Source organism: Podarcis gaigeae (genome assembly GCF_964106915.1).
Source record: "Podarcis gaigeae genome assembly, chromosome: 7".
Lineage (NCBI taxonomy): Eukaryota > Metazoa > Chordata > Lepidosauria > Squamata > Lacertidae > Podarcis > Podarcis gaigeae.
In genome coordinates, this window is record NC_139683.1 from 38158650 (window position 1) to 38265758 (window position 107109).

The 107109-nt window shown below is 42.5% G+C and overlaps 3 protein-coding genes across 6 annotated transcripts; 2 read left to right on the forward strand and 1 right to left on the reverse strand.

Moving 5' to 3' along the window:
• Positions 1–900: 900 nt before the first annotated feature.
• On the reverse strand, positions 901–31377 carry LOC310849379 (uncharacterized protein). Its single transcript, XM_083749545.1, has 15 exons — positions 30674–31377; positions 24528–24854; positions 23330–23494; positions 22245–22438; positions 21648–21708; positions 19887–20026; positions 18303–18406; positions 17600–17716; positions 12242–12264; positions 10141–10506; positions 7815–7979; positions 5169–5362; positions 3653–3713; positions 2946–3085; positions 901–1009 (listed from the first exon to the last, which is right to left on the reverse strand). Coding segments are annotated over exons 1-15 (2157 nt in total). The 5' UTR covers positions 30675–31377; the 3' UTR covers positions 901–910.
• A 12235-nt stretch (positions 31378–43612) lies between these two features.
• Positions 43613–106283, forward strand: LOC310848639 (DGAT1/2-independent enzyme synthesizing storage lipids-like). 4 transcript variants are annotated; one of them, XM_083748013.1, is made up of 7 exons: positions 43613–43923; positions 44392–45233; positions 46464–46628; positions 47017–47207; positions 47628–47688; positions 48159–48298; positions 89854–90042. In XM_083748013.1, the coding sequence occupies exons 2-7, from the start codon at positions 44954–44956 to the stop codon at positions 89956–89958; spliced, it is 942 nt and encodes a 313-aa protein (XP_083604139.1). In that variant the 5' UTR covers positions 43613–43923; positions 44392–44953; the 3' UTR covers positions 89959–90042. The 4 variants fall into 4 exon arrangements, with proteins under 4 accessions (XP_083604139.1, XP_083604140.1, XP_083604141.1 ...); XM_083748012.1 differs by lacking the exon at positions 89854–90042 and adding an exon at positions 49494–49677 and having other exon boundaries at positions 43615–43923; XM_083748014.1 differs by lacking the exons at positions 48159–48298; positions 89854–90042 and adding an exon at positions 106078–106283.
• On the forward strand, positions 56009–67213 carry LOC310848646 (DGAT1/2-independent enzyme synthesizing storage lipids-like). Its single transcript, XM_083748027.1, has 7 exons — positions 56009–56220; positions 58189–58538; positions 59755–59919; positions 63543–63733; positions 64191–64251; positions 64715–64854; positions 67019–67213. Exons 2-7 carry the CDS (start codon positions 58283–58285, stop codon positions 67121–67123), a joined length of 918 nt encoding a protein of 305 aa, XP_083604153.1. The 5' UTR covers positions 56009–56220; positions 58189–58282; the 3' UTR covers positions 67124–67213.
• Positions 106284–107109: the final 826 nt, after the last annotated feature.

The window sequence follows — 107109 nt, forward strand, 5'->3', positions numbered from 1 at the left end:
CTTTCTTTTGACTGTTGCCCTAAAAGCTTCCCCAATGTCCCACAAAATCACTAAGCTCTCTTCTTCCTCTGGGAACCTCACCTTCTCTTTCTAGTCAACACGTTTCCTTCTGAAACATCCTACTGATGATTATTTTTGGTCCTGGCAGATATATGTGGAATGCGGGCCAGCCTTCAGATACCAAGGCTTCAGAGCACAAAGGGTTTAAATTGGCATGTAGGGGAGTTTGGGGCTGTGTCCAGGCCCCGCTTTCAATTTCCCATATGCCTCTGGTTGGCCACCACAATAAAAAGATGCTAGATTAGATGAGCTATTTTCTTGTGTTAAAGGTATAAAGGGATCCAGTGAAGATGACTAGTCCCAGTTGGTATTTTGTATTGACTGAAGTTTCTGGCCAGTTTTCAAAGGCTGCCTCATATAAAATGCATCACAGTGATGCGAACAGGAGGTAACCAGAACATGGAACACTGAATCCCGACTCTCTGTCCAGGTAGGACTTTACCTGGTGTGCCAAGATGGTATGAGCAGAAGAGCAATGCTACCCAGGAGTAACTTGGAAAGAGGGATACAATGGTTCATGGTATGAAAAGGTGCCCTGAGGTCCAGGAGAATCAACAGTTGCACTCTTCCTGACTCTCTCCCAGCAAAAGACCCCCATCAGGGTGACCCAGGCAGTTTCAGTGCCAAAACCAGGCTTAAACTCCAATTGAATTGGATAAATAAAAAAGCCCCCCCTCAAAACAGCTGGCAAAAACTCAACTCAAGCACTTTTCTTAGAGTGAAAGATGCAGTTTCTGTGATACAAAACATTAGCCATGTTTTTTTCAACAAAAGAGATGCTTGTATAAATAAAAAAATACTGTAAGACTGTTAGGAAGGAAATATATACATTTTCAAAAGAATTTTCCTATTAACTTGGAATCTTATAAAATCGTTCCAACAGTGCTCTTTGTATGCTACCTGGCATTTTTTGGTGTTTATCTCTGAGATCTTCTATTGCTGTCTTTGTCTGAAAAAAAAAATCCAGAAAATATTATGTTTATTTTTATATAACCCCAGAATATATAAATGCAAGTGTAGGTTTAAAGTATTTAACCCTTCTACACAAGAGAGTGGCTGTGGACCCTAGTAGGTCCAATTTTTAAGTAGAGCTCTGTCACTTAATATTCCATGCAATTCTCAGAGGTCATGTGTCCTGTTGTGTTCCATCTTTTCTCCCCTCCCTTTAATTTTTTTTAAAATGCAAATTACATTTAATTTATGAGCAGAGCAATCCTAAATCCAAATCTACCGGGTGGAGAATGGCATAGAAGTGCCCCTTGTCCTTAGATCTAATGATCTACCAGTGGAGAACCCATGTTCACCATAGAATTATTCTTGTTATTGTTATTCATTTATTTATACCCTGCCTTTTCCCCTGACAGGGACTCAAGATGACTTACAGATATCAGAAAGAAGCAATTAAACATTGATAGAATTAAAACTCTCTGTCTCTCAAATCTATTTAAAACAATAAATCCAGCATTGCACCAGCCCTTTCTTTCATTAAAAGCAATCAATTTCAAGAGGCCTGTTGCAATGAAAAAGTCTTCATCTGCCAGCAGAAGTACAACATGGAGGGAGCCAGTTTAACTTTCCTAGGGAGGTAGTTCCAGAGTCCCTACCAAGCAGGCCTGTCAGGGTGGCAGGACCAGGAGAAGGGTTCCCCCTGAAGATCTCAAAACCCAAGTTGGTTTGTATAGGGGAAATACAGTCTGCTTGGAACTAAGCCACTTAGGGCTTTATAGGTCATAACCAGCACTTTGAATTGCGCCCAGAAACAGACCGACAGGCCAGTGAAGCTGTTGTAGCAAGGGAGTTGTATGTTCCTGCTATACCCATGGAAAACTCTATTTGCATAGATGTACTACCAGTGATCTTTCAGTGGTAGCTGTCATTAGGACCGGAAACAGAATGTTCCAGGGAAGAACTTCAAGCTGGTACAAACAAATTATCTTCTCACTAAAACCAAAGGAAGCAGGGAGGAAGACACAAGTGGGGTGGAAGAAGGTAAGTTCAGCACCGCCCCACTTTCCAGCCTGGTTGCTCCAAGCCAGCAGGCCTTTAAAGGTGGAATGCCTCTCTCCACCCCTTTCCACGTAGGAATTCACACCAGGAGACCTAATTACTCCTACTGAAATTAATGGGAAAGTGAAACTAACCCCACAACCTTTCAAAATAAACTTGAGGAAATATTTCCCCCTGTATAATCTAATCTATTTTTAATGTCTTTATACCACTATAAAGCACACTGGAGGACACTCTCCTGAGTTATGTAATCTTCCCCTTTTCTCAAATTCCCGGTGTGCACAAAAGAACGCATCAGAAGATGACAGGAGAGGCTCACTGAAACCCAGGAGACAATTTTACCGTAGGTTAATTCTGCTACACTTTCTCTGTCTTCAGGCAAGTCTTGATACTTGCACTGTGTGAACCTGCAACACTGGTTTCTTATCTGTAATGCTCTTTTGAAAACCAAAAACCATATTAGGCAGTTGGGGTACGCTGGGTCCCTTCCATTATTTTCTATAAGCCCAGTATTTTACCTCAGCATTTTTTGGCCACTGTCATTTTCTCTTCCGTTAAGTCCAATATTTCAGCAATGCATCTCTTCTGTTTTCTTCCCCAGGACTTCCTGATACTCCAGTGAGGAGTTTAAGTGAACACCTATACATGTCTACTCAGAAGTAAGTCCAGCTGAATCGATTTCAGGTAAATGGGTGTAAGATTGCATCCTAACCATGTAACCTTATGCATGCCTACTGAAAAGCAAGAAACGCTGAACTCAGTAAGATGTACACCCAGAAAAGTGTGCATAGGATTGCACTCCCACAGAGTACTACATTACGCATATGCCTTGTACTTTAGAACATAGGTATTAATAAAACCTAGTACACCAAACTTACCTTTTCAACTAGTTCCTCAACTGTTATATTCGGATCATAAGGAATGGGATCTCCTACATAGGAGCAAAATTTGACGGGAAACCCTCCATATACAGGAACAATTGGCCATCGGGTACGTTCATACAGCCACTTAAATGGCCCTGTGTGTAAATTTTTCAAAAATTCTCATTTTTAATATATGGTAATATGATATAGTCTTAGGAATGAGAAGAAGCCTTAATAATAGACGAGCAAAGGCCATGCAGTTGGTGCTAACTGTGCAAAAAGTATGTCTAAATTGTCATGCACAATAAGCAGCCTCAACCCATTGTATAATTATACATATTTTAAACTTCATTGATTTCAATGTGCTAATGTGTGCACAAATACATACTAGACTACAGTACAAGTAAATCCGCATTACCCGGCCATGGACCAGGCACAACTGGACACCTAAACAAATTCAAAGAAACTGAAGAGGAAGAACCACACAAACAGAGATGGAGCAGGTAAAGGAAAAAGAGCTAGGATAAGACAGTGTGATGCAACGCAGAGAAGGATGTATGACAGCATAAAGTTCAAGGTGACAACAAAAATATTCCAGGAGAAAAATTCTAAACACAATTATACAGAAGTCCAACTGAAGCCAGTGGAATTTACTTATGTGTAATGTGTTTAGCCCTAGGGCATAAGCTGATATGGGAAGATGCAAGGGGAATCAATCTTACATATTTTTCCAAGTGCTCTGTATCCTTCCCGAAGATTTTTTGTAAATATAGGGATGATAGGCTGAGAAAGGTGGGAGAAAAGTAGCCACAATTAGGGCAGTAGTTCAGCCTCCACTACTTAAATATCTTGTATTGATATCATAGTTATCCTCCATGCACAAAAAGGAAATCATCTCATGGATGTTATCTCCATGTATAAAAAAGGTGTTGTATGGTAAGATGCCACAATTCTGAAACCAGTTTTCCAATGAAACTTATCATTTCACCTATGTCTCTCAAAATTTCAGCATCAGTATTTTAAGCTCATTACATAAACTGAAATTGACACATCTCAATGTAATGATAAACTATGGTTTAGTCCTTACATTAATAAGCTTTGGCTTTTTGCGTTATAATAATTTTAATAATAATTTATTATTTATACCCTGCTCATCTGGCTGGGGAAATCCAGCTACTCTGGTGCATCTGTGAGATCATCAGAAACTTTCACTTCATTGTCACGTAAACTCTGAACTACGTTTTATTGAAACAATGTTTGAAGTTTAACTAAACAGCTTACCAATTTCAGGCATAATGCTACATTGAAGTTTGTTAAAAATGAAAGCAAAAGCTTCCAGTTTCCCCCTCCTAGTTGGGGAAGGGGAGGGAAGGGGAAGGACAAGAGTTTGAGACTCATTCACATACTGTAGTGATAAAAGTAATGTCACTGCCAATGAAAATCAGAGCAAGTTACTCAGCAATACTAAGAAAAATGAGTGGGTGAGAATATTCATGCATCTGTTTGCCATTTTGAAAAAAGGAGGGGATTCCCTTTCATTAATCATCCCAGGGTGCGGTCTGGAGCCACATGAGACCACCACCTTGCTGAAGCCGAACTGATGTGTGCCTGGTCACCACCCGGGAATCACATGGGCACCACCCAGGGTTACACGGTGGAAGAAAGGTGGTATACAAATGAAAGGAAATAAGTAAATTATATTTCATCAGCTGTCATGGGGCATGAGCCCAAAGATAAAAAACTTTTAAATCTCACTGATTTCCAGTGGGAAAAACTCTCATTTCTTTAACTCTCTTATGCCCCACCTAACAATTTTTTTTTGAAGTTAGAAAATATCAAGTGCATAAGACAAAAGGAAAAACCTTTGATTTAAGGATCCAACCCCCTCCCCTTTGGATCATGTTAATGTATTTACCCTCCACAAGTAAGTTTAACTTCCCTCTAAAGTTAAATGCATCTGGTGCACAGGCACTGCTGGTCATTGTCCTATTGAAAGGTTGTAGCTTTTATCCTGTTCTTGTGTATCAGGTGGAGTTGTCCAGCAGATGAGATTTCTCATCCCATGACACGTCCAGACAACCTGCCAGTATTTTCTCACCACACATGGATAAAACGGTTGTAGCATCACTGATCTTTCGAAAGGTTCTCTTACGGCTTTGCTGCAAATGCGTTTTCTATTCAGGGACACAACAAAAACCAGAAACACACACTTCAAATCTACAGCACCTGGCCACTCACCACTTTTGCATCTCTGGCCACGTGAGCAAAGCCTTTGCGGCTACCCCACAAGAGACTGTAGTTTTCATCACTAAAAAGTGCTTCTCGGGCTCCACCTGGTAAGACTCCAAGCAAGTATCCCTTTCTCAGAATTTCAACACATTCCTCTCTTCCATCATGTGTAAGGCCATGTACTTTATAAAACAGTTTGATACCTGCAGGAGAAATACTTTGTTAAAGGGAAAACACACTATATAAAACAAGTACATCCTGCACATTTTAGACATAAAAAAGTGAAAGGTTTGCCATCTTTTATGAAAGATAGGTTCAAATGCAACAGCACAATTTTATACACTTCCACTCAGAAGCCAGAACCAGAGTTCAGTGAGGCTCACTGCCAGGTAAGTAAGTGTAGGACTGTAGCCTAAAAGTTGGCATCTGTCTTGTATGTAATAAAATTAAATTATGTTTATCAGTTGTGGACAGAAAAGGCATGAGACTGCAGGGCTAACAGAAAGCATCCATTTGTGTTTCTGAGCATTACATTAATTCATCCATGCAAACATGCAGCTTGTTGCACATCCTTTTTTGGAACACCAAAATCTTTATATACACATTAAGAAACCAAAGCTTGATATATTATTCTGCTCTCAACATCTAACATTTAATTTGAAAGCAAATCTACATGCCATTCATGCAGCCTGCTTCTATGTAAATAACTCCTACTGAGTCCAATAAAAGTTACTCAAAATTAAGAGCAAGATCCAACATAGCATGAGCAGCATTCAGTAACATGAAGAGGCTTCACCTTCCTCAGCTGTAAAGCCTCCCATATACCCCCATAATTTGCTCTGGAGGATCAGAGGATCCTCTGAAACAGAATTTATGGGCATTTCATGGGCTAGGGAGGTAGACAAGAAACCCAAAATCCATTGCGCACCATTGGATGTTGTCCTAAGTTTCCAAGGTTTTCAGCCTTAGATATTGCAAATGGATTACCAGGGCTTAATTATGCATACTGTATAACAGTGTTCTGAAATGTGTTTTTATAAATGCATTAGATTCCAATGTTTCTCTTCCTCTTTCATCCAAGGCAAACATAGAAACCCACAGTTAATTTAACAGAGCACAGCTGCCTCCCCTCTCTAACACATGATCAGTTGTACCTACTCTGAGAGTGCTCCTTAGCTACTTGACAGAGAGAAAGTGGGTCTACAGCCATACTATCCTAAACACGACCAATCTTGTCTGATCTCAGAAGCTAAGCAGGATCAGGCTTGGTTAGTACTGGGAGACAAAAAGGGAGGGGAGCACAAGGACACTGACTCCTGCAGTACTGATAGTTACCTTGTTGTTCTGGAGGGCACCATCCCACGCATAGACACAAATACACAAATCTCTTACTAAACTGAGATTTTCTTTAATAATTGATACTTAATAACTAAGTGCTGAGAAGCTGAAACAAATCACTAAAAATAAAATGTGTTCATTCAACACTTACATAAACTAGTCATATCTAAAAGCTTTCAAGGTCAAAACTTATTTTCTGAAAGAGGCAAACAAAAATATTGCTCTTTAAAATAACAAATTGGGCTTCATGGATGTAGGCTTAAAACACACCACCACCAACAACAACAAAACCCCCCCAAAGGCAACAAGACTTGAATCAGCAGGCAGCATTCAGGTAGTTAGAATACACAGCGGTATAAGACAAGACATTATAGTTAGGCTTTGAAATTTAGAAAACATAGGAAGCAGATTGTTTAGAAAAGAGGAGAGAAGGAAAGGTATTGGATAAGGAGAGCTGAGAGCTGGCAAACCAGCAATGGCTCCAGGGAGTATAGAAAGTGAAATACAGTGGTACCTTGGTTCTTGAACGGCTTAGTTGTTGAACAAATTGGCTCAACACTGCAAACTCAGAAGTGTTCCAGTTTGTGAACATTTTTCTAAGCCAAACGTCCGACGTGGCTTCCGCTTGAGTGCAGGAAGCTCCTGCAGCCAATCAGAAGCTGTACCTTGGCTTTCGAATGGTTTCAGGAGCCGAACAGACTCCCAGAACGGATTCAGTTTGAGAACCAAGGTACCACTGTATCCCTTTGGAGGAGTCCATCATTCATGTTCTTTTTTTATGTGCATCTTTCTAGACTTTTCTTGTAGTTTTATCAGCAGGTTAGCACATCTTGTAAGGCATCTTCTGGGCAGTACATGCAGTTAGTTATTCTTGGTTTGTTGAGGCAAGTAATTGAATCCTTCAAATAACTTTCCAGGAGATACTACATAAAGTGCTAATCTTGGCCTATTTTGTATTTTTAGAGGGGTACTAGACACTGAAAGAGCCATCCTAGACACCCCCAGGTTATAGAGAAACCCTAGACCTTGGGTACATCTGGATAAACCTATATAAATGTAGAAGCAAACTAAAGTCAATGTAAACACAGCAAGTGGAAATGTCAATTATGACATACCTAGGGACTTGACTGGGGTTTTCTAAAATTGCCCCCGAGACTGGCCATTTCTAACACTGGTCCAGGCAAGATGCATATTATTTCCTATCAGCAGTGCAACAGTACCCAGATATGCCTGCGTTTCAGGACTAGCATTTTAAAATTATGGTGTACATTTTAAAGTTTTGCAACACAATGCACATGCACACCCGCTACATTTTACCTGGTATTTTGGAAAAATGGTAATCAACCACTGATTGGCAGAGTCTGCCTGTCTGCAAATAGAGTCTAGATACAAAGTAGAAATAGTCTAGAGGAAAGGCTCCATGGTAAAATACAACAAGCCCTGGTCCTTCTGGTACTTTATCCATCCCGTGCACCTCATAACCTGTTCAAAGCACAGAATACAAGAGTTTTAGCATTGCTTCAATCAAGCCCCTAAGATTAGCAGAAAGCAACAGAAGAAATTGCAAGGAATGTCAAATGTTAGTGGAGTTATTGCAGTCAGAAATGGACTCCAAATTAATTTTTAGTCTAACAGTGTTGAGTAGCCTGTATTCCCCTATTTCACTACAATGACAGTCGAATCAGATGATAATTTAATTGCACAGTGAACACCTACATCTGTACTTAAAATAAAATCATCATCATCATCATCATCATCAGGTTAGATTTCCATTGTGGTCCTTCCTTTCCCAGCAATGATTTTGACAGGTATGAGGCTTAGGGCAGAAACTTCCACCAGTAGCTCCCCCCCACCCCACTACACCTCATTGCTGGTATTTTTTGGATTGAGAGGCAAATGCTCATTGGCATTGTGGTTGTTAAGGGAAGGATTTAACCTCCTTCCCACATGCTTTGGTCCCAATTATCATCAGTTCCTGTGCCTGTGATTAATTTCTTTAAAATTCAGACACAGTTGCACACTTACCCATTTCTGCAGCTCATGAAAGGTGAGCCTGGAGCTCTAAAGGAGCTGTTGGTTTTGAAATGAAAAACTTCACCCAAGGCTTATAAAGGACCTACAGGGCTGGATGCAACTAACCTGACACTCTAGTGGAAGCCACCACAAGGGCTTCTCTAGTGCAATGGGGCTTTCCTTGTTCTACTTCCACCAATCTACTCTGGAGGGTCGAGAGAAACCCTGGAACATCATGTGTGGGGAGGAGACGAGGGATCATTCCATCTGGCAGGCAGAAATACTTGTGCTGACAGAGCAACTGTAAAAGCCCAACAGTGAATTCCTCTCAGACACTTCACCCCTTCTTGCTTCTCAGGCCAGCCATGATCAAGGCAGAAGCTTACACACCTCTCAAATAGCCAAAAGTACAGCCAACTGGGCAATCTGCTGACAGGTATGAAACTCCTATTTGGCTTGCCATCTCCCCTGTTTCCATGGCACTTGGCTGTTTGCATGTGAGGGGTGCTCTGAGAGCCAGCCTAGAACCAAAGAAACTGGAATTTGGGGCTTCTAGTCTGGGAATGGGGATGCCTCGCCGTCACAGGTGGTGCACAGACCTACTGTTGGGTATCTCCACTGTTCCACCCTGGGAAGTGAAACCCACTGCATTTGCTGAGACCCTACATTAATGTAGCACAGGGACTCTAGATGTATCTGGTACACATCTTGTGGTGGTTTGACTAATGATGCTTTCACTTCCAGGGATGTCAGTACTTTTACTAAATTACCATTCCATCATGTAAAAAAAAGAAAAGATTTTAATGATGCATAGAATCTTCATACAATAATGATAACCCAAATCCCTGTTCATGCAGTCAAGTACCAAAGTGCCATAAAGCAGAGCAGAGGGAGATAAGAGAAACAGGGCTATTCCGTCATCTCTTTGGCCCTTCCTCAAGTGTCACTCATTGGCAGCCACCCTTATCAAGCTACCTTCATCCCAGCCGGTTACTGCAAGAAATGTAACTGTTAGAACTGATACTTGACCTGCCTTTTAACTATTCCCTCCTCATGCCTTTTTCCTTGTCTGTTTTTGTCATTTGAAGTTGTGTGTCTGAGGAAAAGGACTGCTTTGCTGGTGACTTTTGTAAGCCACTCTGGGAACATAAATAAATGGATGTCTACTCACATTTTCAGCTAAAGTGCAGGGTATAAATAAAAAAATAGTAGCTAGATAGAGGTCTACTCCTAATATCCATTGAGTTCAATATGGCTAACTCTCAGGTCAGTATAAATAGAATTGTAGCCTAGTGATACAATCCCATATTCATTAGTAAGAACCAGTGAGGTCAGCAAGACTTCTTCCAGGTAAACATATAAAAGACTGCTGCCTACGCAGTTTTAGGTAAGTCGATAATTCTACCAGTTCAGCTTACAGGGCTGTTGTCAAGCTTACTGACATAAAAGAATGCAAAGTGCTTTAAACACTTGAACTGCATGATACAAGTGAATATTATTAAAATTGATTTCTGCAGTGTTTCTAACAAAAACTTTAATAAATAATACTTTTTAAATTCATGATTAATAAATAATCCTATTACCCAAGTTGTCCCTGTGCAATGTGGAAGGGGGAGAAAATGGTGCTTACCATGCCACACTGTGCCATACATGTCCCAAAGATAAAGCACTGCCCTCCTTCCAGTGTCCCATGACTTACTGAGATAATCATCTCCTTTTACCTTAATCTTTATCTTGTAAATATTCAGAAGAAAATTAGAAAGGTAAATACATCCAAGAATGACTAAGACAGGTGACAGCAGAATTATGAATGGTGCTAATATCACCAAGAGGTACACTGTATAGTCTGTGAAAATCCCTAGATAATTATTTGGATACATCCAATTTTTCAGGAGGTCCATGAGCCACGCCACTTCTTCTTGTTCAAAATAAGAAAATGAACTGATCATCTTCTGTCTAAAATTTTTAAAAAGCAACTTGGCCGAAAAAGAAGTTTCTTAATGTTGGCCCTAGATATAGAAAAAAACTTGTGGTTAATGCAGTGCAATTATCACAGCAAGTAATAATTAATAATAATAATAATAATAATAATAATAATTTATACCCCGCCCATCTGGCTGGGCCTCCCTAGCCACTCTGGGCGGCTTCCAAAAAGGTATTAAAATACTGCAATACATCAAACATTAAAAGCTTCCCTAAACAAGTGTCATGTTCCCCAGAAAATCAAGGCCATTTTCAGGACTGCCAAGCCAGGAGCATCCCAGACCCTGACACTTCAGTGCCCAGCCCCTGGTGATGTCACAGGACAGCCCTTCAGATAGAGGCAAATTGGGGGGGGGGGTAGAGAAGGGCAGATCGCCTCTATTTGCACCCAGCTGAAATTTGTAAACTGCATACACAGTTTTCTTAATGTTTTGCTATTGTTCTTGTTAATTATTGTTTATTATTATTAATAATAAATAACAACAACAACAACAACAATAAACCCAGCTGGAGATTCAGACCTTACACCTGTCACCTGGAAGAGGCCAGGCAGGCCAACTTGGAGGCTTCATGATAATCATAAAACAATAAAACTAGTACCTGTAATAGTAATATTAAACCCAGCTGGAGATTCAGGCCTTACAACTGCCGCCTGCAAGAGGCCAGGCAGGCCAACTTGGAAGCATCATGTCTGACGTGGTTTGTTATCGCTTCTCGATGGTGTCCAATTTCAACAGCCCCAGCGAGGGAACGGATGACACGTGCCTACTCGTAAATTACTCCCACTGAGTTCCATGGGAATCACGCCCAGGCTGGTGTCAACCTGGTTCATGAGCAGCCGCCTTGCGGAAACGGCTTCCAGCCCTCGCCGCGTCCCTCAGCTCCCTGTCTCTTTCGTTCCGCCTCGGCATCCCTCTCCCTCCGAGCTGGGCTCCTCCCCGCCTCCCTCGCGCCAAAGGCCGACCAAGCTCCCCCTCGGCTCCGCGAGTGTCGCGCCCTCCCCGCTGACTCACCTTCGCGCGGCTTCGGATCGCGGCGCTCCATCAAAGGTTCAGCCCCACCATTCCTGGCGCGCGGCGGAGACGCCGAGGCGCGCGCAGGGACCTAGCCAAGCGGTTGCCGCGCGCTTGGGCCCAGCGCAGGTTTCTTTATGGCGGGCGGGGGGCAGGTAGGGAATTTGCGGGCCGGTAGAGTGTGTCTGTGTGGGGGGGGGGGGAGCCGCAATGCAGTGCGACGTTACGCGCCGTCGTCCGGTTGCCAGAAGGGGAAGGAGACGTTCTGAGGGAGCCTCTCCTCACAACCAGGGGCAGCTGCGCCTCTCGGCCGCTTCCCGGCTTTCCTGTTGCGTCACGCGCCACTGATACGGCGGAGAAAGGCTTCGTGTGAAACATAATGTGAACCCCCACCCCCCGCGCTGGGCTGTACCACTTCAGAAGGCAGGTGGAGGTTGGCATCTTTCAGTGCCCCTTGAAGGGGAGAAAGCCCAGCCTGGTCCCCATCCCACTTAATTGGCATGTAGCTGCTCTGTAGCATTGAAACATACCTGCAGCCTGAAGTCCTGCCCACGCAATGTATTGCCACAGGAGCGGCAGGGCCAATAAAACAACAACTGAGAATAGAGAAGGAAACGAGAGGAAAGTGATTCTAAGAAGAAGTGAATCAGCCCTGTATGGGACAGCTTGTATTCCCCCCCCCCCCCAGCCCCCAGTCCATTTTTATTGGTTTCTTTAGACATACATTCATCATACCACACTGTAACAACTTGATTTTCCTGTAATTAAACAATATATATTTAAAACATAATAAAAGGGAAAACACACACACACACATGCATACTTATTTATTTGATTCATCTGTAATCCATTAGCATTTGACTTTCCTCCCCTTCTTACTTGGGGCTTCAGTTTTACTTAGTTAACTGCCCCTCCTAACACAGCCATTTATTCAGTAACCTAGTTCATTGCATTTTACTATTTTTTTCCTTACAGGAGTTTTCCTAAACCAGTCAAAAAATAAAATTCTCCATATTGGTCTTGTAGCAAAATAAACATCTGGACTGAAAGGAAAAACTCCAGCAGCATTGAGGAATAACAAAAGGGTGTTTATTGCTGGCAATAAAGGCCCAGTGGGATCACTCTCCAAAAGTTGAGCAAAGCCCGAAAGGGTGGGACCTGCTTTATATAACGTATTTTCTGCTCTATAGGACGCACTTTTCCCCTCCAAAAATGAAGGGGAAATGTGTGTGCGTCCTATGGAGCGAATGCAGGCTTTCTCTGAAGCCTGGAGAGCGAGAGGGGTCGGTGCGCACCGACCCCTCTCACTCTCCAGGCTTCAGGCAGCTATTTGCAAGCCTTTGGAGCACTCCGAAGGCTTGCGGGCAGCAGCCTGCAGCCCGACGAGCGCTGCACCAACTCCTGCTGCGCTCACCAGGCTTCAGGCAGCCATCCACAAGCTTTCTGAGCGCGGCGGGAGCTTGGGCTTCCCCACCCCCAGTCCTGCAAGCTCCGGGAGCGGCGGCGAGGTTGCGCGCAATCTTGCCACCGCTCCTGGACCTGGGGGGGAAAAATATTTTTTTCCTTTATTTCCCCCCTAAAAACTAGGTGCACCCTATGGTCCGGTGCGCCCTATGGAGAGAAAAATACGGTACATAGCCGTTATCTGTTAAAGCAATACATATGCCTAAACTTTCCCCAATCTAAAGTTACAACACAATACTAATTATACCATGTATGGTCTTTCCTTCATTACCAATTCATTAGGCAAGGAAACAAAGGACTCTCTCTTGTCAAATGTAGACACTTAGGAATGTTGTTTACAACTTTGGGAGTAAAACTTTGGGAGTAAAGCTGCTCCTAGCACAAGATAAGGCACAAGGCCTCTAGCCTGGCTAGTTAGCTGAGCTTATGTGCATCAGTCTTTCAAATATTGTTTGAATATATTCCAATCATTTAAAAAAAATTGTATTGTTTTATCTGACCTGTCAGCTTGTCCAATTTTGCTTACTCCATCAATCTGATCAACCAGTCTCTCTTAGTCGGCAAGGTCTCCATTTTCCAGTTCTAGGCAATCAAGACTTGCTGCTGTTGTGGCATACATAAATACTTTCTTAAAGTCTTTTGGAATTTCATTCCCAATGATCCCCAAGCGGAATGCTTCAGGCTTTTGGGAGAATATTTTAAACATCTTTTTAAATTTGTTATAAAATACCTCCCAAAATTCCTTCATCTTTTTACATGTCCACCAAACATGATAGGTTGTGCCCACCACTTCTTTACATTTCCAACACTTGTCCAATTTTTTTTTATACATTAAAGCAAGTCTGCTTGGTGTTAAGTGCCACCTATAGAACATCTTCATATAGTTCTCCTTAATAGTGTAGCATGCGGTGAATTTAAGGTCCTCCTTCCATAATTTCCCCCACTCTGACAACTGTATATTATGACCTAAGTCCACTGCCCACTTCACCATAGCTGGTTTTACCTCCTCATCCTTTACCAACTATTCTAAATTTTATACATTTTAGATAAGAGTTTTCTGGTTATTGTATATCAGGACCTTCTTGAATCTTGAAAGTTCTTGATTAAATCCCTTATTTTTATATTGTGTGAATAATTCATGTATTTTGGTAATACTCTAGCCAGCCTGTAACCTTTGTTTTATCTCGTTCAAATGTTTAAGCTGTAATTGATTATCTTCCTCCCAGAGAATTTATTTATATGTTACCCACTTGTCCCTCATGTTGACCAATGGCCTTCGTTGGTGACAGCCACCATGGTGTTTTTTGCAAGAGCACAGCCATTGTTGGGCTGTGCCCTGTATCCCCACGTCAGCGAGGCGGTGGTCCAGAAGATCATGATCGACCATATTAAAGGCTGCTGACAAATCTAAGAGAATCAGCAGTCCTGACCCACCTTGATCCAGTTGTCTATGGAGATCATCCGTTAGGGCGACCAGAGTCGTTTCGGTCCCAAAACCAGGATGGAAACTGGACTGAAATGGATCTAAAGCCAATGTTTCCTCCAGAAACCTACCAAGCTGTTCAGCAACCACTCTCTTAATTACCTTATCCAGATATGGAAGATTCGAAACTGGGCGGTAATTGAATAGATCTAAAGAAGCTAATGAAGTTTTCTTTAAGAGCGGATACACCACTGCTTCCATCGGCTCCCCTGGGAATGTCCCCATGCCAAGGGACAAATTGATAATTTCAACCAGGGGGATCCACACAACGTCTGGGCACGCCCTAATCAGCCAAGACGGGCACGGATTGAGGAGGCAAGTGGTGGGCCTGCCAGCTCGGAGGAATCTATCCACATCAGCAGAGAGTATCCGATTGAAATGGTCCAATACTGGACCCGAAGTTGAGGGGGCCTTCAGTTCTATTACTGTATCTAAATTGGCAGGGAGGTCACGGTGGGACAACAGGACTTTCTCCGCAAAAAAGCTCGCAAATGCCTCACAGCTATGAGTCAAATTTGTGCTTAAATTAGCCAATACAAATATGCTGAGAGTGGGGCTTGTTGTGAAACTGGCACTTTGAGGATTTATTGAGTCAAAGAATAAATGCAATTGAATATTCAAGCAGTTCATTTGTTTTTTAAAAATAGGATCTTTATTGAAAAGGTCAACAGAATCAATTGGCACAGACCTTTGTAAGCAACGTGTTGATGATAGACTAAATTGTGATTAGTTAAACCCAATAAATCAAGATTTCACTTTTAAATGCATGCATAGAAATACTTAGGAAACTTAAAGGTAAAGGGACCCCTGACAGTTAAATCCAGTCGCGGACGACTCCGCAGACAGCTTCCGGGTCGTGTGGCCAGCATGACCAAGCCGCTTCTGGCGAACCAGAGCAGTGCACAGAAACGCCATTTACCTTCCTGCCAGAGTGATACCTATTTATCTACTTGCACTTTGACATGCTTTTGAACTGCTAGGTTGGCAGGAGCAGGGACCGAACAATAGGAGCTCACCTCTCGCGGGGATTCAAACTGCCGACCTTCTGACTGGTAAACCATAGGCTCTGTGATTTACAATCAGGGCACTTCCTGATTGTCATTATTTCCACAATGCAGAGTACTAACCACTATATGATCACGACTAGATTGTCATTATTTTCAGGTGTATCATGGGGCTGACAGGGAGAGCAGGTCAGAGAGGTAGACGCGAGGCTAACTTGCAGTTTATTAAGGAAATGAAACAGTACAAGGAAGCACATAAAGGCAAGTTGCCCCCCCCCCCAAATAAGAGTCTATTAATTTTATTAAGTATGTGCTTCACCTGGATTTTGGTCATGATGGTGTAGGCTGCCCTGTACATGGGTGTATGGGGGGGGCAGGGGGGGTATTCAAATCAATATAAATCAAATCAATTCAAATCAATACAAGTCAATACAAATATAAGGTTCTTCCCCCCCAACAAAAGCTTGCCCCCCCAACAAAAATCCTGGCTGTGCCTGTGCTCCTGTGTCTCTCAATGACGCGATTTTCAGCCTTCTATTCCATGCATAGGTTACATCAAAATTATGGTAAAGTGATCTCGTAACAATGTAAGAAAGCCTGTTCAGAACTGGTCCCTTGGCTGTGGAATGCCATTGTCAGAGAGGCACACCATGAAATTGCTGTAATATCTTTCTTGAGCAAGACAAATAGCTTTTTATTTTCTTAGACCTTTTAAACTATGTTTACACTGGTTTTATACTGGTTCTACTACCCTGTAGATTTTATTTTATTTTATTTTATAATGAATTATTGCTACTAAGTTCCCCACCTTTTAAATGGAGTTTCTTGGTTTAAAATAATTTGTGATTTTATAATGGTGTTGTATTGATTGTTTTTTGTGTTATTTTATTGCAATCTTGCTTGTTTTTATCCCTGTAAACCAGGGGTCAGCAAACTTTTTCAGCAAGGGGCTGGTCCACTGTCCCTCAGACCTTGTGGGGGGCCGGACTATAAGGTTCATGTAAGCTCAAATCCAAGGCTGCAATCCTACACACACCCATTAAGACATTGGCTCAACTGCACAACCACTCCTTTAAAAATTGGTGGATGTTACTTCCAAGCACACCTTAATTCCAACTGCATCATATAATTTGGTGATGTAATTGTATGGATAGCTGCTTTGTTTGCTTATTTGCAAAGTAAAGCCTGATACTGATAAGAGATTATAATGACTGCCTACCCAAGAAAATTTCACACTTCATATTTAAACTAGATAGAGTTCAGGGAATCACATGGCATGAGTGCTCTGTTGCATAATTTATAATAGCCTTAAGCTGGGGAGAAGTACACATTTTAAAAGTTTCAAAATGTACAGTGGTTGCATAATGGTAGGTTTTAAAAGGATGAAAGATTAATTTATAAGATAAAGCAGGTTGTTGCATCAAATGCTAGTCCTACTAAGAGTAGAAATTAATGGATATGACAACGTTCTATTAATTTCAGTGGGATACAACCCAATGCACTGACTCCCATGAGAGGTGGTGGACTCTCCTTGGAGATTTTAGAGCAGAAATTGGATGACCATTTGACATGTCTGATTTAGCTGAGATTCCTGCATTGCAGGGGTTGGACTAGATGACACTTGGGGTTCCTTCCAACTATACAATTCTATGATGATGATGATGATGATGATGATGATGATATTTTATCTATACCCCACTTTTTCCCCTGATAGGACTCAAGGTGGCTCACAAATTAAAATAAGAACCACTAAAACATACAAAAGGCCCATAAGGGCATCTCCTGAAAAATCTCAAAATCCAGGCAGTTTCATATGAGGGAATACAGTCTTTCAGATAGCTTGGACCTAAAGCTGTACAGTCATACCTCAGGTTACAGACGCTTCAGGTTGCGTTTTTTTGGGTTACAGACTGCCAAAACCCGGAAGTACTGGAACGGGTTACTTCGGGGTTTCGACGGACACGCGTGCACAGAAGCGCTAAATTACGCTTTGCGCAAGCGCAGAAGCACCAAATCGCAACCAGCGCATGTGCAGACACGCCGCTGCGGGTTGCAAACGTGCATCCCGGACAGATCACGTTCGCAACCCAAGCGTCCACTGTATAGGGCTTTAAAGTTCATATCCAGCACTTTGAGTTGCACCTGGAAACATAGCGGCAGCCAGTGATCTGTTCTAGCAAGGGAATGTCTGTTCCCCATAACCAGCCCTGGTCAACAATCTGGCTGCAGTTTTCTTTAGCTAGCTGAAGTTTCTGAACACTATTCAAAGGCAGCCCCAGGTAGAGCATGTTGCAGTAATTCAAAAGGGATGTAACTAAGGCATGTTGTCACTGTGGCCAAATCAGACGTTTCAATTATTGATGACAGATACTGGTTTAGAACTGAGACAGCTTCCTTAGGTGGAAAGGAAAAACAGAATTGTAGAGTTGGAAGGGACTCCCAAGGGTCATATAGTCCAAGTCCCTGCAATGCAGAAATCTCAACTACAGCATCCTTGACAGAGGGTGGGTGTCATCAACTTAACCCTGAAACTCTGGACAACCTCCTCCAGAGGTTTCATGTACATGTTAAATAGGATGGGGGACAGAATAGAACGTTGAGGGACCCCACAGGCCAACAGCTAAGGCATCAAACAGGAGTTCTCCAGCACCACCTTCTGGGTTCGTCCCTCCAGGAAGAAACAGTCACTGTAAAACAGTGCCTCCAAGTCCCATATCAGCAAGTCTGCCCAGAAGCATACCACCAAGGAAATCCACCAAGAGGTCCAGCAGAACCAACAGGGACACACACATCATGTCTCCTTCCTGGCATAAGTCATCCACCAGAACATCCAAAGCGGACAGACTAGTTCTCTTTGTGATATTTATCAAATCGTTCTAAGAGGGCTCTTAATATATTTCCTGGTCTCTTTTGGTATCTGTTTCGAATATTTTCAAGGGCAATCTTTGTCTGTTAAAAGAAAAGACATGAAATTATATTCAGTATTTGGAAGAATGGTATTCACAGGTAGCAATATCATTACAGTTGTACCTTGGATCCTGGATGCCTTGCGACTCGAATGTTTTGGCTCCCAAAAGCCGCAAACCTGGAAATGAGTGTTCTGGTTTGCGAATATTCTTTGGAACCCAAACATCCAATGAGGCTCCCATGGCTTCCGCTTGAGTGCAGGAAGCTCCTGCAGCCAATCGGAAGCTGTACCTTGGTTGTTGAACGTTTTCAGAAGTTGAACAGACTTCTGGAATGGATTCCATTCGACAACCAAGGTACGACTGTAATGGAAAAGTAAGAATTTTTCTGCATAAGAAGAAAAAATAAAATCACCTTCATCTGCAGAAGCATCGGCAGTATCCACTTAAGTTGGAGTAGACCCAATAAAAATTGATGGACTCTGAGTATTACTTAAATGCAATTGACTTCTGTAGTAATGAAGTATGTTTGTTCAGTGGGCACTATGCTGTGCACACACACAAATGTATATGCAACCCAATACAGTGGTACCTCGGGTTAAGAACTTAATTCATTCTGGAGATCCGTTCTTAACCTGAAACTGTTCTTAACCTGAAGCATCACCTTTAGCTAATCGGGCCTCCTGCTGCTGGCATGTCGCCTGAGCACGATTTCTGTTCTCATCCTGAAGCTAAGTTCTTAACCCAAGGTACTATTTCTGGGTTAGCGGAGTCTGTAACCTGAAGTGTCTGTAACCTGAAGCATCTGTAACTCAAGGTACCACTGTATATATGTATGCATTTGCCATACTTTACAGTGCAATGTCATTTTTCTTCTACATGAGTGGGGATCCTCTAGCCTGCAGGCCAATCTTGGCCATGAGGGCGTCTGGTTTGCCCATGGGTGATGTCAGCTGACTGGCAAAGGTTCAATCCTGCTGGATGCCATTTCACCACCATGCTTTCTGCAGGGAATGAGCTGATGAAGCAGGCCCCTCCTCTTCACCCTGCAGGTCAACTTTGGCAGGTGGGCAAGACTCTTCACCTATCAGTCACCTGCTGTCATCATCATGTAACCCTACCCACCTGTGCAAGTTGTCCCAATGGGTGGGGAAAGATAATGATCCGGTTCCCCAGAAGCGGCAAATGGAATTGCATATGAAATTGTTATTTGTAAAGCAGTCCTGAGGAGCACAATCTCTGTCTAAGCAGAAATGTAGCTAAAAGTTCGGTAATTACAGATTGTGGGTCCATTTAGTCAGTTATAGAACTCTTTGGGTTAGCTAGCTTTTGCTTAGTGTCAATAACTTAAATAAAAAAGAGAGGCTGAATGACAAACATGCATAAAGTACATAAAATGAATATCAGGTTTTGGTCTTATATAAGCAGTAACTTCATATGCAGAAAATGATTCAAAACTGAATTGTGGTTTGCACAAGAAACCAATATATGTGGACAGTTTTTTGAGTGTAGAGGTAACTTACTTTTTCAGCCAGCTCCTTAGCAGTGATATCCGGATCATATGGGATGGGTTCTCCAATATATGTGCGGAATTTGACTGGAAACCCTCCATAAATGGGAAGGATAAATATCCGAGTCTTCTCATACAGCCACTTCAGTAGTGCTGCATTTGAAAGAGAAAAATATTTTGAGAGAGAAAATGAGTTCCCACAGATGTGGAAATCTTTATGTACCGTATTTTTGGCCCTATAGGACGCACTTTTTCCCCTCCAAAAATGAAGGGGAAATGTGTGTGCGTCCTATGGGGCGAATACAGGCTTTTGCTGAAGCCTGGAGAGCGAGAGCGGTCGGTGCGCACCGACCCCTCTCACTCTCCAGGCTTCAGGAAGCTCTGTGCAACCCTCGGGAACCCGGCGCACAGCTTCGGCATCACTCTGGCTCCCGCTCTGGGGGCTGGGGTCGGGGGAAGCTCGGGCTTCCCCTGCCCCCGCCCTGCGCCTGTGGGGGGGAATAATTTTTTCCCCTTTATTCCCCCCCAAAAAATATCTAGGTGCGTCCTATGGGCCGGTGCGTCCTATAGGGCAAAAAATACGGTATATAAGCCACTTTGCCAAACCACGCCTTAGCCCAAACATGCAGGCTTCTCACTGCAGCTTTGATCTTTTAACGCAGTGTGTGGCATCAGCTAAACCAAGGTTTGGCTTAGCGAGCAGTCTGAGTCTGGGGTTGAGGATATGCCTTCTCCTTAACCATGACCTGTAGCCAATATTTGTTATTGGCTACAGATTGTGATTAAGAAGGAGATCGCTTAACCACGGTCCTAGGTTCAGCCGGCACCCTAAGCCACACAGTGTCTTAGGGGCCACATCACACAGAACTAAGCAAATACAACCTCTAAGCTCAGCTCTACCATTAGGCTGAGTAATGCAGTTGCACTTCCACCATTCTCATCCTCCTGAACCAGTGCCCTAACAATGGCAATGCTAGTGGTTGGGCTGAGCTGGCTGGCTGGTTGCTTCCTTCCAATGTGCCACTGGCAGTGCTATTGGAAACGGCTCCTGACTAAGCAAGCAAGCACACATGTAGCCAGCTCAGGCCATACACTCCAGTAAACACTGTGCATGTATCACCTTGCTCATGAAACACCTGCAGATGTCGCAGTGCAGCTTTGTGAGTGGGCAGAATTCAGGCACCATGCAGAACTGCAGATGAGTGTTGACAAGGGGTGAAGGATGCAGCTGTGTACACCTGCAGCCAGCCCAGGAACCTCTAAACTAAGTCACTTTGGGTTGCCCTGAGCAAGATACAACTACCAACAAATTAAATAAATAATAATAAGCTAGTCTGATGTCCTCAGGTGCAGTGGAGGACACGCCAAGTAAGATTCGACTGACAGCCCAGTAGGATTCTGTACAAGACCAAAGGGATGGAATCATAATCTTGCCTCTCGCTTCAGCTAGCAAAGTGCCTTGGGTCAGCCCTGGCAATCTCCACTGACCAAAAGCTTTCCTAAATGCTTTTCATCGGTTGTTGTGTGTCAGCTGCTAGCTACTTCAGCTTACCACTGATTCATGATGGACAGTAAGCATTGTCCTAGGTGGTCTTTAGAGTGAACCTATTCAAACTCTACTTCCTAACGAAACTCAGAAGCAGTATACATCAGATAAACATAGATTTCATGAATGAGATATGTTGTCAATTCATGAGGATGATAAAGTACATTGCAGAAGTTACATTAAGGGTGACAATGATATATAGAAAGGAACATAAAAAGTGTAGCTCACATATTTTCCCATATGTTCTGTATCCTTCTCGAAGATTTTGTGTAAACATAGGAATGATGGGCTTTCAAAAAAGGAAAGGAAAGATTAAAACTAAACATTTTAACTGGCTCCCAGACTTTAAAATTTTAAAATTATAAGAGCCTCCCCAGCCCTGCTGGCCCAGAAAAAGTAGTCTCAACCTATTTTTGACTGCAAGAAGCCCAGTTTTAGGCTTTGGCTTAGTAAGCAGTGATAAATCCATGAAAATAAGTGCTCAGAAACTGAACAGTTGGCAAAAAGAACCACATATTGTATATCTTTAAAAAAACCTGTCAACAAAATATTCAGTTTTTTAAAAACCCAGTACAACTTAATTGAACACTTTATCTTTGTAGTGGCAACAATGTGTTAAAGCCCAGCTGTAAAAACACTTTTTGCTACTATTTAGAAATAAATGGTGAACTCACCGCTCACTGGAAGCCAACCATATATTTCAGTCTCTATGTCTGTAAAATTTGTGCCATATTTCTTCAGTACAAATGTGTTTGAATACCAACTGACTGCACACAATCAACAATACTGTGGGCAATGTATAATTACTACAAATAGGCTACTTACCACTTTGGCCTGTAAAGCCACTTGTGCAAAACCTGTACGTTTACCCCACACCAGGTTGTAGTTCTCATCACTAAAGTTTCCTTCTCTAAGTCCACCAGGTGCAATCCCCAATAAATGGCCCTTCTTCAGAATTTTCACACATTCATCTTTATTGCCTTTTAGGCAAAAAAATAAATCAAGAAGTGGTCTGACACCTGAAAAATACACCCAGAACAAATCACATTTTTATCAGTATTATTTATAGTATAGATAGATATTATACAGTTTCCAGTGATGTAGCCCCATTAAGACTGCTTGGCAGTCTTTCAAAGTAAGATAATTAGGATGTGTAGACTTTGTAGACATTTCTTCCATTCTCTCACGTTTTCTAGCAATAGACTTTTTTTCTGAAAAGTCGAAACAGGGAAGGTATAGCCCTATGGTAGGCAATCTTTCTGACGTATATTATTTAACTGAAATATAAGTATGAGAGAGTAACACTCTGGTACATGCTACAATGCAAATGTATCCACCAAATTCTTATAGTGTAATCCTATACAACTATACTCAGCACATGTAATGGCACGTGTATCAGCAAGGTTATAAATTGTTGCCCTACCAAGTCAAAATGCTACCAGCCACCACTGGGTCTAACATACTGCAGTGGAACCTTGATTTTCGAGCATCTTGGAAGCCGAATGATTTGGAACCTGAACGCCAAAAACCCGGAAGTGAATGCTTCCATTTTCGAACGTGCCTCAGAAGTCAAACGGCTTCCGAGGTAAGTTTCTCCATTTTCTCAATGGAATTTGCCAACCGCCCATTGCACCTTGATTGTCAAATGTTTCGGAAGTTGAATGGTCTTCCGGAATGTATTACATTCGACAACCGAGGTACCACTGTATTTGCGAATTAGAGTTGACTATTGTCTGTCCTAACAACACTTTATTGCATCCTTTCAGTGGAAGCTCATACTTTGGATTTGGAAGTCTTCTAGTGCGGAAATGATATTACAGAGCCAGCAGATAGATATTCTTTATGACGCATCACAGTATTAGAGTCATTTTCAATATTCTAATTCTAAATATAAAGTAAAAGTATTTTACCTGGTAGTAGATACAACCCATTGTCAGCTACACTGTAGATATGTCTTCCAGTCAGTGTATATAATCTAGCTACAAAGAGCATATAATCCAAAACAAAGGCTCCATGATAATAAACAATTACCCCTGGTCCTTCTGGTATATGTTCTATGCCAATAACTTCATAACCTGAAAAGAGCACAAAATGCAACAGATTACTATTGCTGTCATACATGTTACATAATGATTGGAGGAAAACAATTAGCAACTTGTCCCAGGGGATTTGTGGAGGAAAAATAGAGGCCACTAGCCACCTAGAAAAATGTTTCTGCCATCACACTTCTTCACTGCCTTTTGCTACAATCCCTGCCACATCTCCAAAATGTCCACCAATTTTGCCACATGTGAATGAATGATATTGCAAGATGAAGTTAAGTGGGGGTTTTGGTGCAGCTTTAAGAAGAACTGAGTTTTAGGATCAGATTATATGGCCCGTCTTTTCATATGCTATGTTGTCCTGCAGCTCTTTCTATGTGATGGCCCAAGTTTGTTCCCTACAACACCTTTACTGAAAATCAGATTCCCTTCTTTCATGATATTCCCCGAAATGTTTAGGGCTGAGCGGCTTTGCAGCAGTCTGCCTGTGTGCTGAGATATTTGTCAAGGAAGCCTCCTTCCACCAGAAGAAGCTGAAGCAAATGGAAACTTCAGAGAGTACCTTTACTTATGGAATACCCTTATCAGGAAGGTTCATCTGTCCTCCCCCCCACCCCGTTTATTGTAATTTAATCACAGGTATGGACTTATTCATTTTGTCAGGCTCAAGCTGAGGTTTCTTTTTCTGCTGATGATATTGACCCCAGAGTTCCTGGTTGCACAGTGACAATATTCATGCTTTTGCTTCAGAGCTTAATCCTGAAGCTCAGTTTTCTGAAGTGAAGTGGTTTATAGCATTCAGTGGTTACTTGTGCCTGTTTGAACTGCTAAGGCAGAAGGCAGAGAGTTCAAGAGTGCCCCTATGCTACATGGTAATGCTGGGGCTAAGAAAGAAGAAGCTGGCAGCTTGTGCCACCCTCTGGACTAGATATAAGTAAGAAGGTAGGAAAATGTGGGCTGGCTGATGACATACTAAGGCTGCTGGGACAGAGCCTCATTTGGTGTAAAGGACAAACCTGCACTGATAACATTGTCACTATTGTTATTTAAGGAAATACTTGCTTACCATGCCATATCTTTCCAATTATATCCAAAGCACTTGTAAGCCGCCTTCTTGGTGTGACCCATGCTTCAGTAGAAGTGTCTTGAACTATGTTATTCATTTTCTTGTAAATATAGAGAAGAAAGCTAAAAATGTACATCATGCAAAACATGGAGATATATATTGCCTGTGACAGCATTAAAAGCATTAATAGCAGTCCGAAAATGTAACCCACATAGCTTGCATTTTCTCCCAGGTATCCGAAACCAATCCAGTTTTTCAGCACGTGAGTAAACCAAGCCACATTTTCTTGCCCTGAAACATCTGGTGTGATAGCAATAATTTCATCCACTGTAATGAAATAAATAAAAACAAATGATTATTTTTACTCCAAAGTGATGTTGCTTCTTCACTTTTCTTGTAGAAAAAAACAGGAAGACAGTTTATCACTTTGAACTGTCATCCCACAGGCTGCATTAATTTTTACACAGAATTCTATGCTATTTAACCCTGTTCCCCTTCCGCAAAAAACCAAAACCAAAACACCTTTCTAAAACAATTTCATACAAAGTTGTTTATAGACAATAATATAAGTTAGCTGATTTTAATTGTGGGCTAGAATGTACCTGAAATGCTTTCTGCTGCTCCAGAACCTGCTCAATTATAGCTGATCTTTACAGTCAAAACTGCAATGTATTTGCTGGGGGCGGCAGGGGGGGGACCCCCCCTGATTGTACCAGAATACAAAGAGTCAAACGAGAAATAGCTCTTTCTGAAATTTAACAATCTAATTGGCTTAAGCTGCAATCCTAAGCAGACATACTGGGGTATTAAGTTTCACTCTGTTCTGGAGTGATTTAACAACTTGCGAGTTGCTGCATCGTTAAACTTCAAAGGATAAACTTGGGCAACAGCCCGGATTGGAAGATTGCAATGAAGTCAGGAAAAGCTGCGCTGGTAAATAGACAGTTGAAAAAATATATATTTACAAATAAAGCTGTATTCAGTGGATGAAAGGACATATGATTTTTTGACATGAATGGGAATTGCATAGCCAGGAATGGAGAACTTTAAAGCGTTAAGACCAGAAGGCGGAAAATATGAAAACAACGAGAAGAGGCAGGACTAAAGATTTGGAGGTATGCTTCAGAGGTCCAGACTATGGGGAGCCCGGAAAAATTAATAATTACAATTTGGATTACAATTTGGTCCTTTTTAAATTTCAGTTTCTTGTTTTTAATTGGATTATGATGTGGATATGTTGATTGGCTGTTTTTAGTGGAAAATCAATAAAAAATGATTTTAAAAAAAAGTTTCACTCTGTCCCATGGGCCTTATTTGCAAATAAAGACACAGTTTGGCTTATACTTTTAATGGTAAAATACCTTGTGAGATCTCACCAGTAATTGGCACCAATGCGGGTGGTAGTGGGGACAGTGGAGATGGGTAATGGAGTGGCCATGCTGGCAGTGGAGGCAGAAGGATAGGTGGTGCAGCAGAGCAGGGTGGCGTTTCCCACTTTGTCCTCAAGCAGCAAAAAAAGTCTGCACCACTCTGCCCATTGTGGTTTGTGGCGTTAGTACGGAGCCCCCGGCCGTCTCACGGACTATTGACCCATACACCACTAATCTGCTGCCACCAACAAGGTCCTCCCTGGTAAAATCCCTTCAGTCTCAGTCAGCTTTTCAATTCATAAAGGAGAGTGTATTTTATTTCAGACTTAAAACAAAACTATTACAGCATTCCAAACAGTGTTCCTCTTTACTTTCTTAGTCTTATGTTTCTCTCTCTATTTCTGCTACCACCCCACACTCAAGGACCAACTGCCCTAACTGTCTCTCTATTACCAATAGCCTTTCCCAACCAGCCAACCCACTCAAACCAACCAACTACCCACCCACAACTCCCAACGAACTAACCCAGACTTCTCCCAGAACTAGTTTTATAGACCCACTGACTCCACCCCCCTGGGTCCTGTCTGTGCAATCTATTTAACTATTTCCTCTCCAGCACTCTCTCATATATGGTAACGTCACATGGTCTTGTAGTAATGTTAATGCTTACTGGGAAATGATATATAATGCTTCTATATTATTATTATTATTATTATTATTATTATTATTATTAAATTAATTATCCACCCTAAAGTAGCAGGTCCCACAGCAGATTATAATAGTTTAAATGCCTGTTGGATTTGAGCCAAGTGAGAGCATTTACTTTTTGCTGTTGGAACCCGAAAGGTGTTTTGCATAGGTGAGCTGCAATTTTAACACCAGACTACCTTGCAATGCTGTCATTATGCACTCTTTCCTGGGAGCTCACTTCCAAGAAAACTTGAAGAGGATTGCACTCTCATTATGTCTGATTGTGTCATACAGTTCTCCAACCAATGAATTCAAAAATGAATATATCAGTGGGAAATTTGGATAAAAATGAATATGTTAGTGAAAATAACACAAAAATTGCTTGCAAAAATGTGAACATTAGTCAAAACTACATACAAAAATGTACTGCTGCAGAAATGTGAAGAACTGAATTTAGGATTGGAAAAATGAGAACCTGATAGAACTAAAATGGACAGGTCCTTCCATCTGTAATTATGGGTTCATCTTATGTAGGCCTGAAGTAGCTTAGGAGAATTAGGCATAGATTTAATTGTGCCTAGGTTACTGGAAGCCAGTTCAGACTTCCAGTTCAGATCCATGACATTTTGATGCAACTCAGAGTATTCCTCTTAATGGATACTGAATAGCCTACCACTTCCATGAATCCTTTGATTATCTTAGTCCCATAAACCTCAGCATGAAGAGAAATGAAGCTTAATGTGTTTAACTTCATTTGTCCACTTCAGTTCTCTTTCCCTCCCTGTACCCTTTCTTATTTCCAGAACTATTTCCAACAGTTATATCTTCCAGCTTACGTGATCATATAAAGTGCCAGGGACATAGATTGTGCCATGGAAATAATATCAATCCAGCTCAAGTTTAGTCATAGTATGCATTTTAGTCTGCTTTTTGACAAAAGTGGCTACTTGCTTTTACTGGAATAATGATGCCAGAATGTGGTGTTTGCCCACTCATTATGGAGATGTCGTACTTGGGAAGGGAGAGAAAGGGTTAATAGGCTGACAAATAAGATAGCTCAGGAGTGGAGCCTAACTGTGTTTAAGGCTCAACACAGGGGTTTTGGCAGTTAGTTAGTTCAGTTGGTTCTTGTGGGTGGGAGGCATAGGAGTCAGAGTGAGTTAGAGACAGAGGGGAGACAAAGAGAGTGAATTGGATTACAGTGTTTCAAAGTATTTTAAATTTGTTTGCGTTCACAATAAACTGGAATCTTTGTTAATAAGTTACAACCTGACTGAGTCTGAAACCTGGTTGGTGACAGTGGAAGAGATAAGCTGTAGTGGTGCAGGGTCAATAGTCCATGGAACGACCAGGGGACCTGTGCAAAAGCCACACAGAATAATGAAATCTGCAGACATCTCCACAGGAAATATCCACTGATCAAGATCCTGTCATGGGAAAATCAATCACACTTGTTGCAATTTTCAAGTGGGATTCATTCACATACCATCAAATTCAGGTTGCACAATTAAACCTGTTTTGACCCTGGAACATAATGAATCTTTCACTATTAGGCAGTCAACAATAAAAATAGATGCATTACCTAGAATGTTATTTTTGTTTCAATCAGTTCTGGTCATCGGCAAGACAGATTGTTTCAACACATGGCAAAAAGATATTTTTAAATATATTTGGCAAGGAGAAAAAATAAGAATAAAATATTGATAGATGCAAAAGAGAGGAGGGTTCTCCCTGCCAGATATGAGACTATATTAGGAAGCATCTTTGTTGGTTGAAGGAATGGATAACATTGGAGAATTCACATATTTTAAACTTAGAAGATCATGATAATATTTTCAGTTGGCACACTTATTTATGGTATGAAAAGGTGAAAGTATGTAAAGGATTTACAAATATACAGTGGTGCCTCGGGTTAAGTACTTAATTCTTTCCAGAGGTTCGTTCTTAACCTGAAACTGTTCTTAACCTGAAGCACCACTTTAGCTAATGGGGCCTCCTGCTGCCACTGAAGCACTATTTCTGTTCTCATCCTGAAGCAAAGTTCTTAACCCGAGGTACTGTTTCTGGGTTAGTGGAGTCTGTAACCTGAAGCGTCTGTAACCTGAAGTGTATGTAACCCGAGGTACCACTGTAATTAGGAAAAAATTGTACAGAGTATGGAATAAATACAAAAATCTATTAGAGGCCAAAACACCACTTTGGCTCTCACCATTGGAAGCCATAGTGGTAAATAAAAAGAATATGATAGAAGGTTGGACAACTTATAGAAATTTCTTAAAACAAGAGGGAGGGAAGTATCAGTTAAAAGAATTTAAGGATTTATCAGGAAAATTAACAACATTGTGTCAGGGACTGGGCAGAGGAGGAATGGTGGAGACTGCCTCCCCAGCCTGACCTTTCCAGGGAGGAGGAAGAGGAAGACAATTTAGATTTACAAGAGGGGTTTGAGGAAGGTCACAACTCAGAGGCAGATGAGGGAGAAAGTTGGGAAATAAAGGGAGAGGAGGAGGAAGCAGTAGGGGGGCGATAGCTGATGGACACACTGTCTTTAGAAAACATTCCAGACCCCCCTCTCTCAGAACCCAGCGAGCCTTGAAAGTAGGAGAGCAAAGAGCTCAAAGACAGAGGGCATGAAGGAGCACATGTAGAAATGATGAATGAGGAAGTGGGAGAGACGGAGGGGTGTGTGGAGATTCACTCAGGACAATGCCATTATCAAGAGGCTGAGTTCTATAGCCTCTCTCTGTAAATAATGAATAAAAAGAGGATGAAAAAAAAACATTCCCTTGTCTTTGGACATTCCTGGGCAACAAGCCAGGAGTTGATGATTGCTTCCTGATAAATGGATACAATATAATCATTTCAATGAAGTATTTAAGAAAGATAGGATATGATGCAACTGGTCTGGGAAAATTACTGAACAGACGCTTAGACTTGATTTCATCAGAAGTGAGTGAAGATGGCGGCTGCCAGCAGCGAAACGACCTTTGGATTGATTTGGCAGAAACACCAGCGTGTGAGGAGATGCTTTTAGAGGGGAATCCTAGACATAAAATCCACACAGAAACACATCATTGCTTGTTTTAACTCACTTGTGGGAACAACTCAGAGGCTGTGAAAGAAGGAAGGTTAACAACAGAAAGAATTAGAGGAACCATTGGAACTGACTATGAAAAGCAGTAGAAGTATGAGATAGAACCTTCCAAACTTGAAGCATGGGAAGTCCTATTAAAAATTTATAATTTGGCAGAATATTTAGATTATTTGATATTTATAATTTGGAATATTTAATGTGATTTGATTGGATGGTTAAAGTGGAAAATTGAATAAAAATGATTTATTTTTTTTAAAAAAAGCTTACTGGGAAATGATATATAATGAATTAAATAAGAGGTAACATTTGTAAGAAAACCAGAAGTTTTCCTTTTGGGAATTATAGGGACAAAACTACCCAAACTGTATAGAAATTTATTCATGCATGTGACTACAGCAGCAAGAATGTTACTTGCCTAAAAATGGAAAGAAGTTCCAATGAAAGAAAAATGGGTACAAAAATTTATGGAATAATCAGAAATGGCGAAACTTAATGGAAAAATAAGAAATCAAGGTAACAAACTTTTTATAAAAGAATGGAAATGGTTTATTGAATATTTACAAATAAACGGTAAACAGATTAGAACATCGGCAGGATCATTGCGAAAACTTGCAGTTTTATAAGAGTATATATTTAAAATAGATGAATATATGAGTAAGTTACGTTAATTTGGAATATGCAGAGAATATACAAAATAAATTTAAGGAGCCACAGAAAGAGGGGGAAGGAAGTTGAGTTTCGAAATGTTAAATGACTGTAAAATTATTGAAATATATAAAATTGAAAATCATAAAAAACTGATTTGACCCTCTTAAACAACAAACCCTCTTCCTCCCCAAATCAGATTTTTTTTTGCAATACAATAAGTGACAGGGAAGTGCACTGGACATGTGTGAAAGCAATTGCTTGACACAACATAATATAACCTCCCTGTAAACAAATCAGGATGAAGGCCCAATGAACAGGTCATCTGTAAATGCCCTCATACTTACTTGAAAATCTGACTGTCTCACTTGGAAAGCAGCACCAATTCCTTGTGAACTTGTCACATTGGTTTTATCACCTAACTGCTGCCCACATAGTGAGACTTCCTGCATGCAAGGGTGGAAATCACCTTGGTGGAGTGTGTCACCCCATTTCAAAACCACACCAGCTTAATTGGAGGCGTGAATGTACCTATACTTTAAGCTAGCACAGCAACCTCAGGACACATTTTCTTACATGTCACTGCATTGTGCAATGATGGGTTACAGCAGTAGCAGACAGTGTGGTGGGGCACTGCTGCTCACCTGACCTCTGACTGGTCACATTCCTGCTGTTTAACCGGAGGTACAGGGGGAAGGGCAAGTTGGGAGTGAGGTCAGCATGGTGTAAACATACAAAGCAGGAGCACTGGATTGGCTCCATCAATGTCTTTGAAACATATCCACCTTGCCAACATCTTCCCTACTCTACAGATAAGTAGCAGTGATGTGATGTACCAGAGATCAGGTGAGTGGTGCTCCCCACAAAACTCTCAGTTACTGGGTTACAGAAAGTAAGACCCCCCTACCCCTTGATTTGTATCTTTGCTTTATTAATAAGTCTTAACATTTATCCATTAAGTGCACCCTTCTAAACTGCCATGAGTGAACAGGAGAAGACATTAAATAGATTTTAAATAGCTCCATTCATTTCAGCCACTCTGGGCGGCTTCCAACAAAGTAGTAAAATACAGTAATGCATCAAACATTAAAAGCTTCCCTAAACAGGGCTGCCTTCAGATGTCTTCTAAAGGGCAAGCGGCACCCAAAATGCCTTCTGATCTGATCTGGAGGGCTGCTATAAAAGAGTGCACATAAATCAACCTAATAAATTCATGGAAAAATGGGTAATCTTTAGAATGCATTGAAACAAGAAGTAATGATTATGTTTGACATTATGCCACTTTCAATTTGTTGTAATGCTATCAGTATTTGTAGACTTTTATTTATTTACCTTATTTGTTAGAATCTGTTGTTTTGCTATCTTAATTATTTAAAAAACTAGGTGCATTAGTGCAGAAAAGTGAACATTGAATCTGGGTTAGTTATTTACACAAGAGAGGTTTAGCAATTTCACTAGGTGTTGGGACAACTTAAATTATGGAATCTTAAATTAAGGAAGCCTTGTTCTAAGAATTTAGTAATAGAATCTGAGGCAGATGAAGAAAGAATTTATTGGGTCATACTCACCTTATCTCCTCCTTCCTTTCAAAATATCCACACCAAAAAGCATTATGGCTATAAATACCCAGCAAGGGGGATAGGGAGATTATATAGATATATAGCAGCATATCTATATCTAAAACATTTATCTTTTTCCTGCATGTTTCATTTAAGGACTCTGGGATAGCTCCTTCTGAATGTGAAAAGCAAGAAGCATTGGATGTTTCCCTTCAGTTTGGGTCAAGTAGACTGCATCCAGGACTCTGAAACAGAGAGGGAAAGGAAAACAAAGGAGCCCTGAGGCCTTTACACAAGTACAGTCTGGTCTTACAGTCAGAAACTGTAATTTAAAGGTAGGGTCACCTTTAAATATACAGTGGTGCCTCGCAAGACGAAATTAATTCGTTCCGCAAGTTTTTTCGTCTTGCGAGTTTTTCGTCTTGCGAAGCACGGTTTCCCATAGGAATGCATTGAAAATCAATCAATGCGTTCCTATGGAAACCGCCTTCAGACCAGGTCCGGGGACAGTCTGTCCCCCGACCTCTTCTGAAGGCTGGGGGGGGGACAAGGGCTTTTCTTCCCACCCCCAGCATTTTAAAAAACCCCGGGACAGCAGAGGACTTCTCCGCTGTCCTGGGTTTTTTTTAAATGCTGGCGGGCGGCAGCGCTACCGCCCGCCAGCATTTTAAGATCGCCCCGGGACAGCGGAGGACTCCGCTGTCCCGGGGCGATTTTAAAGCCCCTGACAAGGCAGGCGGGGGGGGGAGCAAAGACTTTCGCCCCCGCCAGCCTTCAGAAGAGGTCCAGGAAGGCCGGCGGGGGCCGAAAGGCTTTGCTCCCCACCGCCAGCATTTTAAAAGCGGTCCGGGATAGCAGGGAAGCGCTTCCCGCTATCCCGGATGGCTTTTGAAGGCAGGCGGGGGGGAGCAAAAACTTTTGCCCCCCCCGCCGGCCTTCAGAAGAGGTCCTGGGCCTCTTCTGAAGGCCGGCGGGGGGCAAAAGTCTTTGCTCCCCCCTGCCTGCCTTCCCGGGAGAGTGGAGAAACGCAGCGCGTTTCTCCGCTATCCCGGACGGCTTTTGAAGGCAGGCGGGGGGAGGAAAGACTTTCGCCTGCCTTCCCAGGAGAGCGGAGAAATGCAGCTTCAAAAGCCGTCCGGGATAGCGGAGAAACACGCTGCGTTTCTCCGCTCTCCCGGGAAGGCAGGCAGGGGGGAGCAAAGACGTTTGCCCCCTGCCGGCCTTCAGAAGAGGTCCAGGACCTCTTCTGAAGGCCGGCGGGGGGCAAAAGTTTTTGCTCCCCCCCGCCTGCCTTCAAAAGCCGTCCGGGATAGCGGGAAGCGCTTCCCTGCTATCCCGGACCACTTTTAAAATGCTGGCGGTGGGGAGCAAGAGGTCCAGTGGGTAGCAACAGGAGAACGTGCCTTTTTAGCAGCAGCTCCCTGTTTGTGGAATGCTCACTCCAGGGATTTTTGTTTGAGCGAATTCGTCGTTTCTAGTAAGCCCGGCTAGTTCTCGTTTCCCAACCAACACTCCCCCCCACACCCATCGGTTCTCAGGGAACACGTGTCTGACTTCCGGCGGTCCCTCTCCTTCCATGTACTCCGGCTTCCGGGATAGAGCATCTGCTCTTACGTTTTCCTCTCCTGGCACGTACCGGATCTCAAAGAAAAACTTGGAGAACTCCTGTGCCCATCAAATCTGTCTCTGGTTGAGTACTCGCGCAGTCCTCCAGTATTCCAAGTTCTTGTGATCCGTACACACCTGCATCTTGTGCTGTGCCCCTATTAGCAGATGTCTCCATCGTCGAAATGCTGCATAAACTGCTAGCAGTTCGCGGTCATACACTGTGTAGTTTTGCTCCAACTTGCTCAGCTTCCTCGAGAAAAAGGCGCACGGCCTCCAGCTCTGCTGGGTCCCTGGCTGCAACAGTACCACTCCGATGGCCCGGTCTGACACGTCGGTCTCCAGCCTCATTGGCTTCTGCAGATCCACGTGCAGGAGCTGCTCTTCCAAAGCGAACGCCTTCTTCAGCCTTTCAAAGGATTGCTGGGCACTTTCTGTCCAGACGAACTTCTTTTTGCTACTGAGACAATCTGTGATGGGCGCTGTCAAGTGGGCGAAGTTCTTGATGAACTTCCGGTAGAAGTTGCTGAACCCTAGGAACCTCTGCACGTCCTTCCGGGTTTTGGGGGTCTTCCATTCCAGCACCGCCTGCACCTTGCTGGGGTCCATAGCTAGGCCCTTGACAACTTGTACCCCAGAAACTCGACTTCTCTGGCATGAAATTGGCATTTTTCCAGCTTGACCCACAACTGGTGCTTCTGCAGTCTCTTTAGCACTTCCCTGACGTCTCTGACATGTTGCTTCTCATTGTCCGAATAGATTAAGACGTCGTCCAAAAAGGCTACGCAGTTCTTGTACAGCAGGGACCCCAACACGTGGTGCATGAAAACTTGAAAACAGGCGGAGCCCGACTGTAATCCAAATGGCATAACTAAGTACTCAAAGGCCCCCAGGGGGGTGAACATGGTGGTTTTCCATTCATCCCCCTCCCTCATCCTAATCAAATTGTACGCTCCCCTGAGGTCCAGCTTGGTAAAAGTTTTCCCCTGCCTCACCCGTGTTAAAATGTCATCAATCCTGGGCATTGGGAAGGTCACGGGTTCTGACATCAGGTTGACGGCCCGGTAGTCCACAACGAGCCTGGGCTGATTAGTATCTTTTTTGTCCACAAAGAACACCGGACTGCTCCCCACCGCCTTTGATTCTCTTATGAAACCTCTTTTCAGGTTCTTGTCAATAAATTCCCGCAACTCCTGCATTTCCCAGTCCGACATGGCATACAGTTTACCCACTGGCAGCTGAGCCCCTGGGAGTAAGTTGATTTGGCAGTCAAAGGGCCTATGGGGAGGTTTCAAGAATGTATAACTTGCTGTTAAAATGGAACACACAAGATGAAATGGTTAAATCAGCTATGATAAGGTGGGCACAGGACATTGGGTATAACATTATGTTTGAGGACTGGGAAAGGTTGTGGACCACTGGGCTGAACTTCACTGCATGTAATGCTTTGAAGGAAAATGCAATGAAGATGATATATAGATGGTACATGACCCCAGTTAAACTTGCCAAGATATACCATTTGTTTGATAATAAATGTTGGAAATGTAAAGAAAATGAAGGAACATTCTTTCACCTCTGGTGGACCTGCCCTAAGGTGAAGGCCTTCTGGGAAATGATATATAATGAGCTGAAAAAGGTATTTAAGTATACCTTTACCAAGAAACCAGAGGCCTTCCTCCTGGGCATTGTCGGCCAGAAGGTGTTAAAGAAGGACAGAACATTTTTTATGTATGCAACAACGGCAGCAAGGTTACTCATCGCTAAGAATTGGAAAACCCAAGAACTACCCACACTGGAAGAGTGGCAGATGCAACTGATGGACTATATGGAACTAGCTGAGATGACTGGCAGAATCCGAGACCTGGGAGAGGAGAGGGTCGAAGAAGATTGGAAGAAATTCAAGATTTATTTAAAAAAATACTGTAATTTGGTTGAATGTTAAGAAAGGATGCTAGATCATAAATAATTGTGCACCACTAAAATAGAAGGAATTAAGATGATAAGTAAATTTGAGGAAAAATTATAAACCTATTGGAGAATTTATACATTATATTTAAATGAATTTGACACAAGAGTGTAAACAAGATGATAAATTGCTGGCAAGAATTGAAAATGATGCAAATGAGAGCGGGAGGCGTGAGGGAGTCCATAGATGTCAAGAAAAGATGTTATGATATATGTTATGCTGTTTTTATTTTTGCATTTATGTTTAAAACCCAAATAAAATATTTTTTTTTTAAAAAAGGGCCTATGGGGAGGTAGTCTATCCGCCTCCTTCTCGCTGAAGACCTCCTGCAGGTCAGCATATTGTGGTGGCACCTGCCCTCTTGGCTCCACAGCCATCCCAGCCACCCTGGCCACGGTCATCCTTGGGTTCCCCCCTAGACAGTGTTCCAAGCAGTGAGCTGACCCAAAGGTGACCGTCCGCTGATGCCATGCCACTACTGGATCATGTAGTGCCAGCCAGCTCATCCCTAATATTAATGGGGATCCTGCCAGTGTGGCTATGTGAAAGGCAATGGTCTCTGTGTGCCTGGAAACCCTCATTCTCATTGGTGGGGTCTGGTGCATCACTTCCCCTCCCAGAAGTTCTCTGCCATCGATGGTGGTCACTTGCAAGGGAAAATCCAGGGGCAGCAGGTGGAGTTGGTGCTCCAGAGCGAAGTCCTTGCTGAAGAAATTGCAGGAGCTGCCTGAATCCAGCAGCCCCTTCACCTTGACTGGGTGCCCATTCCAGCACCACTTCTATGGCTATAGCTGCCTTGGGGGGGGGGGGGTCTGGCTGGGGCACTTCTATTGGTTGCTGGCCTGGCTGCTGTGCCCACTGATTGGCAGCCAAGCGTTGGCGTTTCCCTGCGCCTTCCCCTTTTCCCCCTCCTCCTCACAGCCAGCGGCTCCCACCATCCCTTGCCAGGCCTTTCTTTGAGGGCAGACCCTGGCAAAATGTCCTGGCCGTTGGCAGAGGAAACACTTCTTGGTGGTTTTCCAATCCTTTCCCTCCTTCTTGCGACCTTCACTGGAGTTTGAAACCTCTCTCTCTCTCTCTCTCACGCCATCTATTTCCATTGGCTCAGCCAGCTGGGAAGGCTGCCTCGGCATTTCAGGAATGCGGTAGTCATGGCAACATTCCCCTCTCCCTTCACGCTTCTCCTGAGCCCGCGCTTCCTGTGTTACTCCAATGGCAAGCACAGCCTTGGTCAGCTGATCCATCAACTGCGGGCGGGGCGCGCGGGAAAGCTTGTCCTTCACAGTTGGGGACAACCCCTCCTCAAACAACATTTGAATGGGTTCAGAGTCCAGATCCCACCTGAGCCGGTGGATCAGCATCGCAAAACGCGACCAGTAGTCTCTAACTGATTGGCTCCCCTGCTTGCACCCCATCAATTCCCGTCGAGTCACATTTTGCTCCACTTCACTGGAATACATTGCATCCATCGCTCCAAAGAATTTCCTAAGGTCCTTCAAGGCAGCATTTTGCATCGCCATTAGGGGCCTGATCCATTCCCGGGCCCCATCCTGTAGATGCCCGACAATATAGGCCACCCTTTCCCCATCATCAGCAAAGTCATTATGCCGCAGTTCCAAAGCGTACTCTATTTCCGTTCAGAATGCGTATTAGTCCTGGGGCTTCCCCCCAAACTTGTGTACCAGTCCCGGTACCTACCTTGCGATGGGGGTGGGTCTGACCTGTGCATCCTGAGTCCACCTTTTGTCTAGCCGCGCCGTCAGCAGAGCCACATGCTGTTCCAAATCTCAGTTCCTCTCCACCAGATTTTGCACTCCAGCTGCTTGCTCCGTGGCGCCGGCTCCTCCGGTTTGGCTCATGGTGCTGCCTGCCTGTCGCTGTGCACAAGCAACATCAGAGACTGACGGATTGCTGTAATGGTTATATGGGCTTGCTTGTGCGTATGTTGCCGCCACTCCTGGCTAGGTTGCCTGGTTAAACCTTTTCCTGGCTGGACAGCCCTTCACTTCGTGGCTGTTTCAGTCACTAGCAGAATCCGTCAGTGGGCGTTTCTTGAACTTCTTCCAGCAAAGAGGTTCTTTGACGCCAAGTCTATGCCCACTTTCCCTGCATGGAAGTGCAGGGTGGGTGTGGGTAGCGGAGGACCTGTGCTCTCCCCGCTGGTCTCCGGCGAAGAGTCCTGGAGCCCCTTCGCCAATTCCCCCATCCGCCCCCCTTTATCCCTGGTGTTACGCTGATTTCCTTCCCCAGCTGATGAGTTCCCTCTCTCCCTGCTGGGCCCTTCTCCGGCATCGCTTGGGAGCCTTGCCTCCACTTCTGGCTCCGATGTCAGTTCCCTAACACCTGGGTTTTAAGATGACAGATTGTAAACAGGCCTAGAATAAAATTTAAAATATTAACAGATGAAAAGGAAAGAGGTGGGTTTGCCTTGCCAGACTTTAAACTTTATTATGAATCAGCAGCTTTCTGCTGGCTAAAGGACTGGCTACTTCTTGAAAACACAGACATTTTGGATTTGGAAGGCTTTAACAATGTATTTGGATGGCATGCATATTTGTGGTATGATAAGATCAAAGCGCACAAAGCATTTAAAAACCATATTGTTAGGAAAGCATTGTTTAATGTTTGGATAAGATACAAGGACTTACTGGAAAATAAAACCCCAAGGTGGCTGTCACCGATGGAAGCGAAGGCTCAGAAAAAGCTCAATATGGAGGCCAAATGGCCAAAATATTGGGAGATTTTGGAACGAGAAGGTGACAAATTGAAATTGCAGAGTTTTGAGAAATTAAAAGATAAAGTGCGAGATTGGCTTCATTATTATCAAATAAGGGAGGCTTACAATATGGATAAAAAAATTGGCTTCCAGGTGGAAAAATCAAAATTGGAAACAGAACTGTTAGATCCCAAAACTAAGATACTATCAAGAATGTATAACTTGCTGTTGAAATGGAATACGCAGGATGAAACGGTTAAATCTGCTATGATTAAATGGGCACAAGATGTTGGACATAACATAATGTTTGCTGACTGGGAACAGTTGTGGACCACAGGTATGAAATTCACGGCATGCAATGCCTTACGAGAGAATATTATGAAAATGATATACAGGTGGTACATAAAGATAATGAAGGTACATTCTTTCACCTTTGGTGGACGTGCCCAAGGATTAAGGCTTTCTGGGAGATGATATATAATGAGATGAAAAAGGTATTTAAATATACCTTCTTGAAGAAACCAGAGGCCTTTCTCCTGGGCATGATCGGCCAATTGGTGTTAAAGAAGGATAGAATTTTTTTTATGTACGCTACAACAGCAGCAAGAATACTCATCGCAAAGAATTGGAAGACACAAGATCTAACCACTCTGGAAGAATGGCAGATGAAAGTGATGGACTATATGGAATTGGCGGAAATGACTGGCAGAATCCGAGACCAGGGAGAAGAGTTGGTGGAAGAAGATTGGAAGAAATTTAAAGACTATCTACAGAAACATTGTAAAATTAATGAGTGTTTAATTTAACCCTAACCCTATTGATGCAGCCCAGAATTGCATTGGCTTTTTTAGCTGCCTCATCACACTGTTGGCTCATGTCAAGTTTGTGGTCAACCAAGACTCCTAGATCCTTTTCACATGTACTGCTCTCAAGCCAGGTGTCACCCATCTTGTATTTGTGCCTCTCATTTGTTTTGCCCAAGTGCAATACTTTACATTTCTCCCTGTTAATTCATCTTGTTTGTTTTGGCCCAGTTCTCTAATCTGTCAAGGTCATTTTGAAGTGTGATCCTGTCTTCTGGGGTGTTAGCCACCCCTCCCAGTTTGGTGTCATCTGCAAATTTGATCAGGATGCCCTTGAGTCCATCATCCAAGTTGTTGATAAAGATGTTGAATAAGACCGGGCCCAAGACAGAACCCTGTGGCACCCCACTAGTCACTCTTCTCCAGGATGAAGAGGAACCATTGATGAATTGAACCCAACCCTTTGAGTTCGGTCAGTCAGTCAGTTACAAATCCACTGAGTGGTAGCATAGTCAAGACCACATTTTACCAGCTTCTTTACAAGAATATCATGGGGCACCTTGTCAAATGCCTTGCTGAAATCAAGGTAGGCTACATCCACTGCGTTCCCTTCATCTACCAGGGTTGTAATTCTGTCAAAAAATGAGATCAGGTTAGTCTGACATGACTTATTTTTCAGAAATCTATGCTAACTATTGGTGATCACAGCATTCCTTTCTAGGTGCTCACAGACTGTTTACTTAATGATCTGCTCCAGAATCTTCCCTGGTATTGATGTCAGATTGACTGGGTGGTAATTATTTCTTCTCAGCAGAGTCCCGGCTTGAAACCTCAGTTTCAACACAGTCCCACAAACCATCTCTTAGCAACTGCTGCATTTTTATCAACCAACTCAGCCAGTTGCTTTCTCAGAGAAGTTCAAAAGGAATGCCTCCCCCAAGATTTATGACTTGGGAGGACTGGGAATCTGCCATCTCAGGTGCTTGCTGAGCCCCTTCTGTGGGGCCTCCAGCAATCTCTTCTGACTCTCTCTTTAAAGTCCAACTGGACGGTCCTGGGCGGCACTCACCAGCTTCTAGCTGCTGCCTCTGTCGACCCTCAGGTCCTGCCTGCCTCTGCAACTGGTGTAGCCGCTCTGTGAGTTGCCTACTGTGGTCCTCTAGCAGTTCAAACTTTTCCAGTAGCCGCCACTGAGTGCTTTCCTGATCTTCAGATCGTAGCCCCTCCAGCATCACTGCAGACAGTTACAGCTTGCCACCAACTCCTCCAACACACAGTCACTGGCTCCATACACCACCAGGACTCACCAGCTCCCTGCTCAGATGCTGTCAGTTGCTTTGCACTCTGCACACGCTCAGAAACACTGGGCCCATAACCTGTCAGTGTTTGAAAAAGAAAAGGTTCTGACCTCCTTTTTACTCCTTTGCCTAGTCCTCAGACCTTAATTGGCACAAAAAAGTCTTTGAGAAAGAGTATTCTTTCAGAGTATTGCTGCTTTTATTTTTAAAAAGTCTTCTTCTCCAACCACGACTGACAGCTTTTACACACACCAAACGCAACCAGCTTTCAACCAACCCACACCCAACAGTAACATTGACTACTCTATATATACAGGTACAATTTGGTGAAAGGTTGCATGAGTCATTGTAGGCCGCTGACTCATGCTGACTTAGTTCTTTTAGCATTAAAGAAACAGCAGCCAATTTTTAGCCGTGACAAGCAATGGAAGAAATTCTCCTGAACATATGGGGAAATAATATCTGAGATACAGTGATGTCTTAACATCTCACCAGACAGGAGGGCAATTAAAGGCATAACAAATAGAGACACTTTCCAAGAAATGTGGAGCTCTTTCTTTAACTCTGATAATGACAAAAATCAAGGCCTGATTATACCAGATGCTCAATCTTCTCAGAGGAGAGGTTTGAACACTGAATGTGTGAGCTTATGTCTAAAGTCAATGGAAAGAACAAACATTATTAGATGTACTGCTGGATAAGGGTTTAATGGTAATTGTTAATGTATTCGTATTTGTTTAAAAACCAACAAAAATTGTGTTTTTTTGTTTTTTAAATTACACAAATTGAGGCGGATGAAGAAATAATTGGTTGGGTCATATTCAACTTATCTTCCCCTCCCTTTCCAAATATCCTGACTGAAATGCACTATGGTTGAATGCCCAGCAAGGGAGATTGGAAGACGATGATACAAGGATAACATTGCTAAAACGTCTCTTTTTCCTACACGTTTCATTTGAGGATTCTGGGATGGCTCATTTTCAGTGTGCAAAGCAAGAAGCATTGCCTGTTTACCTTGAACTGGGTCAACTGGAAAAGGTATATGCTGCAAACAGAGTAGGGATGGCTGAATCTGTCAATTTTTTGTTTCTCTCAGTTTCTGACCCCACATATTAGGTTCCCTGGACTGCTGTGAGCCATGCTGTAAGATCTAGACTTCCTCCATGCAGGCTGAATTTGTAAATAGGTGAATAAACCAAATTTATTAAAGTACAACAATCTCCGCTGTCTATTCTCCAAAGGGACACAGACCCTGTGTGTGTGCCTGGGGATCCATGGGCTCTTGCCAGTCCTCAGCAGAGAGAGGGGCAGGCACCCAACTTTTGTATCAATGTTGTATTTTTCTTGATGGTGGATGGTGTAAGTAGCTTGTTCCTTGATTTGTTCATTCTGTTCAAGGCAGAAGGGAGCTATAAGCAAAGGGAGACAACATAGTTGTCAGAATTCCTACCTTTTATCCTTTGCCAAGAATAGGCTTTATGTGATTCACCATGCTACAATGCAATGCTTTCTATTACCCCGCACAGCATGTTTAACTGCATATGGTAATAAAACCAAGTTGTATCATTTCCAAAAAGCTTGTTTTCTTCATAGGGTGTCACACCCATCAGAGTCTCTTTAAAAATCACAAAAGGATGCATCACAATAGGAGTGAAAGCCTATGAAAAAAACCATGAGAGAACTTCTGCTGATCCCATGGAGAGATAACTGATGTAAAGGAAATTTAGGCTCATCAGGAATGTAAGTTAAAAGTTTGTGTTTCATAGATTTGTAGCATTGGAAGGAACCCCAATGGACCCCCACATCAAACTGGAAACCATACCAGACCCTGCTAAGTTTTGCAAATGTGCTAGCAGTTGTGTTATTTGTCTGTCCATGAACAGGGGTCAGCAGAATGTGTGTGTGTGTGTGTGTGTGTGTGTGTGTGTGTGTAAAAACCACTTGTATGAAAACTTTAGCCTGTTTACAAACTGTCAACTTAAAACACAGCTAGGGTGTTCTTTTTTCAATCAGGGTTTATCTGAAATTCGTTTAGGGGAAAACTAACCAATATAAAGTATTTCATAAGAAATAACATGACATTAGCCACATATAGATGGTGGCTAATGTCGTGAGTAAACAGCTCTCTAAACCAGCAATAGGAGAGCACTGGATGCAGAGCAAACCCAGACTTAAATATATGCAATATAAAACACTTTGTTTTAGTCACAACTGGAATTTATCATTCTTCTAATACCAGTAGAATCATAGAAGGTAAATGGCCCCTGGATGGTTAAATCCAGTCAAAGGTGGCTATGGGGTGCGGCACTCATCTTGCTTCAGGCCGAGGGAGCCGGCGTTTGTTCATAGACAGCTTTCTGGATCATATGGCCAAGCATGACTAAACTGCTTCTGGCATGATGGAATACCGTGACGGAAGTCAGAGAACATGGAAACGCTGTTTACCTTCCTGCCACAGTGGTAACTATTTATCTACTTGCACTGGTATGCTTTCAAACTGCTACTGTAGGTTGGCAGAAGCTGGGACGGAGCAACAGGCGCTCACCCCGTTGCGCGGATTCAAATTGCTGACCTTCCGATCAGCAAACCCAAGAGGCTCAGTGGTTTAGACCACAGCACCACCCATGTCTCTTAGAATCAGAGTTGGAAGGAACCCTGAGGATCATCTGGTATAACCCCCTGCAAGCTTCTTTCCTTAAGGTCCACAAATGGGGAGGGGGCGCTACATAGGGGAAGTTGTTTGTACACAGATCTGCAGAAGAAATACACAACTCTGAAGTAATATAATGCCACATATTTTTACTCAACTGGCTATTTAGACATAGGGTAATCTGGTCATAAATATATTTGAACCTTAATTGGGCATTCCATTTGAACAGCAAGACTCTAGTGTGAAGGGAGCTGCTTTACTAATGTGCAGGGTTTCCAACACAGAGATGGGAATCCTCATAAATTCAGTGGTGCTCACTTCTGAGTAGACGGGGTTTGTTTTGCAGCCATTAACTTTATCTCTAAGGTGCCACAATACTCTTTTTTAAATTTTTGCTGCCAAAATCTAACAGGGCTACCTCCAGACATCTGTGATCACACATAGAAGGCAATTGGTTTTAAATCTTATAATGATGACAAAAAGAGGACAAGACATATGTATAAAGCCTCCATAGAAAATAGCAGGAGAGAGAGCAATTTACCTGGGAGAAATGGAACAGCAGTTGAATGAAACCAGCTTGCTTTGTGACTAGTATTCTTTCCCAAAAAAGAACCCAACCATGAAGTTGTTACAGTAACACTGGGCGACTCAGGGCAACCCTGAACAGATGCCAATTCTCCATGGTTCTGGTGCACCCCCACCTTCCCTCGTTTTCTTAGATTCAGGCGGATGACGAGGACAGCTCAGAAGGGCCTTGCATAAACGCACATGAGTGCAATGGTAGAGGCTTCACTGGAATGCTTAAAGCCCACCACCAGCACACGTGAAAAGGATATACGAATTGGCTCCTCCATGTAGCTTGACAAATTGTGGCTAGGAACGGCCAGGGGTGGAGTCATAGATCTAAAAAAGGGGTAGACTCGAATACACTGGCCAGCTTCTGTTTTGACTCGAAATGTTCATTTGGGGCTTCTCAGAAGTACATAAAGACAAGAAGCAGGTGTGAAGTGAAGGCACAAGACAGGTGTTGATCATCATGTGAGCTGCGCACAGGTGGGCTGAAGCGAGCTGCTGACCAGCCTGTGGAGCCTTCTTTTATTGAGACAAATATGCAAGCTAGGCAGATACATTTTGGGCTGTGACCTTTACACATCTTCCGTCCTGAGATCGTGGGGTGGTACAAAGTTATTTTGGCACCTGTTTCCACCGCGTCATTTTCCCCTTGCAAGTGTATGACGAAGGAGACAAAAGGTCTCAGGGACAAAGGTTACAGACAGGACACCGCCGACTACTGAGACCGCAAAAGGTCAGACAGAGGGAACGATGTACCAGACAGCTGTGGCTTGTCTGAGGAGGGGTTGTACCCCACACCCCAGGGTCACACATGCAGGCAGACTGTGGCTGCCTGCTGGTGCGGAAGTGTGCTCCCTCCAGACCCCACTCCCTACTCCGCGATATCCCTACACAGGTGGAAGGAGCATCTGCCCACAATGGCGCCCACCTGAGAGGTGCCAGAACTACATTCTGATTGAAATATGTTGAATCATACATTACTAATACAGTGGTACCTCCAGTTGTGGATGGGATCCGTTCCGGGGCTCCGGTTGGATCCCAAGGTTTCTGCAACCGGAGATACCTGTTCTATGCATGCATGTCGTGCAACAGAGCCCTTCTGCGCATGCGTGGGTGGCGAGACCCGGAAATATACTTCTGTGCTTGCTGGGTGCATATCTCGAAGGATACGTAACAAGAGGGGCACGTAAGTAGAGGTACCACTGTATTGTACTTCCCAGCAATGAATGTTGAAAAAACAATATGTCTACTTGGCAAGTTATAATGGGAAAACTAGAAAAATAGTAAATAGCATGAGATTTCATGAATGTCTCTGGGGTGGCAATTCAAACTAATGTACTGCATTTTCTGTTTTTCAGGTAAATGGTGTGTGGGGGGGAAACCATTACGACTGTGGAAAATTCCACTTGATTTCTTTCTTTCATTGGCATACACTTGATGCTTCAGATCAGGAAACAATGAGCTGGTTTACTCAAATGCTGGGAAACTGGATTAGTTTTCCTTATTTAGAAGACTACCTGACCTCGGTGGTTCACCCTCTGTGGTTTTTTGTGCTTCCGATGTTGTTTTATTCAGAAATATTGGTTTTCTGGTTTTTTTCCTCTTGTTCCTCACTATTGTTATATATTTACAAGAAGATGAATAACCACCAAGAAAATGATTTTTATAGCAAATTTTGGGACAAGCCAAAGCAAGTTATGGCTAAAGTTGTAGATACATATGGAAAGATATGGCATGGTGAGTAAAGGTTTCTTTCATACCAATTATTCCATCTTATGAGCCACTATACTTTCATAGTACTGAGCATCAGAATTTCAGGCTTCAAGCACTGGAATAATAATAATAATAATAATAATAATAATAATAATAATAATAATAATATTTTTTATTTATATCCCGCCCTCCCCAGCCGAAGCCGGGCTCAGGGCGGCTAACAACACTAAAACAGTACAACATTATAAATAGTTGCCACAGTGCATCAGGAGTGTAGCTCTGAACCCACCTTGGCGTCACAACAGCTACAAGTTTGGTTTGGCTTCATAAGACTCAAAACAAAGCCATCAATATTTATTTATGTAATAAGCAATCATAAAGAAATATAAAACTTTTTATGAGGTATGAAATTAAGACATATCACAGAAGAAAGGGTCAATTGGTGACTGCATAAACACCATACATTTAATCACATTTAAAGCATGCCTCGTCTCCAAAAGAAACTTGGGAGAATGTTGCTTACACCCAGTGCTTTTTTCCTGTCGGTACGCATCATCGGTATGTTGTACTGCCACCTCTTTTCCCCCTGCCACCATCTTGCTGCCACTTGCCCATCCCCCACTCACTCCCCCTGCACCTTTACCGCTTTCGACTCCAAAATCTCTGCTGCATCCCTCGGCTGCAGTCAAGCCAGAGCCAAGGCACTTTGGCCATTGTAAGAGCCATGCCATAGCACCTCCAGGAGGATTCCCCTGCAACCACGGGAAGCAGCAGTGATGGAGGAGGAGGAAGAAGCAGCAAATTATTAACCTCTTAACCTCGGGTTAAGAACTTTGCTTCAGGATGAGAACAGAATTCGCGCGGCGGCGGCGGCGGGAGGCCCCATTAGCTAAAGTGGTACCTCAGGTTAAGAACGGTTTCAGGTTAAGAACAGACCTCCGGAACGAATTAAGTTCTTAACCTGAGGTACCAGTGTAGCTGTCTCAAAGGCTGGGCAAAAAATGTTTGCATCCATGCCCAAACGTAAGCAAGGAAAGAACATTTCAGGAGAGTAGGTGTCCCCCTTCTTTAATTCTGTGACCACCACAGAGTAAGCTCTGTTTCCTGTGGATGACAACCTAGCACCCACAATGCTTGAGCATATAGCAGAGCTTTTTACCTGAACCACATTGTTTTCCTCCACTAAAAGATGGTGATATCATATTTAGTTTCATTAAAGCAATATTTATTTGTTAAACTTTGTATTATTTTCAGGTTATGAACTTATGGACATGGAACGTCTCCCTAAAGGTCCAGGGATTATTATTCTCTACCATCCACCTTTTCCTATCAACTATATATTATTTCTGACTAAACTTTATAAAAAGACAGGGTTACACTGCCATTCAGTAATTGATCACATGTTGTATTGGACACCAGGTAAATGATTTAAATTCAAATCATGCCTTTTTAGATAAAAATGTATAAAATATGACATAAAACAAAGGGATTAAATATAAAACAGTGCATCAGGCAAGCAGGTAAAAAGCAACAGAAAATAAAATACCACCAATAGGTGAAATTGCACTCAGTCTCACTCTATTGCTTACCAGAAAAAGATTACTCCAAGAACCTGTGAGCAAAAGAGGAACTAGCATAAAGGTCACCTTTCATGAAATCATGGTTGAAGAAGATTTGCAGAGAGCTGTACTTGTGATCCATAATAGTGCAATATCATTTGAATAATGACACTTGTATAGTATTCACACTATTTCCTAAATAAGAGTTATATAAAGTGCATTTTTCTGTTTGGGGTTTATTTTTTTAGGGATGAAGATGATGTGTGATGTTGTCTTCTTGAGAGATTTCACGAATGCTGAATGTGTGGAAATTCTGAAGAAAGGCTATTTATTGGGCATTATACCGGGTGGAGCTAGAGAAGCAAACTTTAGTAATGATTACAGCTTAATGTGGGGTAACCGCAGAGGTTTCGCTCGGATAGCTTTGGAGGCGAAAGTGGTGAGTGACCTTTGGGCAATTTGTATTGACCTCAAGATTATCCTGGAAATGACGTATGACGTAATGTGTTAAAATCCTTGATCTAGCATCCTAAATAGCCAAGAATGGCAGACATCCTGTTTTGGTGTCAAATGATTATCTGGAGAGCCACAAATCAATGGCATTTAGAAAGAAAAACAGATTTTCTTTCTTTTTTCTCTTCAATTCCTGAAAATCTGGGGGACAGCTTGTGAAATTTCTTCATCTGAGATATTTGAATTGAAGCCAATTAAATAATTTATGAGTTGCCTGTCATTATAATACCAAATGTGAAGCATTCTTCCTAGTCTTTAAGAAAAATAAAGGCAGGACGGTTGGGGGGGAAGTAGTTTTCCAGTTCTCACCTTTCTTTTCATTGTTATTCCATCTTTTATCTTTTAGCCCATCATCCCTATATTTACCCAAAACATGTGTGAAGCATACAGGACCATTGGAAAGACAAGTGAGCTAAATATCCTATGTTCCTTGGTTGACCAAGAGCTCTGATATCAGGGAATAAACATTTTAGTACTTTTTTAAAAAAAGAATATCTATTTATTACCTACTAGTAGAGTTTATTCCATGTACACTTATCTGCAAAAAGCTGTGCTGCCTGCCTCAGAACTGAGTGAACATGTCCTTGCTTAGTTTCCCATTAAATTTAAAACAAAGCTACAATAGATAAATGTGGTAGCAACCCTAACATGGAGGGGAACTGAGCAGGAAACAAACCATATTCTGCAGTCTATTGCACAACCTAGGACCCTGATTGCAAAGTATGAGAAGAGCTGAATGGATATCTTGCATCTCTTTCCCCAAGCACTTATATTATTTAACTCTTCCACGCTGTGATGTATGGATTGTAACTGCTAAACACTCAGAATGCCAACTAATTTGAAATTCTTTCCTAATCTTCTTCCATTTCATACACAGGTCTGACAAAATGGCTGTATGAGAAAACTCGATGTATATTCCTTCCCACTTATGGAGGGTTCCCAGTGAAATTGAGGACATATGTTGGAGAACCCATCCCATATGATCCAAATATAACTGCCACAGAGCTGGCTGAAAAAGTAAGTGAACCCTACACTTGGAAGTAAAGAAGCAGAATATTTTTTCCCTGTTGGTTTCTCTCTCTTTCAGTTCTAAATTGTACTCTGTGTACAGTGGTACCTCAGGTTACAGATGCTTCAGGTTACGCATTTTCGGGTTGTGTACCATGCCCAACCTGGAAGTTCGTGCTTTGCACATGCGCAGAAATGCCGAATCGCGACCTGTGCGTGCACAGATGCGGCGCTGCAGGTTGCAAATGTTGCGGGTTGCAAATGTGCCTCCCACACGGATCACGTTCGCAACCCAAGGTTCCACTGTACTCACTTCCTCATTCTATATGACCAGAGATAGGGTTCATTATATACACTTTTGTGCATCATTTTCCTCGCTCAGTTTCCCTCTTCTTAACTTGTTCAGACTAATTAAATGGGAGAAACTATGCATTTTATCTAGTGCAGCACAAAGAGAGATCTGATCACACAATGGAACTTTTTTCTCCCCCACTATAGAGGGTACCTCTAAGTCACCCCAGTGCCAATTTTTGAGGGTGGTGAGAGGGCTGAAGAGGAAGACAATTCATTGTACACATGGATGTGTGTTGCATGAGCCAAACTGCACTGTTGGATACAGTTCTCTTTAACAGCCATGATTCCAATCCAATGAGCTACCAACCCTGAATCTCCAACACATTTTTCGTTAGCTATTGCTTGTGCATCATCAATCTCCTAAATGGGATGCTGTTTCACAGAAGACAATTTTAAACACAGGTGCCATCTTTATGGTAAACTCTGGTATTACATTATAGTGTGACAATAAATCATTCTTAAAGAGTGACGTTGGTTAGGACTGTCTAAAAGAAGCTCAACAATTTTGGGGCCTTGCTAAACGAGAAAACCAGGGTAAACATGAATACAATGGGCTGGATTCACAGAGAGATTGTAGAGTTTGCTGGCCCTGGCTCCTCTTGCTCAACCCTCCATGCCTAAAAAGCCGTTCTTGAGTGTTGATACACAAGGCCTCTCATGCAACACATCTCTGAATACAAATGACTGGATTTACATTTGCAGCATCGTCCCTCAAAATAAATTCAGTTGCTTACATTTACATTTTTGCTGGAAAGAAGGAGATTCTGGATGCCACAGATTCTGATGCCTTTTGCTTTTTCCTCACTGATATTAAGAACTGTGAATATCTATTTTGTTTTTCTTTCAACAGGCAAAGACTGCACTTGAAAATCTTCGTGATAGGCACCAAAAAAGGCCAGGAAATATATTAAGAGCTCTTTTAGAACGATTTGATAAGCATGACAAAGCCAACTAGTCCATATAAAACAAACCATATGTTTGTAATAGGAAAAATTAATAATTATGTAATTAAAGCTAAGTTAACATGCATAGAATTGTGCTGGATTGTATATGAATTATTTGGAAGGGTCCCTAGCTCAGTAGCTCAGCACCTGCTGTGTGTGCAGAAGGTCCTAGGTTTGGAAGAGGTACAGGTGCTTTCCTGCCCTATCCTGCAATACTCCCAGAATCCCCTTTTTGGGGAACTTGCATTAGTAGAGGCAGAATCGAAGAGTATAACGGGAAGGCAAGTGTTTAACTGAAACATGAAATAATACTATATGTGAAAGAGTAATGTCTATAAATCACCTGTATTAAAACAGTGGCACTTCTTTCATGTTTATAAAAGGGTGCTCCATGATCTGAGCCCTATAAAGCAAGTTTTCATAAACAAATAGCAAGAAAAGTAGAGAACATAAAAATATAGCCAGGCTTGGTGAAAAAAGTGACTGATCTAACAAAAACAGCCAACTCAGCTTTGAATCTGAGTCTCTGCAATCCACGTGCAGTTATACAGCTAAAGAAAACTGTCCCAGACTTACATCTTAAACCTGAGGATTACTGAAATTGGGATCAGAATCTGAGATGGAGTGGGGTGCCAGAGAAAGAGCAGGGGGAAGACATGGCTGAACAGTTTGTATGTGGGGTAGGTAGGGTTGCGCAATATATCAATAAATTTTTAGAAACCAGTTTGAAGAGCATATCCTGATGACCATTTTGAGCTTGTGACATATCACCAGAAGGAGCCTGAGAATGTGCTCGCCTGCCTGCCTGCAGCTTCCTTCCTTCACAAATGGGCTCCCTCCTCCCTTCCTCCTGATCACTCCTCCTGCCCACACCCTCCCCACCACAGTCCAGCCACTGTAAGGGGCTAGAGGCAATTGCTGGGGAGGACCTGCTGCCTGTGATTTTAAAGCGTATGCTGCTCGCTCCTCTACACAGCCCTTCTTAATTCTCCCCTGCCTCCTGCAGCCACAGCCATTAAAAAAAATAAATCAACAGTTATTTACTTAAAAGTAGGAAATAAAATATTGTCCTGCTCCGTCTCCACTTTTGTGTGTGTGTGTGTGTGAGACAGAGAGAGAGAGAGAGAGAGCGTGCAATGGCAGGCCGAAAGCAGGATGCTGCCTTGCCTTCCCTCTCCCAGATATGAGTCTCTCGCTTTTGTGCCACAAAGGGAGAAATGGGGTAAACTGAGGGGGGAAGATTCAAACTGGCTGCCTTACGAGAGAGGTTGGATGGCCACCTATCACAGCTGCTTGAGTTGAAGGGGGATTCACACTATCCATGCTTAAGGCCTGGAAACAAGAAGTAGGCACATTGCCACCAACCCCATCCCCACTAATCCCCTTGTCTCATTATCCATTATCAGTCATGCGGCCCAAACCTTTCACATAGAATCATGGCAAACCAAAGGCCTATACTGTCTTGCAGACTTCTACAAAAACAATAAACCCATATCAACAGAGGAATTACAGGATAAAATAGGAGGCATTCAAGTATCCTGGCTAACGCACCATCAACTGCACACATCCCTAATCAACAACAAAGCCTTCTTTTGTCAGCAGAGGGACATGGTAGGGGGGTAGTATCTGCAATATACAAAATACTACAGTGGTACCTCAGGTTAAGTACTTAATTCGTGCCAGAGGTCCGTTCTTAACCTGAAACTGTTCTTAACCTGAAGCACCACTTTAGCTAATGGGGCCTCCTGCTGCCGCTGTGCTGCCGGAGCACGATTTCTGTTCTCATCCTGAAGCAAAGTTCTTAACCTGAAGCACTATTTCTGGGTTAGTGGAGGCTGTAACTTGAAGCGTATGTAACCTGAAGCGTATGTAACCTGAGGTGCCACTGTACTTTACAACGCCGCAATCGCACTTGACACAATTAAAAAACAATGGGAACATGACATAGGTTACAAAATAAACTCTATCCAATGGACTACAATTTGGTCCAAACCTCCCTTTAAATCCACCTCAGCCAACAGAAGAGAACTCACTTTGAAACTTATCTATAGATGGCATCTGACCCTGAGGAAATTGGTGTTAATACATCCAGGAACCTTATCAAAATGCTGAAGAGGCTGTACCTCTACAGGTACATACCTTCACATGTGGTGGGAATGTTCCCAAATCCAACCCTTTTGGACAGCAGTCCTACAAAAAATATGTAACATAACTAAGGAGGTATTGGAACCCACTCCAGAATTGGCCCTATTTTCCAAAACAATAATGTTCACTTCCACAAAGAGCTTATAACCCACCTACTCTCAACAGCCAGAAACGTCATAGTTAGACACCGAAAAACTAAAACTGACATGAAGACAAAAAAAAGAGGACACCTTCACTCTGGTGTGGCTCCCTTTTGTTACACGCACAGCTCAAACTGACAACAGTGATAGCAGGGATATACCAACAGCATTCAGCTCAATATGGCTAACTTGACCTAATATTTCACACACACCCTTCTGCAACTTCAAACAAATCTCACTACAGTTCATCAGAGGCAATAAAAGGCAAATAAACACGGCCTGCCCCCAATCTTCTCTCATCGTCAATGTAAACCAGTAAATATACAGAAAGAGAACCTACTCAACTGACACTGGCATAAAACTCCATAGTTACCATCTATGGACCAGCAGCTTTTACAGCCTCAGAGGTTCCAGAATTATTAAAACAGCTGATCGACTCACATGTAACAAAAAACAAACAAACCACTATAACCTTATACAAGTGTTTATTATAAGCATACCAGTTTGATAGGCAAATATTAAGAGAGGAGCGGAATAATGAATTAGGGATGTCAATCTTGGCCAAGCAATGAGAACCTGTGCTAAGTTCTACAACATGGGGGTCTCTGGACCTTAGACTAAGACTCATATAACAAAAAATATTATTTAGAATTTAATGCACTCGACTACGTTTGTTTAGGAAAGGGCTGTCTATGACATCTAGCATAGGGGCAATGTTTCAAATTTCTTGACGAGCTGTCTGTAGTAAAATCAGCACAGCATAATTTAATTCCAACTATCAAACGGATGGTATTAGAGATCTCAGATAATGCCTGGAGCACACGTCCATTCACCCCTTTTGGTGTGGCAGCATTGCAGGACGGTAGAGGATCCACTGGGGCCCCAACGAGGGAACCATGCATTCGGTGCCCTTTCTGATAGGTGGTGGGGGCTTATCAGGAGCCGGATCCTGGCATGCACCCTAGTTTGGTGAATGAGGATGCAGGCTGGGACTTGGGCTGTGCCAGGGGGCAGTGCCGATGGAGCAGAAAGGCTTCCTTCAGGTCCACTCCCTGGCCATTGAAGCAGCCCACACCTGCAAGAATTTATGCTCTTAGTCTTGGCAAGAATTGAGTCCCAAGGACCCCTGGATGCTTTTCTCATTCATTTGGGAGGAAATGATTTGGGCCAACACAAGGGTATTGATCTAACACGGGTTATAATCTAGGACTTGCAGACATTGCACAACCTGTACCATCCCAAGATCACATTCTCAGATGAGACCCTGTTTAGGCCGGATGGCGCGCATCTTTCCTTATCAGGAAACAATATTTGGTTGCCAGATATAATTGAAGGTATTAGGGCGTGGATGTAGATGTGTTTTTCAGCAAGCTGTCTGCTCGGTTGGGCATTGGGGCAATCCGTTGTCTTCGCCTGCCCCTCCAAAGACTGGTGTATCCCATTAATGGGATCTGGGAAGCTATCACATTATTTCTCCCCTGTTGACAATCACACTTAATGCAGGAAAATACTACTTCTCTGTTACAAGGAATATCTCTTCTCTCGAAAAGAGAGTAAAACAGACCATCATATGTGTATGCAAACATTGCTCTGACAACTGACAAATGCATGCTGGATGTGCTGGTCCTGGGGGGGGGGGTTACCGTGAGGTGTGGTCAGAGTCCGGTCCTGGGCCGAGGGTCTGGAGACTGTCCACCATGGGCGAGAAGCCGGGCGTGGTCGGGAACTCTGGAAAAACAGGTCTGGGTGCTGGCAGAAGCAGGTTTCCAACGTCGTTGCTCCGTCAACGCATCCTGGAGGCTCTGCACGTTGGCCACCCGGGAATTGTCAAAATGAAGGCGTTGGCTCGGTGTTATGTCTGGTGGCCTAACATGGACGATGCCATCACTGCCTGGGTGTCTGCCTGTCAAGCGTGCCAAGAATCGAGGCCTGCACCACCGGCAGCTAAGGGACACACCTGGGAGACGCCAAAGACACCCTGGTCGAGGGTGCACATCGATCTGGCCGGCCCCTTTCACGGCTGGACCTTTATGGTAGTGGTGGACGCCTATTCCAAATGGCTGGAGGTGGCCCTGATGCCCTCCACCACTACCAAGGCCGTCATCCGGGTGCTGCGAGGCCTCTTTGCAACGCATGGGTGTCCTGATGTCCTTGTCTCCAACAACGGACCGCAGTTCACGTCAGGCACTTTTGAGTGGTATCTTTTGGGACTGGGCATCCGCCATGCCCTAACGGCACCATTTCATCCATCCAGCAATGGGCAAGTGGAGAGAATGGTGCACTCGGCAAAAGGGGCACTGGCGCGCCTGGACCGGGGAGACTGGCACGAGCGGGTCACCAAATACTTGTCCGTGCAACACATCACCCCTCATGCGGCCACAGGGCGGAGTCCTGCTGAACTGCTTATGGGCCGCCTCCTCAGGTCACCGCTTGACCGGCTGCACCCGGACTTTGCCGTGGCCAAACCCGCAGGCTGTGCCAACGCGCCATGGTCATTTGTTCCAGTAAACCAGGTCTTTGCCTGGAACTATGTGGGGGACATTCCTTGGGTGCCAGCCACAGTAGTGGGAGTCATCGGACCTCGCTCGTACCAGGTGGCACTCGAAGATGGACGCTTGTGGCGCCAGTACATAGACCAGCTTAGGTGCAGGGTTGGGGACTTGGACACTACCGTGGTGCCCCCAACTGTGCTCGTGGCTCCAGAAGAGACACTTACAAATGGCGAGGCTCCACCTACACTTCCCTCGCAAATTGCCAGCGTGGAGCCGAACCAAGCCGCTTCAGGGGGTCTGCCAGACTTACCACAGGCTCAGACCACTCCACTTGCGGAGCTCCACCCACAGCAGCGGATCCAGGGGATTTGGTTTCAACGCCACCTAGGGTTGCACCACAGCCTCAGCAAGAATTGTGTGGCCCCCCGGGTCTGGAAAGTAAACGAGTGGACATTTAGACTGTATTTCACTGGAATGACAGGACGGAGTGTCTGCTCGAAAACATGATGGTTGTATTTGTGGACATATGAGAGAGCATTATAAAACCCACACAGAGACAAAATAAGACTGCTCCTTTTAATCCACTTGTGGAGAAAACTCGGAGGTGACAGAAAAGGAAAATGAATAAATGACAAATATGAGAAGATGGGACTGGAAACATCATTGCAGTAAGGAAAGCAGCACGAATTTGGATCTTTGGATTCCTGACGATCAAGGAGCATGGATGGGTACCCCCCCCAAAAAAAAATTAATTTGGAAAACATTTGGACTTTATGATGTGTATTGATATAATTTGGACTAATTGGTATGATATGTTTAATTTGGCAAATGAAAACTTACCGTAATAAAAATTATTGAAAGAAAAAAAAATTATTGAAAGAAAAAAAAATTAAACAAGGCAACATTATTTCTCCCCCGTTGACAAATCCCACTTAATGTAGGAAAATACTACTTCTCTGTTACAAGGAATACCTCTCCTCTGCAAAAAGAGAGTAAAACAGACCATCATATGTGTATGCAAACATTGCTCCGACAATTGACAAATGCATGCTGGACTTCTTTCGCCTCCACCTGACAATACTGGACATGTACCGAATACCAGAGACCCTTTGATGTCAAAGCATGTCAACCTGGAACTTTTTTGCTCCTGATCAAGCAATGCATACTGCAGGGGCAACTCCTGAAGAAGCTTTTCAACCAGCCGCCTGCAGTAAAATCAGCATGGCAGGATTTAATTTCAGTGATCAAACAGATGGTATTGGAGAGCTCAGAAAATGCCTGGAGCACAAGTGACTGGTCAAGTTTATTGGAGTAGACTTGATTTCTGAGGATGATTACTTGAGATTTGGTATTCAAACCCAGTAGTGTTAACGAAATCCTCATTTGCTGTAGAATTAAAAAGTCACATGCCAATGAAAAAGCTTTCACTTATGCTCTAGGATTCAATATTGCAACAGAACATGTTGTTCAGGTATTACACAACATACATATTGTACCTGACTGGAAGGGAGAGACTACCATGAAAGGGTACACTTGTCACAATTCCTTCCTTTACTCTGTGACCCAATATGTTATTGTGCCATAGGAATGCTATTGTAGGTGTGACTCCCTATTTCATGTTTGATTACAAATGGCCACAACCTCCAAGCAGGTGCCCTAAGCCTTCCCTCATTTTCACAATGCTTCATCTCTTAATACAAATGGCACCACCCATCACAGTCTCTTCAAGCCACCACAGAAACGGACGTGCCTCATTATGCCTGGCAATTAGCTTATGAAAAAGTACACCTGACAGGACTTCTGGTGCTTCTACAGAATGGTGACTGAAGCCAAGGCAATTTAGACTTGTAATGTAAGTAAAAAAAAAAAGTTCATAGATTGATAGAAATGTAGAGTTGGAAGGGGCTCCAAGAATAATCTAGTCAATGCCCTGCAATGCAGGAATCTCAACCAACCAGTCTCTTCTTACCTTAGCAAATGTGCTATTAGTTGTGTTAATTCTCAGTTCCTGTAAGGTGAAATTTGGTTTTTCATAGCTGCGCAAAGAGAGGAGCTTGAGCTCTTATGGTTTTTGAATTTTATAACACTGAGAAGCAGAAATTTACGTAATAATGCAGAGTCTTCTTTAGTAAAAGAATAAAAGCTTTACTGAGTTAAAATAAACTTATTTGCAAATAACAGCATAATGAACATAAGATTAAACTAGCTTCAGAGCATACACAGAGTTTCCATTGAGCACAGGCTTGGCAGAGCACAGGATCCACCATACACACTGACACACACACACACACACACACACACACACACGACACTGAGCAAAATTTATACAGAGAATGAGTCATCCTCAATATAAGTCACAGTGATTCAGCATGCTAAATGATTCTGCAGCTTTTCAGCATTTCACAACATTTCTAGACTCCTTATCTTCTTCCTTTACGGCTTCTGCTCTCAAATACCTTTGTCACATGACACAGCCTTCCCCCTTTGCCAATTTTATCATACTATTTAGTTGTAAGATGTAGTGAAAATGGAGGGGAATCAGAAATATGCAATTCAGCTACAGTGGTACCTCTGGATGCGAAAGGGATCCGTTCCGGAGCCCCGTTCGCATCCTAAGCGGAACGCAACCCACGTCTCCACAGGCTGTGATTTGCCACTTCTGCGCGTGCGTGTGACGTCATTTTGAGCGTCTGCGCATGCGCGAGCGGCGAAACCCGGAAGTAACCCGTTCCTTTACTTCCAGGTCACTGCGGAACACAACCTGAAAACGCTCAACTTGAAGCGACTTTAACACAAGTTATGACTGTATGTGACGCTAACAGGTTTTCAGGTGATTTAGTAATTTGTAGATAAAAACACAGTGAATGAGTATTATGGCATGGTCCCCCATTACCCATGTGGAAAGAAGTTCTAGAGGCAGTGATATTAGGTAGGGTTTGGTTTCAAGAGGTAGAATCCAACAGCATTGGCTCTCACCTGGCAATCCCACATCACATCCCCAGAAAGAGGCACTTTGTAGTGTATCCCAAAATGCTTCCAAACTTCAGCTCTCCATCCTCCCCACCCTCCTTGTTGACTGTTGTGTTCGCGCTGCAGAAGTTCAGTCAAGCAGTTAGGTTCAATGTAGGAAACAACTGTGTAGCAGAGAGAGCTGTTACTTCGGGGGCAAAAAGACACACACTATATATACACACATTCTTTGCAGTTGTTACAAGAAGTCTTCACTCTCTGAAGACAAGAGAGCGTTTCAGCTTATAAAGTACAGTGGTACCTCAGGTTAAGAACTTAATTTGTTCTGGAGGTCCGTTCTTAACCTGAAACTGTTCTTAACCTGAAGCAGCACTTTTAGCTAATGGGGCCTCCTGCTGCTGCCGCGCCGTCGTGGTGCGATTTCTGTTCTCATCCTGAAGTAAAGTTCTTAACCCGAGGTACTATTTCTGGCTTGTGGAGTCTGTAACCTGAAGCGTCTGTAACCTGAAGCGTCTGTAACCCGAAGTACCACTGTACTTGCTGAGGCAAACTCTACACAGCAAGTGCAAATTCCAGTGGCTAACAAAGTCCTGCAAGTGCCAGAGCTCTCAGTCTAGAAGACCTTAACAATTCAGCTGTGAAATGAAACCAGCCTGCTTTACAAACAAATAAATGATGATCATGCATTACTACTTTTGTACATCCCCACGATGAATGTTGGAATAACAATATGTCTACTTGGCTAGTTACTGTGGGAAAAACTAAGAAAATATTAAATAGCATGTGATTTCATGTAACTATGAATGCTCTGGGGTGACAGTTCAAACTGATGTACTGCATTTTCTGTTTTCCAGGTAAACAGTGCGGGGGAAGCATCAAAACTGAGGAAAAACTCACTTGATTCATTTGTTTCATTGGCATACGCTTTGTGCTTCAGATCAGGAAACCATGAGCTGGATTAGTTTTACTTATTTGGAAGAATACCTGAGTTTTGTGGTTCACCCTCTGTGGATATTCCTCCTTCCGATTTTGATTTATTCATATTGGTTATATTTTTATTTTGTTGGCTGTGTTATCTCATTTTTGTTCAATGCTTACAAGAAGATGAATAACCACCAAGGAAATGATATGTATAGCAAATTTTGGGACAAGCCAAGGCATGCTTTGGCTCGATTTGTAGAGCTAGTTGGAAAGATATGGCATGGTGAGTAAATGTTCCTTTCATACCAATAATTCCAATTTATGAGCCAGTATAGTTTCATATGACTGAGCATCAGAATTTCAGGTTTGAAGCACTGGAACAATAGTTGCGATAAGGATCAAAACACAGGCATGGGTATTTATATATTTAATAAACAATGATAAAGGAAAAAAACTGTTTATGAGGTATGAAATCAAGAAGGGTCAGTTGGTGGCTGCATAAACACCATACATTGAATCACATTTAAAGCATGCCTCCTCTCCAAAAGGAACCTGGAGAATGTTGTTTACACCTCACAGAGATATAATTATCAAAGCCCTTTGAAAATAGTTTCATGGATTGTGGAAAGGGAGAGGGATTGGCTTTAAGTGTGCAGTGGGTACACAGCCAATGTGATTAATATAACATTGTATAGTGGGACTTTGTGGGAGTGATTTTCCTGAGCATGATAAACCACAAGGTAGCTCTGAAACATAAACGTTGGAATTTGCCAGCACAGGATGTGGTGATGGCTACTCTTTAGAGGGACACTGCGGGAAATAGGATGGTGGACTATAGAGGCCTTTGGCCTGATCAGCAGAACTCTTCCTATATTCTGAATGCTTCTTAGAGGACTTTTATTTCTTTAGGAGTTGATGTACAAATCCAAAATACACTACTAAAACCAAGTCTGGGCCATAAGCATGAGACCCTGTAACTACTTATGACATGATTAGGGGTGCATCTGTCATGGAAACAGCTTGGTAAGCGATTCAGAAAATGGTCTGAAGATGCCTGAAGTTGGAGCTCTTAGGGAGAGGGGATAAATGTACTCCAGGCCTTGGATAGGTCTTTCCCAAAACAATCCTGTGCAGAAGGGTAATACTGCCCTTAAAATAAAATTTAAAAATCTCCAAAACATTTATCACAATAATGCATAAAGCTAAAAGTAGATTAAAACAGAAAATAGCTCAACCAAAGACTGCGCCTGGAAGAAAGCATGGAAGGAACATTCCATGAGAGGAGAAATTCCCCTTCCCGCCATTAATTCTGGGAGGACCACAGAGAAAGTCCTGTTATGTGTGGATGACAGCCTAGTATCTAGAAAGCTGAAGGATATAGCAGAGCTTTTTACCTAAATTTCAGTTTTTTGAACCACATTGATTTTCTCCAGTAATTTTTTTTGATATTTTATTTACCTTTCAACAAAGTAATATTATTTGTTTCATTTTATTTTCAGGTTATGAAATTTATGGCATGGAACATCTCCCTAAAGGACCAGCAATTGTTATTTATCATCACTCAATTGTTCTTGTCGGCTATACCTTATTTGTGACAAAAGCTTTTACAGAGACAGGGAGACTGTGCCATTCAGTAATTGATCATGCCCTGTATGGGATCCCAGGTAATTTATTTATATTTAAATTATGTATTCTTACATTGAACATGTGTTAAATATGACATAAAACAATGCTCTAATATATAAAACAGTGTATCAGGCAAGTAGGAAAAAACCACAGATAAATAAAATAGCAGCAGTAGGTGAAAAAGTAAGTTAGTGGAGGGGAAGGTTATTTCTCACCAAGCCCCTGAAATTAAACAGATTGAGCGAAGGATGAATAATTATTTCCAATTCATTTCTTTCTTCAGAACATTTTTTTACAGAAAACACACCATAAGGAAGACTCAGGGCACAGTATTATGAAGAAAATGTCATATTTATTAAGTATAATGGTCTAAAGGATCTTTAAATCAAATTAAACTAGCCAAATCAAACTACAGTTAGGCAGGAGAAAACAGGTTACTCCACTTTCCTGGCCATGTTTACAGGCAACATTGCCTCAGAGTAAAGGACTGGAAGGAATATGTCCTCCTTGTTCCTAGAATCTTGGGCATGTGACTTGACGAGCACAAACCGATGTGAATGTCAAGCCAAATGACCCAATGCAAGGCCGAGCATGGCTCTGTCAATATTATATTGGCCTCTAAACTTCATACTGCAAAGGTCTACATCAGGCATAGGCAAGCTTGGCCCTCCAGATGTTTTAGGACTACAACTCCCATCATCCCTAGCTAACAGGACCAGTGGTCAGGGATGATGGGAACTGTAGTCCCAAAACTTCTGGAGGGCCGAGTTTGCCTATGCTTGGTCTACATCATCCAAATGAATTTACAATGGGGGTTGAATAATTTCAGTTGCAACACATTCCCAGTACATTTCAGTAGCAGCACATTCCCAGTACAAAATCATTCCTTGGGGCTAGTATCATCACCCACCACAATTCTACATTATTATTCCATATTATCTTCATCAGTACTTTAAGGAGTTGCTTTGATGTTATGAGGAAATGCAATCTATAATTTTGTGAGGTTTTTGAATAAATCTTATCAGGTTATACAGTGGTACCTTGGGTTACATACGCTTCAGGTTACATACGCTTCAGGTTACAGATTCTGCTAACCTGGAAGTAGTACCTCGGGTTAAGAACTTTGCTTCAGGATGAGAACAGAAATCATGCAGTGGCGGCACAGGGGCAGCAGGAGGCCCCATTAGCTAAAGTGGTGCTTCAGATTAAGAACAGTTTCAGGTTAAGAACAGACCTCCAGAACGAATTAAGTTCTTAACCTGAGGTACCACTGTACCTTGGTGTGCCAAGCTCCAACTAATGCCCCACAACGCACCCATCACGATGCCCATGGCATGGCCAAAACCTCCCGCCCGCCCGCCCGCTGGCCTCTCTGTCCACGGCTGCAGTGGGTTTACCTCAGCTGCAAGTGGCAAGGCTTCGAATTGGCTGCAGGAACTTCCAGCAGCCAATCCAAAGCCGTACCAGCATCGCTGCCCGCCCAGAAGCCATGCCAGAACCATGGAAGCCAGCCCCCATGCGGCAAGGCATTCGTAGTGTTCGGGGACTGACCAAGCAGGTGGCAGGGTCCATGGGCCGGATTTTTGAGCCTGGGGGCCGCATCTGGGCACCGGGCCTTAGTTTGCCAATCCCTGCAGTAAGGCATGTCTTTTAGCCCTTGATCACAGATTGCAGGTGAACTTTTTAAATTTTAAAAAATAAATCTTTATTAATATCCCACACATACATATATACATAGATAACAATCATACAAAGCAAAAGCAGTACAAGTAAAGAAAAGGGTTTAAAAAAGGAAAAAAGAAAGAAACAAAAAATACAATATATTACAATTAAATAACAAATTAAAATGTAAAACTACCAATCATTCGCATTATATTGTTTATATTGTCTATATTTTCTTGCCCAGATTTATATTATGTTATTAGAAGCCTAGCTCTTTGTTGGTGGTATATTGCTTCAATTCCATTTCTAAATTTTACTCCTAGTGCCTTTATTTCTATCTGTTTTTTCATAAAATACCAGGAAACATTGTCAAAGGCCTTCTCCGCATCAAGTAATAACAAGGCTGCCTTTTTATCACTTTTAGTTTCTAGATATTCCAAAATATCGACAATGTTTCTGGTATTTCCCGAAATTTGTCTTCCTGGGAGAAACCGTCTGGTGTGGATAAATGATTTCTCTGATGGCTTCTTTAAGCCTGCGTGTCAATATATTGGCAAAGAGTTTGTAATCACAGTTTAATAGTGATATTGGCCTAAACTGTGATTGCAGGTGAACATTAACTGACCTCAAAACGTCTACAAGAATGCCATTTTTTACCCCAGTAATCTCAAGGCTTCCATAAAGAAATTTCGTGCTTTCTTGTACAATTGTCTACATTCTTCCTCAGGGATCAAAAAATGGGGGGAATCTGGATATGTGTCATTGGATTTCTCCACTACGTCTACAGGTTCTCATATAATAATTGCTGCTGCCTTTAATGCCAGTATAGAACAAGGTGTAAAAAAACCTGGGTCCCCAAGTTGATGATCCCCTCAATCAATCACTAATAAAGATGGATATGTCTTACTGTGAAGAACAATGCAAAGAATGAAATCCTGTTTGGGAGCCTGTTCACTAGTAAACCACCTGTGAAAAAGTTCACTGTATTCATACACCACTTGGGATGGGGTGGGAGCTACAGCTAAGGAAAAGAGCGGAAGCCCACATACATGTCCATGGCTTTCATAGCAACCCCAACCCGTTAAACAATGGTCAATCAAGCTCTCCCATGCACAGCTTTTATGCCCCTATGTGACACTGCAAGCAGATACATGCGGCATCCTTGCTGCACAGTGTTCATGGTCCTCCACTGCCCCCCCATCATCAAACAGCAGCCACCCCAGTAACAATTGGGGTAATCTGGATAATGTGCTATCTGATATCTATGCTGTGACTACAAGCTCCCATATTCTATCTATCTATCATCTATCTATCTATCTATCATCTATCTATCTATCTATCTATCTATCTATCTATCTATCATCTATCTATCTATCTATCATCTATCTATCTATATCTATATCTATCTATCTATCTATCTATCTATCTATCTATCTATCATCTATCTATCTATCTATCTATCTATCTATCATCTATCTATCTATCTATCTATCTATCATCTATCTATCTATCTATCTATCTATCTATCTATCTATCTATCATCTATCTATCTATATCTATCTATCTATCTATCTATCTATCATCTATCTATCATCTATCTATATCTGTCTATGTGTGAATGTCCACTGTATCCAAAACCCATGCAGCCTATAGGGATTGAAGACTTGTATTATCGAGTAAGGCACTATGGGCTGTATTTTTATCATGATGCAAACTAGAATATCAATCTGTTGTACTACAGACTTGAGGAACACTTGCCCAAAATGTGCTCACTTCAGCACGCAATCTCACTCTGTGTGCTTTCCAAAAAAAAAAAAAGGCAATTGCCAGAACATGTGAGCAAAAGGGGAACTAGCATAAAGTCCCCGTTCCATGAAATCCTAGCTGATCCATAATAGAGCGATATCTTTGGAATAATGACACTTGTATAGTATCCACACTATTTCCTCAATAAGAGTTATGTAAAATGCATTTTTCTGTTTGGGGAATACTTTTTTAGGGCTGAAGACGTTTTATGATGTTATCTTCTTGAGAGATTTCACGAATGCTGAATGTGTGGAAATTCTGAAGAAAGGCCATTTACTGGGCATTGCACCTGGTGGAGCTAGAGAAGCAAGCTTTAGTACTGACTACAGCTTAATCTGGGGTAACCGCACAGGTTTCGCTCGGATAGCTTTGGAGGCGAAAGTGGTGAGTGATGTTTGGGCAATTTGCATTGTCCTCACAATTATCCTGGATATGACGTACTGTGTTGACATCCTTGATTTAGCATCCTCCATAGCTAAGGATGGCAAATATCCTGTTTCAGGGTCAAATGATATCTGGAGTTCCAAGCATTTCCCACCCCTGCTTTTTAAAAAAAGGTACTGAAATCAATAACGTATAATAAGAAAAATGGCCTTTGCCCCCTTTTTTTCTCTTCAGTTCCTGAAAATCTGGGCAACAACTTGTGACGTTTCTTCATCTGAGATATTTGAAAAGATATTTTGAAGCCTATTTCATAATTTATGACTTGCTTCTCCTAATAATCCCAGATGTGAAGCATTATTCTTTGTCCTTAACAAAAATAAAGGTGGGGTGGTCAGGACGAAGTAATTATCCAATTCTCGCCTTTCTTTCATTTTTGTTTCATCTTTCATTCTTCTAGCCCATCATCCCAATATTTACACAAAACAGTTGTGAAGCGTACAGGAGCTTGGGAAAGACAAGTGAGTTAAATATCTTATGTTTCTTGGTTGAGCAAGAGATCCAATTTCAGACAATATACATTTTAATAATAGACTATTTTTTTAAAAAAAAACAATTATCTTTTTCCTACCTACTAGCAGAGTTTATTCCATGGACACTTATCTGTGCTGCCTGCCTCAGTATTGAGTAAATATGCCTTTGTTTAGTTTTCTATTAGATTTAAAACAAAGCTGTAATCTATAAGAGGGGTAGGAAGCCAAATATAGACAGGAACAGATCAGGAAACAAACCATATTTTGGAGTCTGTTGTACAACTTATGATCCCAATTGCCAAGAGATGAGAAGAGCTGATTGAATATGTTGCATATCTTTCCCCAAGTACTCATATTATTTAACTCTTCCTCCTTAGGATGGATTGATTGCAATTGCTTAACAGAATGCTAACTAAGGTCCAATTTGAAATGCAGTCACTTTCTTTTACAGGGCTGACAAAATGGCTGTATGAGAAAACTCGACGTGTACTCCTTCCCACTTATGGAGGACTTCCAGTGAAACTGAGGACATATGTTGGAGAACCCATCCCATATGATCCAAATATAACTGCCACAGAGCTAGCTGAAAAAGTAAGTGAACTCTATACTTGGAAATACAAAACATAAGAATTTTTTCCTAATGTTTTTCTCCTCTTACAGTTCTAAATTGTATTCTGCGCATTGACTTCCTCAATCTATACAGTCAGAGCTAGGCTTCATTATATATACTTTTGTGCATTATGTTCATCACTCAGCATTCCCTTTCCTTAACTTATTGATTCTTAAACTTGTTGAGGCTGAGTTTCAATATGTGTGCAACCATGCATTGCACCAAACCCAGAAATGACCCCAAAATGTCACATTTTTGGAGTGGGTGCGGAAGGGGGAGTGTGGCAATCATACAGAGCCCCTGGTCATTTCACGGACTATTGACCTGTACACCACTGCTTTATTCTTCCACTGCCACCAACCAGGTATCTTCTGGTGAAATACTGAGTCTCAGTCAGGTTGTAAAGTCAACAAAGAAGATTAAAGTTTATTGAAGAACAAACAAGTTTTAAATATATTCAGAACTGTTTCTCAAATGCGCACCCTTAACTAGATGTGGCACCATCTCACACTGTCACACTCTTCTCTCTCAGTTCTATCCGTGTCTTTCACTCCGTCCAACCACTGTGTTCTACTTTTTCTGCCTCTGTCTGACCCTCACTCCTTTATCTCCCCCTTGTAAACCCCTGGCCTGAGCCTCAAAACTGGGTAGGCTTCGCCTCTGAGCTTTCTCATTAGTCAGTCTACATTAGCCATTTCCATCCCTCCTGTACAAACATAATCACAAGGAATGGGCAAATGCCACAGGGAGTTTGCAGGCTCTTTTAGTGGTGTTTCGATTATACAGTGGTACCTCTACCTATGTGCCCCTCTTATTACATATCCTTCGGAATACACACGGCAAACCTGGAAGGATATTTCCTGGTTTTCGCCCCGTGTGCATGCGCAGTAGTGCTCTATCGCACCGTGCGCATGGACAGAAGCACTCTACCACGTGTGCGCAGAACAGGCACCTCCGGTTGTGGAAACCCAACCAGAGCTCCGGAACGGATCCCATCTGCAAACGGAGGTACCACTGTACATGATTTCACTTCAATGTGTGGTTCCTCAGAATGTAACCCCCATGTAAATGGGGAGTAGCCTGCACTATATCTTTCCTTTTTAAATGTTTGTTAATCTGCTCTAAGAAGGCATCATCCAAGTCTTCAGTCTGTCTTGGTGGCCTATAGCAGACACCCACAGTAAGGGTTACTGTAGTTCTGTCTCCTACAATTTTTACCCATATACTCTCAATCTGCTTTCCATGCTACAGATCATGGATTTTTGCACAAGTTTACACATCCATTCAATATAAGCCCTTCCTGTTTAGTTCATTCCTTTTGAATAATTTATACCCCTAAATTCCTACATTCCAATCATGAGACTCATCACACAAGGCTTCATTAATGCCTACCAGGTCATATTTGCCATCCTGTAGTAAAAGCTCCAATTCATCTTTCTTGTTTCCCATACTCTGTGCATTTGTGTAGAGACAATTGAAGCCATGAATCATTCCTTCCTGGTGCTTGCTTCTTGTAGTTTCTTGCCCTTTAGTGGGTTTCTGGAGCTCTACCTCCTGTGCATCTATATAGTTATGGCTTGTGCACCTTCAACCTCTTAAATGAGATGCTGTTTTACAGAAGACATTTCAAACACAGATGCCATTTCTCGGGTACTCTAGGGTATTGTATTGTGTGACAATATCTTAGGTGTTCCTGCAGGGGGTGTCACACTTCCCCCCTTTCCCAAGGAAGTCTTAGGGTGCCCTTGGAGGACCTGCCACGGTGTTATGCCTGGTAGGACTTGCATAGGTCCTCTTAGGCCTGGTACATGCATTTTGGCTGAACACTGCAGAACAGGGTCTGGGTGTGCATTCTGGGTTTCATATTCAAGGTTCAATATGCAAGGAGACAGTAATTTCCTCCCTATCCTTTGCTGGGGAGCCAGTTGCATATGCCTTAGGATCTGGAGAGATGGCTTCCTACCACAATTAGCTAAAAACCCTTATCTGCCCTTACTTCTGATCCCAGAAAGAAATTACATATTGTGCTTCTTTAGCTGGAAAAAATGGGATTTTTTTTAATGCTACTGGTTCTGACTCTTTTAGCTTTTTCCTGTTCCTTTAGCTATAACATAATGCATTCCTTTGTTTTTGTTTTTTCAACAGACCAAGACTGCACTTGAAAATCTTCGGGATAGACACCAAAAAATTCCAGGAAATATGTTAAGAGCTCTTTCAGAACGATTTGATAAGCATGACAAAGCTAACTAGTCCATATAAAACAGTTGTAGCATTTTGACTATGTGTCCACAATACAAAACTAATAATTATGCAATTAAAGCTAAGGTAATGTACATACAATTGTGCTGGATTGTGTATGAATTATTCGAAAGGGTGGCTAGTTCAGCACCTGCTTTGCATGCAGAAGGTTCTAGGTTTGAAAGACATACAAGTGCTGTCTTGACCTATCCTGCAAGATTCCCAGAATGCCCCTTTTTGGGAATTACACTGGTAGAGCCAGAATCAAAGAGTATAATGGGAAGATGGGTGTTTAATTGAAACCCAAAATAATGTTACACCTGAAAGAGCAATGCCTAAAAATCTGCTGTATTAAAACAGTGACATTTATTTTATGTTTGCAAAAGGCATGTTTTGCTTCTTATCTGTTCTTATTTCCAGCAATGGAGTCTGGATTTCTGTCACCCTATAATTTTCCTGTGGCTGGGTGCAGTTCTCATGTTTCTCCATGGGAGAGGCACTTCCCAAAAGAGGAATTTAATGTTTGAACTTCCAGTTTTGATTACCATTAATGTTTGTTTGGACCACATTGTTTCTAGTGTCTGAAGTGACTGGGCCTGATGTCTTCTAGTCTTCATCCTCAAGCCCTTCCACCTCCACAAATAAGTCCCAACTGCTTTCTTTTTAGTAGTTAAAAAAAGGTAAAGGCAAAGGACCCCTAACAGTCCAGTCTCGAGCGACTCTGGGGTGCGGTGTTCATCTTACTTTACTGGCCGAGGGAGCTGACTTTTGTCCACAGAAAGTTTTTCTGGGTCATGTGGCCAGCATAACTAAGCTGCTTCTGGTGTAACCAGAGCAGCACACGGAAACACCATTTACCTTCCTGCCAGAGTGGTACCTATTTATCTACTTGCACTTTGACATACTTTCGATCTGCTAGGTTGGCAGGAGCTGGGACTGAGCAAAAGGAGCTCACCCCATCATGGGGATTTGAACCACGACCTTCTGATCGGCAAGCCCTAGGCTCAGTGGTTTAGACCACAGTGCCGCCCGTTTCTCTTTTAGTAGTTACAGAATTGCACGGGGAGGCTGTATTGTTAAGTGAAAGACATCCTCTGTTACAACCATATATTTCATTCTCTATGTAACTGAGAAGAATTGTCAAATGCTCAAATGGTGGCTGCCACCACAGCAATTCAGTGGACAAGATCAGAAATGTAGATATAAAAGCTCAGATCAGAGTCAAATGGCACCTTAAACCTATGTTATGGTCACCACAATGATATGTTTGGCATATTTTAAAAAACCCTAAGATTGTAAAGCAAATGAAGCCAAGATGGGAGATCTAGCTGAAGATGGAATGAATGCTGTCTACAAAGGACAAATTATTTTAAAACACAGAAGGAATCAAGTGGAGAAGCAGTCTGGAAGAAATGTGGCTGCAGTTTCATTCTAGCAAAAGTAAAAACTAAAACTCTTTTACTTAGAGGGGGTAGTTTGTCAATACCTGTATCTTTATAAATGTGTGGACAACTTAGCGTAGAGAATTTATTTGGCTCCTTTTGCAATTTGTGGTATTTTGAGGATTGTAAAAAAGAAAAGAAGGTAATGATCCCTGGGCAGTTAAGTCCAGTGAAAGGAGACTATGGGGTTGTGGCTCTCATCTCACTTTTCAGGCCGAGGGAGCTGGCATTTGTCCACAGAGCTTTCCAGGTCATGTGGCCAGCAAGATTATATCACTTTTCTGCAATGGAACACCGTGACAGAAACCAGGGTGCATGGAAATGCCATTTACCTTCCCACCACAGTGGTATCTATTTATCTACTTGCGCTGGTATGCTTTCAAAGTGCTAGGTTGGGAGAAGCTGGGACAGAACATCTGGAGTTCACTCCGTTGCGCAGAATCGAACTGCTGTCCTTCCAATCAGCAAGACCAAGTGGCTCAGTGGTTTAGACCACAGCGACACCCGCATCCCTACAATGGCAGGCATAGCAAAGCAGGTCATACAGGGAGCACAGTGGGACTTAAGTTTTTTTTTTAATAGATATTTATTAAAGTTTCAATTTTTTTTATAAAAACAATACAAAACAACAATACAAACAAACACAAACAAAAAACAAGTATAATTTCATTCCCTTATTTTCTTATACCTTACTTCCCCGACTTCCTCATACCTCCCCTTTCTGTATTCCAATTTCTAATTATTAATTCAGCAAATCCTCTCCCTTATTTTCCATTTAGTTTTTAACCTTTCTTTTCTATTTACTTAAACCATTACTGCTGGAAACCACTTAATTTTTAAACCAACGTCATTCTAGCATTCATTGATTTTGCAATGTTTCCTAAGATAGTCCTTAAATTTCTTCCAATCTTCTTCCGCTGTCTCTCTTCCCTGGTCTCGGATTCTGTCAGTCATTTCTGCCAGTCCCATATAGTCTATCACCTTCATCTGCCATTCTTCCAAGGTGGGTAGATCTTGTGTCTTCCAATACTTTGCGATGAGTATTCTTGCAGCTGTTGTAGCATACATAAAGAATGTTCTATCCTTCTTTAACACCAATTGGCCGACCATACCCAGGAGCAAGGCCTCTGGTTTCTTCAGGAAGGTATATTTAAATACCTTTTTCATTTCATTATATATCATTTCCCAGAAAGCCTTAATCTTTGGGCATGTCCACCAAAGGTGAAAGAATGTACCTTCAGTCTCTTTACATTTCCAACATTTATTATCAGATAAATGGTAAATTTTTGCAAGCTTGACTGGGGTCATGTACCACCTATAAATCATTTTCACAATATTCTCTCTTAGGGCATTACATGCCGTAAATTTCATACCGGTGGTCCACAACTTTTCCCAGTCAGCAAACATAATGTTATGACCAATATCCTGTGCCCACTTAATCATGGCTGATTTCACCGTTTCATCCTGCGTATTCCATTTCAACAGCAAGTTATACATTTTTGACAAATTCTTAGTATTGGGTTCTAATCTGTTTCCAATTTTGATTTTTCCACCTGGAAGCCAATTTTCCTGTCCAACTTGTAAACCTCCATTATTTGATAATAATGAAGCCAGTCTCGCACTTTATCTTTTAATTTCTCAAAACTCTGCAATTTCAGTTTGTCCCCTTCTTGTTCCAAAATTTCCCAATATTTCGGCCATTTGGACTCCATATTGAGCCTTTTCACAGCCTTTGCCTCCATTGGCGACAGCCACCTTGGGGTTTTGTTTTCCAGCAAGTTTTTATATTTAATCCAGACATTATATAATGCTTTCCTGACAATATGATTTTTAAAAGCTTTATGAGCTTTAACCTTGTCATACCATAAATATGCATGCCACCCAAAAATATTGTTAAAACCTTCTAAGTCCAAAATGTCTGTGTTCTCAAGAAGCAGCCAGTCCTTCAACCAGCAGAAAGCTGCTGATTCATAGTAAAGTTTTAAGTCTGGCAGGGCAAATTCCCCCCTTTCCTTTGCATCAGTTAAAATCTTAAATTTTATTCTGGGTTTCTTGCCCTGCCAGACAAATTTAGAAATATCTTTCTGCCACTTCATGAAACAGTCCATCTTGTCCACAATTTGCAATGTTTGGAACAAAAACAACATTCTAGGCAATACATTCATCTTTATAACCGCAATTCGACCAGACAAAGAAAGCTTCAAATTTGACCAGATTTCTAGATCTTTTTTCACTTCTGTCCAACATTTCTCATAGTTATCTTTAAATAAATTCACATTTTTGCTGTCATATTTATCCCCAAATATTTCACTTTCTTGACCACAGTTAAACCTGTCTCATTCTGAAACCTCTCTTTTTCAATAGCTGTTAAGTTTTTCTCTAATACCTTAGTTTTTTACTTATTCAATTTAAATCCTGCCACTTGACCAAACTCTTGAATTAATTCTAAGACCCTTTTAGTACTAGATTCTGGCTCTTGTAATGTAAGTACCAGATCATCTGCAAATGCTCTCAATTTGTACTGTTTAGCTCCGACCTGTACCCCTTTAACCAGCTGATCCCTTCTAATCAGCAAAACCTCCAGGACTGATATAAAAAGTAGTGGGGAGATTGGGCACCCCTGACATGTCCCTTTTTCTATCTTAAATTCTTCCGTAACCACATTATTTATCTGAAGTGTGTATCTGAAGAAGTGTGTGTATCTGAAGAAGTGTACATGCACACGAAAGCTCATACCAAGAACTGACTTAGTTGGTCTTTAAGGTGCTACTGGAAGGAATTTTTTTTGTTTTCACATTATTTACAATTAGCTTTGCTTTTTCTTCAGAGTATATTGCACTTATACCCACAGTGGGACTTAAGTTTAGGCATGCATAGGACAGTAACACCCAGTGAACTTCATGGCTGAGTGGGGGTTTGAACCTTGGTCTCCCACTAGTGCTGGGAGATAACTGGTTTTCAATATTGCAATATATCACCAGCTAAACATGGCAATATATTGATATATCACAATATCTGAAATAAGGAAGGAACTACGCAGAGGGCTACTTCTTAAGGGTCTAAAATTGATAAATGATGATATCAATCACCTCAAGGTCACTTTCAGCAGTAGGCAAGCCAAAATGCATACAAATGAGACTTTTGGTTTGGGGTGTGGCTATCAAATGGCGGTATTCAGGACAGTCCAAAGTTCCACAGGGGGGGATGTATTGGAATACCTGATCTCAGTGATCATTGGCAGGAGGAGGAGTTATGCTAAGACCAGACCATATCATTACCGAGGAGGCAGGCTTAGTTGTTGTTTGAGGACTATCCCTGCCTCCAGGTCTGGTCCTGACCGGAAGGATACTGGAATCAGCAAGGGAAACCCACATGACCTGAAAGTGTTGCTGTGCAATGCCAGGTCAATGATGAATAAAACCACTGCCATCCACGACCTGATTGTGGATGGAGGATTTGACCTAGCATGTGTGACAGAGACCTGGTTGGATGAAGCAGATGGGCCTGTCCTTGTCACTGCTTGCCCACCAGGTTTCTCTTACACACAGCAACCCAGGTCATGTGGGCAGGGAGGGGGGGTTGCAGTGATTTTTAGGAAGTCATTAGTTTGCACCAGGCATCCTATTGGAAAGACCCAGTTTTCTGAGTGCATGTTCTGGAAGTTGAGCAATAGGGGCAGTACAGGATTCCTGTTGATGTATTGACCTCCCCACTGCACCAAGGATTCCCTGCCTGAGCTGCTTCAGGCTGTGGTGGATATGCTCCTGGAGACACTTAGTTTGGTTGTCCTGGGGGATTTTAACATCCATGCCGACACGACCTTACAAAGGGTTGCTTGAGACTTCGTGGAAAGCATGGCCTCTATGGGGCTGTCCCTGAATAAGTTTGGCCCAACTCATAGCCACGGACACGCCTTAGACTTGGTGTTTACCTCTACCGATGTTGGTGATCTGACACTAACTAAAAGCGAAACAAAAGAAGTGCCAAGGTCAGATCACTTCCTGGTGCAACTGAACTTCTCAGCGACCCTTCCCCTCTGCAGGGAGGTGGGACCGATTTGGATGGTCCGTTCGCAATCTATTGGTTCGCAATCTATTGGAACCACCTGCACCACTGGGGCCTGGTAGGGACCCCAAGATCTCCTGCAATGATTGTGCTAGAGTTGTGGACAGGATGTGCTAGGATGTGGACAGGCTGCTTGGACAAGTGAAACTGACCACCTGTCTCCTTGATCCTTGCCCATCCTGGCTAATAAAAGCGAGCCAGGAGGGACTGGGCGATGGGCTCTGTGGGGTGGTGAATGCTTCCCTCCATGAGGGAGCCTTCCCAGACCCGCTGAAAGGGGCGGTCATTAAACCGCTTCTTAAAAAACATCTTTAGACCCAGCCAACATGGCCAACTATCGCCCAGTCTCAAATCTACCATTCTTAGGCAAGGCGACTGAGTGGGTGGTTGCTGAACAACTCCACGCACGCTTGGAGAATGCGGACCATTTGGATCCCTTCCAATCAGGATTCAGGCCTCATCATGGAACTGAAACTGCCTTGGTCACGCTGGTTGATGATCTCCGGCGGGCTAGGGACAAAGGGGAGAGCTATTTCCTAGTTCTGCTGGATTTCTCGGCAGCCTTTGACAACATCGACCATAACATCCTTCTGGACTGTCTAGAGGGGCTGGGAGCTGGGGGCACTGTTATATAGTGGTTCTGCTCCTTTCTCCTGGGCTGTGTCCAGAAAGTGGTGTTGGGGGATGAGTATTCAGACCCCAGGGCTCTCACTTGTGGGGTGCTTCAGGGTTCCGCCCTCTCCACCATGCTTTTTAATATCTATATGAAGCCACTGGGAGAGATCATCAGGGGGTTTGGGCTGGGTGTTCATCAGTATGCAGATGACACCCAGCTCTACCTCTCCCTTAAATCAGAACCAGTGAAGGCGGTGAAGGTCCTGTGTGAGTGCCTCAAGGCAGTTGGAGGATGGATGGTGGCTAACAGATTGAGGTTGAATCCTGACAAGGCAGAAATACTGCTTTTGGGGGACAGGGGGTGGGCAGGTGTGGGGGATTCCCTGGTTCTGAATGGGGTAACTGTGCCCCTGAAGGACCAGGTGTGCAGCCTGGGAGTCATTTTGGACTCACAGCTGTCCATGGAGGCGCAGGTTAATTCTGTGTCCTGGGCAGCTGTCTACCAGCTCCACCTTGTACACAGACTAAGACCCTACCTGCCCCCAGACTGTCTCACCAGAGTGGTGCATGCTCTCGTTATCTCCCGCTTGGACTACTGCAATGCACTCTACGTGGGACTACCTTTGAAGGTGACCTGGAAACTGCAATTAATTCAGAATGTGGCACCTAGACTGGTGACTTGGAGTGGCCGCCGGAACCACATAATACCGGCCCTGAGAGATCTGCATTGGCTCCCAGTATGCTTCCGAGCACTATTCAAAGTGTTGGTGCTGACCTTTAAAGCCCTAAACGGCCTCAGTCCTGTATACCTGAAGGAGCGTCTTCACTCCCTTCGTTCGGCCCAGACACTGAGATCCAGCGCCAAGGGCCTTCTGGCGGTTCCCTCATTGTGAGAAGTGAGGTTACGGGGAACCAGACAGAGGGCCTTCTCGGTAGTGGCGCCCACCCTGTGGAACGCCCTCCCACCAGATGTCAAAGAGAAAAATAACTGCCAAACTTTTAGAAGATAGTTCGCGGGCTGGTAGGGTCTCAGCCTGCCCTGGACACAGAATTGACCTGTGCCTCCATGGACAGCTGTGAGTCCAGAATGACTCCCAGGCTGCACACCTGGTTCTTCAGGGGCACAGTTACTCTTGCAGGACCAGGGAGTCTTCCACACCTGCGGGCCTCCTAGCCCCCCAAAACAGTACTTCTGTCTTGTCAGGATTCAACCTCAATCTGTTAGCCGCCATCCATCCTCCAACCGCCTCCAGACACTCACACAGGACCTACCCTGCCTTCACTGGTTCCAGTTTGAAAGAGAGTTAGAGCTGGGTATCATTCGCATACTGATGAACACCCAGCCCAAACCCCCTGATGATCTCTCTCAGTGGCTGCATGTAGATGTTGAAAAGCATGGGGGAGAGGAAAGAACCCTGAGGCACCCCACAAGTGAGAGCCCAGCGGTCTGAACACTCATCCCCCCCCACTTTCTGAACACGGCCCAGGAGGAAGGAGTGGAACCACTGTATAACAGTGCCCACAGTCCCTCTAGACCGTCCAGAAGGATGTTATGGTTGACGGTGGCAAAAGCCGCTGAGAGATCAAGTAGAACTAGGAAACAGCTCTCACCTTTGTCCCTAGCCCGCCGGAGATCATCGACCAGTGCAACCAAGGCAGTTTCAGTCCCATGATGAGGCCTGAATCCCGACTGGAAGGGATCCAAATGGTCCGCTTCTTCCAGGCATGCCTGGAGCTGTTCAGCAACCACCCGCTCAATCACCTTGCCCAAGAATGGAAGATTTGAGACTGGGTGATAGTTGGCCATCTAAATATGTTTTTTTAAGAAGCGGTTTGATAACCGCCTCTTTCAGCAGGTCTGGGAAGGCTCCCTCACATAGAGAAGCATTCACCACCCCACAAAGCCCATCACTCAGCCCTTCCCAACTAGCTTTTATAAGGATCAAGGAGACAGGTGGTTAGTTTCACTCTTCCAAGCAGCCTGTCCACATCCTCGGAGGTAACAGATTAGAATTGATCCCACATAACTTGACTAGACAGGACTCTAGCCCTCTCCCGCCCCGGCCCTGCTCCCATGGTAGAGTCTACCTCTTCCCAAATCTGAGTGACTTTATCTGCAAAAAACTTTGCAAAATCATTGCAGGAGATCATGTGGCCGTACTGGGCCCCGATGTAGCAGGTGGTTCCACTAAATTGCGAACCACCTGAAAAAGTCTCCTGCTGCTGTTTTCTGCAGATGCAATAGAGGCAGTGAAGAAAGTCTTCTTCGCCGTCACTACCACCACTTGGTAGGCTCGACATTGAGCTCTAACCCGTGTTCAGTCAGCATCAGAATGAGTTATCTGCCACTGGTGCTCTAGCTGTCTCAATGATTGTTTCATTGCCCTCAGATCTGTGGAAAACCACAGGCCTGTCTGGGCTCCATGCAATCGGAGAGGGCACTTCAAAGCCAAATAATCAATAGCCCTGGTTAACTCCGCATTCCAGCAGGCCACCAGGGAATCAGCTGAAAGGCCATCAACATGGGATAGAGCATCCCCTACCATTCTCTGGAAACCATCTGAATCCATTAAGTCTTGTTAGTTCAATTATTGGGCAACAAAGCTCCTGACTTAATCCCTAAACCGCTCTATCAGCACAGCATTGCCCAAGGACGACTTTGGAAAACACAACCACACACAAAATATCTTCCCATATGGAGAAACAGAACAGGACACAGGAAACCGATTATCCAGTCCTCCTGGCCACACTCACAAGTCTGGTTTGTGATTAAAATCTTATTTCCTTTGGCACCCAAGTTTTCGAAAGCCCCCGCTATTTGATAGCACGAGGTTGCTATTTCTTTCTTTCCGTCTTGTTTAATTGGTTTTAATTTGTATACTTTGGGAGTACATTTAGATCCACTGTTATCTTTCATTTAGAGGTTGGGTTTCAAATACAGTAGTACCTCAGGTTAAGTACTTAATTCATTCCGGAGGTCCGTTCTTAACCTGAAACTGTTCTTAACCTGAAGCACCACTTTAGCTAATGCGGCCTGCTGCTGCTGCTGTGCCGTTGCCACACGATTTCTGTTCTCATCCTGAAGCAAAGTTCTTAACCCGAGGTACAATTTCTGGGTTAGCGGAGTATGTAACCTGAAGCGTATGTAACCCGAGGTCCCACTGTACTAAAAGGGGAGTATCATTGTTTACATTCCATAATTGTAATTTGAGTTGTTTAAACTGTACCCATTTAATTGTACCCATTTCTTTGCAGTCCAATTTTTCTCCCCAGATTTTACCAGATCTGGAGTGGACTCCCTTTTTTCACTCCCAGACTCTTTCCCAAAGATTCCCCACTAATTCTTTGAATTCTATCTTCTTATTTAGATTTAATTCGGGAAGTTTTGTCACTCCGGTGAGAGTATTAGAGGCTGTGTGGCAATGAGCTGATCTCTCCCTCTAGTGCCATGGCCCATTATCCAAATTGTGACAGCCCAAAGTCTTCAGAGCTCACACTGCCCCGAAGTGGAGCTTGTATAAGGCACCGCTGGAGATTCAACAAGCTTTCCTGGTCTCACCACAGGATTTTAGGAAGTCACATTTTAGAGTAGTATGAAAATTTCAACCAGGGTTGAGACTGGTTTAGGGGGAAACTAATCAACACAGTATTTCAGAAGACAGAACAGGATAGAGATGGATGGTGGCTAATGCCATATGTACACTGCTCTCCAAAAAAAGCAGTGGGAGAGCATTGGATGTAGCCTCAAATACACACAAGTTTGTACAACAGTACCCCATCTGCAATTTATCATTCTTCTAATACCAGGGATTCTTCTAATACCAGTACTTTGGCCACCTCATGAGAAGAGAAGACTCCCTGGAGAAGACCCTGATGTTGGGAAAGATGGAGGGCACAAGGAGAAGGGGACGGCAGAGGACGAGATGGTTGGATAGTGTTTTCGAGGTTACCAGCATGAGTTTGACCAAACTGCGGGAGGCAGTGGAGGACAGAGGTGCCTGGTGTTCTCTGGTCCATGGGGTCACGAAGAGTCGGACACGACTAAACGACTAAACAACAACAATACCAGGGATGAGGTCTTCCTAATTCCTGGCAAGGGCGTGTGGAAAGGATCCAGTCTGACGTAAGACTCACCAAAATCTTGGTGGAAGCAGTGAGATATCTAAGATAAACCCCAACAGTGACACTTACCTTTGCATAGCTATGTGGGAAGAGGAAATTAATCACTTACAGCTTTTTCATATATTACAACTCTGAGAAACAGAAATTTAATTATTCCGTATCATGTGGCTATTATAGGCACAAAAGTCTTATTGGAATCAAAACAGCTGTGATTTCAGGTCTCCCTTCCCAAAAAAACCACCCACATTTTTTGGGTCTATTCTATATACTATTTAATTGCAAGATGTAGTGAAAATAGAGTAGAATCAGAAATATGCAATTCAGCTATGTAAAGCTAATGGGTCTTCAGATGACTTAGTAATTTGAAGACAAAAATGTGGGACTTCCGGAGGCGGCGCGAACGGCAATGGCGGTCCTCCTTGCGCTGTGAGGAGGAAGCTCCGCGGAAACGGGTCGTCTGCTACGGCAAAGCGGAGACCTGCATCGAAAAACCCCAGGCAGCAAGAGCCTGGGGACGTGGGACTCGGCGGGTGCCAGAAGCGGCCCTTGAAACGAAGAGGAGACCCCGTAAGGAGCCTCTGAACGTGGAGGGGGTCGTGGCGCTGTGAGTCAATCGCTACTCTGCGGAGCGAAGCCGCGCAGCTGCTGTCGGTGAGCGCTGACCTTTCTTCTTGAAAAAAATTCGAAACTGCAAAACTACAACCCGTGAGTAAGAAAGGAACCTTACAATTTGAACTTAATCTTGTGGAAAATTGAGCTAAAAGCGGAGAGATCTAAACAGGAAGTCGGTCTTCCGCTGCTACTTAAACTTTAAAGCAAAAGAGCTGGAGGTGTGGAGTCGTTTAAAAGGCTTTAATTTAACTGAATTGAGCATCAACTGAAGCCGCTTAAAAGTAAAATAAGGACCTAATTTACTTATATGAGCCACTGTTGATCTGGACTGTGTTAATCTTCTTATTTGGGAATTACAATTTTGATTAAGAAGCCCGGGTGCTTGGGCTGCCTGAACAATAGAACTGTCAGTTTACAGACTTGGATATTCTGTATCTGAACTGGTAGCAGCCTGAGGGTTTTTGGACCTGCTACTTTGAAACAACAGTTGACTTTCGCCAGAAACAATGTAATGTTATCAATACCAACTCTGCAAAATCCTAGTTACTGAAGGTCTCTGGACATTAAATTTGACTTTATTGATCTTTTCTGGATTTGACTTCTTCCCTCAAGACATTTTAAGCTCCCTCTAGAGGATTTTGGACTTACAGCAGTGACATTATTTTACTTTCTCTTTCCTTTCCTCCTATTTGACTGTTTGCTCTTGGGCTGTTCTCATGGGAACAACTTAGTTTGACCTTGACTCTAAGATAAAATTGGAATGAGTGGCACAAGAAAAAGAGGAGCAAGAACTAGACAAACAACCTTAACCTCAGCCTTACAGACACGCAGATCATCTGTACCTACTCTGCCATTGGCAGGGGAAGAAGAAATTGTATCTACTCCGCCGTTGGCAGGGGAAGAAGAAACTGAGCAGCCACAGTTGGAAGATATGGCCTCAGGAGCAACTGCCTCAATTTTAGAGAAAATTTATGAAAAATTGGAATCTCTGGACAAGAGAGTGGAATCTTTGGACAAGAAAGCGGATGAACAAACAGCCAAAATTGATCAAAATACAGCATGTTTAAATAAAATAACTGGGCAGGTGGCACAGAACGTACAAGCAATTGGGCAGTTAATTGAGGCCACCCTAGAAAATCGTAAACTGGCTGAGGCAACCAGCCAAAAAGTTGAAAATCTAGAACAAGAGGTAAAACCATTCTATAAACAAGTTGGAGAACAACAGATGTATCTGTCCATGATAGAACTGCGGAATCGGGAAACTAACCTAAGGTTAAGGTCAATACCAGAAGTTGAAGAAGGAAATTTAATTGAGTTCCTGACTAAATAATTTTCCAAGTTCTGGCCTGTACAGGAAGAAAAGGACTTTAAAATTGTGTCGGCTTTCAGACTTGGAAAATCTGCAAAGAAAGATAAGCCCAGAGACTGTTTGATAACTTTGAGATCGAAGGAGGAAAGGGACAAGATATTGGGCCTACACTACGAAAAGTCACTGGACATTTTGGACAGAAGAGCTGAAATTTACAAAGATATCCCGAAACAGCTGCTTGACCTTAGATCCACCTATCTTGAACTGGTTAGACTACTAAGGAGCAACTCAATCATCTTTAGGTGGGAATTTCCTCAGGGATTATCCTTTACCTTCAGAGGGAAGAAGGTTAAAATCAAAACACTTGAAGATAGAGATAAATTTCTGATCGCTTACGGAGAAGACCTTCAGAAAGGAATTGAAACACCTTTAGGGCCTGGAGCACCTGCTGTACCTCAACCCTTGGAACCTGGGGACCCAGAGAAAAAGATACCACCCCTAGAGAAATAACAGAATTGTTCAGGATGTCTCTGCAACTGTTGAGTTGGAATATTAATGGGTGCAACTCCCCGGAAAAAAGGAGGATATTTTATATATTGAAAAGAGAACAATTGGACATTATTTGTTTGCAAGAAACACACGTGACTAGGCTCCATAAGAAAGTGCTAATAAATAAAAGACTAGGCCAAGAATTTATTTCTTCAGATCGAGTGAAGAAGAGAGGAGTGGTGATCTATGCAAAGGAGAGCCTATCACCTAAACTTCTATTTAAAGATGAACAAGGAAGAATTTTGGCAATTGAGATACAATATCAAGGAGAGAAGTTTTTGATATTAGGAATTTACGCACCAAATGAGGGGAAATCAGAATTTTACAAGAAATTGCATGAGAGCGTCCTGGACTATCTGGACTATGACAACATCATTATGATGGGAGATATGAACGGCGTGGTATCAACTAACATGGATAAGTCACAAAATCAAAATCTGACAAAAGATGGAAGACTACCTAAGACTTTTTTTGAACTGACTGACAATATGGACTTGATTGACATCTGGAGGACAAAGAACCCCTTGGGAAGAGAAGGTACATTCTTTTCTGAAGCCCAACTGACATGGACGAGAATCGACCAAATATGGATATCTAGAGGTCTGGCACCAAAGACCAGAAAGGTGGAAATCTGCTCAAAGACCTGCTCCGACCATAATGCAGTAAAGATGGACATGACAATATCACCAACCGGCTCCTTTAGATGGAGGATGAATGACAATTTGTTTAGAGATCAGGAGGTTATCAAGAAGGCCCAAAAAGCTTTGAAGGACTATTTTGAGATAAATTTGAACACTACAGTGGAAAAAAGGACCATCTGGGACGCAAGTAAGGCTGTGATGAGGGGGTTCTTGATACAACAGAATGTGGTAAAGAAAAGGTTACAAAATGAGAAAAAAGATAAGATCCTGGAGAAAATTAAAGAATTTGAGAAGTTAAGATCAAATCTGAAGTCACAGCCGATTCTAAGAGAAATTAAACTCTATCAAGCGCAATATTCCAAACTGATTAACCAGGAAATAGAGTGGAAAGTCAAATTAATGAAACAAAGAACATTTGAATCTGTGAATAAATGTGGGAAACTGCTAGCATGGCAGTTGAAGAAGAGACAAAAACTAAATATAGTTACAAATTTAGAAATTGAAGGAAGAAACATTCAGAACCCTGTAGATATTAGAAAGTGCTTCCAGAGATATTTTAAAAAATTGTACACCCAAGGGCCGCAAGATGAGGCTGAGATAAAACAATTTTTAAAAAAGAATGGACTACCAAAATTGTCACAAGAAAATAGAGTAATCCTGAACGGTAAAATAACACGACAAGAGATTGAACAAGCCATTCAGAACATGCAACTGGGCAAATCTCCAGGGCCAGATGGGCTTACCTCCAAGTACTACAAGACATTGAAGGACTATTTGATACAACCATTGATGGAGGTTAGCAATGAAATTTTGGAGTGGAAGAAGGTGCCGGAATCGTGGAAAGAAGCCTTTATCACATTGATACCAAAATCGGAAACTGAAAAGACACAACTCAAGAACTACCGCCCCATCTCCCTTCTAAATGTGGATTACAAAATATTTGCAGACATTTTAGCAAGTAGATTTTAAAAAGTTTTAAATGAAGTAATTCATAAGGACCAAGCAGGCTTTCTCCCAGGTAGACATTTGTTTGCTAATACAAGGAATATTATTGATATTTTGGAACTCTTGCAAACAAATATCAATACAAAAGCAGTGTTAATTTTTATAGATGCGGAGAAGGCCTTTGACAACATTTCTTGGAAATTTATGAAGGAAAATTTGGAAGGAATGGGAGTGGGGCGGGGTTTTGAAAATGGGATAGACGCAATTTATTCAGAACAAAAGGCTAAATTGATAGTTAACAGTGTGATTACAGAAGAGTTCAAAATTGAAAAAGGAACACGACAAGGTTGTCCTATTTCCCCATTGTTATTCATTTCGGTCCTGGAGGTGCTCTTGAACATGATTAGAGGGGACCGGATGGTTGAAGGAATTCAGGTCGGAGCGAAACAATACAAACTTAAACTGTTTGCAGATGACCTAGTTTTGACACTACAGAAGCCAGAATCTAGCACGAAAAAAGTATTACAACTGATTCAAGAGTTTGGTCGGGTAGCGGGATTTAAGTTAAATAAGCAGAAAACTAAGGTATTAGGGAAAAACCTGACAGTTACAGAGTCAGAACGGTTTCAGAAAGAGACAGATTTAAACATGGATAAAAAAGTTAAATACCTAGGGGTAAACATAACAGCAAAAAATCTGAGTCTATTTAAGGATAATTATGAGAAATGCTGGTCAGAAATTAAGAGAGACTTAGAAAGTTGGACAAGACTGAAACTTTCCTTGTTAGGCCGAATCGCTGCTGTAAAGATGAATGTATTGCCAAAAATGTTGTTTTTGTTTCAAACACTACAGATTGTGGATAAAACAGAGTGCTTCCGGAAGTGGCAGAGAGATATTTCTAAATTTGTCTGGCAGGGCAAAAAGCCCAGAATTAAGTTTAAGATATTAACTGATGCGAAAGAAAGAGGGGGCTTTGCCCTGCCAGACTTAAAGCTGTATTATGAATCAGCAGCTTTCTGCTGGTTAAAAGACTGGCTGCTTCTTGAGGACACTGATGTACTAGATTTGGAAGGTTTTGACAATGCGTTTGGCTGGCATGCATATTTATGGTATGACAAGGTTAAGATTCACAAGGCTTTCAAGAATCATATTGTCAGAAAAGCAGTGTTTAATGTCTGGACAAAATACAAAGACTTATTGGAGAATAAAACTCCAAGGTGGCTCTCACCATTGGAAGCTAAGGCCCGGAAGAGGCTCAATATGGAGGCCAAATGGCCAAAATATTGGGAAATATTGGAAAAAGATGGGGATAACTGGAAATTGCAGAGTCAGGAGAAAATGAAAGACAAAGTCTGAGATTGGTTACATTACGCTCAGATTAAAGAAGTTTTTAAACTCGATAAAAAGTTAGGATTCCAGGTGGAAAAATCGAAGCTAGAAACGGAATTGTTAGAGCCTAAGACTAAGGTACTTTCAAGAATGTATAACTTGCTGTTAAAATGGAACACACAAGATGAAACGGTCAAATTGGCTATGATAAAGTGGGCACAAGACATTGGGTACAATATTATGTTTGAGGACTGGGAAAGGTTGTGGACTACTGGGCTGAATTTCACTGCATGTAATGCTCTGAAAGAAAATGTAATGAAAATGATATATAGATGGTACATGACCCCAGTCAAACTTGCAAAAATATACCACTTGTCTGATAACAAATGTTGGAAATGTAAGGAAAGTGAAGGAACGTTCTTTCACCTTTGGTGGACTTGCCCTAGAGTGAAGGCTTTCTGGGAAATGATATATAATGAACTGAAAAAGGTATTTAAGTATACCTTCCTGAAGAAACCAGAGGCCTTCCTTTTGGGTATTGTCGGCCAAGGGGTGTCAAAGAAGGATCGAACATTTTTTATGTATGCAAGAACAGCAGCAAGGATACTCGTCGCTAAGCATTGGAAAACCCAAGATCTACCCACACTGGAAGAATGGCAGATGCAACTGATAGACTACATGGAATTGGCGGAGATGACTGGCAGAATCCGAGACCTGGGAGAGGAGACGACAGAAGAAGACTGGAAAAAATTTAAGATCTATTTGCAAAAATATTATAAATTGTATGAATGCTAAATAGGATGCTTGATTATAATTAACTTGGCACCACTTAAACAGATGAAGTGTTATATGAAGATAAGCTAAATTTAAGAAAAAACAAACTTTTAGACAATGATTAGGCTAAAATTAAATTTTTCTTTTAAGGAGTGAAACAAATTGTTTGTAAAATTTGAGAGATAATATTGGAAAATTAGAAAGAATGGAGACAAGGTGATAAATTGCTGGTTTAATATTTATAACTTGGAACGCAGGAGCGGGAGATGCGAGGAAGTCCAAAGGAATTAAGAAAATATGCTATGATATGCAATACCTTTGTTTGTTTATTTATATTGTATTTGAAAAACCCTGAATAAATATTTATATAAAAAAAAATGAAGACAAAAATGTGATGGCTGGGTGCATAGCTGTCAACTTTTCCCTTTTCTTGCGAGGAATCCTATTCGGAATAAGGGAATTTCCCTTTAAAAAAGGGAAACCTTGACAGCTATGGCTGGGTGTTGTGGCATGGTTCCCAATAACCAAAGTGGAAAGAATGTCTAGAGGCAGTGATAACAGGGTTTGGCCTTCAGCATCTGCTATTACCTGGCAGAAGAGCTGTAATCCCACTTTGAGTATTAGATACATATGGAAAGATATGGCATGGTGAGTAAAGGTTTCTTTCATACCAATAATTCAGTCTTATCAGCTCCTATACTTTCATAGGACTGAGCATCAGAATTTCAGGCTTCAAGCACTGGAACAATAGTTGCCACAGTGCAGAGGAGTGTAGCTCTGAACCCACCTCAGTGTCATAAGAGCTACAAGTTTTGGTTGGCTTTGTAAGGATCAAAACAAAGGCATGTATATTTATATATGTAATAAGCCATCCTAAGGAAAAACAAAATATTTTATGAGGTACGTACAAAATCAAGACGTATTACAGAAGAAAGGGTGAGTTGGTGGCTGCATAAACACCATACATTTTAATCATATTTAACCCTAACCCAAACCTGGAGAATGTTGCTTACACTTCACAGAGCTGCAATTAGCAAAGCCCTTTAAAAATAGCTTCATGGATTGTCGCAAGAGAAATGTGGTGTGGGTACACAGCCAATGTGATTAATATAACATTGTATAGTGAGACCTTGAGCGTGCAATTTTCCTGAGCATGATAAACCACAAGGTAGCTCTGAAACATAAACTATGGTATTTGCCAGCACAGGTTGTGTTAATGGCTACTACTTTAGATGGACACTGCGGGAAACAGGACAGTGGGCTATAGAGGCCTTTGGCTTCATCAACAGGATTCTTCTTATATCCTCCCAGAAGACTGCTAAAAACCCTCCAAGTATTCCTGTTCTCCAGGGACAGTCTCAGATTTACCGAAACCATCCTGGTAGGGTTTCTGATTTGATCCTGGAATGCCCTGCTTTTCCTTAGGCTGTTTCTATTTTCATCAGAGAAATGTCAGCCAAGTATACAAAAGTTTTTTAACGTTTAATATTTTTATTTATGTTGTAAGCCACCCAGAGTGGCTGAGGCAACCCAGTCTGATGGGTGGGGTATAACGAATACAATTATTATTGTTATATTATTATTATTATTACTACTACAGTATTATTAGTATTATTTATTAATTATTATTAATAATTGATGTGCTTATTTTCATTTGAGAAATGTTGGAGGGTATTTTGATGTTGCTTTAGGAGTTGAAGCATAAATCAGAAAAACACTACAAAAACTAAGCCTGGGCCTAGCTCTTCCCCAAAGTAGCGCTCTGTACAGAAGGGTAATACTGCCCTTCAAATAAATAAATAAAAGTCTCCAAAACATTTAGGTTGATACCATGTTAAACCATCTCAAAGGGTCAAACACACATAAAGTAGATTAAAAAAGCAAAATAACTGAAAGACTGGGCAAAAATGTTTCCATCTGCGTCCAAAAGGAAGCAAGGAATGAATATTCCAGGAGAGAAGTCCCCTCCTGCCCTCTTTAGTTCTGCGACCACCAAAGAGAAAGTCCTGTTCCTCTTGGATGCTCTCCTGGCATCCAGAATGCTGGAATACATAGCAGAGCTTTGTACCTGATCTTAAATTTCATTTCCCCCCCTTCCAAAACACACTGTTTTCTTCCAATAAAATATTGTGATATTTTATTTACCTTTCAACAACATAATATTTGTTGCCATTTCTATTATTTTCAGGTTATGAAGTTATTGGCTTGGAACATCTCCCTAAAGGGCCAGGGATTGTTATTTTTCATCACTCAATTTGGCTTCGCGGCTATTGCTTCTTTGTGTGCAAAGCTTATGAAGAGAAAGGAAGACTGTGCCATTCAGTAGTTCATCACTTCTTGTATAATCTTCCAGGTAAATTATTTAAATTAAAATTGTGCTTTTTTGTATAAAACATGTGTCAAATATGACATGAAACAATGCTATTAAATATAAAACAATGCTGTAGAATACAAAAACAGTGTATCTGCAAAAAACCGCAGGTAAATAAAATAGCAGCAACAGGTAAAACTGTAAATTAGTGGAGAGGTTCTTTCTCACCAAGTCCTTGCAATTAAGACAGAATGTAGGATGAATAATTATTTCCAATTCATTTCTTTCTTTCTTAAATTTGTATACTGTCCTTCATCCGAAGATCCCAGGGTGTTTCTCAACACAAACTACACCTTAAGGAAGACTCAGGGCATAGTATTGAAATGAAAATGAAATGAAATATTGTGGACAAAAGGTTATATTTTTAAAAATATAGCAGCCTAAAGGATCTGTAAATTAAATTAAACTAGCCAAATCAATATACAGTTAGTCAGGAGGAAACAGGTCACTCCACTTTTATGGCCATGTTTACAGACAACATTCCCTCAGAGTAAAGGACTAGAAGAAATATTTCCTCCTTGTTCCTAGAATCGTGGGCACATGACTTGACGAGCACAAACCAGTACGTTAGATATAGCTTTTTGCTTAAAAGTGAATATAAAGTTTGAATGCATCAGATTGCCATCTTCCAATGTCCCAGATCTGGTGGGATGCCACGGAGCTGGCTGAAAAAGTAAGTACTAGGAAATATAAAACAGAATAATCTTTCCTATTGTTTTTCACTTTCTCAGTTCTAAATTGTATTCTGCATACTGGCTTCTCATTCTGTATGACCCAGAGCTAGGTTTCATTATATATATTTTTGTGCATTATATTGATCACTCAGCTTTTCCTCTGCTTAACTTGTTGAGACTAATTAAATGCCCTCTGAGCTACCAACCTTGAATGCCCAACACATTTTTAGATATAGAATCATAGAATTTTAGAGTTGAAAAGGACCCAAGCGTCATCTAGTCTACTCCTCTGCAATGAAGGAATATCAGCTAAAGCATCCATAACAGATGGCCATCCATAACAGATGGCCATCCAGCCTCTGCTTAACCTCGTACCAATGGGACCGCCTCTCTTGGTATGCCCCACGGAGGACCTTGCGGTCTACAAATAACAACATCCTAAAGATTCTGGCCGCCAAGGAGATCAGACTGGCCTCGACCAGAGCCAGGGCGTTTTTGGCCATGGCCCTGGCCTGGTGGAACGCTCTCTCACAAGTGACTAGGGCCCTGTTGAAGGAGTGGAGACCAGAGGTCCACTTTGGAGAGCCAGGCTGGAGCCATTTTATAAGCTGAAAGCCATCTTAGAAAGCAAACTAAAAACCACAGAAAGAGGCGGGGGGTCAAGGAGCATTTACGGGAATTGCAAATAGGTCAAGAGCATTATAAGCTCGCAGCGCCACCTAGTGGATAATGCAACTTGGAACCGAAGGGCCACCATCAATTCTTTAATTGGTTGAGCTTCAATGAATATGCATAAAGAGGAATATGTAAGGGGTGGGTCAAGGGCTGAACTTTGCTTTGCCTAAGGGGATAAAAACTGTCTGCCCCTGGTGTTCGGGGGCATTCTCTCATTTTTCCTGAATGCACCCCTTTGCTTTATTTGTCTGACAAATTAAACCAAAGTCAATAAAACTTGTGTTTTAAAAAATATTGCTGCCTGGATTTTTCCATTCTGGTCTAGATTCTGAAGTTTCTAACACTGTGGGATTTTACATCTTTCTGCAGGGCCTGCAAGACGGAGCTGTTCTGCCAGGCCTTTGGTCAGGGTTCCGTCTGACTCTTTTTCTCCTTGTATAAGAACAAGCATGAAAAATAAAGAAAAAGAGATAAAGGGAATTACATTAGGCAAGGATGTTTTCAAAATTAGAGCTTTTGCGGAAGATATTATATTAACAACTGAGGAGCCAGAAAGCAGTTTAATGAAAGCATTGAGGATAATGAATGAGTTTGGGAAAGTAGCAGGCTTCAAAATAAATATGTCAAAAACAAAACTTATGGTAAAAAACATACAGGAATTAGAAAAGAACAAATTACAGAAGAAATTAGGTTTGGAAATTGTTACAAAACAAAAGCAAAACATTTATGTATAGAATTGACGATGAAAAATATTAATCTATTTTGAAACAATTATGAAAAAGCCTGGAAGAAAATTAGAAGAGATCTAGAAACCTGGAGTAGATTAAAGCTGACATTAATGGGGAGAATATATACAATTAAGATGAATGATTTACCCAAAATGATATATATGTTCCAAACAATACCAATAATAATTAAAGAAAATTGATGAATGGAGAAAATATCTAACAAAATTCATATGGCAAACCGAAAAACCACACATAAAGTATAAACTATTAACAGATACAAGGGAGAGAGGAGGACTCGCATTACCGAATTTAAAATTATACTATCAAGCAGAATGTCTGGCATGGCTAAAAGAATGGATTATATTGGAAAACACTAGTATTTTAAATCTAGAAGGTTTTGACAACCGAAAAACCACACAAAGTATAAACTATTAACAGATACAAGGGAGAGAGGAGGACTCGCATTACCGAATTTAAAATTATACTATCAAGCAGAATGTCTGGCATGGCTAAAAGAATGGATTATATTGGAAAACACTAGTATTTTAAATCTAGAAGGTTTTGACAATAGGTATGGATGGCACGCCTACCTAGTGTACAAGACGGTTAAGGTACATAATGGCTTCAAAAATCATAGTCCCTTTATGGATCTCTCCATTAGAAGCCCATGCAGTTAAAAAACTCAATATGAATCCAAACTGGGCAACATATAGACAAATACTGGAAGAAGACCAAGGAAAGTTAAAATTAAAAACATATGAAGAATTAAAACAATATGGGATGGATAATTGGCAATATATACAATTAAAAAGTGTGTTCAGGGGAGACTGTTGAACTGACAAAACAGCTCTCACTGTCAGAAAGCTCTTCCTGATGTTGAGGTGGAATTTCCTTTCTTGCAACTTGAAGAGTGGCCATGGAAACCCTGTCAGATGGGTGGAGTATAAATTAAAAACATGATGATGATAATGATGATTATAAGGCATCGGTTTGAGTCCTACCCTGCAGAGCAGGAGAAAATAAGCTTACTCCATCTTCTATGTGACAGCCCTTAAGATATTTAAAAATGGCTATCATAACGCTTCTCAGTCCCCTCTTTTTCAGGCTGAAAATACCCAGCTACTTTCACTGTTACTCATAAGGTTTCCTTTCCAGACCCTTAATATTCATGGTTGCTCTCGTCTCCCCCAAGAACTATCTGCTTTCATTCTTGCTTCACCCTCTCCTTCCCCACATCTAGTTCCGGCTTTTGGTTGCTTGTTTGAAGGGGTGGAGAAGTAATTTATTTTGTGTGTGTGTGTGGGGGGGGGGGTTGATTCCTTGGTTGTCCTGTGGTTCCTTTCTTTTATTTCACATTGTTGGGATGCAGTCATTGTCATTTGACAGTGGTGTGGTTTGTTTGTTCCTACCGCGTTAAATCTGTACAGATGAGAAAGTTGTGGAGAGAAAGATTAGCTTTACTGAGGCATTATTGTGTTAAGGGTGCCCTTTAGGGACCTGCCAAGGCAGTATGCCTAGTAGGACTTGCATAGTTCCTCTTAGGCTTGGTACATGCATTTTGGCTGAACACTGCAAAGCAGGGTCTGGGTGAGCATTATGGGTTCATGCTCAAGGTTCAATATGCAAGGAGACAGTAATTTCCTCCCTATCCTTTGCTGGGGAGCCAGTTGCATATGCCTTAGGATCTGGAGAGATGGTTTCCTGCCACAATTACCTAAAAATCCTTATCTGCCCTTACTTCTGATCCCAGAAAGAAATTACATATTGTGCTTCTTTAGCTGGAAAAAATGTTGTTGTTTTTTTTAATGCTACTGGGGCTGACTCCTTTAGCTTTCTCCTATTCCTTTAGCTATAACATAATGTATTCCTTTGTTTTTGTTTTTTTCAACAGACCAAGACTGCATTTGAAAATCTTCGGGATAGACACCAAAAAATGCCAGGAAGTATATTAAGAGCTCTTTCAGAACGATTTGATAAGGGTGACAAAGCTAACTAGTCCATATAAAACAAACCATAGTTCTGTAATTGGAAAATTTAATAATTATGTAATAAAAACCAAATAAACATACAGAGAATTGTACTGGATTGTATATGACTTATTTGGAAGGATTGGTAGCTCAGTAGCTCAGCACCTCCTGTCTATGCAAAAGTTTTCGAAGAGGTGCAAGTCCTTTCTTGCCCTATCCTGCAAGACTCCCAGAATGCCCCTTTTTGAGGACTTACACTGCTAGAGTCAGAATCAAAGTGTGTAATGGGAGGGTGGGTGTTTAACTGAAACATAAAATAATGTTACACCTGAAAGAGTAATCCCTATAAATCAGCTGCATTAAAACAGTGACAATTCTTTTATATTTGTAAAAGGCATTTTCTGCTAGTTAGCCATTTTTATTTCCAAAAAGGACTTTTTGCCAGGTTGTTAATTCCATGAGTGAGTGAATTCAGCAATGGAGTCTGGATTCCCACCATCCCCCAACTTTCCCCATGGCCATATACTCTCAATTTTAGACTGTTTTCTCCATCAGTTTTTTACTGGAGAGAGAGAGAGAGAGAGAGAGAGAGAGAGAGAGAGAAAACCAACACCCCCCCGCCAGGGCAAGGTTAGAAACCCAGATATAAAAACTCAGAGCCAAATGGGACCTTAAACATGTGGTTGCCACTACAATATGTCTCTTAGTTTTTCTGGGGCATCTTCAAGACACACCAGGGTGCCATGGCCTTACACATTCACAGTGCTGACTTCTGCTATTTACTCACATGTAGGCCTAGGCAATGTATCAATACATCGCCCGGGACTGGTATAAGGGGCAGACTATGATGGCAGTTTCACTCAGCGGTATACAGTGGTGCCTCACAAGACGAAATTAATCCGTTCCGTGAGGCTCTTCATATAGCGGTTTTTTCTTCTTGCGAAGCAAGCCCATTGACAGCTTAGAGGATTAGCGCTATTAGCGGTTTAGCGGCTTTTAGCGGCTTATCAGCTTAGCGGATCAGCTGATAAGCAGCTTAGCTGCTTAGAAAAAGGGGTTGAAAAGGGGAAAAAACCCCCGCAGGGACTCGCAAGACATTTTCGTCTTGCGAAGCAAGCCCATAGGGAAATTCGTTTTGCGAAGCGCCTCCAAAACGGAAAACCCTTTCGTCTAGCGGGTTTTCCGTCTTGCGAGGCGTTTGTCTTGCAGGGCACCACTGTAATGCTGGTGAAACCGCCACATACTGAGTCCCTCTGCTACCAGCGCCAAGGGAGAAACAAGCTGCAGCCGGGTGCTGGAGGCAGAGGGACTCAGAAGGATGAGTGAAACCTCATTGTCTGCTCTCATACTGGCCAAGGGAGAAAGAAGCTGCATAGGTGAAACAGTTGCTCCTTCCTCTGCCTCTTTAAACTGCTTGGCTGAGACCGTTGCCCTCACCTCACCCAAGCAGTTTTATACAGCCCCCAACCCACCACTGATTGCAGGAGCTGAGCCAGCAGCGGGGTGGGGGCTCCATTAAGGTGCTCCCCCTTCCCAGCTGAGAAGGTGTCAAAGTGGATTTATCACCAGAACTGTTAGAACCCAAGACCAAATTACTTTCAAGAATGTATAACTTGCTGCTGAGGTGGAATACACAGGATGAAACAGTTAAATCAGCTATGATAAAGTGGGCACAGGACATTGGGTACAATATTATGTTTGCTGACTGGGAAAAGTTATGGACCACCGGTATGAAGTTTACGGCATGTAATGCCTTGAAAGAAAATATTATGAAAATGATATATAGGTGGTACATGACCCCAGTCAAGCTAGCAAAAATATATCACCTATCAGACAATAAGTGTTGGAAATGTAAGGAAACTGAAGGAACGTTCTTTCACCTCTGGTGGACCTGCCCTAAGGTTAAGGCCTTCTGGGAAACGATATATAATGAGCTGAAAAAGGTATTTAAGTATACCTTTCCCAAGAAACCAGAGGCCTTCCTTTTGGGCATTGTTGACCAGAGGGTGTTAAAGAATGATCGAACATTATTTATGTATGCAACAACAGCAGCAAGGATACTCGTCGCTAAGTATTGGAAAACTCAAGATTTGCCCACGCTGGAAGAATGGCAGATGCAACTGATGGACTACATGGAGCTTGCAGAAATGACCGGCAGAATCCGAGACCTGGGAGAGGAAGCCGCGGAAGAGGACTGGAAGAAATTCAAGGACTATCTACAAAAACATTGTAAATTATATGAGTGCTAAGAAGGATGAGAGATTTGAAAATAACAGGGCCCATAAAGTTAGTTGACAAGATTATGAGAATGAGTGAATTTTATGAGAAAAATAAATTTTGAATAAATATTGTGTTAAAATTAGGTATTTAAGACCTAGATAAAAATATTCAAAGTTAGGGACAAAACATTGGAAATGTGTATAATAAGAATTGAAACAAGGTGATAAGTTGCTGGCTAAAGTTTTATAAATTTGGAACGCAAGAGCGGGAGATGTGAGGAAGTCCAAAGGCTGAAGAAAAGATGGGTACTACAATATGTTAAATTTTATGTTTGTTCTTTTTTCTGTCTATTATCTGTTTATTCTATCTTTTCTCTACTGTATTAACAAAATTCTTAATAAAAACTTTATTAAAAAAAAAACCAAAGTGGATTTATCACCAAACCACAATGTTCAAAACCCAACACCACCCAGCCCTAATCAGGAGCAAGTCCTCCTGTGCAAAAGGAAGCTTACTCCCAGGTAAATATGTAGGAGGTTTAAAAGCCTCATTTTTTCTTGAGGGCACAGAAATTAATAGCTTGGTTTGTATATCACTTTAAACCATAAAAACAAATTATAGGGCAATAGCATGCAGCAGGTATTGAAAGTCCAATTTATCATGTTATCTGAACCTGGGCTAGCGGTTTCTTTCATGCCAATAGTTTGGCATCAATGTTTATGCACATTGGGCCAATGTAAGTCGCTTAGGGTTGCTTTGGGCAAGATAAAGCAACTAACAAATCTAATAAACAAACAAACAAATGTAAACAAACAGTAATAAATAAGTAAATAAATGGTACTTACTAAGGGAGAGATTTGGATCACAAATGAACCCACCCTGCCCGTTCTTGGGGCTGGAGTATCTGCTGGAGGGGACATTTCCTAGTTGCAGATATTCACCTTATCTTCCTTCAAGATCCTCAGAGTATTAGCCCCATTATACAGATGGTCAACAAGGCCAGGAGTGTGTCCTATCTTGGCCACTTGGTTACCGGTACATTCATGGCAATGAGGCCAGCAGCACCCAAGCAACAAAGAGCTTACTTTTCTGTGGTGGGCCAAGTGCCTGTGGTTCCTCAGCACCACCCAGCAGAAGTCCCCCCAAGGGGGCATTCTGGGGGAGGCCTGAAGTGGATCTCCCCTTCACAATAGGAAAAGCACTGCTAGGGAGGAGTTGCACTGGTGTTAAAAGGAGCTTCACAGTCTTTCGGATGAGTCTGCGGTTGCAGGTAAGGCTGCCTCAAACTGTTTGCGCCTACATACTTAAGCATACTTAAGAACATTAGAACATTTACAAAACTAACCAGGGATTGTTTCCTGAGATTCCTGCATTGCAAGGGGTTAACTAGATGACCCCTGTGTCCCCTCCGAACTCTACACTTTAGGATTCTATGAACAAAAGTTTTTACTTATATTCCTGGTAAGCCTAAATTGCCTTTAATTCAGTCACCTCTCTGTGAAAGCACCTGAAATCCTGTCTGCTGCACTTTTTCGATGGCTAATTTCCAGCCTTATTGAAACACGTCTCTTTATGTAGTGGTGTCAAGAAACTGTGAAAGGTGTGCCATCTGTATGAAGAAACTGCATTGTGAAAACGGCTTAGGGCGCCGGCTGCTTGGAAGTTGTGGCCATTTGTAATCAAACATGAAATATGGAGTCACACCTACAATAGCATTCATATTGCACAATAACATATTGGGTCACAGAGTAAAGGTAGCTTTCTCCCTTTCATGGTAGTCTCTCCCTTCCAGTCAGGTACAATATGTATGTTGTGTAATACACAACCTGAACAACATGTTCTGTTGCAATATTGAATCCTAGTGCATAAGTGAAAGCTCTTTCATTGGCACGTGACTCTTTAATTCTACAGCAAATGAGGATTTCATTAACGCTACTGGGTTAGAATACTGAATCTCAAGTAATCATCCTCAGTAATCAGTTCTACTCCAATAAACTGGGCCAGTCACTTGTGCTCCAGGCATTTTCTGAGCTCTCCAATACCATGTGTTTGATCACTGAAATTAAATCCTGCCATGCTGATTTTACTGCAGGCAGCTGGTTGAAAAGCTTCTTCAGGAGTTGCCCCTGCAGTATGCATTGCTTGATCAAGACCAAAAAAGCTTTGACATCAAAGGGTCTCTGATATTTGGTACATGTTCAGTATTGTCAGGTGGAGGCGAAAGAAGTTCAGCATGCGTTTGTCAATTGTCAGAGCAATGTTTGCATACACATATGATGGTCTGTTTTACTCTCTTTTTGCAGAGGAGAGGTATTCCTTGAAACAGAGAAGAAGTATTTGTGGAGCAGCTGCAGGTGTTTCTGGGTGAAACTGGTAATCTAGATCCATTAAAATTTAGGTTCAGACCTAAATTTAGAACTGAATCAGATTTGGTCCCCTTGATTGATTACCTTTATCATAAAATAGACCAACTGTAGGGCCAGGTTCCCAGAAATATAGTCTGCGCTACTGTAGTGTGTTCTATGTGGAGCTGCCCTTGGGCCTTATCAGGACACTCCAGGGGGCATAGAATCGGGTGGCTTAGATTGCTGATGGAGGCATCTGACCAAGATTATGTGACACCATGGGGTAATTTGACCCTTGCTGAGAGGAGCATTGTTTCCCCTTACATAAATATTTCCTGACATCTTTAAAGAAACAAGAAAGCAAAATAAGTGGAAGAAGACTGAATATGAGAGAGATAGGGTGCCAATTGTATTGTTTTTTTTTTTAAATATTTTTATTGCTTTTGAGAAATACAGAAAAAAGAATAAAGAGTGGTTATGAGAAAATAGAGTAGAAGAATAACAAATTTCCATATTCTTTTTCCATCCATTCTAAAGGACTTCCCCGCATCCTCCAAACCCTGCGTTCCCTGTCTTATAAAGCATCAGCAATTTGTTAACTTATTTCAAAACTTATTGTATCTACCATTTTATTATGTTCCCTAATTTCAATTTTACTGTAACCCAATTCTTATATGCTTTGTGTTAAACACAATAAAGTTGTTTCATTATTTTACCTCTAAATTCTTGTGTCTTAATTTTCATTTCATTAACTTACATTTGCTGAAGCTAGAGTTTCCTGAAAAGTGCATTTTTTAACATTCATACAGCTTATAGTGTTTTTTCAAATAGTCCTTAAACTTTTCCCAGTCCTCCTCAATTGTTTCTTCTCCCACGTCTCGGATTCTGCCAGTCATTTTAGCCAGTTCCATATAGTCCATCAACTGCGATTGCCATTCCTCCAGGGTGGGTAAATCTTGTGTCTTCCAATATTTTGCGATCAGGATCCTTGCTGCTGTGGTAGCATACATGAAAAAGGTTCTGTCCTTCTTAAGCACTCTCTGGTCCACCATGCCCAGAAGGAAGGCCTCTGGTTTCTTAGGTAAGGTAAATCTCAATACCTTTTTTAGTTCATTATGGATCATTTCCCAGAAGGCCTTCACTTTCGGGCAGGTCCACCAGAGATGAAAGAATGTCCCTTCCGCCTCTCCACATTTCCAACATTTGTTGTCAGACAGATGATATATCTTAGCTAGCTTGACTGGGGTCATGTACCACCGGTATACCATTTTCATAATATTTTCCTTCAAGGCAGTGCATGCCGTAAATTTCAAACCGGTGTTCCATAACCTTTCCCAGTCTACAAACATAATGTTATGCCCCACATCCTGAGCCCATTTTATCATAGCGGATTTGACTGTCTCGTCCTGTGTATTCCACTTAAGCAGCAAGTTATACATTCTCGAAAGTAGTTTACTTTTAGGCTCTAACAATTCAGTCTCTAGTTTCGATTTTTCCACCTGGAATCCAACTTTTTTGTCTATTTTAAATACCTCTTGAATTTGCGCATAGTGCAGCCAGTCTCGTACCTTAGTTTTCAATTTCTCCAAGCTTAGCAACCTCCAATTGTCTCCAATTTTTTCAATTATTTCCCAATATTTAGGCCAGTGGGCCTCCATATTAAGTCTCTTACGTGCCTTGGCCTCCACCGGTGAGAGCCACCTCGGAGTCTTACTCTCCAATAAGTCTTTATATTTTGTCCAGACCCTCCAGATTGCTCTTCTGACAATATGGTTTTTAAACAATTTGTGCACTTTAACCTTGTCATACCACAAATATGCATGCCACCCAAACGCATTGTCAAACCCTTCCAGATCTAGGACGTCAGTGTTCTCCAATAAAATCCAATCTTTCAACCAGCAGAAGGCTGCAGATTCATAATATAGCCTCAAGTCTGGCAGGGCAAATCCCCCTCTTTCTTTCGCATCAGTTAATATTTTAAACTTTATTCGGGGCTTTTTGCCCTGCCAAACAAACTTAGAAATATCCTTCTGCCACTTTCCAAAACATTCCACCTTGTCCACGATCTGTAGGGCCTGAAACAAAAATAACATTTTCGGCAATACATTCATCTTTACAGCAGCTATTCGGCCTAACAAGGAAAGTTTCAATCTTGACCATGTTTCCAAATCTCTTTTGATTTCAGACCAACATTTCTCATAGTTATCTTTAAACAAATTCAAATTTTTGGAGGTCAGGTACACCCCTAGGTATTTTACTTTTTTAACCACATTCAACTCCGTTTCTTTAGAGAACTCATCTGTTTCTGTAACTGTCAAATTTTTTGCTAAAACCTTGGTTTTTTGCTTATTTAACTTAAACCCCGCCACCCGACCAAAGTCAGAAATTAATTCTAGCACTCTTTTAGTACTGGAGACTGGTTCCTGAAGTGTTAATACCAAGTCATCTGCAAATGCTTTCAATTTATATTGTTTCACTCCGACCTCAATTCCCTGAACCAACCGGTCCTTTCTAATCATGTTTAGCAACACCTCCAGAACTGAAATGAACAATAGGGGGGATAGAGGGCACCCCTGACGTGTCCCTTTTTCAATTTTAAACTCCTCTGTCACCACATTGTTTACTATCAATTTAGCTTTTTGTTCTGTGTAGATTGCTTCTATACCATTTTCTATACCCACTCCCATCCCTTCCAAATTTTTCTTCATAAACATCCAAGAAATATTATCAAAGGCCTTCTCTGCATCAATAAAAATTAAAACCGCTCTGGTATTAAGATTTGTTTGTAGAAGTTCCAAAATGTCAATAATGTTTCTTGTGTTATCAAACAAATGCCTACCAGGGAGAAAGCCAGCCTGGTCCTTATGAATCACTTCATTTAGTACTTTTTTAAGTCTACTTGCCAAGATATCTGCAAAAATTTTATAATCCACATTTAGGAGTGAAATGGGGCGGTAATTCTTAAGTTGAGTCTTTTCAGTTTCTAATTTAGGTATCAATGTGATGAAAGCTTCTTTCCACGTTTCCGGTGCCTTCCTTCCCTCCATTATCTGGTTGCAAACCTCCATCAAAGGTTGTATCAAATAGTCCTTTAAAACTTTATAATATTTGGAGGTTAGGCCGTCAGGGCCTGGGGACTTGCCAAGTTGAAGATTTTGAATGGCACTTTCAATTTCTTGCTGTGTAATGTTACAGTTCAGGTTTGTTCTCATTTCCAGGGGTATTTTTTGTAATCCATTAGTATTAAGGAATTGATCCACCTCGGAAGCTTTTTGCGGCCCAGGGTGCCAATTGTATTGTTTAGGAACAGGCTTGAATTTTGAATTTTGTTTTTCCACTGAATATCATATGCTAATACTTCATATTACAATGAGGATCTTAGTTATATTAAATGATTATTGATTGAAATATTTTGGTGGAAATCAACCCATGTCTTCTATCTGTTATGTGTCATGTTTTGTTCCATAAAATATATACTTTTGGAAGTGTCCAAATGTACAATTGTGTATGCACAGTACTTAACACTTTGGTATTCACTTGAGCAAAACCTTTCCATTTTTTCATAGAAGTTGGTATGATTTAAGTACTCCTTTAGATGGACATTGCGAGAAACAGGACGGTGGGCTATAGAGGCCTTTGGCTCATCAACAGGATTCTTCTTATATTCTCAATTTCTCCCAGAAGACTGCTAAAAACCCTTCAAGTATTCCTGTACTCCAGGGACAGTCCCGGATTTACAGATGCCATCCTGGCAGGGTTTCTGATTTGATCCTGGAATGCCCCGCTTTTCCTTAGGATGTTCCTATTTTCATTTGAGAAATGTTGGAGGGTATTGAGGTATGTGACTCCTGAGTGAAGGAGTTAACCAACTATACAACCTTTAGAAGACATCTCAAAGTAGCCCTGTATACAGAGTTTTTTTTAAAAAAAATGTTTAATGTTTTTATATATGTTGTAAGCCACCCAGAGTGGCTGGGGCAACTGAGTCTGATGGGTGGGGTATAAAGTATAAAATTATTATTGTTATTATTATTGACATGCTTATTTTCATCTGAGAAATGTTGGAGGGTATGTTGATGTTGCTTTAAGAGTTGAAGCACAAATCAAAAATATACTACTAAAGCCAAGTTTGGTTCCCAAGGATAAAACACTATAGCTACTTATGACATGGTCAATGGTGCATCTGTCTGGGAAACAGCTTTCTCACTTTGTATATTCAGAAGATGGTCTAAAGATGCCTGAGGTTGGTGCTCCTAGGGATGTGGAAGAAATGTGCTCCTGGTCCTGGATAGCTTTTCCCCAAAGAAGTGTTCTGTATAGAAGGGTAATAGTGCCCTTCACATAAAGTCTCTAAAATATTTAGTATGATATCATGTTAAAGGCTCAAACACACATAAAGCTTAAAGTAGATTAGAAGAGCAAAATAGTTCAATCAAAGACTGGGCAAAAATGTTTCCATTTGCGTCCGAAATGAAGCAAGGAATGAATATTCCAGGAGAGAAGTCCCCTCCTGCCCCCATTAGTTCTCTGACCACCACAGAGAAAGTCCTGCTCCTCTTGGATGCTCTCCTGGCATCCAGAATGCTGGAACACAGAGCTTTGTACCTGATCTTAAATTTCATTGCCCCCCACTTTCCAAAACAAACTATTTTCTTCCAATAAAATATTGTGATTGTCAGGGAACTGCCATCGGAGCCAGAGGTGGAGGGAAGGCTCCAGAGCAATGCCGGAGAGGGTCCCAGCAGGGAGAGAGGCAGCTCATCTGCTGGGGAAGGAAATCAGCGTAACACCAGGGGTGAAGGGGGGCAGATGGGGGAATTGGAGAGAAGGCTCCAGGACTCTTCACCGGAGACCAGTGGGGAGAGCACGGGTACTCCGCTGCCCACACCCTCCCTGTGCAGAAGACTTCCGCGCAGGGAGAGTAGGAGGAGACTTGGCGTCAAAGAACTTCTTTGCTGGAAGAAGTTCAAGAAACACCCACTGACGGATTCTGCCAGCGACTGAGACAGCCACAAAGTGAAAGGCTGTCCAGACAGAAAGGGTTCAACCAGGTAACCTAGCCAGGAGTGGCGGCAACTTACGCACGAGCAACCCCTAGAACCATTACAGCAATCCGTCAGTCACCGACGTTGCTTGTGCGCAGCTCCAGAGAGGCAGCACGATGAGCCAAACCAGGGCAGCCGGAGAGACGGAGCAAGCAGCTGGAGTGCAAAGTCTGGTAGAGAGGAGCCGAGATTTGGAACAGCATGTGGCTCTCCTGACAGCGCGGCTGGACGAAAGACGGACTCAGGATGCACAGGTCAGACCCACCCCCATCGCAAGAAAGGTACCGGGGCTGGTACACAAATTTGGGGGAAAACCCCAGGACTACAATGCGTTCCGAACGGAAATAGAGTACACTTTGGAACTGCAGCATAATGACTTTGCTGATGATGGAGAGAGGGTAGCCTACATTGTGGGGCATCTGGAGGATGGGGCGTGCGAATGGATCAGGCCCCTAATGGCAACGCAAAATGATGCCTTGAAGGACCTTAAGAAATTCTTCCAGGCGATGAATGCAATGTGCTCCAGTGAAGTGGAGCAAAGTGTGACTCGGCGGGAATTGATGGGGTGCAAGCAGGGGAGTCAGTCAGTTAGAGACTACTGGTCACGCTTCGCGATGTTGATCCACCGGCTCGGGTGGGATCTGGACGCTGAACCGATACAAATGTTTGAGAAGGGGTTGTCCCCAACTGTGAAGGACGAGCTGTCCCGTCCGCCCTGCCCACAGTCGATTGATCAGCTGACCAAGGCTGTGCTTGCGATTGGAGTGCGGCAGGAAGCACGGGCTCAGGAGAAACGCGAAGTGAGAGGGGAACGTTGCCATGACTACCGCATTCCTGAAATACCAAGACAGCTTTCTCAGGCGGCTGAGCCAATGGAGATAGATGGTGCGCGCGCGAGAGAGGTTTCAAACTCCAGTGAAGGTCGCAAGAGGGAGGGGAAGGACTGGATGACCGCCAAAAAGTGTTTCCTCTGCCAACGACCAGGACATTTTGCCAGGGTCTGCCCTCAAAGAAAGGCCTGGCAAGGAATGGTGGGGGCTGCTGGCTGCGAGGAGAAGGGGGAGGAAGGGCAGGCGCAGGGAAACGGCAATGCCTGGCTGCCAACCAGCGGGGGCAGCAGCCAGGCCAGCAACTAATAAAAGTGTCCCAGCCTGACCCTCCCAGGGCAGCTATAGCCATAGAAGTGGTGCTAGAACTCCTCAATGGGCACCCAGTCAAAGTTGAGGGGCTGCTGGATTTGGGGAGCTCCTGCAATTTCTTCAGCAGGGACTTCACTCTGGAGCACCAACTCCACCTACTGTCCCTGGATTTTCCCTTGCAAGTGACCACCATCAATGGCAGGGAACTTCTGGGGGGGGGGAGTGACACACCAGACCCCGCCAATGCGAATGAGGGTTTCCAGGCACACAGAGACCATTGCCTTTCACGTGGCCGCACTGGCAGGACCCCCAATAATACTGGGAATGAGCTGGCTGGCACTGCATGATCCAGTAGTGTCATGGCATCAGCGGTCAGTCACCTTTGGGTCAGCCTACTGCTTGGAACACTGTCTAGGGGGGGGGGGAGAACCCAAGAATGACAGTGGCCAGGGTGGCTGGGCTGGCGGTAGAAACAAAAGGGGAGGTGCCACCACAATATACTGACCAGAAGGAAGTCTTCAGTGAGAAGGAGGCGGATAGACTACCCCCCCATAGACCCTTTGACTGCCAAATCAACTTACTCCCAGGGGCTCAGCTGCCGGTGGGTAAGCTGTATGCCATGTCTGACCAGGAGATGCAGGAGTTGCGGCAGTTTATTGACAAGAACCTGAAGAGGGGTTTCATAAGGGAATCAAAGGCGGTGGGGGGCAGTCCGGTGTTCTTTGTGGACAAAAAGGAGACTAATCAGCCCAGATTAGTTGTAGATTATAGGGGGTTGAACCTGGTATCAGAACCCGTAACCTTCCCAATGCCCAGGATTGACAACATTTTAACGCGGGTGAGGCAGGGGAAATTTTTTACCAAGATGGACCTCAGGGGAGAATACAATCTGATTAGGATAAGGGAGGGGGACGAATGGAAAACCACCATGTTCACCCCCCTGGGGGCCTTTGAGTACTTAGTCATGCCATTTGGATTACAATCGGGCTCCGCCTGTTTTCAAGCTTTCATGCACCACATGTTGGGGCCCATGCTGTACAAGAACTGCATAGCCTTTTTGGACGACATCTTAATCAATTCGGACAATGAGAATGGCAAGCAGTATACTCCAGCAATACCTACGCTGCTACGTCAGTGAGAGACAGAACGATTGGGTAGAGAAACTAGCGCTGGCTGAGTTTGTGTACAATAACGCTGAACATGTGTCCACGGGAATGAGCCCGTTCATGGCCAATTATGGGTGCCACCCCAGGGCCTTCCCGGGGAGAGGGGAGGAAGGATGGAGTGTACCTGCAGCAGAGCAGTTTGTGGAAGAAATGGAGGCCTTGCACCAGCAACTCAAGATGAACCTGGAGCGGGCCAAGGAAGTTTACAAGAGGCAGGCAGACAAGCACCATCAGGAGGGGGAGGCCATACGGGTGGGAGACCGGGTGTGGTTGTCAACCCAAGGGTTACCCCTGAAGGGAGGGTGCAAGAAGTTGCAGCCAAGGCAGCTGGGACCTTTTGAGGTAACACAGCAGGTGAACCCCATGGCATTCAAGCTCACGTTGCCTGACAGCATGAAGATACATCCAGTGTTCCATAGGTCCCTACTCTCACCATACAGGGAGGGGCGGGAATTTCCGGGGAGGGAGGGAGGAGTCACCACCCACCCGTGGGTAGAGGAGAGGGAACACCACAACCAAGCCACGGAAATACTCGATTCAAGGTGGCGAGGTTGCCAGGTGGAGTACTTGGTAGCTTGGGAGGGAGAACCCAGGCCAGAAAACATGTGGGTCCCTGCAGAGGCGATCAGTGACGGGTATCTGGTGGAAGAATTCCACAGCCTGTTCCCAGATAAACCAAAACCACTAGCGAGATTCTGGGAGGAAGATTTTGGAACCACAGACGACGAAGAGGACTTTGTGGGTTTTCCTGCCTCTGAAGAGGAGGGAGGGGAGGCGTCAGAGGGAGAAGAATCAGACTGGGAGGCCCACCCCACGGGAAGAGATCGGAGTGGGTGGGAAGCGGGTTTTGAATTCTCAGAGGATGGCGACAGCTCCTTCAGGGGATTCCCCGCATTGTCGCCCAAGGAAAGGGACGAGGTTGGATCAGAAGGTCGGGCCCGGGGTGGGAGGGTCCTGGGGGGGGGGAGGTGGATGTCAGGGAACTGCCATCGGAGCCAGAGGCGGAGGGAAGGCTCCAGAGCAATGCCGGAGAGGGTCCCAGCAGGGAGAGAGGCAGCCTATCTGCTGGGGAAGGAAATCAGCGTAACACCATTGGTGAAGGGGGGCAGATGGGGGAATAGGAGAGAAGGCTCCAGGACTCTTCACCGGAAACCAGTGGGGAGAGCACGGGTACTCCGCTGCCCACACCCTCCCTGCGCAGAAGACTTCCGTGCAGGGAGAGTAGGAGGAGACTTGGCATCAAATAACTTCTTTGCTGGAAGAAGTTCAAGAAACGCCCACTGACGGATTCTGCCAGCGACTGAGACAGCCACAAAGTGAAAGGCTGTCCAGACAGAAAGGGTTCAACCAGGTAACCTAGCCAGGAGTGGCGGCAACTTACGCATGAGCAACCCCTAGAACCATTACAGTGATATTTTATTTACCTTTCAACAACATAATATTTATTTGTTGCCATTTGTATTATATCCCGGTTATGAAGTTATTGGCTTGGAACATCTCCCTCAAGGACCAGGGATTGTTATTTTTCATCTCTCAATTTTTCTCCTCAGCTATTCCTACTTTGTGGAAAAAGTTTATCTAGAGAAAGGGAGACTGTGCCATACAGTAATTGATCATGCCCTTTATGGGGTTCCAGGTACATTATTTAAATTAAAATTGTGCTTTTTTACATAAAAACATGTGCAAATTTTGACATAAAACAATGCCGTAATCAGGAGATGAAAAGACAGCTGCAGGAGACAAGACATCTACACTGGTCAGTGCCCAGAGCTCCAACAATAGGTCTGCTAGGTCATGGGCTGTTAGGGCAGACCCAGTCTGGACCTGTTGGGTCCACCGCCAAAAGGAGATAAACACTCCAAAAACCCCAAAAGAGACTGAACAACTCATCAGCATGGCTCTGCCAATATTACTTTGACCTATAAACTTTATGCCCAGAAGCTCTGCATTGTTCAGCCCCCAGTACTAAGTTATTCCTGCGGTTTGGTATCATCATCCACAAAAATTCTACACTACTAATCCATATTGTTGGTTGCTTTGAAGTTCTGATGAAGTGCATTCTATAACGTTGGAGTGGATCAGTTCTGAAGTCCATTCAAATTCGTGCATTAAGATCTTGGAAGTAGAGAATCCAAATGGGCTGTGTCAATCTAGAATTTTAAAAGGAAGTGAAAAGTGCAGTGTTGCTTTGGGCCATTTACATCCTCAATCTCTTCTCCCAATAATGTTTCAGGCATCTTATTTGAATCAGGCTATGTTTCCAATAAAGCATGTAGGTTTGGATGTTTTGGCCCTTGATCACAGATTGCAGGTAAATGTTATCTGACCTCAAAACATAAATGAGAATGACATTTTTACCCCAGTAATCATAAGGTAATTCCTGTGTTTCCATGCAGAAATATTGTGCTTTCTCGTATTGTCTACATTCCTCTTCAGGGAATTGAACAATTGGGGTAATCTGGATAATGTGCTATCTGATATCTATGCTGTGACTACAAGCTCCCATATTCATTCATTCTCTCTCTCTCTCTCTCTCTCTCTCTCTCTCTCTCTCTATCATCTATCTAATCTATCTATCTATCTATCTATCATCTATCTATCTATCTATCTATCTATCTATCATCTATCTATCATCTATCTATCTATCTATCATCTATCTATCTATCATCTATCTATATCTGTCTATGTGTGAATGTCCACTGTATCCAAAACCCATGCAGCCTATAGGGATTGAAGATTGAAGATTGTCCAGCAAGACACTATGGGCTGTATTTTTATCATGATGCAAACTTGAATATCCATCTATTGTACTAGAGACTTGACTTGAGGATCACTTGTCCAAAAGGTGGTCACCTCAGCACTCAACCTCATTCTGTGTGCTTTCCAAAAAAAGGCTGTGAACAAAAGAGGAACTAGCATAAAGTTCCCATTCCATGAAATCCTAGTTGATCCGTAATAGAGCAATATCTTTGGAATAACGACACATGTATAGTATCAACACTATTTCCTCAATAAGAGCCATATAAAATGCATTTTTCTATTTGGGGCTTTCTTTTTCAGGGAAGAAAGTATGTTTTTATTTGATATACTTGAAAGATTTCAAGAAAGCTGAATGTGTGGAAATTCTGAAGAAAGGCCATTTATTGGGCATAGCACCTGGTGGAGTGACAGAAGCAAACTTTAGTAATGACTACAGCTTAATCTGGGGTAACCATACAGGTTTCGCTCGGCTAGCTTTGGAGGCGAAAGTGGTGAGTGATGTTTGGGCAATTTGCATTGTCCTCACAATTATCCTGGATATGACGTACTGTGTTGACATCCTTGATTTAGCATCCTCCATAGCTAAGGATGGCAAATATCCTGTTTCAGGGTCAAATGATATCTGGAGTTCCAAGCATTTCCCACCCCTGCTTTTTAAAAAAGGTACTGAAATCAATAACGTATAATAAGAAAAATGGCCTTTGCCCCCTTTTTTTCTCTTCAGTTCCTGAAAATCTGGGCAACAACTTGTGAAGTTTCTTCATCTGAGATATTTGAATAGATATTTTGAAGCCAATTGCATAATCTATGACTTGCTTCTCCTAATAATCCCAGATGTGAAGCATTCTTCTTTGTCCTTAACAAAAATAAAGGTGGGGTGGTCAGGACGAAGTAATTATCCAGTTCTCGCCTTTCTTTCATTTTTGTTTCATCTTTCATTCTTCTAGCCCATCATCCCAATATTTACACAAAACAGTTGTGAAGCGTACAGGAGCTTGGGAAAGACAAGTGAGTTAAATATCTTACGTTTCTTGGTTGAGCAAGGGATCCAGTTTCAGGCAATATACGTTATAACAATAGACTATGCTTTTTTAAAAAAAACCAATTATCTTTTTCCTACTTACTAGCAGAGTTTATTCCATGGACACTTATCTGTGCTGCCTGCCTCAGTATTGAGTAAATATGCCTTTGTTTAGTTTTCTATTAGATTTAAAACAAAGCTGTAATCTATAAGAGGGGTAGGAAGCCCAATATAGACAGGAACAGATCAGGAAACAAACCATATTTTGCTGTCTATTGTACTACTTATGATCCCAATTGCCAAGAGATGAGAAGAGCTGATTGAATATGTTGCATATCTTTCCCCAAGTACTCATATTATTTAACTCTTCCTCCTTGGCATGGATTGATTGCAATTGCTTAACAGAATGCTAACTAAGGTCCAATTTGAAATGCAGTCACTTTCTTTTACAGGGCTGACAAAATGGCTGTATGAGAAAACTCGACGTGTACTCCTTCCCACTTATGGAGGGTTCCCAGTGAAATTGAGGACATATGTTGGAGAACCCATCCCATATGATCCAAATAAAACTGCCACAGAGCTGGCTGAAAACGTAAGTGAACTCTATACTTGGAAATACAAAAACATAAGAATTTTTCCCTAATGTTTATCTCCTTTTTCAGTTCTAAATTGTATTCTGCACACTGACTCCCTCAATCTATACATCCAGAGCTAGGCTTCGTTATATACCGTATTTTTCACTCTATAAGATGCACCAGACCACAAGACGCACCTAGTTTTTGGAGGAGGAAAACAATGAAAAAAATATTTTGAATCTCAGAAGCCAGAACAGCAAGAGGGATCACTACGCAGTGAAAGCAGCAATCCCTCTTGCTGTTCTGGCTTCTGGGATAGCTGCGCAGACTGCATTCGCTCCATAAGATGCACACACATTTCTCCTTACTTTTTAGGAGTCAAAAAGTGAGTCTTATAGAGCAAAAAATATGGTATACTTTTGTGCATTATGTTCACCACTCAGCATTCCCTTTCCTTAACTTATTGATTCTTAAACTTGTTGAGGCTGAGTTTCAATATGTGTGCAACCATGCATTGCACCAAACCCAGAAATGACCCCAAAATGTCACATTTTTGGAGTGGGTGTGGAAGGGGGAGTGTAGCAATCGTACAGAGCCCCCGGTCATTTCACGGACTATTGACCTGTACACCACTGCTTTATTCTTCCGCTGCCACCAACCAGGTATCTTCTGGTGAAATACTGAGTCTCAGTCAGGTTGTAAAGTCAACAACGAAGATTAAAGTTTATTGAAAAACAAACAAGTTTTAAATATTTTCAGAACGGTTTCTCAAATGTGCGCCCTTAACTAGATGTGGCACCATCTCACACTGTCACACTCTTCTCTCTCACTTCTATCTGTGTTTTTCACTCTGTCACAACCACTATGCCTCTGTCTGACCCTCACTCCTTTATCTCCCATGGTAAACCC

What these genes read in the sequence shown, in the direction of transcription:
- LOC310849379 (XM_083749545.1), bottom strand. An exon ending in AAATATCACAAAGAGAACTA is followed by an intron (nt 17,717 to 18,302) that starts GTCTGTCCGCTT and finishes GCCTTTGAATAG; the next exon opens with TGTTCAGAAACTTCAGCTAG. An exon ending in CAGAGCACTTGGAAAAATAT is followed by an intron (nt 3,086 to 3,652) that starts GTAAGATTGATT and finishes ATTTACACACAG; the next exon opens with GGCCATTTAAGTGGCTGTAT.
- LOC310848639 (XM_083748013.1), top strand. Translation starts at nt 44,954, where the DNA reads ATGAGCTGGTTTACTCAAATGCTGGGAAACTGGATTAGTTTTCCTTAT. An exon ending in TAGCTTTGGAGGCGAAAGTG is followed by an intron (nt 47,208 to 47,627) that starts GTGAGTGACCTT and finishes TTTATCTTTTAG; the next exon opens with CCCATCATCCCTATATTTAC. An exon ending in CAGGACCATTGGAAAGACAA is followed by an intron (nt 47,689 to 48,158) that starts GTGAGCTAAATA and finishes TTTCATACACAG; the next exon opens with GTCTGACAAAATGGCTGTAT.
- LOC310848646 (XM_083748027.1), top strand. Translation starts at nt 58,283, where the DNA reads ATGAGCTGGATTAGTTTTACTTATTTGGAAGAATACCTGAGTTTTGTG. An exon ending in AGTTGGAAAGATATGGCATG is followed by an intron (nt 58,539 to 59,754) that starts GTGAGTAAATGT and finishes TTTTATTTTCAG; the next exon opens with GTTATGAAATTTATGGCATG. An exon ending in TGCCCTGTATGGGATCCCAG is followed by an intron (nt 59,920 to 63,542) that starts GTAATTTATTTA and finishes ATACTTTTTTAG; the next exon opens with GGCTGAAGACGTTTTATGAT.